Source organism: Scardinius erythrophthalmus (genome assembly GCF_964197995.2).
Source record: "Scardinius erythrophthalmus genome assembly, chromosome: 15".
NCBI classification, from domain to species: Eukaryota; Metazoa; Chordata; class Actinopteri; order Cypriniformes; family Leuciscidae; genus Scardinius; species Scardinius erythrophthalmus.
In genome coordinates, this window is record NC_138235.1 from 34660584 (window position 1) to 34775414 (window position 114831).

Genomic DNA, 114831 nt, shown 5'->3' on the forward strand with positions numbered 1-114831 from the left:
CAAAATGCATACAGTTTTGTTTTTTAACCGGGGCCAAAAGTTACATAGTGTGCCTTTAATTGCCAAAAAAAAAATACATGTAAGTGTTTTCAAAAAGTGCATTTAAACAAATACATAGATTAAATGGATGCTGTAGTGCAACTACAACTGAAATTATCTCTGAGCTGAGTCTGCACATGCACATTAAGCAGTTAGATATTTGGAACAAACGCTATGCTTGAGGAATATCAATACAGTAATTCAAAACAGGTTCATATCTGGTTTGAGGAAAGTAAACTGAGCTGTAAAAAAGAGCACTTCTCTGCAGTTGAGACGCAAAGGTTTTCACGGCGCCCGTGCAGTCCTATGAATGAATGATGAACGCATCTCCTCTCCTCTCCTCTCCTCTCTCACTCTCTCTCTCTTCCCATTGGTCAGATTCGGTCTATAAAGCATTTGATTCAACTACAGCTGTCAGCGCGCGCTGTGAACACGGCTGGAGTCATGCGTTCGTGCGTTCGTGGGATCCTGTGCTTTACATCACTAACAAGTGTGAGTATGCACAACCTAATCTATTCACCATTGCGCTTTATTAGGAAAACTGAAGTTGATAGTAATGCTACACATAATAGCCTTCATGCAACTAATGGGATGCATTTCATTTAAAAACTCACTGTATTGCTTGCATATCTACTTTTTTACATTGCACATTTGTGTTAGACGCATCTTTATGGAAAGACTTTAATTTGTGTAGTTTGAGGTCCAGCCAAGCTAATTCAATTAATCCACGCTCTTGTAGGCCTATTGTGTTTTATCTGGATCTCCTGTATTAACTTAACTAGGCATTGTTTTACTAAATATTGTTTTGGGCTCCGCGAGAATGTGTTTGCAATCAATGTGCGTTCAATTCATGATTGCACGTTAAGGCGTTGCTTTAAAGGTGGAAAAGGCGATTTTTCACATCTGGCTCACTAGACTCCGTGAAAAAGAGTCGGGGCCAATTAAAATACCTGGACAAGAAGAAAAAAAATCTTTTTTACCTGTCAATCATTTTATATATTTTATTTTATTTTAGATATACAGGGCCGATATATATAGCCTATAGTATATTTGAGAATATATTATAGGCTATAATATATTTGAGAATATGATCTTCATAAATAGTAATAATACATTTTTGTGTGAATTAAATAGAGCTCCTGTCATGAGGCTCGCGCTATGTTAAATTATAAAGCGTCTCGTTGGTAGCCTACATACTGCACAGTAGGCTAATAACATTTATATCGCGTACTATTTACTGTAGTCCCAGTTTCCAGTGCAGGACACTCTTTATTATATACTGCACATTTTAGTTAACCTAATTAATTTAATGATTTGATGTAGTAAAACACCCACAGATGTAGCAGAAAAGGTAATGTTTGCATTTTCTTTTGTCACTGACTATAATTCTAACCTTGAAATCAGACATAAGCAATAAATAATGTCATGCGCAAAGCCGCTGAGAATTGAACAGAGAGTTGTACCTGACCTTTGTGGCTGTTATTCTGATAATTAAAGGACAAGACTTCTTACAAATGGTTGTCAAAGGCCAAAATGCTGCAATGCACATGGTGTGAGAAAGTGAAGTGCTGGAGCAAAACAGACACTTTTTGGAATCAGCACCTCAAAAATAAGAAAGAAGTATTGGATTTTATTTAGCAAACATGGAGTAGGGAGATGTAATCAGTTCTTGCAAAGGATCATTGTTAAGTGTGTTTTTGAGGTGCTTATAATGGTCAGAATATGCTTCATTGTTTCCCACCGCTGGCAACTAATGTTCTTCCTCCGTCACCAGCATCTAGCCACTCTAAACTCCAGCACTGATGGAAAACAGAAATTGCAACACTTCTGATGTCAAAGCTGCTATATGAGGTCGAGATGAGTGTGCAATTTGCTGTGTCTGAGAAAGAGAAAAAAACACTTTTGTGGTGTGTTAAATTCTCCTTTGTCAATGTAGATTCGAGAGCAAGTGTAAATGACTCCAGATACAGATATAGGCCTATTTGGACACATGTCTTATTTGACCTAATAACTTTATCTCAAAGAAGGTTGTCAGCTCATCTTTCTGTGTGTTGGAGATTTTGGCTCCTTGTTTCAAAATGACTTTTAGTTTTTAAACCATCCGTTGCATCCGCTGTGGCTGGTAAAAATTCAGGTGCATGAGGATTTTGTCTCAGAATGAAGAGAAATGATCTCGGCATCAAAAATAAGTGCGCGCTCAACTTTCCTCTGGTGTGATTGTTTGTGCACTTGTGTGCCCATTTCCTTGGCAACTGCACCGAAGCCCGTTTACATGAAGTAAATGTGGATGCAAAAGTGCCATCTGCCAGCTGAACTTGGGGGGACCCTTCTTGGAAACAGGGCAGTTAATGGATCTGTGAGCTATCCTGTAGAATGGAGATTAAAGTTCTCCAGGGAGGATGAGCAGAATAATGGTCTCTGTGTAAGCAAGACAGGTGGCTTGATATGGCGCAGGTGTTCGTTTCTAAGTGCCCATACGAGTAAGCATGTTCTTCGCAGAATTACATTAACATTTCAGCCCTTTGGAATTCATCAGTGGAATCAGTGGTTTGGTTGGCGTGTCGTTTTTAGATTAGTTGTTGCATTCATAATGCAAGGTGGAGACTGAAGAAAGAGTCAGGAAGTGTTTTTTACTCTGCGAGGATGGATTGAATTCGGCATGAAACGGAAGTTGCGATTAGTCTTTTCTTCGCTATTGTGATGTATATCCAAGTGATACGGCCTTTTGAACAGGAGAAAATGTGGGCTCCAGTAAACACGTCATCAGAGAAGAGAAGAGATCTTTATGACCGCCGCTAGTGTAGCTAGCGAAAGCGGTCATATAGGGATTGTCAAAGTTTTTTTTTTTGTTTTTTTTTGTCATCTACTGAATTTTTCGTCAACGGGGGCCATCCCCCCCCGCGCTGGACCCCCCCAAACCCAAAAAATGCATTTTTTCCTAAATAACTACCTGAACCGTGGAACCGAGGATGAAGAAATTTTTATGGTATGTTGCTCTTAAGGGCCCACATCAACCTAGCCCATAATCACTCATTTGTGATTTGCGCCCCTCCCATAAAAAAATGAAAATGCAATATTATTCTGCTTTAATCGCCCCTATCTTCAGATGTTCAGAACTGCACCATATTTCATGTACATTTAGTGACTGTACACTCATCGGCCTGTAGATGGTGCTGTTGAGTAAAGGGTTGCTGCTTTAGGATGATACTGTCACACACACACATGCAGGAATACAAACAAACGCAAGCATGCACACACAGACATCCACACGCACAGACACACACCCATACACACACATACAAATCCACATGCACAGACACACACACACAAACACACACGCGCACACACATGTACGCACACATACATACACGCACACACACACACAAACACACAGACACACACATACACAAACACACACACATACACACACACAGACAGACATGCACATACTACTACTTTTTTTAGGTATCAGCCATATACCTGATTTACCAATACCCAATGTGTTATGCTTGGGCAGTATACTAATGAGGTGGGTGGGACATGTTTCATGCCATGTTAGATCACATCCTGAGAGTCTACGCTTTCAGAAAATATATAGTTTATATAGTTGAATCAGTTTTCTCTTCTTGGTACAGACCAAAATGTATTATGTGTACACTTTCTTCACCTAAATCCATAAAATCCCATTAATTTCTTCACCTAAATCCATAAAATCCCATTAATTTCAATGGGACATTTACTTAAGTGTTCTACTAGGTACAGTGGGAATGAGTTTAATTTTGTTAACATTGTTTTTTTTTTTTAACTCTGGGACCAGGGCTACAAGATAAAACCACTTTTTTGGGGAAAAAATGTTTTTTATTTCAGTAAAACACAATAAACCCATGCCAAAGTCAGATAACTGACTTTTACCATCAACAGGCACCTCAACCGTTTGGTAGAGGTTTGTAGAAATTGTCTGTGAATTATTAAACAAACTGCCGATGTAGCATGAAAAAGACTTGCTTGAACACAATAAGTGTGTTTTTGAAACTCATTTTTGTAATACATTATGTAGGGAAAATCACTGTTATGGATGTGACGTTTTCACATTATGGATGTTAAGTGTCTAAACTAATGACTTTTGATATAAAACTTAAATAGTAATGGCAAATAATTACAAAACTCAAAATTATCCATGATCCACAGGAATACTCCAGACAGTCTTTTAAACTTATATACATAAACACGCAATACAGCCAAATTGCTCCACGTCATTTATTTTTGTGGAAAGCCAGTGCAGGCCTGAGCGGCGGTCATATTTTGTACCGCCATGCGGTACATCTAGTTAATCAAAGAATCCTGAAAAAAATGCATCACGATTTCCATATTTCAAAATATGAAGCAGCACCACTATTTTAAACGTTGGTAATAAGAAATGTTATTTGTGCAACAAATCATCATATTAGAATGATTTCTGAAGGATCATGTGACACTGAAGACTGGAGTAATGATGCTGAAAGCTAAGCTTTGTATCACAGGAATAAGTTAAATTTTAAAACAGATTAAAATAGAAAAGAGCTATTTTAAATCATATTAATATTTCACAACATTACTGTTTTTTTCATAATAAATGCAGCTTTGGTTATCTTAAGATACTTATTTTAAAATTCAACCACAAACTGTTGAACAGAAGTGCACATTGAAGAAGGAACCACAGCAACTTTAAGCTATACTATAACTTACTTTTTTTTCAAAAGATATAAAAATCTCTTCAAGTGCATTATTATTATAGGTGAAAACATTTCGCTCTTATGGACGTATGTACTATGAATTGTTGCTGTCTACATTAGAGTACCCACAATTGAGCAGCTCGGCATCAAAAGTACAGAAACATACAGAAAGTAAATGCCACTAATAGTATTTAATTGCTTTATTTGAAACACATGCTTGAATAGCAGGAGAAGTAAAAGCAGGGACAGAAGAACATGTTGGGTTAAACATCCACAGCGTGCCGCTCTGAAATCTACTGAATCCAGTTGTGAGTGATGTCTTAGTAACAGCATGAATGCATTATGGACTCTCTTTTTATTTCATGTCTAGAGAATCAAAAGCTTTAGTGACAAAAGCACTGGCTCTCCTCTTTCATTTTTACTCTAATCAAACCGATTGCTGCTCTGAACATGTCAAAGCGTTCGGGTCAAGCTTAGCGACTGCCAATATTAGATGTAAATGACCGTGGAACATGGTGGTAGTGGTATTTCTTTTGTGTAATGACGTGCGTTTGAGACTTTATGTATGAAGAGAGGCTGAATATTTACAAATCAACACTTTCTCAGAAAGATTTTACAGACCCAGAGTCAGCACTGCTTAAATCACTGTTTACACTGTTATTTATTATAAAGAAAACCATGGATCGAGGTTTGATTCATTTTGTGGTCATGCGTAAATGAAGTGACGTGATGTGAAGCCCCGTATGGTAACCCGTACTCGGAATTTGTCCTCTGCATTTAACCCATCCAAGTTAGTGCACACACATTAGGAGTACTTAGTAGTGAACACACACACACACACACACACACACACACACACACACACACACACACACACACACACACACACACACACACACACTGCAAACCGTGCACTCACACACCCGGAGCAGTGAGCTGCCATATTTTGCAAATCTGATTCTCAAACCATTAATTCCATCAGTTTAAACAGCATGATAATAGATAAATGACTCTTGTAAAGAAATGACACAGTCACATTTCACTCCAAATCAAAAGCAAATAATAAGAACATACAATTTGTAGGGATGCACGATATATAGGTCGATCGGTATGTTCATTTTTAACGTTAACGTTAACGTTATCGGCCCGATAAGAACATTTCATTAGGGCCCAAGCCCTGAAAGGGCGAAGGCCCTATTGTTTTCGTAAGGATTATTTTTTTTTTTTTTCTTCATTATTTTTTTTTTTGCCTTTTTGCCACTTTTGGGGCCCTTAACATGCTCAAAAACTCTTGAAATTTTGCACACACGTCAGAACCTGCGGCCATCAGGGCCGGGCTGAAGCTGGTACCGGGGCGTGGCAGGGGGGCTCGACAGCGCCCCCTGGAATGGGGTCCGAAAACTTGGTCCATAAATCAAACACGCTTGCATGTAATAATATGAAACTCAGTACACATATAGATCTCATCGGGCCGAACAACTTTCGTGCTCTAAGTTTTACAAAAGCCCAACAGGAAGTTGGTTATTATACGTTGTTTGGAAAACGCATACAATGGAATGTGAAATACTCCTCCTAGGGATTTCATCCGATCGCCACCAAACTCGGTGAGAATAAAGTCAAGACATTGAGGATCAATTCTTGCGAACAGATTTTTGATATCTCGAACGGTTTGGCCGTGGCGAGGAAACGAATTTATGGCGAATAATGGGACACAGGAAGTGTGTTATAACTTCTGCATACATTGACTGATCTTGATGAAACTTCAGCAGTGTATTCGTTGTAAGAGGCCGATCACATGGATGTGACTATTGTGAGTCAAAGTTATAGCGCCACCAACTGGCAGCAGGAAGTGTGTCACTTTCAAAATGCTTTGAAGTCACCCTCTTACTTTTACCCGATTTGCTTCAAATTTTATGTGTATAATGTAAACACACGGCAGATGTAGACCTGTGAAAGGATTATTGATATCTTAGATACTGTTGCCGTGGCAACGCATCAAATTTTAATATTCTTTTCGGATGCGTTTGAGACTCTTAGCATGCTTGAAATTGGATGAAACTCGACAGACACATAACACTTATTAGCCAGTAGACATGTGAAAAGATTCAGAAACGGGCGTGGCAGGGGGGCTCAACAGCGCCCTCTTGAACAGGGTCTGAAAACTTGGTCCATATATCAAACACGCTTGCATGAATTAATATGAAACTCGGTACACATATAGATTTCATCGGGCCGAACAACTTTCCCTCTGTCAAGTTTCACACCAGCCCAACAGGAAGTCGGCTATTATGGGTTGTTTGGAAAACGCTTGCTGTGGAATGTGATGTACTCCTCCTAGAGAATTCATTCAATCACCTCCAAACTCAGTCAGCATGAAGTCAAGACATTGAGAATGCTAAATTGCGGACGGATTTTTGATATCTCGAACGGTTTGGCCATGGCGAGGAAACAAATTTATGGCGAGAAAAGAGAGGAGACGAAGTGTTATAACTTCTGCATACATTAACTGATCTTGATGAAACTTTAGCAGTATGTTCGTGGTAAGAGGCCGATCAGATGGATGTAACTATTGTGAGTCAAAGTTATAGCGCCACCAACTGGCAGCAGGAAGTGTGTCACTTTCAACATGCGTTTGACAAAAGTGGGTGGGTTAGTTTTACCAACAGTTACAAAAATCAGTATATATATTGGTCTCACCGAGCCGGACAACTTTCTAATTTACAGTTATTAGCTCCGAGCAAAAGGAAGTCAGATATTTTGGTTTGAATGTGGATTTTTTGGATATTTCAGACTCTGAGTTTTTGAGCTACTCTTCCTAACGGTTTTATTTTATTCACACCAAACTTTTTCAAAATGATAAAGATACATTAAAGATGCTAAATTGTGAACGGATATTAAACATCTCAAACGGTTTTGCTATAGTGAGGGACTAAAGTAAAGTAACACTTAAAGCCTCATCTTCTAAAAATGTAATTAAACACCATTTATTTCTATATAAAAGTATAAAAATGTCACAACTAAACCCATTTTATTCTTTTTTTTTTTCAATTTAATAAATATTTATAAGTTTAAAAATAGTAATTGTACTATTTAGTCCCATAAAAGTCAAGTCATACATAGGGCTATACTGCCCTCTTGTGTTCAAAATCAGGTAGGCCTATTGTATCTACATAAAAATATACTAGGTATGTGACGGTGAGAATATTTTACCACCGGTTAATCGACGTGTGACACCGCTGGAGGCTTTTGAATCGCCAACTTAAAAACGAAAGTAAAATATGTTCGTCCACACTGACATTGATAGTGGTTGAGCGAGCGTTTCAAATGAATTCCTATGGAAGTAGGAATTAACTGAAAAACGTTCACTCTGTTCTGCTCGTTCCTCGCCGTGGATGCGCACCGTTATGAATGCCCGTGCAGCCATGAGCATTTTAGTTTAATTTTAAAATTAGCGCCTTTCGGGGGTTGATTGCTTGAAATTATTTTACAAAAGCACAATGTTGTGTTTTATTGCAACTGTACACAAATATAAGTTAACACTTTGCAGTTTGAATGTCGTCCTGTATAATGACGGAGTATGTTTTTATGTGTCCACTGTTCAATCGCGCCCACACCACACACACACACCCACCCACACACACACGGTTTACTATCTTTGTGGGGACTCTCCATAGATTTAATGATTTTTATACTGTACAAACTGTATATTTTATCTCCTTACACTAACCCTTCCCCTAAACCTACCCATCACTGAAAACTTTCTGCATTTTTACATTTCCAAAAAAAACTCATTCTGTATGATTTATAAGCTTGTTTACCCATGGGGACCTCTATTTAGGTCCCCACTGTGACACGAGTCCCCATGAGTCTGTGTGCATTCAGGTTGAAGTCCCCACCGGGATAGAAAAACATGAACACACATACACACACACACACACACACACACACACACACACACACACACACACACACACACACACACACACACACACACACACACACACACAAACACACATTCCAGCATTGCAATCTTGACATCGCAGCCTGTTCATTATAGCCTTAATAAAATATAATAATAAAATAGTTAACCTAACATATAAAAATTACACTGCTCTAAATAGTCAGTAGTACAATTCGTACATTCACAGTAAGCACCGCTCCACTGTGATGTTTCAAGCACATTTTTGCGCGTGTGAAGAGGATGATTTTTTCTGTCGATATTGGAACACGAGTGAAGAACAAAGCCTATAATAAAGAATAGTTTAGCATCCAAATACATCGCAAATGCTGAAACATTTTGATTCTAATGAGAGGGTTACGTAAGCCCAACAGTGCTTACTTTCGTTTTAATTTTTACATTAAATTTAAAAGATTTGTTGTGGGATATTTTGAGTGTATCATAAAATCAGAATAAGCTAATAAGGTTTCTGTCTTATATATATATATATATATATATATATATATATATATATATATAAAATATATATATAAATATAGCTGCGAGCAGCGATGAAGGGCCAAAGCCGGTGGCACCGCCACCCCGGTGCCTTTATGTAACTAAAGGCACCAGGGTGGCGGTGCCACCGGCTTGGGCCCGTAATCGCTGCTCGCAGCTATATTTTTATTTATTTCCTTCAGGCTCTCAAAAATTATATAAAAATTTTTATTTAGATTTATATATGTATCGGTTATCGGCATTGAAATATAAAGAATGATATGTATATATGTAAATATAAAGAGCATGTCTAACGTGACATGCCAGAACTAACGCTACGCTTGATTATTATTCTGATAATTATAATACAATATTAGAAATCAACCTGGAAAGATTATTTATGAAACATGAGCAGAACGATTTCAACATAAAAACAACATCAACAAAAAAACAAACATAAAATAACAATTAATATTTATTAATAATATATATATATATATATATATAAAAATGATTGATAGATTATTAATTATTTCATAATTGATATAAATATAAACATGCACAAGTGGTCCAAAATTAGGATTAATTTTCTTAACATAAAATTTTCTTTTGATTTTCAGGTGAAATATGACCCAAACAGTTTTCATGAGATTTACCCAGATAGCAAGTAACCTACAGTAATTCTGGGGTTTCCCGATGGATAATGTAACCTTGAAGCAACAACTCGAAGAAACACTCATATAAAAACACCCAGGGGAGGCCTGTCTAACAAACTCAATTCTAGTCCAGGGCATTTTGGGATCTTCCTAGTCTTACTTTCTAAAAATAGAGTAAAGCGTATAATGGTTACAGAGCTCTATCTGGATTACTGCTATCAGAGGAGAGTTTGGGCTCGTTTGGCAGCTTAGTGAAACTAAAGAGGTGATGCTGGGTGGATAGTGAGTTCAGCTTGACCTGCTTTCATAAGCATTAATGATACATCACCTTTCCTTTCTACTAGCAAAAAAATATCTGGTGATGTTACACCCCAGAAGATGACTCAAATGATTTAGTGTTTCTACGAGACTCAACAGAGCCGTTCAGATGCCAGCTCAAAAACATGCAGATGCTGACGGCAGGTTATTCTGAAGACGTGTTGCATATTTTAATGGGTTTTTGGATCATGAAGGCGGCGACAGCGATGTTCTTTAGCCAAAAACTGGCAATGAAAGAAGTTTATGGAATGTTGTTATCCGATGCTGCAGGGATGACATATTTTGTAGACCAAAAACCTGCAAATGAGTTCGCATTTTACACTTCTGGTTCCATCGTCCTGAACTCAATGTTTTTTTTAATAGGTTTTTGGTTAAAAGTCTACAAAAATACTGTCCTCTATAGGTTTTGATTTACATTGATTATATTTTATTTTATTTAATGGCATTGCATCATGAGATTTGGGGGCTGGTAGACATTTCACAACCTTTACAGCGATATTTCATATATGATGAGACAAATCAAACTTGTTTTACAGTTTTGTTAATGCTATTGTTTAGCAGTGGCTAATACGGGTTGGCTGAGCTTCTTTGAAGACAAATATTCAGATCTTGAAGGATTGAGTTTCATTTAATCTTGCTCTGGTTTGAATCGTTTTGAAGGGCTCTCTGTAGTTTTTCATCATAAGAGATGAATAAAAGAATTCGATTTATTAGCCCGCGACGTACTGTAGTTCTTAGGGGCAGCCTTGTAAAGTGTGTTCCTGCAAGGGTTTTTTTATCCTAAGCGCTGGTACTTTGGTTCAAAGCGGGACAGAATGAACTTGTGCTGGAAAGTCACCGTTCAACAGCTCTCTAAAGCTGTCATCTCTGGAAGACCAATTGCTTCATTTCATTTTTATAATCATTTTCGTCAGTTCACAATTTTTCACTGCCTCTCTTGTTCACAATATACAGTATATATAGTCAAGTCAAGTCAACTTTATTTATATAGCGCTTTTCACAATACAGATTGTATCAAAGCAGCTTCACAGTATTAAATAAAATAGTATATCAGTGTTTGTTTCTGGTGTAAAACATCCACGTTTGTTAATGCTGATCAATAGCACTGTTGAATCGATTAATCAAATTAAGTATCCCCAACTGAGCAAGCCAAAGGCAACAGTGGCAAGGTATATATATAATAATATACAGGGCCTAAAATTAACACTCGCCTCGCCAATTATATATATATATATATATATATATATATATATATATATATATATATATATATATAATAATATACAGGGCCTAAAATTAACACTCGCCAAGCCCCAAATGCGAGTAAAAATAGACTTTGGCGAGTGTATGAAACTGTCACTCACCAGTTGACCGGTAACATTTGTATGAATCCTAACAATGCATAAACGAGAACAAACGTGAATGACGCTCGGGACAATTGATGGGCCAGCGCTTCATCGTCACCAAAGTTTAAACCTTAACAAGATGGTTAAGGGAGCTCATTTCGCTGTGTGGAAAGTTTTGTGTGCCCAAATCAGACAGTGCCCGAATACTAAACTGAGCTCTCTTTCACGTCATTTCATTTTTGAAATCAAGGTCCCAGAGTCTGGAGGAAGAGTGGAGAGGCACAGAATCCAACTTGACTGATGTCCAGTGTGAAGTTTCCACAGTCAGTGATGATTTGGGGTGCCATGTCATCTGCTGGTGTTGGTCCACTGTGCTTAATCAAGTCCGAAGTAAACGCAATCGTCTACCAGGAGATTTTAGGAAATTTCGTGCTTCCATCTGCTAATGCCAATTTCCTTTTCCAGCTGGATAGCACCTGTCCACAGTGCCAAAACTTCCACTGACTGGTTTGCTCGCCACGATATTACTGTGGTTGATTGGCCAGCCAACTCACCTGACCTGAACCCCATAGAGAATCAAGAGGAAGATGAGAAACACCCGGCCCAACAATACAGATGAGCTTGATGCACCATGGGCTTCAATAACGCCTCAGCAGGGCCACAGATCGCATTAAATAATATATTTTTTTGCCTTTTATTATGATAGGACGGTATAGTAACAAGAAACTGAGAACTTGAACTCGGGTCGCAATAAGCTTAAAAACAATGATTGTCAGTGCACTGACCACTTGGCTATTGGACCTAGTAATCCATTGCAATGTGATAAATATTAGAACCTCGTTATGTAATCAACATAGGGGGAACAGAATCCGACGGCAAATAGTTTGTTTGTTTAAAATAAATGAACATAATGTCACAATGCACAAAATCTGCTCAAAATTGCTCCAAAATTCATGTTCTTCTTACTAATAACTTTCTAAACCCAACCATGAGCAGTTCTTACACATGAAACTTGTCTTTTAATTCTGTCAAATAAATAATGTAAAATAGCATAACTTATTCTTGAACTGACCAAAGTATTTAAAGGGAGAAGGTTAAAATAAAACCATACATTTTAACATTAGAAGTTAAATGTTGAATCCACTATGTTTTATATGTTATATATTTACAGAAGTAACTGTAAATTAAATAGAGTAATCCCTTACTTTATGTTTTCAAGGGAAAAGTATAAATTATTACAGTAATTAATTACTTAGTAATAAATTACACCCAACACTGTAAAAATATACTCATTGTTAGTTTGTGTTAGCTCAATATTTCTTCTTTTTAGTCCATCTCCTGTTCTGTTGTCCAACTGTGCTTTATAGACACTGAAAATGACAAGTGATAATATCAGCCGGCAAAACTCTTTTGTGCGTCTCTAAGACTTGGATGATTTAAAAGAAATAGATAGAGAGAGATAAACGGAGAGAAGAACTATGTAGTATATGAGATGGTTACTGCGAGATAGAGCTGCTATATGAGACTAGAGCATCACACAGAGCCAGCCTTCTCTCTTAGACTTGCTTATGGCTCAGTGTTTTTGAAGATCTTTTAATGAACAAAACCTTGACTCAGCTCTGACCTGTATTTTTCATTCGGTGAAAGCTCCCCCTAGTAGCAGAGAGACGTGACTGCTTTGGAGATTATATTTACCTTAAAAGACTGACTCGAGCACGTACAAATACACTGTGAAGAAGCATATTGCTGAACTTATTTGAACTCTTCTCTTTTTTAACTTTTCAAAACATTATTGGCGAAAAAACATATCAAAGTTGAAGGATGTGGGAGTAATTCTCGGGAAATGAATGCCATTTGTGTGCTATAGCCTTTCATTAGAGCAGGGTATACTGACACAGATTTTGATTCACTACCTTGTGATTCAATTCAATTCCGATTCGATATTGATCAATTGGGCTATGTATCAGGTACAGTACATGGAAAATATTCTAAAGGAAAACTAATGCTTTAAACTATACAGGGAATCCCAGTTGGTACATTTCTATAATATTAAAGGATACATTTAACTGATTTGCAGTCGACTTACATTTAAAGGGTGGCTGTCATAAAAACATGATGGATTTATTCAAACATTAGTCACATACGAATATTCGAGAATGTCCCTATGCTGGTTCTGTAATATCTGGTCCTGTTAATTTGATCCTGAGCTGGAGAAATACTGTTTTTTCTTTTACTTTTTGAACAATAATAAAAATGTCCCTGAGTATTAGGGAGTGTTTCCAGAGAATAACCATATGGGACTTTGAATGCAATGCATTCAAAAACTGCTACAGCTCATAATAATTTCTTGACTCTTAAACGGCAGAGACGCAGTCAGACTAAAGTGTTTGATTGGAGACAATCACTCTGAAACAGCGCTTTGATTACATGCACATAATTAACATTTTAAATGCTTTTGCGTGCATATATGCATATTTGTGTGCATACATATGTTGAAATGGTTCATGACAGCTGCTACTTCATTAACAGCCAGAAGAAACACAGAGTTGAAATGAAACGCAGTATATTTTTAAAATGGCAATGAATTCTTAATTAGCGTCAGTTTTCAATAGCCACAATATGGCATAATTACTGTCCATTGAAAAAGAAGAAATGTCACCTTTGTGCTAATGCAATCTGAAGTCATGTTTTTCTGTAATGGTATTAGTATGACATTTCTCCTATTTCAGCATGCACACATGTGCACATGTTCTCTCTGTCTGTAAAGTGGGTCAGGACAGCATCCGCAATTGATTGTAATTTTTGTGTCTGAAAAATGTATGAGTTGTGTTATAAATGAGACGTGCATTTCTATGCATCACTGACTCATTAAATGTTCTCTCTCTCTGCAGGTGTTGTGCAGTTTGCATCCTGAGTGTGAATATATTTTTCAGTTGGCAAGAGATGAACAGCGGTGTCTGCGAGAGATCACAGAGCCTGGGAACCTCAGCAGCTCCTCAGGTAGAAATAAACCGAAGCTCCTGATGGGATGTTGAAGGGGTTTGACGTCCACAGGACATGAGAGGCATGCTAAACACTGAGATTACATTGAGATCAAGCTGAGGCATCCTGCATCTCAAATATTACTCTTCAGAAATAGATCCTAGTAGGCTACTCATGTGTGAGTCTCAAACTGCACTCTGAATTACTGAGACACCAAAGTCTGCAATCAGAAGTCCGAGATCTCAATATGAACTCGTCTTAGATGTATTCAAGACTAAATTATATGAGCAATACTACCGTTCAAAATTCAGGGTTGGTAAGAGTATCCCCCGGTTTCACAGAATTTGACTAAAATGCTGTTTTAACTGAAAGTAACTTACACTGATGTATCTTACAATATGTCAGAGTCTCAAGATGCACATTAGCAATGTTTTTTTTTTTCTAAGGCACGTTTATAAAAGCTACTTAAATGTCCTAATTGAACTAAGGTCTAATCCTGGCTTAATCTAAACCCTGTCTGTGAAACCAGGCCTTAGGCCATTAATGATTTTGAAAGAAGTCTCTTCTGCTCACCAGCTCTGCTTTTTTTAAAATCTGCACATTTTATTGTGATTTTAAACCATTCAAGCGAACGAAGATGCGCGCAAAAAGCCACCTCTCATATAGTGCCCGAATACCTGATTGAGTTCTTGTATACGTCTTCTTGCACTTGAACGGACAAACACACAAAAAATAATGTCAAAATATCCTCGTAAACACAGTCGGTTATGTCTTCGGTGAATGTAAACAGTTGAGAAAGAAAATGCATGTGTAATGCATGTGACCTGTGCATTAAGTCTTAAAGTGACAGTAGCCTAATAAACCTTCTGCTGTCTGTGTCATTACTGTTAATAAAAGAAATCACTCACTGATCTTGACTGAATAACTTTTGTTACTTTAAAAAAGATTAATCTATATTTTATTTATAAAAAGAAAACTATGTTATTTTACACTTGATTTCAATTTCTGAGCATTGTTCAGTTGTATTTTTTAGTGCTATTGCTAATTTGCTTGTTTGTTCTTATTTAATTACTGAGTGTATACTTGTCTTTAATAATGTTTGAAATTTATGTTGGTCTAGTTTATTAGTCAGTTGTTCTTAAGGCTGCTGATTTTTGTTCATGGTATTCAGCTGCAACTAAATGTTTTGCAAAAATGTATCAAAATGTTTGATATCAAAATTTTTGACTATTGAAATCGAAACTGGTAATCAATAAGAATCGGAATCGATAAGCAGAATCTGAATTACTAAAATTCAGTCTTCAGCACATGATCCTTCAGAAATCATTCTAATATGCTGATTTGATACTCAAAAAAACAGTTGTGCTGCTTCATATTTTTGTGGAAAATATGATATATATTTTTTTTCTGGATTCTTTGATGAATAGAAAGTTCAAAAGAAAAGCATTTAAAATATAAATCTTTTGTAACATTTTTAACTTTTGATCAATTTAATGCATCATTGCTGAAAAAAAATATCTTCCTGACCTTAAACTTTTGAATGGTAGTGTATACTATTCACATTTTTGAAATAAAATATAAATTTATTCTACATAAAAGAGAGAACATTAGAAAAAATGTTGCTGCTTCTTTAAAAAATATATACTTTGTACTGTAGCCATAACATATCAATAACGTCTCCTGTCAAGCATTTCAACTTTTATAATGACTTTTAATGACTTTAAAATGACATACAAAAACAGGTCACAAACCCATTAGATGACATTTAAAATGAATCACATCTGCACAGCATTTACACTGCCACAAGCGGTCAGTGGTGACATTCAGAGACAGAGGTTAATACGAGATCACACTCATTGTAATGCAGCGCCTTGCGTTTGCATTTCCCAGCATTCTTTGCAGTGGCTTTGCTGGAAATCCACAGATGTTCTTGTGCCGATCCAACACAGAAAACTGGACTGTAGTATAATTCTAGCTGTGATGTGCCACAGAAAGCCTTTCAGAAACTTTGTTTTCTTGATGTTTGGTGCTTGAGTGCATGAGTAGTTATAAGGTCATGCTATTTATATATATATATATGTGTGTGTATATGTGTTTGAAGGTTGCCCACCAGTATGGGACTCTGTAGTGTGTTGGCCCAGAGCTGCAGTGGGTGAGACTGTCCACACTCCCTGTCCGGCTGTTTTCTCTCTCTTCAAGAACAACACAGGTATGACACACAAACACTACGTCCACTTCAGAGTTGTGCACAATTCAAAAATGAATTGAGAATGCAATTCAGTACCTGAATGAGGTAAAGATGGAAAACAAGATGCATAAACTGTAAATCATTACATTTGAATTTACAGTAAACTGATAGAAGTATATAGTTAAATAGGAATGAAATACAAAGAAATTGATGTACCAATAATACTGGATAAATGAAAATGTTAACATTATTATTATTTTAAAGTGCCCCTATTATGTTATTTTAAAGGTTTCTAATGGTCTCCTACAAGAAGTTTATATGCATCCTGGCTCAAAAAGCACATTTTCTCATAATATCCATTGCAGCATCATCTCTTTTCTCACAGTGTTTGAATCGGTTCAGTAACAGATTCAGTCTCTCTAAACCCCTCCTTTCCGAGAGCTACTCTGTTCTGATTGGTCAGATGGCTCAGTCTGTTTTGATTGGTCGACCGCTTTCAGCGTATGTCGGAAACCAAACGCTCATTACCATATCTGAATTTTAGCTGTGGATCTTCCTCAGCACTTGATGCACAGTGATACGAACGGTAACGATGGCGTCGGTTTTACCGTATTAATTTGAGCCCGAGTACTTGTCCTTTGAAAGTGCAGCAAAAGGGATTTGCTTTTGCAGAAAACAGCGTCTTGTCGACACACAAACCAAACTCTTCCAGTCTCAGCTACAACTACAGTTCAGCTACCCTCTATTCAAGGGTCAAGGTAGACTTTGTTCACTGACAATGAAGACCATAGGTTGGTAATATGAAAGTTTGTTATAAACCTATGTAGGTTTGTGCAGGAATTGAGACTGGGACACTGAGACACACTTTGATCTTTGAAACTTTGCAGTCCTTTACTTTCACAAATAGCTGGATTACACACTACATGAAAGGAAATATTTGAAAAAGTATAATAGGGACACTTTAATAACCAGAATAAGTTATAAGAATAAGTTATTATGCAAATTGGTGTATTAGGGCCAGGCATTAATGTAGTACCACAAAATATGTGTATTAGAATACCAAAGAGACTTTGCTCTTTTGACTCGAGAAACAGAAAATGTTTCTGTCTAATGAATTAAAAGAGCTCTGAGTTTGCCCAACCTTGGATCACACATGCATTTCCATATTAACAGCTTCTGCAAACAAACCATGAAGCAAACGCATTGGTTTCACTCTGTGGGCTTTAACAATAGACACATCTACCTTGAGAATATAAGCTGAAAACTCAAATTGTAAAATACACGGCCCCAATTTCAAGGCTTCATAAGCTTGAACAAAAAAAGGCAGGTTTTCATATTTGCCACTGCAATAACGTCTCAAATCTCCACACATCCGCCAATATAACAAACTAAACCCAGTCTAAACCAGCCAACCAACACTACAGTCAAATCTGAAAGACCACTACTAAAATTGTGCTGCTGCAGTTTCATCTGACGACGAGTAAAGTGTCACTCCGGCGCTGACTTGTGTAGAAAAAGATTTAGACCTCATTTCACATTCAGCTTTAGCACAAACTAATTACATGCATTGCTTCTTGTCTCCAGAGAAAAAGATATATAAAAAAAAATGAAATCCTCATGAAATGACATCAAAGTTGCCAGTGAATGTATAAGCAGATTTAAATGTTTTTTTTTAAAGCTTGCAGAGATTGCCTTGCATGATTGTCATTGACCTTTGACCTTGATTTATTTTCTCTAGGTATAGTGAGCCGTAACTGCAGTGCTGGAGGCTGGTCACAGCCGTTCCCTCCATATCATGAGGCCTGCAGTGTTGAGGACGACATCCCAGAGGTCACTGACATGTTCTGCAATTTATACTCACTTGTATTTGATAAACATTTTCCATTTATTCATACTCTCTTCTAGAATCACAGAAGAGATCTCAATAAAGTCTCAGATTTGTCTAAGTATGAACTCAAACATTCTTCATCAAATTCCTCGAAGATCCAAAAGATCTGCTGTTAATATGAACTTTTAATAGCTCTATACTCTTAATGTAGTGTAGGTCAACAACCGTATACAGTATATACACTATACACACACTCACTGGCCACTTTATTAAACCAGTTCAATTGCACGTTAACACAAATATCTTATCAGCCAATCATATGGCTGCAACTCAATGCATTTAGGCATGTAGACATGATCAAGACGATCTGCTGAAGTTCAAGCTGAGCATCAGAACGAGGAAGAAAGTTGATTTTAGTGACTTTGAATGTGTCATGGTTGTTGGTGCCAGACGAGCTGGTCTGAATATTTCAGAAACTGCTGATCTACTGGGATTTTCACGTACAACCATCTCTAGGGTTTACAGAGAATTATCAGAGAGAAAGAGAAAATATCCAGTAAGTGTCAGTTCTGTTGGAGAAAATGCCTTGTTGATGTCAAAGATCAGAGGAGAATGACCAGACTGGTTCAGCTGATAGAAAGACAACAGTAACTCAGATATCCACTTGTTACAACCGAGGTCTCCAGAAGAGCATCTCTGAACACTCAACACATCAAACCTTGAAGCAGAAGAGCATCTCTGAACACTCAACACGTCAAACCTTGAAGCAGAAGAGCATCTCTGAACACTCGACACATCAAACCTTGAAGCAGAAGAGCATCTCTGAACACTCAACACATCAAACCTTGAAGCAGAAGAGCATCTCTGAACACTCAACACATCAAACCTTGAAGGAGAAGAACATCTCTGAACGATCAACACATCAAACCTTGAAGCAGAAGAGCATCTCTGAACACACAACACATCAAACCTTGAAGGAGAAGAGCATCTCTGAACACACAACACTTCAAACCTTGAAGGAGAAGAGCATCTCTGAACACACAACACATCAAACCTTGAAGCAGAAGAGCATCTCTGAACACTCAACACATCAAACCTTGAAGGAGAAGAACATCTCTGAACGATCAACACATCAAACCTTGAAGCAGAAGAGCATCTCTGAACACACAACACATCAAACCTTGAAGGAGAAGAGCATCTCTGAACACACAACACTTCAAACATTGAAGGAGAAGAGCATCTCTGAACACACAACACTTCAAACCTTGAAGGAGAAGAGCATCTCTGAACACACAACACATCAAACCTTGAAGGAGAAGAGCACCTCTGAACACACAACACTTCAAACATTGAAGGAGCAGAGCATCTCTGAACACTCAACACATCAAACCTTGAAGGAGAAGAGCATCTCTGAACACACAACACTTCAAACCTTGAAGGAGAAGAGCATCTCTGAACACACAACACATCAAACCTTGAAGGAGAAGAGCACCTCTGAACACACAACACTTCAAACATTGAAGGAGCAGAGCATCTCTGAACACTCAACACATCAAACCTTGAAGGAGAAGAGCATCTCTGAACACACAACACTTCAAACCTTGAAGGAGAAGAGCATCTCTGAACACTCAACACATCAAACCTTGAAGCAGAAGAGCATCTCTGAACACTCAACACATCAAACCTTGAAGGAGAAGAGCATCTCTGAACGATCAACACATCAAACCTTGAAGCAGAAGAGCATCTCTGAACACACAACACATCAAACCTTGAAGGAGAAGAGCATCTCTGAACACACAACACTTCAAACCTTGAAGGAGAAGAGCATCTCTGAACACACAACACATCAAACCTTGAAGCAGAAGAGCATCTCTGAACACACAACACATCAAACCTTGAAGGAGAAGAGCACCTCTGAACACACAACACTTCAAACATTGAAGGAGAAGAGCATCTCTGAACACTCAACACATCAAACCTTGAAGGAGAAGAGCATCTCTGAACACACAACACTTCAAACCTTGAAGGAGAAGAGCATCTCTGAACGATCAACACATCAAACCTTGAAGCAGAAGAGCATCTCTGAACACACAACACATCAAACCTTGAAGGAGAAGAGCATCTCTGAACACACAACACTTCAAACCTTGAAGGAGAAGAGCATCTCTGAACACACAACACATCAAACCTTGAAGCAGAAGAGCATCTCTGAACACTCAACACATCAAACCTTGAAGGAGAAGAGCATCTCTGAACACACAACACTTCAAACCTTGAAGGAGAAGAGCATCTCTGAACACACAACACATCAAACCTTGAAGCAGAAGAGCATCTCTGAACACACAACACCAAACCTTGAAGGAGAAGAGCATCTCTGAACACACAACACACCAAACCTTGAAGGAGAAGAGCACCTCTGAACACACAACACATCAAACCTTGAAGCAGAAGAGCATCTCTGAACACTCAACACATCAAACCTTGAAGGAGAAGAGCATCTCTGAACACACAACACTTCAAACCTTGAAGGAGAAGAGCATCTCTGAACACACAACACATCAAACCTTGAAGCAGAAGAGCATCTCTGAACACACAACACATCAAACCTTGAAGCAGAAGAGCATCTCTGAACACTCAACACATCAAACCTTGAAGGAGAAGAGCATCTCTGAACACACAACACTTCAAACCTTGAAGGAGAAGAGCATCTCTGAACACACAACACTTCAAACATTGAAGGAGAAGAGCATCTCTGAACACTCAACACATCAAACCTTGAAGGAGAAGAGCATCTCTGAACACACAACACTTCAAACCTTGAAGCAGAAGAGCATCTCTGAACACACAACACATCAAACCTTGAAGCAGAAGAGCATCTCTGAACACTCAACACATCAAACCTTGAAGCAGAAGAGCATCTCTGAACACTCAACACATCAAACCTTGAAGCAGAAGAGCATCTCTGAACACACAACACTTCAAACCTTGAAGGAGAAGAGCATCTCTGAACACACAACACACCAAACCTTGAAGCAGAAGAGCACCTCTGAACACACAACACATCAAACCTTGAAGCAGAAGAGCATCTCTGAACACACAACACATCAAACCTTGAAACAGAAGAGCATCTCTGAACACACAACACTTCAAACCTTGAAGGAGAAGAGCATCTCTGAACACACAACACACCAAACCTTGAAGCAGAAGAGCATCTCTGAACACTCAACACGTCAAACCTTGAAGCAGAAGAGCATCTCTGAACACTCAACACATCAAACCTTGAAGCAGAAGAGCATCTCTGAACACTCAACACATCAAACCTTGAAGCAGAAGAGCATCTCTGAACACACAACACCAAACCTTGAAGGAGAAGAGCATCTCTGAACACACAACACATCAAACCTTGAAGCAGAAGAGCATCTCTGAACACACAACACCAAACCTTGAAGGAGAAGAGCATCTCTGAACACTCAACACATCAAACCTTGAAGGAGAAGAGCATCTCTGAACACACAACACTTCAAACCTTGAAGGAGAAGAGCATCTCTGAACGATCAACACATCAAACCTTGAAGCAGAAGAGCATCTCTGAACACACAACACATCAAACCTTGAAGGAGAAGAGCATCTCTGAACACACAACACTTCAAACCTTGAAGGAGAAGAGCATCTCTGAACACTCAACACATCAAACCTTGAAGGAGAAGAGCATCTATGAACACACAACACTTCAAACCTTGAAGGAGAAGAGCATCTCTGAACACACAACACATCAAACCTTGAAGCAGAAGAGCATCTCTGAACACACAACACCAAACCTTGAAGGAGAAGAGCATCTCTGAACACACAACACACCAAACCTTGAAGGAGAAGAGCATCTCTGAACACACAACACATCAAACCTTGAAGTAGAAGAGCATCTCTGAACACACAACACTTCAAACCTTGAAGGAGAAGAGCATCTCTGAACACACAACACAGCAAACCTTGAAGCAGAAGAGCATCTCTGAACACACAACACTTCAAACCTTGAAGGAGAAGAGCATCTCTGAACACACAACACACCAAACCTTGAAGCAGAAGAGCACCTCTGAACACACAACACATCAAACCTTGAAGCAGAAGAGCATCTCTGAACACACAACACGTCAAACCTTGAAGCAGAAGAGCATCTCTGAACACTCAACACGTCAAACCTTGAAGCAGAAGAGCATCTCTGAACACACAACACATCAAACCTTGAAGCAGAAGAGCATCTCTGAACACACAACACATCAAACCTTGAAGCAGAAGAGCATCTCTGAACACACAACACATCAAACCTTGAAGCAGAAGAGCATCTCTGAACACACAACACTTCAAACCTTGAAGGAGAAGAGCATCTCTGAACACACAACACACCAAACCTTGAAGCAGAAGAGCACCTCTGAACACACAACACATCAAACCTTGAAGCAGAAGAGCATCTCTGAACACACAACACTTCAAACCTTGAAGGAGAAGAGCATCTCTGAACACACAACACACCAAACCTTGAAGCAGAAGAGCACCTCTGAACACACAACACATCAAACCTTGAAGCAGAAGAGCATCTCTGAACACTCAACACATCAAACCTTGAAGCAGAAGAGCATCTCTGAACACACAACACGTCAAACCTTGAAGCAGAAGAGCATCTCTGAACACTCAACACGTCAAACCTTGAAGCAGAAGAGCATCTCTGAACACACAACACACCAAACCTTGAAGCAGAAGAGCATCTCTGAACACACAACACTTCAAACCTTGAAGCAGAAGAGCATCTCTGAACACACAACACTTCAAACCTTGAAGGAGAAGAGCATCTCTGAACACACAACACACCAAACCTTGAAGCAGAAGAGCACCTCTGAACACACAACACATCAAACCTTGAAGCAGAAGAGCATCTCTGAACACACAACACATCAAACCTTGAAACAGAAGAGCATCTCTGAACACACAACACTTCAAACCTTGAAGGAGAAGAGCATCTCTGAACACACAACACACCAAACCTTGAAGCAGAAGAGCATCTCTGAACACTCAACACGTCAAACCTTGAAGCAGAAGAGCATCTCTGAACACTCAACACTTCAAACCTTGAAGGAGAAGAGCATCTCTGAACACACAACACACCAAACCTTGAAGCAGAAGAGCACCTCTGAACACACAACACATCAAACCTTGAAGCAGAAGAGCATCTCTGAACACACAACACATCAAACCTTGAAGCAGAAGAGCATCTCTGAACACACAACACTTCAAACCTTGAAGGAGAAGAGCATCTCTGAACACACAACACTTCAAACCTTGAAGGAGAAGAGCATCTCTGAACACACAACACACCAAACCTTGAAGCAGAAGAGCATCTCTGAACACTCAACACATCAAACCTTGAAGAAGAGTATCTCTGAACACACAACACATCAAACCTTGAAGCAGAAGAGCATCTCTGAATGATCAACACACCAAACCTTGAAGCAGAAGAGCATCTCTGAACACACAACACTTCAAACCTTGAAGCAAAAGAGCATCTCTGAATGATCAACACATCAAACCTTGAAGCAGAAAAGCTCCAGCAGAAGAAGACACACACCGGTGAAACTCCTGTCAGATGAGAACAGAAACTGAGGCTATAATTCACACGGCTCAACAAAACTGGACAATAGAAGATTGGAAGAACGTTGCCTGGTCTGATGAGTCTCCATTTCTGCTTCAGCGTTCAGATGGTCGGGTCAGAATTTGGCGTAAACAACATGAAAGCATGGCTCCATCCTGCCTGGTATCAGCGCTTCAGGCTACTGGTGGTGTAATGATGCTGGGATATTTTCTTGCACGCTTTGGTTCTCTTAGTACCAATTGATCATCGATTAAACTCCACAGCCTGAGTATTGTTGCTGATCATGTCCATCCCTTTATGACCACAGTGTTCTGATGAGTTTCAGCAGGATCCCACAAAATATCATAAAGCTCAAATATCTCAAACTGGTTTCTTGATCATGACAGTGAGTTCACTAAACTCAAACCTCCACAGTCTCCAGATCTCAATCCAATAGAGCAGATTTGGAATGTGTGGAACGGGAGAATCGCACCATAGATGTGCAGCTGATAAATCTGCAGCAACTGATGCTATCATGACAATAGTATGGACCAAAATCTCTGAGGAATGTTTCTAGCACCTTGTTGAATCTGTGCTGTGAAGAATGTGGTGTACCTAATAAAGTGGCCGGTGAGTGTGAGCCCACACAAACACATACACACACAGACACACACACACACACACACATACATACACACTGTATGTATACAATTTATATTACATTTTAGTATATTTAGTTTCATTTTTCAGAATAAACAGGCTTTAGGCTTTCACACTTATGTGTCTGTCCTAACTGATAATTCAGATAATTCATTCATTCATTCATTCATTCATTCATTCATTCATTCATTCATTCATTCATTCATTCATTCATTCAATTTAAACAGACTCTCTAAACTGAAAATGTAATTTAGTTAAAAACACATGTAGATGTAATTAATTTGTGCTCGTTTGTCCCGTAGGAGTTGTATTTTGCCACTGTGAAACTGATCTACACTGTTGGTTACGGAGCGTCGCTGCTCTCTCTCTCTGTTGCTGTGATAATACTGCTGCTCTTCAGGTACTGTGCTTGGTGGACTAAAAAAAACCTCAAACCCGCCACGGATTAGGTAGTCCTGTAAAAATATTGCTTTAATATAGCTAGTCTCTTGTGAGTAACTTTTAGGATATTTCTAGCTACTTTTTCCACATAAAGTTGGCTTTACCACTTTAAATCAGCCTGTAGCTTGGAGACTAGTCTCAAAGTAGTTACTGCAACAATTAGAAGAAGGTTGTATTCTTTACAATGATATATTTAAAACAAGGTTGTTTGTGTTCTAGGCGATTACACTGTGCTCGAAACTACATCCACATGCAGCTGTTTTTCACCTTCATCCTAAAATCTGTGGCTGTTTTTATCAAAGATGCTACGCTGTTCTCCAGTGACGACACGGATCACTGCACACTCTCGACGGTGAGTCTGTCACACCATCAATGCTGTTTCCTGTGAAAAGTACAAACCTGACCGACTTCACACACACCACTTTTTTCCTCAATGACTCAGTGGATATGTTACAATATTTTTTAATATGCCTTACTGATAATATTTCTTAGTGTATTTCTTATATACAGTATATATTCAAGAATTAACACATTAACACTCGCCAAACAGTAACACAGTCACTCATATTAGCCACTTTGGTGGGTTGAATTTTATGTATAATACTGTACATAATTTATTTATTTTTTTAGTCTTTTAAAAAGGCGTCTGAAATAATAAACTAAGTGCAATGTAGTGTTGTCAAAAATATCGCTTTTTCGATGCATATCGATACTGAAATATCTGAAACGCTCCCAATACTGATTTTCTGCAGAATAGTAGATACAAGATATCAGCTGTACTGTCTTACAAACCTTCCAATGCCTCGTTTTAAGAGTACAGAACCTATTTGTACTACCGTAGAAGTTTGGTCCATTCTGGGCAATATTAGTGGGGTAATTTACGAGATACAGCCTTGGATCCATTAGTGCCTGCACTAAGCCATACAGCTGATATGGGGGGGGGGGGGGATTGGCTTGAGGTCATGGTGCAAAGGACCCTAGGTTGATTTTACTCCGAAACATCCCTTTAATACTTTCATACTTTCTCCCTGTGCTTATCTCCTTCCTCTCCAGTTTTTTTGCCGTCATGCCCTTTTTATCATTCTCAGAGTGTCTCTCTCTCGTTGTCCTCTCTCTCTCTCTGCAGGCGGCCTGTAAGGCGTCTGTGGTGTTTTGTCATTTTTGCGTCTTGACTAATTTCTTCTGGCTGCTGGTTGAAGCCGTGTATCTGAACTCTCTGCTGGTCTCTGCTTTCCCGCGCAGCCGCCGCTGTCTGTGGAGTTTCGCTCTGCTGGGCTGGGGTGAGACTCTCATATCTCTGTCCCTGTCCTCTCACACACTTCCTCTGGCCATCGCAGATGAGTTGTATCTTATAGGAAACTGAGAAATTAGGTTAGGTTTGTCTCTAGGTATTGTTTTAACACTTTAATATGAACTGAAGTAATTCATAGTTAACCCAAAAATGAAAATTCTGTCATGATTTACACAGCTTCATGTCATTCCAAACCTGTAAGACTTTCATTCATTTTCAGAACACAAATGAAGATATTTCCAATGAAATTCCAATGTAATTCATTTCCAATTAATTCTGTCGCTCCATTGAAAGTCCATTCACCCAAAGCTCTTGACGCTTCAAAGCATTTTTGAAGAATGTCTGTCTTTCATCGGTGGAAAAGAGTTCAAAAGAATATATTTTGAAAAATGTATCCCCCCTGTATACAATGAAAGTCAATGAGGTCCAAGTTGTCTCAGTCCACAGAAGAAAGAATACAGTTTACACCCCCCCCCCCCAAAAAAAACAAAACATTTATATATTTCACGCCTTTCACATTAATGCATAGGAAGGTACACTACCATTAAAAAGTTTGGATTTTTTTATTTTTTTTATTATACTATTATTGAGTACATTTATAAAAAGGCATTTCTAAAAAAAGATTTATATTTCACATAAATGCTGTTCTTTTGAACTTTCTATTCATTGAATCCTGGAATAAAAAACAACTTTGGTTTCCACAAAAATGTTAAGCACTGCTTTCAACATTAATAATAAGAAGAAATGTTTATTGAGCATCAAATCATCATATCAGAATGATTTCTGAAGGATCATGTGACACTGAAGACTGGAGTAATGATGCTGAAAATTCAGCTTTGATTTGATCACATTCAAACAGAAAACAGTTGTTTAAATTGTAATAATATTTTACAATATTGCTGTATTTTTTATCTAATAAATGCAGCCTTGGTGAGCATAAGAGACTTACTTCGAAAACATAAAAAAAATCTTACCAACCCCAAACTTTTGAATGCTAGTGTATGTAGAGATTAATTCATGTGCTTTGTGATCACTTTATATGGGATTTTTTTTTTTTTTTTGCAGTAATGATCAACTGGCTGTACATTATGATCCTTATTTCTTGGCCGCTTACTCTGATCAATCATCATTTATGGTTCTGAAGTCCATTATTTTTCTCATGTTAGCAGCCATTATATTCTCAGCGGCTCCAATCAGTGAAGTACAGCATGATCCTCCTGTTGTTCTATTTCTCAATTTCCATTTATATTCTGTCTGCCTCGCTCTCCTCTGGTGTGTGGGACCCTGGGAGGGCAGAGAAGTGTCAGAACAACTCTCGTGATTGGCACCTCCGTCGTCTTAGATTTCAGCAGACAGTTGAATGAACAAACAGTTTAAATGACATTGTAGAAGCAGTAGAAATGCATGTACTGTACAAATCCATGTTCTCATTCTTATACACGTTCCTGGTCTTATTGTGAATGATGATATGCGATTACGAATGATATTAAATCAAGTCCAGTCCAACTTTTTATCTCTCTCTCATTTAATATCCTGTATTGCATCACATTAGGAAAGTTAAATGATGATATTTAGGAGATCTGCTAATTTTCTGTTTTAGAAATATGGAGAGCTTTTGTAAATGGCCTTTTTCTTGTGCAAATATGTTTAATACTTCATGAATGCTGTCTAATTTCCATAAACATTTTCATAATTGCTTAAATTATTAATTTTGGGATTACGCCAATTTTGGTAATTTAACTAAAAGGCACTTAATATTTCACACAGAATAGCTGTGCATCTTCCTTTAAAGGCACAATATGGACAAATTTTGCATTCAAATATCCAAAAACCATTAGCACAGTGTATATGTTATATATGTACAGTGTTATATTGAGTTCACTTGTGTATACGATCTCAAATGTTTCCAACAATGTGTAAATCCAGAGAAATTCTCTATTTAAATATGCTTTTTTACATGCCTTTTACAGCGCTGCATTGATCACTCTGTAAGATTCCCTTTTACCAACACCATAATCTTTTTGTCTCTCTTTCGTCTTTTCTCGCAGGTGTTCCTCTGGTTTCCATTGTCCTCTGGATCTGCTCCAGAGTGTATTTTGAGGACACAGAGTAATTGCACGTTTGTTCTCTACCTTTAAGTAGTGGTTCTCGTGAGGGATTTGAACAAGCCCCTTCACTTCAAGACTCAATCTCATCGTGTCGAAGCTTTTCGATCAGCAGCTTGCAGTCACAGATTGCCACCCGAGCAACACTCTTCTATATATATTTATATCTATACTTCTATATATTACAAAGCAATGGCTTTTAGCATTTGCTTCATTGCATCTTACCTGGTTAAAGGAGAAGTTCACTTTTAAAATGAAAATTCTGTCATCATTTACTCACCCTCATGTTGTTTCAAACCTGTATTATTTTCTTTCTTCTGCTGAACAGAAAGGAGGATATTTAGAAGATTATCAGTAACCAGACAGTTTTTGGGTCCCATTGATGTCCATAGTATATTTTTTTCCTACTATGGAAGTCAATGGGACCCATTGTTCTGTTCAGCAGAACAAAGAAATTCATACAGGTTTGAAACAACATGAGGGTGAGTATATGATGACAGAATTTTCATTTTAAAAGTGAACTTCTCCTTTAAGACATTGAAGTTGTCTATCTAGGAACCTGTGTTTATATTTTTTCAGGTGCTGGGACATAAATGAAGATTCTCCTTATTGGTGGATCATCAAGGGTCCCATTGTAGTATCAATAGGGGTAAGATAATGCATGAGGACATAGATGGATGAATGAATGGACCAGTGGGGATTTTTTTAAGACTGCAAGGGAAGCTTGGCTTCCCCTATAATGTCTAAAAATGAATGGTCAAATATGTACTATTGTATTAACATTTTATTGACTAAAAATGCGTTAGAAAACGTTCATCTCAAAGAAGAGTCCGTTCAGAATCAGCTCTACATACAGCAGGTCAGCTGACTCGATTTCCTTTTCATACATTCCTGTAGCGTCACAGTGCATTTCCCTATTGAAGCCCAGCGTCCATTGACTTCAATGGGGCTGCTTTGAACAGTTTTTTTCAGCGCTTCGAAACTAGACGGTCATTGGATAAATGCTGCGATTATGTCCCGCCCACGGACGCTCAGCGTCTCTGGGGGTGAATGAGGAGTGGGCTGGCCTGGACTCCGGGCTTCTGCGTGATGATTGGAGGGTCTGTCAAAAGACTGCATCTCCTTTTGACTGACTATTCGCGCTCAGTCCCATCACGGATTTCTCAAGTACAGTCGAAATACAAACTGCTGAAACCTATTTCTTGATATTTGCTTTGCGAAATTGCTAGCCAATTTTCATCATACATTTCACACAATTATACACCACATTCCTTGTTTCAGTTTTACAGAGTTTAATATATATTTGTTAGATCGTTCATTCATTCATTTGTTAAAGGGTTAGTTCACCCAAAATGAAAATTCTTTCAGTAATTACTCACCCACATGTTGTTCCAACCCCGTAAGACTTTCGTTCATCTTCGGAACACAAATTAAGATATTTTTGATGAAATCTGAGAGCTGAATCACTCCTCCACAGGCTTATGGACACTAGAACTTGCTGGCCCAGAAAATGTATTAAAGACATTGTTAATATAGTCCAAGTGACTCCAGTGGCTCAATCTTAAGTTTATAAAGCGACGAGAATACTTTTTGTGCGCAAAAACAAACAAAAATAACGACTTTATTCCACTTTTCATTTCCTTCTCTCTGGGCCTCGAGTCTTTTCACGTAGTGTTTAAGCGTAGCGCGTCTGTGTTGCACGTCACCACGTATCACACACATGATCAGTGTCGCCCAATAGTGAGCCTACGTGGTGACGTGCAACACAGACGCGCTACGCTTAAACACTACGTGAAAAGACTCGAGGCCCAGAGAGAAGGAAATGAAAAGTGGAATAAAGTCGTTATTTTTGTTTGTTTTTGCGCACAAAAAGTATTCTCGTCGCTTTATAAACTTAAAGGGTTAGTTCACCCAAAAATGAAAATTCTGTCAGTAATTACTCACCCTCATGTTGTTCCAACCACGTAAGACCTTCGTTCATCTTCGGAACATAAATTAAGATATTTTTTATTAAATCTGAGAGTTGTCTCACTCCTCCATAGGCTTTCAGAGGGACCGAAACTTGCTGGCCCAGAAAAGTTATTAAAGAGATCGTTAATATTGTCCAAGTGACTACAGTGGCTCAACCTTAAGTTTATCAAGCGACGAGAATACTTTTTGTGCGCAAAAACAAACAAAAATAACGACTTTATTCCACTATTCATTTCCTTCTCTCTGGGCCTCTAGTTGGTTCACGTAGTGTTTTTGCGCAGCGCGTCTGTGTTACACGTCACCACGTAGGCTCACAATTGGCCGAAGCGGGTCATGTGTGTGATGCGTGATGACGTGCAACACAGACGCGCAGCGCAAAAACACTACGAGGCCCAGAGAGAAGGAAATGAATAGTGGAATAAAGTCGTTATTTTTGTTTGTTTTTGCGCACAAAAAGTATTCTCGTCGCTTGATAAACTTAAGGTTGAACCACTGTAGTCACTTGGACTATATTAACGATCTCTTTAATAACTTTTCTGGGCCAGCAAGTTTCGGTCCCTCTGAAAGCCTATGGAGGAGTGAGACAACTCTCAGATTTAATCAAAAATATCTTAATTTGTGTTCCGAAGATGAACGAAGGTCTTACGCGGTTGGAACAACATGAGGGTGAGTAATTACTGACAGAATTTTCATTTTTGGGTGAACTAACCCTTTAAGATTGAGCCACTGGAGTCACTTGGACTATATTAACAATGTCTTTAATACATTTTCTGGGCCAGCAAGTTATAGTGTCCATAAGCCTGTGGAGGAGTGATCCAGCTCTCAGATTTCATCAAAAATATCTTAATTTGTGTTCCGAAGATGAACGAAAGTCTTACGGGGTTGGAACAACATGAGGGTGAGTAATTACTACCAGAATTTTCATTTTTGGGTGAACTAACCCTTTAATACAGTAGGCTAGGCTAGCGTCGTAGGGGTGAAACTGCACACGATGGCAGACAGTGCTAATATTGTCGACCTGATTTTGGCGAAGCCATTTGAAAGTGTTCCTTACGAGGAAAAACTAGAATTAAACAGCAGGGCAGATCAACACCTAAGATTGATGTAGTGCAAAAGATAGGGAAAAATAACAGGTCTTTTCAGCTCTCCTGGTATGACAAAGTTGGCTGGCTGACTGGAAGTGCTGTGACAAATAAAATGTACTGCTGGCCATGCCTCTTGATGAAACCATCTCACGGATGTGTTGTTTGGTCAAAGGTGGGGTTTGGAGATCTGTCTAACTTTGACAGGGCATATAAAAGACATGAAAAGAGCAATGAACATGTGAGTGCATGTGCAAGATTAAGTTGCATGGGCAGGATCAGGGTTGAGCATGCAATCAGTGAAGGTGCTCGCATTAAAGTGGCTAAACATAATGAAACAGTCAAACAAAACAGGGCCTTCCTAAACCGCCTTATTGATGTGACTTCGTTGCTTGACCGGCAGGAGCTGTCATTTAGGAGACATGATGAGAGTAGTGAATCATCCAACAAGGAGAATTACAGGGATTTCACAATGGACTCACACACAGTTGTTTTCATGTCTGTTTCTTGCCCAACCAGGTGAACTTCCTTCTCTTCATGAACATTATCAGGATTCTGGTGCAGAAACTGAACCCTCGCTTGATCCAGTTCAACAATTCGTCTCAGTACAGGTACATGCCGACTGTAACAGAAAACACACACACACATCTGAAGGCACACTAGCTGCATGTGTGGAGAGATGAGTGGGTGTTTTCAATTCATTCTCTATGGGAGATGAGCGGCAGGTTTGCGTGGGGGATTGTGGGATTGATATAAGTGAGAGCTTTACAATAAGCTTAACAATTTACAAGGTTCTATACAACAACTTTAGTAAATGCATTTGGTATTATGAACTAAAAGCATTTATGATCCTTCAGAAATCATTCTGATTTGCTGCTTAAGAAACATTTCTGGCAATTGTCAATGTTATAAACAGTTGTGCTGCTCAGTATTTTTGTGGAAACAATGCTACCATTCAAACATTTGTGGTAAGATAAAAAGAGAGAGAAATTAATACTTTTATTCATCAAGGATGCATTAAATTGATCAAAAGTGACAGTGAAGACATTTTCATTTTTCTGTTTAATAAATACTTTAATAAATGCTGTTCATTATACTTTCTGTTCAACAAAGAATCCTGAAAAAGTATCACCATTTACACAAAAATATAAACACAGTATAAAAAATATGATATTTATTTTTTTGTTTAAGTTCTCTTAAACTTATTTATTTCAGTTAGTTGCTGTAAGCTCGCTCTCGATCGGCCCAAAGTCCGGCATCCGACCAGCGCGGAAGGTCTTTACGTATTACTGTTCTTTACTCGAGGCAAAGTATTTTTTGATTAAATGCAATACATTTGAATATGTATTTTCTCGTTGTTTCATCTGACTCCATAAATGAAAAGGTTTTAATGATATCAGTGCATCATTAAATGTGAGCGAATGTTTAACTATTCTTTTTAACTCTTTAATGAAAATGATGTCAAAGACGGTTAGAATAATCAAATGTAACAATTTATTATGTCAGATAAATGTATCATGCCAATTTCAGAATCAGTTCAAAGATAATCAATACAAAACATCAAAAGCTCTGGATTAAAGAGAAGAGATGCGAACCCGACATTAGGAAATACATGATGCTGAATTCTTTGAGGTCCTTCAACATCATGGGCTCATCTGAATAACAGAAGGCGCCGAACCCTTTGCTACATTCCATTATATAGAATTATTATACATCTTTTAACAATGGAAATTTGCATTCAGAGGTTACACCTTTTGGGGGTGTGAGACCATTTGCCAGGAGACCACCTTCCTTTGTGTGCCAGTTATCCCTAAACTCTTAAAAACCTTATTACCTTTTGTTTTACTTATATGGAAATGAGACATTTGTACCAGTCGCAATGAGACATTTAAAATGATACTAAACATGTCTAATACTCTGTGATAATCTTTCACATTAAACTATATATTTTCTTGGGTGATTTCAGGTGATCTGAGCATGAGAGAGAGAGGGTGAGGGAGGAGGGAATGAAAGGTAGATTTGGATGATTCGTAGGTGAGACTTTTGTCTCGATAGTGCACAAGGGGGAGTTTAAATGTTAATTTCCAGAGAGGTTCTTTGTCCTCTTGGGGTCTAGTCGTTCTTCAACCAGATTGTCCGGCATTTTCTAATTTCTCAATTCTTACAGTTGCCAAGGCAACATTTCTATTATTCATTTCCAGATTTTTTTTTTAGAAAGTTTTCATGTAATATTGATATTTTATTTCAGCTTTATTTCAATTACTGCTAATGGTTTTTAATAGTTGTATTTTTAGTTAACACACATCACTTATGAAGCAGTATTTTTGGATGTTACCTTTAACCTAGATTAATAAATGCTGCAAAAATATAATTTGTTGTTAGTTCATTTAACCAATGTCAGTATATACAACCTTATTGTGAAGTGTTACCATTTTTTTTTGTCTATTGATCGAAAGCAGCAAATACTTAATAATTACAATGTTTATTTATCATAAGAAAAAGTTGAAACCTACTTCTTTTAACAAATTTATTTTTACATCAACTGCAGACCTGTGCTGTAAAAAAATATATATTTTGTCAGGTATCTTAAAACTGTGCTTCATAACATCTATATTAACTGGTGGCATTCAAGTGATCAATATTATTTGATATGAATATGAAAATCAATGTAAGGGTCAGGTATTTAGAAATTATGTAGCAATAATGCACAGGATTGTGGGATATCATAGGCAGTGGAGGATAATATGATCCAGACGAGTCTGTCTCAGTAGACCGGATGTTTCGTAAAAGTTGCTCTTTTACATCCCATAAACACACGTGAACTCCAGGGATGTGCTAATGAAATGCATGGAGCGAGACTTTGAGATCCTTGGATAAGCACTACAGATGTAAAGCTGAAACAAACCTCACAGGCTGACAGGAAATAGAATCGTGTTCCCAGAACGGCATTATCCTCCCTGCTAGGATCCTTTGAGGGTTTGTAAGTGCTGTGCCTCTGTTCTTTCAGCCTCTACAGCATCTGTACTGTACTTGCCCTGTAGAGACCGGCAGATAGCATGAGAACAGTCAACGCAATACAATAGCTTTTGCAGTTTTAGGTATTATAATAGATAACACACAGGCAGATATATTTGGGGATTATTTGTAAACTATTCATATTTTTTGAGTTAGCTTTTAAGTTTTAGTAATTATGTTATGTGCTTTTGTCATTTTTGTTATTTCTATTTCATTTATTTGATTTTAATTAAATTCTTAAATAATTGTATTATGAATGTTTTAGTTGTATTGTAATTTTAGTACTTCAACATTTCAAAAACATTTAGATGAAGTTTTTTCATCTAATTGTATTTTATTTCCGCTTTGTTTCAATTAATGAAAACAAGTTTTAATAGTTATAGTTTTACTTTTATTTCACAATAACAAAACTGCCCACAATAGAGAAAATACAAAATTACCATCTTAATACCATGGTATTATTTTTGAATACCTTGCGTTGTACCCTGTAAATACCATGGCATGTGTAAAAAGGCTGTATGGTGCATTCACTAAAAAAAACATGGCATTACCATAATGTGTTGTTATATTATCATGGTAATACCATCAGTGGCGTGTAACCGAATAAAGCATTTTTTTCTCCATTCATTTCTCCCATAGGGATTTTTAAAAAGTCTTTGTTAAAGAGTTTAAGCCTTGAACAAAGCCAGGTGATATGTATGCATATTTTGCAATAAGCGTAAAATATATCAAGTATTTTGAAAGCGTTGAGAGATCGCTCTATTACGCTATTCGCAGTGCTTCATGGGAGTGGGCGGAGCTAACGAGATCTTTTGGGGCGTGTTGCTTTTAGCGACTCTCTGATTGGTGTAATTTTCTGAAGTACCTTGGTATATGATAATGGTAAATCAATTGAAACATTAACAATAATCACAAACAATTATTTGGTCAAGTTATATAGTTAATTGGCCAAAATGCAGGCTGTTGCCAAGCAACATAATCAAAATTCTACTCTTTTTATATCCACGTATCAGGGTAATTTCCACGAAATTTCTGCTCATGCATGTTTAAGAGCACTGACCTGATTATCTGGAGAGATGTGTGTGTATGTGTGTCCTGTTAATGCTGTTATCATAAAGAGACACTGTCTGTTTTGCCATAAATGAGCGTGTGCCGCTGTTGAATATGCAGATTTCACACAAGCCTGTGAATGACAGCTCTGCTCTCCAGAATCTGTGGTTTTAAGTGTTTCTGCCAGACTACTTGACAGTTTTGCATTAAAACACATTTCACCGTGTGCAGTGGTGCTATCATAGTAAAACAACACGGATTCATTGATCCGTGAGTGAAATTTTAATATGTTTCACACTGAGGGACCTCATCTACATTTATAGTTAAAGTTGAATAGTTCAATCACTATTCAAAAATGCACAAAGCTATTGTATGGCTTCAGAAAACTTCTAATATATTGCACAAGTCTTATGGACTACTTTTCTTGGACTACTAAACTTCTCTTCTGTACAGTATTTCATGAAAGAGTGTGAGTAGATACATTTTTTATTTTTGGGTGAACTGTCCCTTTAAGCTCAGAATGATGGTTTAATTCTTCTGTAAATAATACATTTTACATTTGTGTTTTATAAATTAGCAGAGCAATTACAATCATTGCACTGTTTGCACATGTTTTCATTCATGTATATTTATTAGGCAAATGCTTTTATCAGATTTACAAATGAAGAACAATACAAACAAGAGCTATAAATACATTTCTAACAGTATTTATAATGCACTTAAGAATATTCACATCAATGTGCATATGCAGAGGAAACCTGTGAATATTAAAGGAATAGTTCACCCTAAAATAAAAATGTTGTCATTATTTCTCACCACTAGTATGCTATTGTTATTGTTTTTTTTTTTTGAAAACAATGAAAATGAAATGCTACAGACATTGATACCAAAACGACATGGTTTCTCTCATATATCATGACCTAAAGTGACATGCTATAGATTTCTTTCACACAAATCTCTCATGTTGGTCTCAATAGCCTTCAAGACATACAGATTGCTTTCATGTTTCTTTTATAATGATGCTCTCTGGAAGCACCCAGCTCTACCCAATAACCTTTTACCCTTCCTCCTCTCCATGCTTTATCTCTCCTTCCCTCAGGCGACTGACCAAGTCCACCCTCCTCCTCATCCCTCTCTTCGGCACTCATTACATGGTCTTCAGCTTTCTCCCAGACTACTTCAGCGTGAGCCTGCGGCTTTGCATCGAGCTGTGTCTGGGCTCCTTCCAGGTTATCCATCCCGCTATCAGCACAACACCCAAACCTCAGCGGGAGTGTAAAACTACTGAACTAAGGCTGGAATAGGCTACTTGATTTTTGCTCTGACTTCCTCCCGACTTTAGTCTGGACGCATCGATGCTAACGTTAGTTGCCAATAGCTGCAGATTTTCAGTAGTCAGAGTTGACAGAGGATCCATTCCTAGTTCATTAGTCAGGGCACTGATCAGGGACTCGGCCATATTAAGGGCTGTCTCAATCGCAAAATCCTTCTAGGGCACTGAAACGTTTGCTGAGAACACCATTGCTGAGTATTTTCTCCTTAAAACTGCAGTGAACCAAAAAGACAGTCTCAAAAACACGGTTTGAAATCGCTGGTGTTTCTGACGTCACAAACTACCTTGTAACCAATCAGATCAACGTGTGATCGTCAATGAGTGGATCTCTGAGCTGAGTGAGTGAGTGGAGGCGGGGCTCATTTGCATATTCATAGAATCGTGTATACTAAATGAGGCAAGTTACATTCAAGCTATTTTAAGGCATGAAGAATTTATTTTTTTTTTTTTGGTCCTGAGACTGCCAGAGAAGATATATGTACATTTATTAATATTTTAGACCACCTCTATTATTGATCAGGATGTGAAGGGAGTTTCAAACAGTATAACAAAAAGTGTTTGTGAAAAACATTGCCCTTTAAGTCTAGTGTCTGATCCTTAAGACATTTAGGCCCGGTTTCACAGACAGGGTTTAGATTAAGCCAGGATTAGACTTTAGTTCAATTAGGACATTTAAGTAGCTTTTATAAACGTGCCTTAGAAGAAAAAAACATTACTGGTGTGCATCTTGAGACAAAATAATGTCTCTGACATTATTTAAGATATGTCACTGCAGTTACTTTCAGTTAAAACAACTCAAGGCATTTTAGTCTGGGACTGGGATTTGATGCCCACTTTTTCTCTATGACCACTTACAAGTCGGCAAGTGTATGTTTTAAAATCTGTTCCCGAAGTCTTGTGTTGTATTCCAGTCTTTAGAAATGCTCCCCTCGGATCGGTCGATGAGCTCTGATCGACACCACCTCAGAGCAGACCTCATACTCACCTTCGATCTGTTGAGACAGAAGATGGACATTGGGGTTTTAGAGATATTACTTAGTTAGCCGGGACACTAATTGAGTTTCTTGAAGGGCCGGTAACTAATTTTGAAGATTAATTCCATGCAGGAGTTTGAGGAAGGCTGTAACCCTCTTGTAAAAGTTTATTTAAGTCATAATATGATGTCCGTGATGTGCGGTTTTTAGTGCTAATTACTTTCTTCGAAGGCTAACATTGAAGTAGGACTGTTCTTTCTTTGTCTTGACTAGTCAGACAGTGACATGTCAGCTCAACCGAAAGTGAAAATGATTGAATCGTGCAGGCGGTTTTCAGATTGCTGTTTACAGAGCCTATGGCTGTATCAGTGACAGCATTGCTATGTCAAGACATCTATTTTAGGGTTCTCTCTATATATCAGGGAAAACAAATACTTTTATGTCCAAATAGAAACTGTTATTTAAAATTGCAATAATATATAACAATACTGTTATTTATACTATATTTTAATCAAATAAATGCTGGCTGGGTGAGCATAAGAGACTTATTTCAAAAAAACATTTTAAAAATCCAACTGATCTACGGGTAATAACGGAGAAATTTGAATGCTTCTCACTAGATCTCGCAGCGATGTTATTATTTCTGTGGCGAATTCTTTCTTTAGCCTATATCTTTGTGCAGTAACAGAGTGTCGCTTGATCAAGATCGGCACGCGCTGCACTTACGTTGGTCCAAACTGATAAACTGTCAGTGAAGCAGAAGCACAAATGATTATCGCATGCATGATTGAGTTTGCCATTTGATGTTGGGCAGCGTTGTTGTTCGCGCCAGCGCGGCTGCTATCTAATTTTTGGTCAGCAGGACCGAGCCGAAAGCCAATAACGGTTCAATACGAATATAATTTATTTCTGTGATCAAAGCTGAATTTTCAGTATCATTAGTCCAGTCTTCGGTGTCACGTGATCCTTCAGAAATCATTCTAATATATGAATAATGGTCAAAAAGCATTCATTGTTATTATCAATGTTGACAACAGTTATTTAGGCTACATTTTTTAGGATTCTTTGATGAATAGAAAGATCTTTTTATTTTTTGTAGAAAGCCATTCTTTAAAGTGAATTTCGTTTTGAATAAATAAATTGTATCTTAATTTGAATGTTCAATGTTTCATCCTTCAGTTGCCTGGATGGATTTAATAAATTAGAAGGCAAATATAGCAGATAATCTAATCATGGAGACGCCGGCGCGATTGCATTGCTTGTGAACTGAAGAACTGAAGCTCATCTCGACGTGCAGATTCTAAATATTTGAAATGATTGAATGGTTTTATTGTGTTTTAATGTTATATGAAATGTTACCAATAGTTAGGCTATTTTCTCATTTTATGTCATTATCATGAAAAAAGAAAAAAAAAGAAAATGAAAGATTACAATTCAGGCTGTTTATAGAACGTGTTCGGCGGGCGACTGAAACTCCATGCGGGCTAGCAGGTGCCTGCGGGCATCCACCATGTTGGAGACCACTGGTGTTGTACAATGTACAGTAGCCTATACATTTCTTGGACTATTTAAATTAAATAAAAATAAAAAATAAAAGATACCCACCCAGATCAGCTATTTTATCTAGCGATCAATGGGGTGGCGCCAGCCTAATCACTTTCAACGACAAATTAGCAGAGCGCGCAGCAGCTATTTATATGGCAGCCTCGACCTGTCTTTCTCTTCGACGGTAACTGGAATTTCAAGCTGCGATTTTTCACGTTTTAATATACTCGCGCAATCAAATATAGATGTGTTAAACACGATAAGAACACATATTCTACGTTTATTCGTTTAAACAGTCGGTATTTCCCACAATGCTTGTGCTTTGCAGCTGCTATTGGCGTACGTCACGATTACTAAGTGCTGCTATTGGCGTACGTAATCACAGTTGCCAACTCTCGCGAGACAAATAAGCAACTGGAGCTTCAAAAACAAGCCCAAAATAAGCCCAATATTATTAGATATACTAATATATATCTAATATAGTATATTATAGTATACATTCTTATACAAGTAAGTAGGCTATAGTATACATTCTTATACATTCTTGTATAAGTAATTCATTGGCTTACAATATCACACACACACACACACACACACACACACACACACACACACACACACACACACACACATATATATATATATATATATATATATATACACACATTCTTAATAGAATATTATTAGATAATTTAGTTTCAGCATTATCATTTATTTATTTCCAATATATCCGTTTTACAGTCACTTTACTCTGATCACCAACCACTTGACCTATTCACTTGTTTATCCTTTTCCCAGTCTTTGTTGTGTTTTTTTGCCATACTTGGACCACTTCGTTGGAGGCATTGTTTGTAGAAATTGAAATATGTGTATTTACATCATAGCTTGGATTACAGCGTCGCGCACGCCTGCACGTTGAAAGGGATTTTTCTACAATTAGGGGGATAAGGGGGCGGATTCGGCGGAATGTTTTGACGAATTAGGCTACACATCAGCACTTATGATTGCACTGATTGGTTATAGCTGTGAGCAGACAGTGTCAATCAATGTATTGGAGATTGAGAAAACGGCAACCGTGATGTAAAGAAAATGAATTATCAGATTTTCCTAACAAGCAACCATATTTTTTTAATAAGCCCAAAAAAACGCAACCCGCAACCCGTGCTGTTTTAACGCGACTTACTAAAAAAAAAGCCCAAAGTCGCGTATTACGATTATTAAGTATGTAAGGCGGACGGAACGGAACAGTTCAATTAACAATAAATGAACAATGTGAGTTACATTTTACAAACAATATTGTCAATATTGTTTGTTTTCCCTCTATCTTGCTGACGAGAATTTCAAAATAAAGCCATACCAGAGTCTCGATACACGGGTTTCTTGTATACAAACAATACCGAATGCGCGGGCATCCAAGAGGCAGAAAACCGCTAGCTGTTATGCCGAGTTCTGTAAAAGAACATTTTACATGAACTGTTGATGCTGCACCGGATTTTTGCGTGTTGAGGATGTGCTCCCTAGTCAAAGGCAAGGCATTAAAGCCAAGCCTTATGATTTTAAGGCATTTTTTTGGCAAAACCATGCTTCCCCATAGGAATGTTGAACATCAGGCACCCAGCACTGGCTACAACCCCTTGGCATTTTGACTAAGCAACAACACATACTAGCTGAACCCTTTACTCCGGTACGAAGAGCGCGGGTCTTTTGCCTCTTGGTTGCGTGCGCAAGCAGTGATGATGTCGCCGAGAAATCCATGTATGCAACAGACAGCGATTGAACCGAACTGTCAATTTTGTGAACCGTCACATAATCCTATATAATTGTAAATTCAATTGTTATAATATTTTACAACATTACTGCTTGTTGTTGTATTTTTCAAAACTTTAAACTTGTGTGTGTGTCAGTTGGATTTTTAAATGTTTTTGAAATAAGTCCCTTATGTGACCCTGGATCACAAAAGCAGTCACAAGTCGCACACAGTATGGGGCAAAATTATCGATTTTTCTTTTATGCCAAAAATCATTAGGATATTAAGTAAAGATCATGTTCCATGAAGATATTTTTTAAATTTCCTACTGTAAATATATAAAACATTTATTTTTGTGAGTGAATGCAGCACATTCGCGAACATAAATGGCCAACTTTAAAGGCGATTTTCTCCATGTTTTCGATTTTTTTTTGCATCACCAGATTCCAGATTTTCAAATATCTCGGCCAAATATTATCCTATCCTAACAAACCATATCAATGGAAAGCTTATTTATTCAGCTTTCAGTTGATGAATCTCAATTTCATTTATAATAATTTATTATATTTTATGTGTTTTATACTTTTATATTAAATATTTATCTCAGGCAATGCTGTAATTGATAAAGGAAACCTTGGTACTTGATACATTACAGATATATTGATAAATTAATAACAGAGGCGAAACTATGCAGTTTGATTTCTATTTATTTAAGGAATCAACACAACCAAAAGCTGATATGTCCAACATCTTTAAATTTAATTTCGGTAACACTTTTTTTAGTGTCATATGTTACATGTAGTTACTAGTAATAGCTATAATTACATGCAACTAACCCTAAACCAAACCAAACACTAATCCTAACCCTATACCAAAGTGCGGTACTGCAGAAGTAACAACTGCATTTCGTTAATTTAACTTAAGTGAGTTTTGTAAATTTGAGAAATTACTTTTTCTAATTCTGTCAACACAACTGTTTTAGTTTTAATGCACAAACATAAGAACATTATTTCATTTGAGCATACTTAGATTTCTTTGGTTCAACAACAGCCATGTTTCATTTTTTAGAGTGTATAGGAAGAACATGTAGTTACTAAAGAATACTAAAATGTATAATTACAGTGTAACAAAGAAACCTTCAAATAAAAGTGTAACCTGGATTTCTTCTGTAAACCACTGATTATATCAATCTGTAAAATTATTCTAAAATGATAAACTATTCAAAACTACCAAAAAAATAGTATAGAAAGTTTGTGAGTCAAAATTCATTAGTTTGTGAATCATATACAACATTGTTTGTGCTGTATGTTTTCAATTTATAATAAAAAAAAACTAACTTAAAAAAGTCATTTTATGAATCAGACTCCATTTGTTGTGTTATATGTCTTTGATTCACTAAAAATAACCAGTTTAATTAAGAGAGTCAATGAAAAGGAGGAATGATAGAGAGATGTAGGTGGCTGGCTTGAAAACCAGTGGAGGTGTCGGTAAGAACAATCCAGTCCAGTCACTTCAATTACACAGCATCTTTCTTTATTAATGTATGTGTGTGAGCGTGTGGTTTCTACAAGAACAGAAATACAATGTTTTAGTTCACAATAAACATAACATGAAATCCACAGGAAATGAAGTCATCTACTCATAATATAATCTCAAATACATATGTAAATAACTAAAGAACATGCCTAAGCAAGAAATACAGCAAAATAAACACATTTAGGATAAACTTAATACAGAATAATAATTAAGTGTCAAAAAAAGCACTTACATGGTCAAATACACACACGCAGGGAAAAACAAAGGAAGAACTCAGTCCTCTGCACAGTGCATGCATGTGCACCAGAATGAAGGTGCTGTGAGCACAGGTGCAATTTATAAGGCCTGATAGTGTCCTAATTGGCTTGAGATTAGGTGGGTGGAGCTAAAACTTAATAGGAAAATTCACAATCTAAGTGGGGTGTGGCACATGCTTGGCACCTTGACGCTTAGGGACACACAACTTCTCAACAGTCAATTGTTTGTGAATCAGACTACACTGGTTGCTCTGTATGTTTTTGATTCACTTAAAAGAACCATTTGAAAAGAGTCATTTGTTCATGAATTTTAGTTAACGCTGCATGTTTTTGATTCTCAAAAAAAAAAAAAAAAAACAGTTTAGAGGAGTCATTCGTTGTTGAATCGTGCTACACAGTTTAACGTGTTTTTGATTCACTGAAAAGAACCATTTGCTCATGTATTGGACTAAACTGTTTGCGCTGCATGTTTTTGATACACTAAAAAGAGCCCGTTTAGAGGAGTCATTCATTGGTGAATCGCGCTACACAGTTGTGTGTTTTTGATTCACTGAAAAGAGCCGGTTTAAGGAATGACTTCCAGTGAGGATTTTGATGAACAGTTATTACATGGTAAAGAGTATGTGCATTCTTCTGAATTTACCCTTTTGGATTCTACGGAACAATTAACAGCATTGAAATTCATGAACGATTTCTATCATCTTTAGATTCAGAGTCACACTTGTAAAACATGTTAGCTGTTCGATGTCATTACGCTATGGAAATATCTGGATTAACTCTCTTATGAACACATTGCCAGTCAATTTCTCCCTGCGGATGAATACTTTAGCGCTGGACCGTCTTGCATTTTAATCTTATGGACACTCCTGATGGATTAAGATTTGATCCGGCTGCCTCACAACACACAGATATTCATCCATGATCATGCATAAATATATGGGCCTGCAGAAATTGTGTTAAAAGCATGTAATTTTTGTCTCAAAGCTCTCAATATAAGATGAAAGGGAGAGGAAGAGAGATGGATTCCTAATATTTGTGGATGTTTGATCTGAGGAACATTTTCTGCAATTTGCACTGACTTTCTCTTTTCATTGACTTTCGTAAGGGCCTTATTGTGGCGGTTCTCTACTGTTTCCTGAACCAGGAGGTGAGTGATTATTGATTGATAGCCCTCACACACCATAAACACACAAATTATGCACCAAAATTCAAAATAATGTGCTGAAAGCCCTTATTTATTTACAAACTGTAAAGTGCATGCAAGTCAGTTTTGTGTTTGAATGGAGATAATCAGCATTAGGACTAACATTTGTACTCAAAATCCTTGACAAACATGTTTGCCAGTCTTTATTAATTTGATTAAGAAACTGATTGGGGAATTACAAGAGGACTGCTCAAAGGCCAATAAGCAATTAAGGATGAATAATAAAAATGCATTGCATTTGAGCCTGTGCTACGGTAAAGCTGAGCTTCTTGCATTTAATGAAACTCATTTCTAACAAAATCACTGTATGAACTATTAATGACTAATGACTAATTATATTTTAGGCTATACAGTGTTGTGGTTGTAGGGTTTAAACTTAATAATATAGAAATCTTTCCTGGGTTTTTGTGATTATATATCATATATGTGTTTGTTTGTCAGGTTCAGAATGAAATACGCTCACGGTGGACTCGATATCGAGAGGGGAGTTACGTTGTCGTCCCTGTTGGAGCCAAAGGAAGTCAAATGGACACTCGGTTCTAGACTAAAACTCATCAGTGCCTCCAGAAAACACTCACATCTGAATGAATCACTGTTTGCAAATTGTATTGCTCTGTTTACATGAGAACAAATGGCTTAAAGTGAGATCATCGCCATTAAGCTGCAACTTACAGTGACACCAAAAGCATTCTGACACTTTTAATAGTGGCTTAAGTGTTCAAATACTGAACATTTGGGCTGAATTACACACACTCAAAACAATTCATTAGAGAGCATACTGGATTTATCATTACAGAACCGCTGTCAAATAGCAGTGGCCAAAAGTGATGTCTGGTCTTGGGTAATTGACATCTTCACCCTTTATTCAAATACTTTTAAAGGTTTTGTATGCAAGGAAAGTTAATTATATTGCACATTTCATACACTATAGCAATTCAAAGTGCTTTACGTAGAAAGGAATTACAAATAATCACACAAAAAAGCAGGGGGAATTAAAACAGATATAAAATGAATTAAAGAGATAATACAAAATGAATTAGAGTAAAGTATAGTAAAAAGAAGATACATAGAGTAAACTTCTCATCTTGCAAAACACCGGTGTATCTTATTTTGCATATAGTTTTACTCTGTGTCTGTGGTGTTTATTCGGGAGTTCAGGAATTTTTAGGAATTCCATTGCACGTCTCCAGTGGACCCGATTTTTCCCTAAAATCGGACAGGAGGAGCTTGTGTGTTGTGTTGTACATTGTATTGTACTGTAAGCAATTGTTTTATTTTGATAACGCAATGAAACGTCAAAATGTTCGGTAAATCATTTTTGGCCAGGCTGTCATAAATTATGAACACATGCAAAAATAAGAGAAAACCAAGGGTATTATTAAAACTGATGATGTTGTTGTCAGTGTATGCTTTTGTGAGATTTTAGTTTTTCTATGCATTTTTTTATATTTACTGTAGCTGTATAGTTTACCTTTTCAGATGCTTAGTGTTTTATCCCTAATCTTTAAAGTATTTTCCGCATATTTTGATGGTTTTATCGAACTTGTAGGGTCATTAAAAACAGGCCACTACTGTGTGTGTGTGTGTGTGGGTGTGGGTGTGGGTGTGGGTGTGGTATTTAACATTTGTATATTGATAGACCTGTGGATTTCTGAGTGAGATGTATGGAAACCTGGGCGGTTTGATATTTTTGTTACCTTTTTAATTTTATTTAATAGGTTGTTTTGTGTTTCATAATTGCATTACTGTTTAAATTTAGCTGAAAATCCCGGTAAATCCATCCCATTGTGACAATTTACCCCTGTAACAACATGCCATGCAATTTGTGCAATATATATTTTTAGGAAACTATCTTTTTTTCTGCAATAGTTCAACTATTCAAAGGCATCTTTGTAGCAAAGACTGATATGTGTCTAGACATTGACTCATATTCATTTGAGCTAAAAGTGTAAGGACTAGCCCTGTTTTCTTTTTCTATTCTGCTGGTTGATTCTTTCTTGGTCATCAAAACTGGAATTGGTGCGTCAGCTGAGAACAGAAATAGTTTTACTCTCTGCAGAATATGCATTTGCAGATGTGGTGTTCTCTTCTTGTCTCTTTCGTCTTTCTGCTTGTCTTACTTCTGTTGTCGTCTTTTCTCTTCTTGTCTCTCTTCTCTGCTTGTTTCTACTCGTCTCTGCTCATTTCTTCTTTTCTCTTCTTGTCTTGTCTCCTCTCTTCTCTGCTTGTTTCTTTTCATCTCTTCTGTCTCTTCTCTGGTCATCTCTTTACATCTGTTCTCGTCTCGTCTGTATTATGTTGTCTTTGCCTGGTCTCCTCTCTGCTTGTCTCTTTACTTCTCGTTTTGTCTTTTCTCTTCTTGTCTCTCTTCTCTGCTTGTTTCTACTCGTCTCTGCTCATTTCTTCTTGTCTCGTCTCTTCACTACTCGTCTCCTCTCGCCTCTGCTCGTTTCTTCTCATCACTTCTCGGTCTTGTCTCTTCTCACCAAATGTGCATTTATACTTTGTTGCCTATAAACAGCTATTAAAATAATAATAATATGTAAACGTATTTTGCGTAAATATTTTGTATGTAGGCTATGTATGTCTATAAATATTATGTATCTATAATGTATGTGTAATGCAGTATTTTGTTTCCACGTTTTTGAGTGGCCTTAAGTGTATTAATGCATCAAATCATCAGAGTGCATTACAGAGATGGAAATATCACCCAATTTTATGATGCTTTACCTGTGTAATGGATTTTATTTATTTATTTATTTTTGTTTGTTGCTTTAATAGTGCAGTTAAGCTGATGTCCTTATACATGTGCTTATGTTTGTGTATATATGCGTAAGCAAGCTGGCATAATGAGTACATGTAGCTATTTTTGAGCTCAAGTGCTATTGATCTTTTGCTTTAATGTCTGACATATACTTACTTTGTATTAAAACATGAAAAACATCCATAAATGACTTCATGTCCTTCAGAGATCATTAAATGACAGCTGGATTTGTCCGTCAGTAATAAACAGTGACCTCTGCTGGTCAATACATCACACTACTATTTACTCACCCTAGTTATTTTTTTAAGAAGTTTGAAGTTTAGTTCTCCTTAGGAGTGTTTTTATATATGATGAAGTCTTCCTTTTTTATATATACATACAAAAAGTTATAACCAAATTGCGGAGCCGACAGAAATAAATCCGTACAAAGCTTTCTGCTCCTTCCAGCACTATAGGAAGTCCAATTCATATTAGTGAATTGATTCTTTCAGATGGTCAGTTCAGTGAACCGATTCACTGCGAGTTTAAAGGGACAGTTCACCCATATTAGTGAATTGATTCTTTCAGATGGTCAGTTCAGTGAACCGATTCACTGCGAGTTTAAAGGGACAGTTCACCCAAAAATGAAAATTCTGTCAAGTTGTTCCAAATCTGTAACAATTTCTTTGTTATACTGAACACAAAAGAAGATATTTTCCCCCACTGGACGTCAATGGGGCCCATCAACGGTTACCTGACATTCTTCAAAATAACTTCTTTGTGTTGAGTTTAACAAAGACATTCAGGTTTGGAACAACTTGAGGGTGGGTAAATGATGACAGAATTTTCATTTTTGGGTGAACTATCTCTTTAACAACATATTAGTCTCCTAATAATATCAATTGGTGATGTTAATTACTACCTGTATTACATTTTCCTCACTATGTTTAACAACAGTCCTTAAAGTTTTAGTCTAAAACAAAGTCCGTACAAACGCTTTGTGAATGGGTTCGACCAAAACATTCAAAAGAATCGGCTCAGCGTTAGCTTGTTAATAATATTAAATAACAATGCCAATTATTAGTAATAAGTTCACAATATTAGGCTCCAGAGATTTTCTATTTGCGATTTGTGAATCGATTGGCGACTCGATTCGCCTGAATCATTCAAAAGAGTCTGTTTAAAAGAACAATTCGTTGCGCGAGGAGGGTTACTTCAGCGCTGAAGCATTTTGATGGCGAGGCGTGGCGTTTACAAACTCCTGTGTAATGATTGGCGTGCCAAAGCAAAAGACGCTTTCCTTTTTTCCGAAAAAAAATTAGGAAAGGAAAGTATCTTGAGAAAACATGGCGGAGTAAGAGAAAGAAACTTTTTCGATGCCTCTTGAAAAAGGGATAAACTTTTCCACCACGGAACATGTAGCGCGATTACACTCTTTAAAGTACAGATCTCAAAGTGTCTGAGGTAGGAGTTTGATTTGTTTTCTCTTTCGGATTTAACGTTAGTTTAGTTTAGTTGTGCTTTAACAGCTTCTCCATTGAGCTTTTTCTTCGTAATGTGTTGCATATTAAGTACTTCCTTGACTTGTCTTTCTTGACCAATGTCTTGAATCTATTTATTGCTACTTCTATGACGGTTTTGTACAAAAACACCGAACTACTAGTCAAAATGATCTTTACAGTTTATCTCCAAGGCACGTCAATATGTTTCTGACCATGACAGCATATGAGTAAATGATGACCAAGACCGGTTCTGTCAAAACATAGTATTCATTCCTCCACTAATACGTTATATTTAAATAAAAATGGGTGAAAAAGTTAAATAAAATGAAAAATAGCATGAAAACAAAAGGGCTGCTTTGTAACATTATTAAGCACATTTTCCTAAATTCTCATAAAAATATTATTGCCATTATTATAATCTCTGAAAAATAGTGATATATTATTTAAATTGTACTGTGTTTATATTGATATTGGTCTATTATTAAATAATTCATATAAAAATGTTTATATGAAAAAGTGTATTAAAGGTTTAGTTCACACAGAAATTTAAATTCTTTCATACTCAACCTCATTTCGTTCCAAACCCGTAAGACTTTCGTTCATCTTTGGAACACAAATGAAGATCTTTGACGCTTCAAAAATAAAAAGAGAACGTAAAACTAATCCATATGAATTGAGTGGTTTTGTCCAAATTGTCATATAAAAAGACAGGATCGCTTTATATGATGAACAGATTGAATTTAGGCTTATTCACATAAACATTCACCAACTCGCACATCAGCTGTGGTAAATGGAAGCTCAAGCATGTTCGCTTGACGTACGAGAACCAATGAGGTTCATTCTCGTGTTACGCAGCACGTTTGAGCTTCGGCAAGAACCAATGAGGTTCATTCTCGTGTTACGCATCACGTTTGGGCTTCGGCAAGAACCACTGAAGTTCATTCTCGTGTTACGCAGCACGTTTGAGCTTTGGCAAGAACCAATGAGGTTCATTCTCGTGTTACGCAGGACGTTTGAGCTTCGGCAAGAACCAATGAGGTTCATTCTCCTGTTACGCAGGACGTTTGAGCTTCAGCAAGAACCAATAAGGTTCATTCTCGTGTTACGCAGCACGTTTGGGCTTCGGCAAGAACCACTGAAGTTCATTCTCGTGTTACGCAGGACGTTTGAGCTTCGGCAAGAACCAATGAGGTTCATTCTCCTGTTACGCAGGACGTTTGAGCTTCGGCAAGAACCAATGAGGTTCATTCTCATGTTACGCAGGACGTTTGAGCTTCGGCAAGAACCAATGAGGTTCATTCTCATGTTACGCAGGACGTTTGAGCTTCGGCAAGAACCAATGAGGTTCATTCTCCTGTTACGCAGGACGTTTGAGCTTCGGCAAGAACCAATGAGGTTCATTCTCATGTTACGCAGCACGTTTGAGCATCAGCAAGAACCAATGAGGTTCGTTCTTGTGTGACTGTCACGCAATGAGGTTCATTCTCGTGATTGTCGTCAGTTAGACTCATCATTAACAATAACGAGAATTACAAGTAAGAAATGCAAAAGTAAAACACGTGTTTGCATTAAAAAGACAAATATGCCGGTTGCTAATTCTCATTAAAATATGTAGATAAAAAAATGTAATTGCACAATAATAGGTGTCATTTTCTTTATGCAAAATATAATATTTTCTTTTAATTTCGGGGTGAAATATGACCGTGAGACTCATTGTAAGCAGTTCCCCAAAGTTCCCTCCCGTTGGATTAAATGAGAAACACCTGGACAGGCTCCGGCTGACAGAACGGACACAGCAGCTCTTGTGTCTGCACAGGCTGCGCTGCGGTTTATGAATCTTTTAATGAATCACAGCTGTTTACAGGCTGTACCTTGTGTTTTGTTCTATTGAAAAGACTGACTAATCTGGCCTATTACTGCTCACAAAGCTGCTGTCGCCATTATAGGGCAGTTGAATGAGTGGCTCAATGTTTTTGGAACTGTTGGCATAAATAAAACTTGAACTGAAATGATGGTGCAGACCAGTGTGTGAGTGGTTGAATATTCCTGGCATGAAAACACACTGGCAAGGATGAAATGTCAAACAAAAAGGAAAATGCATACAGTGTGTCTTAATCGCACGCTTGAGTAAACTTGCAGTTGGACATGGCCTGAGGTTTTGCTGGACCAACTGGCTCATGCCTTTAGGAAAGGAGCCACAAAACCACTATGTTTGGCCGTAATCAAATACACTTTTTTTTTTTGCTCTAGATGAAGGTCACAGCCCTTTCCTGAGTATCCAGATTGTCAGTTTAGCCAGTTCTGAAAATGAACAATGCTTTCAGTTTTCTAATCAATACAAGGAATTCCTGAAGTACAAACAAATATGATTTCTGACGCATTTTCCCACTGCCTGGACGATTTTTGTTCAATTCAAAAATGAAAATGTTGTCTCACCCTATTGTTTTTTCCAAACCCAAGACTTTCTTATGTGCACTGTTATTTTAGTATCATTTGTATTAGGTTTTTATTTTTTTTATTTTTTATCTCTATTTAGGTTTAATTTATCTTTATTTCAGTAACTAACTTATTTAAAGTTAGTTGGCAAGGGAGCATTTCTAATTTAAGTTTATGTTTTTCGTCTAATATTTTTATTTTATGTTATTTTATGTTTTTAATAGTTTTAGTTTTAGTTTTAAACCGTGACAGCTTTTGTGGAATGCAAAAGGAGATATTTTAAAGATGACAATCTCCAAAATGACGTTAAAGGTCATGCACATCAAGCTCAAGTCCTCTGAAGTCATATGATAACTTTGTGCAAGGAATTAAAGTTGCTATTTTCTAACATATCATCCCCTTTCACAATAGCTCTCAAATCTCATTTTCATAAATGTTTATATTCAAACATTGCATAAAGAAGCATCAGGCCATGCAGGTTTGATATAAAATATGCCAAATGACATTGATTCTTGGGCTTTTCTTCATGCACACAACAAAGACTTTTTTTATGGTGCTTTATTGTCAGTTTTGTAGCTTGACCGGTTCTGGCCACTGTAATCTTTTTTTCAAAACATCTTCTTTTGTGTTTCTTGGAAGAAATCTTGTCACATGGGTGGGTTTGGATCAGTGTGAGGGTGAATAAGCGATGTCTGATGTGTCACCATTCCTTCAAATGAAATCATTCAAGATTATTGATGGTGAAGGGATTCTTAAAGGGACAGTTCACCCAAAAATAAAAATTCTGTCATAATTTACTCACTTTCAAGTTGTTCAAAACCTATGAATTTCTTTCTTCTGCTGAACACAAAAGAATATATTCTGAAAAAATTTGGGACATTGCATAAAAAAAAGATGCTCACATTCTAATAAAAAAAATGCATGTGCTCAATTGAGGTGGATGATTTTTTTTTATCCGATAATAAGACATGCGCATAAACTACGATGGAAATTCATTTGCCGAATAAATCCCTTGATGCGCAAAAAACAACAAAAACAAAAACACTTTGCCTCAACAGAAGATATGATTGGATAACTGGACTAACCAGTTGGTTTGATCATTCTGAAATGCCAAAGTCAGTCATTTAAAATGATTTGTTTTTATTGCCTCCCAGAACTGTTTTCACACGACTGCATTCCCAAACACAAGATACTGTAACAGTAATGCGTTTCATCTGTGAGGTGCAAGTCAAGTTGTAATGTACGAAAAAAAAAAAGCCACAGTGGCTTGTGATTACAGCAACTTCCATTTTTACTATAGATATTTTGTGCCAATTTCCAAGGAAGTGGTGATTTTGTTGCTTTATTCGCAAATGCTTTGAGATATTCCAATTTTGCGCAAAAGTTAAATTCGCAACTTTGAATGGACGCATAGCTACTGTAATACAACAACATCAACTTTTCATCCTGGAAAAAGTGTCTTTTGATGATCGGATGGTTGCTCACGAGGAAGTCACTTCCTCATGTTCAGCCTTCCACATGAGATGTTATTGAGTTTGTAGGGTGGAAGCGTGTTGTCATTAATCAGTCAATGACTGTTTTCTTAGTGAAATCATTAGCTGCTTACACCTCAGTGTGTGTATGTGTGTGTGGGAGAGAGAGAGGATCATATGTCTTAGACTCTTTCTTTAGTGTGTCGCTCGCCAGTCAGATGGTCCATGGTTCAGACACGGTGAAAACATGGACATCTTCGCTCCATCTTTATGTTTGCTGTTGTAGTTTTGTTTTAAACTTGGACTTTTACTATGAATCTAAATGGATGGGATCACAAAAGATGAGGATCAAGCGTTTCACGTCCGTTCCAGGTAGGACAAAAGACTTGTCTTGCCTTACGATACACAAAACTACAGCACATTTTTTGATGTGCCTTCATTCTCTATTAACATATCATGTTTTTGCCGATTATGGAGTGTTTTACGCAACATATCTTGCTGTAAATACCAAAAGACCTGTCTATCTTTCCATTGACGTGCACTTGTTTTTCCATCAGATAAATGGGGTTTGAAATGTAATACAGTGCTGCGGGTTGAGGCGAGTAAAAATGGGCTCAGGTTGGTCGAGAGATCTCTTGTGTGTGCATTTTTAATAGCCGTGTTTAATAATTAAAATGGAGGGTCATCACTTGTTGGCACTGTTTTGTCTCGGTTGCTATCGTACATCCTGAAATACTGCAGGACCATCTCACACTGAAGCTGAAAGATGAGTCAAGGGCCTAAGTTTTATTTCAGGGAGTGTTTTTTCCACACAGGGTTGAAACATTTTCAGGAAATAATTGGTGAGAATGGGAATGGGATCGAATTCGGCTCAGCATCTTTTGGAGTACATGTGCAAACCACTAGGTCATGGCTCCAACAAGGTCCTGAAGTAGGGATAAATGTTGGCAAGTCTGCGATTTTCCTGCGGAATTGGGCTACTTTTACACTGTTGCCGTAGTTTTTTTATATTTTTTTTGTTTAACCCCTCCCCACAAAATGCCATTTTGACACCCCAGTAGACTAATTTTACCGGGCAACCCACAATCACAAGTTCTTTGTTCTCGTTTTCTATCACATGTATACATGTTGTGGGGGTGGGGTGGAGGGGCATTTGTAACCAATGTAATCTTTTCATCTCTTCTCAACCACTTCCCCCAATATGATAAAATTCTATGGGATTGGGCTGGTTTTGTTACGCAAACTTGGCAACCCTGTTTGGGTTGGGATGTTTCCCTCAATCATGTAAATGTTGTCATTTCGTCACAAGTTTTGGCGTACCTTCACATCATTCCAAACCTATACAATTTTCTTTCTTTTGTAGAACAAAAAAAGGAGATGTTTAAAAGGATGTTCACGCTACTCCTTTCCATAGAATGAAATGGAAACATATCAGGTGTTGTCGAGCTCCAGAAAGGGCAAAAAGCTCCAGCATGACAGAAGTCCATTGTATTCATGTAGGCTATTCCAATCCATCTTCTAAACCCATATGGTGACTTTTCTAATATTTCGTGGTGAAAATGTTGCTATTCAATGAGTAGCCTATATTTTCCACCATTATATTTCCCTAATAAGCTTTCAGATATTTTTCTCCATTCTGCACATTTGAACTGCCATGTTGAGTTCAGTCATAATCTGTTTTTTTGTTTTGTTGTAACAACTGAATGAAACAAATGAAAAGAGACATGTTGCTAAACTTTCTCCTTTTGAGTTTCACAGAACTCACGTAAAGATATGAGGGTGAATAGCCTAATTAATGACTGTATTTTAATTTTCGAGTGAACTGTCCCTTGAATGTCAGAGTTTTAGAAATGAACAGAAATAATGAGCAACATATGCCTGGTGTTTCAGTAAGAATCAGTGAAATTCATTACATCATGAGAAGTACGAGTTGATATATGGTGCGAATTAGTCATTTGCATCGGTCAGTGGAGAAATCGCGTCAGCCGCTCGGCCTGCGTCCCACCTCGCTGAGGATAAAGAAATTAGAGCATGTGAAGGCCGCAAGCCTTCCGCTGAGGACACTCTGGGCAAAGCGTGGGATTTAATTTGGTCTAATGGATTTTCCCTGCATGGCCTTGGTTACCTGACTGTTCCTCTGGCTGGAGTCGATTCATTCTTCACAACATCTCGCTCTACTTCAGCAGAAGATTAATTGATTCGGGAGGTTTTCTTGGGTTGCTTTGTTCCTTGACTCAGTTCTAAAGCTGTCATGCTTTCTCTTGCTAACTCTTATTAATAATGGCAAGAGTGGCTATACATATTCTAAAGAGAATTGGGCACTTTCCAGTACAAAAGATGCTTTTTACATACTGGTTTGAGCCAAACATGTGACTAGATGCCAAAGACTAGTTATTTCTCAGGTCCCACGGTCAATTTACTTTAAGTTCATGTATTTTTGGCTGGTTTTATGTTCTGAATTGTAATTCTGAACACTGATCACTCTCTGTTGCACAAATGTTGCAGAACTTGCCATGTCAAGCATAGCTATTACAATTGCTCATACTCAAGATTAAGGATTAGAACAAACCTCTAACCATAAGAATTAAGCTTTAACAAAGTAAAAAAAAAAAAAGGTTCCAAAAGTTTTTTTTTTTTTTTTTTTTTTGCAGCAATACCATGGAAGGACTAATTTTTGTTCCTTAAAGAACCACAGAGAATGAACCTTTATGTTTAGGAATGTAGAATAACCATTTTTGGTTCCATAAAGAACCTTCCATTGAACAGTTCTTAAAGGAACATTCCACTTTTTTTGGAAATAGGCTTATTTTCCAACTCCCCTAGAGTTAAACAGTTGAGTTTTACCATTTTCAAATCGATTCAGCCGATATCCGGGTCTGGTGGTAGCACTTTTAGCATAGCTTAGCATAGATCATTGAATCTGATTAGACCGTTAGCATCTCTCTCAAAAAAATTACCAAAGAGTTTCGATTTTTTTTATTTAAAACTTGACTCTTCTGTAGTTACATCGTGTACTAAGACCGACGGAAAATGAAAAGTTGCGATTTTCTAGGCCAATATGGCTAGGAACTAATATCACGTAATATCATTGCGCCTGCTGCACCCATGGTACGGCAGCAAAGTTCCTTGATTATTACGCAGGAATGAAAGTATAGTTCCTAGCCATGTCGGCCTAGAAAATCGCAACTTTTCATTTTCCGCCGGTCTTACGATGTAACTGCAGAAGAGTCAAGTTTTAAATAGGAAAAATTTCGAAACTCTTTGGTCATTTTATTTGAGAGAGATGCTAATGGTCTAATTAGATTCAATGATCTATGCTAAGCTATGCTAAAAGTGCTACCGTCAGACCCAGATATCGGCTGAATGGATTCAAAAATGGTAAAATGGTTCAATTAAAATGAACTCTGTAGCGATTGCTCTGTTAGTGCGGTTCATTAGAATAAGTGTGAACGCTGCCATCCGAACCCTGGTGCGCACCAAACAAGATGCGTCTCGGTCCACTTCCAAACGAACTCTAGTGCGGTTCGACTGAAACAACAATCGAAACAAACCAAAAACAGACATGTCACAAGATGCAACCCTAAAAAGGACAGAATTGCTCAAGCACACCAGTTTTTTCTCATCATAGTCGCGAAGTTGTACAGGCATCAGAACCATGTCTCCTCGCAGTTTTGGATGTTCGACGAATTCCGTCGCAAAAATGACAGTGTGATCGCTAAGCAAATCAGGAATAAATGTGTCATTTTCTTTTTTGGTCCGGACCAAAAACCAAAGCCCCTTTCACGGCAAATTGCCGGGAAATTGCTAGAGCGCCTTCTGTGTGAACGTAAACACGACCCGGGATTGATGCCGGCATCGATGCCTGGTTGGGGACCTAGTAACATTGCCGTGTTCAGTCCCAGAAAGCACGCTGTGTGAACAAAAGCCGTCATCAATGCCGTGTCGTAATCCCATGCCGGGATCATTCGCCAGCTGTGAAACGGTACGTAATGCGCTAGTTTATGATTGAATCAGAGAAAAAAATGCACAAGCGTGGTTTCTCGAGAGAGAAATCGCAGCTCATAAGCAAACTTAAGACGCTGCTGAGACATTACATGTCACATCGATGTCACGTGTCTTTACGGGATTTTTACGGCTTGTGTGTGAACGCACTCTCTGATTCCGGAAAATCACTGGCAGTGTGAATGAACCAAAATCAAACGAACCCGGGTCACTTTATCCGTGTATTTTCCGGAATCTCTGTGTGAAAGGGGCTCGAGAACTGAACTGCAAGTGTGAACACCTGGTCATTTTTTTAAATGGATGTTAAAAGGCTTGTTCGACTTCATGCAGCTCTGCGCTGACCGATCGGTGGCTGACTTGAAGCAGTGCATGCCGGTTCGAAATTTTGTCCGACTTGATACAGCGCCGACGCCACGTGACTGTGACGTATGCCATCAAAGTACCGCGAGAGCGATTCGAGAGTAGCCGGAGTACTCAGCCAGCGCAGCTTCTCAAGAGCGGCTGCACTGGGCTGATGACGACACAGCTGTTCTACAATTGGCCGGATTCACAGCATGACAACGATCACGTGTGTTTCGTGTTTATTCCAACATCTTTAGTTCCTCTAAAGCTCACAAATCAGTTTTTATAACAGTAAACACTCTTTTCATGTAGTTGCGATGTTATATTGTGTCGTTTATCAAATTAAAACTAATTAAAAAACCTTGACTCCACTTCATTGATAATAGCTTATGTTGAACTTTATTCTTATTCAAACAGACGCTGTATGAAACAGTACATAAAGCATTGAATGAAAATGTCTCTGAAACATCTGTGTATTATTTGGCATATATTGCATTTATTTCACTTCAGCTGTGGTAAAGTATGCAAACACCACGTGAGCAGTCACTACGGGAATCAGAAAGTGTCCGACCTCACGTCTCCGTTTGCAGCTCCTCCCCGCCTGCACGCGGCTACTCTCGCAGATCGGTTACATCCAGCCGCAGCCGATGTCGAACACACCTAAAGGTTCTTCATGGAACTGTAAAGAACCTTTAAAAAAAAACAAAAAAAAAATTGATTCTGCATAGTTTTTTCCCCCCGACCCACCCCACTGGAATAACTGGTTTAGGAGCTAAGCACATTAGAGTTACTCTGTTTCGCCCTTTATGCGTGATAATCCCCATGTGTCGTCTCACTGATAATTGGAATTGACGCTTCCCTTCGGGTGTCCGTAGATGACTTGGGCATGTCGTACAGTTGCATCTGTTATCGGAAGGCTTACCGCTGACCCTTCATGTGTGCGAGACCCAGCGTAACCTGTCACTGCATGCCAACAACAAACCATTTTAGATGCTAAAGCCTCGTCTGGTTATGCTCAGGCTTGTTACCAGGGGTAGAGGGTTGGGAAAGGTCTCACAGAGGGGGTTATCCTGGAATTTGGTGTCTTTTGGAAGAGGTAAATCAGTTTGTGATGTGTCTGAGAGGGTTGAAGCTGTGGGGCTCATGCTTCGCCCCATGGAGAATTAAACGTGTCTATAACATTGGAGGAGGAAAAATCATCAAAAAGATGGAGATGTTTGGACGGTGCACTGCATTTTATAAAAAGAGAAAGGATAAAAGGTGGGGTGAGTTTTTCTGTACACAGTTGTCATGTGTGGTTGCCAGGGCATTGCTGTGTGGTTGCTAAGGGGTTGTTAGGTTGTTGCTATGGTGTTCTCGGTGGTTACAAGGTGCTTACTGTCTTGAAAGATTTGCATTTCAAATAAACACTACTCTTTTGAATTTTCTATTAGAATACTGAAAAAAAGCATTTTGGTTTCCACAAAAATATGAAGCAACAACCTTTCAACAGTGATAATAATCAGAAATGTTTCTTGAGCAGCAAATCATCATATTAGAATGATTTTTGAAGGATCATGTGACACTGAAGACAGGAGTAATGATGCTGAAAATTCAGCTTTGATCACAGGAATACATCACATTTTACAATATATATATATATAAAAAACTGAAAACTGTTATTTTAAATTGAAATAATATTTCACGATAATACAATTTTTACTGCAAGTTTGATCAAATAAATGCAGCCTTGGTGAGAATAAGAGACTTACAGACCCCAAACTTGTTAATGGTATCTTATGTATTTAAAGTTAAATAGTTTTCCGTTGTTTTTGATGACATGGTAATGAATTTTTTCCTCAGTATTGACAGTGTTATGTTGTGAAGCATCTAGATAATTTCTTACTTTTGTTAATTCTTCAAATATTGCTGTATTTTAAACATCAGATATGTTGTGATTGACTGATTTCGTCTCTCCACTCAGCGCTTTCACGTTTGGTGAGGACTAAAAGTATATGTTTGTCAGACAAAAACATAACATACTCATGGACGCACACTCTGAAAGAACAAACAGAAGTCCTTGTATGCAAATACAACATGTGTTTATATTTTTCATACATTCTGTGATACTTTAGAAGATTTACAGGCATTCAGATCAGTGTTCTGCTTGATTCTTGGAAGCTGAGGTTATTAGTCATTCTTTGACACCATTTTAACTCCTAATATGGGAGTCATTCATATTTGTATTGCATGTCAGCTGACAAGACGTTCTCAAGAACATGTGTAGGCGCAGACCTAATGATGTTGATATTGTAGTAATTATTTCTAGATTTTTCTACAATTTCTGGGGAATGCTATTGATTGCCACATATGATAAACCTTTAGTGTGTATAAAATAATGAGAAGTGCATTTACACTAAAAGAATTACGTTTTAGTTGCATAACATTGGTTAATGGAAACACCATCATTTCACAATAGTTTACATTTAGAAAATATCTCAAAAGGTTTGCGCAAAGCTGTAATGGAGTCTAGTCTATTGTTCCTCAAATGTAAAGCCTCTGCAGTTAAATATGCTTAAACACAAATACTGGACTGATCGTTAGGTTTAAAAACCTTTAGTTGCTCTTTTCTTTTAATAGTCTTGTCAAAATGCATATCAAACTGAAATATTTTACTCCCTTTACTTTGCCTCTATCTTTATGCGCATCAATAGACATTTAGTTATACACCAATAAAATATGTATCTATGTATTTTATTTAATTTTTTACATCTTTATATATTTATTAGTGCTGTCAAAGCAATGAATTGCTGTCAAATCAATTAAAAAAGTGTGTGTGTGTGTCTATAAATGTATTAATTACGATTTTTTGATTTGACCGCACTGATATTTATTTACCTATTTATTTATTTATATATTTATTACCAAAAGGTATTTTTTGGTCTCTGATCTCATAAATAATGCTCTCTACGGCTGCGTCCAAAATGACATACTCTCGTGAGTAGGTGCTTATTTTGAATGAGTTTGTACGTTGTGAGTGCTAAAAAGTGCGTTCTATATAGTATAAATGTGTGTAGTATGAATGTAATCTGGACTAGGGCTGGGTATTGACACAAATTTCACAATTCGATTAAATTTCGATTCACAAGCTTGCAATTCGATTCGATTCAATATTGATTATTTTGGATATCAGGTACAATACATGGCAAATTTTCAAAGAAAACAAATCTCTTAACTAATGCTGTAAACTATGGGAGTCAGTATAGTTTACAGCATTAGTGCCTACTTGGCTTCATTAGCCTACTATTATTGAAGGTAAAAATTAACTGATTTGTATACAAACACTTAAATTACACTTTTATTTATTTTTATAATAATAAAGTTATATGAAATATAAACATTTAAATGGTGGCTGTCATAAAAACTTGCCAGATTTATTCAAACATGCATTAAATATGAAAGAAATATGAAATTATAATGAATATGTAATATGGTGCATATATTTAGCAAAATGCTCCTCTCTAGAGTTAATTTTTCTAACTGACTAACGAGTTTATGGTCACTGGATATGTTTTTTCTGAGGAAAATGTGACGTTACATGTCATTGTTTACAAGCTGTTTTACTGACGTCTTTCCATGGTTGAAACACTGATTGAGTGATTCCATGTGACATGATACGGATTTTGATAAATTGAAATCGATATTTTTTACCCAGCCCTAATCTGGACGTACTACATCCACCATGTTCTCATTATTATGTTACCCACCAGCGTGAGTTGCGTCATAATCCCATAAATCACATACACTCAGGAATCACTGAACACTTCCGCGTAAACCCATTTTTTCCTACTCATGCTCTTGCTCACCTCTCTGTTGCCCCCTGCAGGATGGAGGCCTCGTGTCTGGAACTGGCTCTGGAAGGTGAGCGTCTGTGTAAAGTGGGAGATTACCGTGCGGGCGTCTCCTTTTTTGAGTCGGCCATCCAGGTGGGCACAGAAGACCTGCATATTTTGAGCGCCATCTACAGTCAGCTGGGCAACGCATACTTCCACCTGCACGACTACATCAAGGCGCTGGAATACCATCGGCATGACCTGACGCTCACTAGGTCTGAATCTGGAATGTTATGTCATTGTTTTAAAGCCGGTAGGATTATATCCTTATCTAAAATAATACGTTTTGTTATTATGGCTCCTCTAGAACGATTGGAGATCAGCTGGGAGAAGCTAAAGCCAGTGGGAACCTTGGAAACACGTTGAAAGTTTTGGGACGCTATGACGAAGCAGCAGTTTGTTGCCAAAGACACCTGGATATTTCCAGGATGCTCCATGATATGGTGAGGTGTTAAATGCAGGGTTTGTACAAGGTTCTTGAAGTACTTGAACTTGACTTTTTGAAATTTAAGTCCTGGAAAACCCTTGAAAACAGCCATATTTGTGAAAAGGTACTGTTTTAATGTTTTCACGCAAAATTAACGCTGCAGCCCGTTTGATATAGACATAGAGCCATTTCGCATGGCTATGAGTGTAATATTGCTTATATAAATATCCAAGTCAGGGAACTACACTAACCTTTTCCACTGGTGGCACTTGCGCTACTAACTTTTTCAGTTACTGGCGCAAAACATGATTTGGTCGCACAAATTATTTATAGTAAGCCGCTCTGCATAATAATGAACAATAATGAAACTGTATTGCATACAGATGTGCTTTTTATTTTACTTGCCTACTTTTAAACCACATGCCTTCTTGTTTTTGTTTTCTTTAACATTGGTTGGGATAAATTTTCTCCTAAATGGATTTCAACATGCTATGGTTGGCACAGGGCAGACTCCTGAACTCTTAAGTAGTGATGCACCGATGTGAAATTTGTGGTCGATAACGATAATAACCAATATTAATATTGCTGTTATGGCATAAAACAGTAAAAAAACAAACAAAAACAAAAAAAACAGGAACATTGTGTACAATTAAGATAGGCTACTTAATTTATTATTCCAATGGCAAAAATATTGTATCATGATTTTTTTTCAGGAAAATCACGCTTTCACGATTTTATCACGATTCTTTATGTTGGTTTTACTATTTTGCGACTGAGCATTACAGCCAAAACGTATGTCCATATTTTAAAAACAAAGCCTTGGGTAACAAAACATATATATAAAAAAATGGCAGACGAAGATAACAAATATTTGTCATTATTTTCTTTGTTATTAAATATTAAGATCAAAGATGCACATTACACATACACAACTTAATACACAAATTAAATAAACAGTGTTTTATGTTTTCAGCTTCAGTATTTAACAGTAGCATTGAAGAAAGTAATTAAATTAACAAATATGAAAATAAAACAAAATAGACTTCACTGTATAAATTATACATTGATACTTATTAAAGCTACTTCAGTCAAGAGCAGTGTGTGATTTTCTCTTTGCATTTTGTTGTTTTATTAACATTAAAGGAATAGTTCTCCTAAAAATTCAAATTGTCATAATTTACTCTCTGAAGTTGTTTTAAACTCGAATGAGTTTCTTTCTTCTGTTGAAAATAAAAGTTATTTGGAAGAATGTGGGTAACCAAACAGTTGATGTACCCCAGTGACTTCCATAGTATATTTTTCTCCTTTGGAAGTCAATGGGGACCAGCTACTGGATAGCCACATTCTTCAAAATATTAATATTAGAAAAATATTAGAAAATATTAGAAGGAAATTAATACAGGTTTGGAACAACATTAGAGTGCGTAAATTATTTTTGGGTGAACTATCCCTTTAAGGACAAGCGGCAGCGTGTTTACTATTGCTACTGTCTCTTTAAGAGTTGCGCGCGACGCGTCTATACACGTATTTGACAAGCAGATTTACTCAATTTTCTCAAGTTTGCTTTCACTTTAGACATAACCGACTTTGTTTATCTAAACCTTGTGTGTATTTAACAGTATAAGCACAATAAGACTCGAAAGATAACTAGTATCCAGGCGCTGGTAGACAGGCTTTTAGTGCATGTGAGCTTCACATGTACGCGCTGAGGAAGGAACGCACACGTTAGAACACGTTAAAATATAAAACGTTAAATATCCGTGTTTGTGTGTGTGAGAGAGAGAGAGAGAGAGAGAGAGAGAGAGAGAGAGAGAGAGAGAGAGAGCCGCTCGCGCAGCACTGATACAATGGTAGGCTACGTTTTAATCTAAGTAACGGTCGCGGGGCTGAAGTTAACTTGATGTTTTGAATGCTCGAGGCAGAGCACGTTATAAAACGTATTCTTAAAATACACATTTCAGTTTTAATAAATGCTCATAGTAAATCATAGCATATTGCCTAAAACATAGGTACAAAAATAATCAGTGATACATTTGCGACCCATTAAAAATTAGGGTCGCAATGGCATTTCAAAAGGTCGCATATGCGACCATTTTGGTCGCAGTGTAGTTCCCTGCAAGTATATGATACAGCTTTCATTCTTCAGGTCAATCATATATTCATGAGGAGAAAATCAGTTTGAATAAGATCATCATTTGTCATAATATCGTTTAAATGGTTCAAGTTACCACAGTCATTGCATGTGCTGCACATTATTTGTTCCATTTTGTTTTATTAGTTTATTTTTTTATTTATTTTTTTATTTTTTTAGAATTTGAAAGATATTAAATATATTGTTTGATAAGTGATTGTAGTCCTTGAAAACCAAAAAAGTAATGCTTGAAAAGTCCTGGAGTTTCATTTTACAGTATCTACAACCCCTGTAAATGAAACTAAAGGCTTTTTAATGAAATAGGTTAAGCCAAAATGAAGTTTCTGTCATCATTTATACTCTCTTTCTATCTTTCAAAACCTATGAGGTTTCATTCTTCTGTCGAAACACATAAAATAAGATAGATAAGAATTTACACGAATCAATGCCGTTCTGTACTGATGTCAAACCTGGCATGTCAAGGCACAATGTACTTCTGTGCGATGTGTATGTGTGAATAAGATGTCACAGCCTCGGTGGAAGCTGTCATATGGCATCATCAGACTGGGAATATCACATATTGAATAGGATTGATTGTTTTTAAGGCACTTCTTGTCCTTTTTTGGAGCTTGAAGCTCCTGGTCGTCATACGCTTGCAGAACCAAAGAAAACGTTCGGCTAAAAACAAGCCTAACTGTTTGGGACACAAATGATGGCGAGAAGATAAAATAAAAAAAGCTATTTAAATGTGATTATTGACTGATAATATTTATTTCTTGATGTAAGCAAGTAAATAAATACATAAGAGTATTTATTTATTTATTGAAAAAATAAAACTGACTATATAAAATAAAGTTTTATTAATTTAATTGCTACAATAAACATAAAACTGTCTGTTTAAATAAATACACGTATAAACAGTAATACTTTTGAAATTGTCTTTCATTCATTTTTTTATTAACTTTCCTATAAACATATTATAATATTGTCATCTTTATTAGATTTTATCATCAACCAATCTTCCAATATCTTCCACGCCAATAAAAAGTTTAAATGGTCTATAAATGAAATAAAAATAAATTGACTGATATTTATCTAGGGTTGCAAAAAATAAATACAAGCACACAAAACATTCATAAATAAAACAGAATTTATTTATTTGTATTGAAGAAATAGAAATAACTAACTGATCAGCTATAATAAGTTGTCATAAGACCATAAGCTTTTTCAGAGTGTCTTGATTATATATTGTTGTCAACCAAACTTTTTAAGATTACTGTGATATGCTTTGCCCATATCTCCCATGTCTAAGTGTGAGTAAATGATGGCAGGATATTTCTATTCCTTTAAATTCCACTTGAATGGCCAAGTTTGCCTCAGATGTTTTTTGAAGTCACATTTGTCCTGTTATCCAAAGACACGGCTTGATCTATTTTAGCAGACCATAAACATAATTTAAGTGCAAGCTGTCGATCTGTTTTAGGTGTGTAATCAGTGCTGGTTGTGTGTGTTATCTGGACGTGGTTTTGTTAGGTGGGGCAGGCTCGAGCGCTGTATAATTATGGGAATGTGTACCACGCCAAGGGGAAGAACATATGTTGGAGCGGTATGGACCCTGGAGAATTTCCCGAGGAGGCACGCATCGCTCTAAAGAAAGCAACCGAGTACTATGAGTGAGCGAGCCAACATTTGTTTTTTTCATTCTTTTGAACTGGCAAAAACTAGAGTGTAGACGTCACACACGTGCTAAAAGACAAAATATTTCTGAAAGAGATTTGTTTGGCCTCGAGGGCAGTAATGTTTTCCAAAAGCATGCTAAACTTTCATTGTTTTATCTCCCCTACTGTATCTTCTACCGTTTGCCTCGGTTTGAAGAGCGAATCTGGCCATCGTGAAGGAGTTGGGGGACAGAGCGGCACAGGGCAGGACTTACGGCAACCTTGGCAACTCGCACTATTTGCTCGGAAACTTCCAGGATGCTGTTCTTGCCCACGAGCAGGTATTTCACACTGAGAGTTTCTTAAATAAGCTGGTAGTTTTAAATCTAAATGTACTTGTGGTTTCTATTCAAATGCACAAACTGAATGTGTAATAAAAGTAATGGAAACAATGGATTAGTGTACAGAAAGTTATTATAATAATATTTATATAACACTGTACTTGTTGTAATGATAATTAACTACATCACTACATATACAACAATAATAATAAAGAACTTGTAGTCTGTACATCTACAGTGCAGACAATACGTATGTGCATGTTTCATGATGTAAATATGAATAATGCTGTCTTCTTTTTACAGCGTCTGCTCATTGCGAAGGAGTTTGGAGACAGAGCCGCAGAGCGGAGAGCATATTGCAACCTTGGAAATGCGTACATATTCCTTGGGCAGTTTGAAGTTGCAGCTGAGCATTACAAGTCAGTTTCCCAGTATATGAAATTCATTTGATTCAGCTCTACAGGAGACAATAGTGTCGTTATTCAGCTCAATTCGTTGCACGCTTTGTTCTTGTGAAGTCAAATCAGTAATGATGATGATGATGTCTATCCCGCAGGCGGACACTGCAGTTGGCGCGGCAGCTGAAGGACAGGGCTGTGGAAGCTCAGGCCTGTTACAGTCTGGGAAACACCTACACGCTTCTGCAGGACTACGAGAGAGCCATAGACTATCACCTCAAACATCTCATCATAGCTCAGGACCTCAAGGACAGGTAGGCTGTTGGTGACGCTTCTCGTCTGTGCTGCTGTTTGTGAGGTCTGATCCTCCTGTCACTGTGTGTAGGATTGGAGAAGGGAGGGCGTGCTGGAGTTTAGGGAACGCACACACCGCACTGGGAAACCACGAGCAGGCCATGAGCTTTGCTGACAAACATCTGGAGATCTCAAAAGAGGTGTGTGTTGTGTGTGTTGTGTGTGTGTGTGTGTGTGTGTGTGTGTGTGTGTGTGTGTGTGTGTGTGTGCACTTGGCTCAGTGAGATAACACTAACAGACTTCCTGCCTGCACAGGAAAAACCATGGGTGAATCTCAATGAAAAGAAAGATTTTATTTATTTTTTGTACAAAAATTAAAAGCTTACCATACTACACTAGTCAACATTTGAAGTGGATCAAAACCTTTCATCAAAGTTATACATGAATTTTGAACAATGAACTTATTTGATCCACTTCAAATGTTGACTACTGTATTATATATGATGGCCGAGAGAGCTCAACGTGCTGCAAATGAAGAACACGCATGCAAATAGAAGAAACACTAGCAAATTAAACAAAGCATCTTGTGCTGCAAATATTTGAAACACAACCAAATACAGAAGCCCGCTGCAAATATGAGTAGACATTTAATAATAAGCATGTCCCAACCAGGTTCGTCACTTGTTTGGCTCCCCTTGAAACGTTTCCATGCCATTTGCAGAGAGTTTCTGTATTTGGTTGCTTTGTGAGTATTATTTCAGTTAATGTTTATTTTATTTCAAGTAATGACTTTTTTTTTTTAATGGTTTTAGTTTTAGTAAATGAAAATAACTCTGATCATGACGTTATTTTTATGCCAATTACAACATAGCACCACCACCCATTTATGTACGGTAATTAGAATTGGTGAAAATTCAGAAAAGAAGAAGACAGATTCTTCTGCTTAATTGTCATAAAAACAACGTGAGTGCAAAGCAAAATAAAATGTCTTCTTTCTTTCTTTTGATTTTGGGGTGTAATGTGACTTCATGAGATTCTGCTCCAGTGTGCTTGTTGATGATTGAACTGAGCGTGTGTTTTCTGGACTTGCACTTCCAGTAATGTTTTTTCCTTCCTGTATGTGTGCGCTCCTCAGATTGGAGACCGCAGTGGGGAGCTGACGGCTAGGATGAACGTATCCGATCTGCAGTTAGTTTTGGGTCTGAAGCAAAACAATACAAACACTAACAGCTCTGCCTTCATCGAGAGTCCGTCCGGTGACAGCAGTCCGCCTGGTAACAGCACACACTACTTTCCTCAAACATGAAAACCAAGCATCCTATAAAATACACAGTTGTTTTTTTAAATCCATTTTTATGATACATACATGTGAGATTAAAACAAAAAAAATTAAATAGTTGGATAAGCACATCAAAGTAAAGCACAAAAATGTACAAACCACAAAACAATTAAAAAAATGTATGTTTGTTCTGAGAATTAAAAATCACTTTGAATATTGAATATTATCAAATAACAAAAAAAAATCTGATTAAAAGAATTGCATTAAAATGTTAAAATGTTTTTAATTTCATTCCCTAAACATGTAAACACACTTTTTTTTTTTTTTGGTGTTAGGAGTTTGGTGATAGTGCCATCTACTGGTTAAAAGTTGTACATTTTGGTTAAATATGTACTTGTAAAAAATAAATCGCTTGAATATTATCCTTAAATTTTTTGAAGCATGCTTAATTTTTTTTGGTAAAATCATTTTTATTAACCATTAAAACATTTTAAGAATTTAAAATTACTTTGTCCAACTCTATTATGCTTGGTAGCAACAATATTAGAAAATATTAGTAATATTGTGAAGCTGTCGTCAGGGTGTGTGTACTTGTAGCACAGCTGATCTACAGAATGAGATCTACTCTCATATCCTTCTTTCTGCTTGTGTAGATGGAAGATCCAAAGGGAGCCGGAGACACAGCATGGAGAACATGGAGCTCATGAAACTGACCTCTGACAAAAATATGGTGAGACATTAAACACATTCAAATGATCACATACGAAATAATCGACGACTAGACATTTAGTGAGATTAACAAAACATTTTTTTAAATTTAAGAAATACCTTAAGTATATTTAGCTTTACAGAAAAGGAAAAATATAAAGAAGAAATCAAGCCAAAAATCCAAATAATTTCTCATTAATTGCTCATTACAAAATAATTCATATTACTTAACGTTTTTTTTTTTTTTTGGTGATAATACTAATTACTGTTATACAATTATTTAATTTAAATCACCATCAATTATAGATTGTACAACATGCACTTTTATGAAGTAAAAACACTTTAAATTCAACATTTATTTTCTTATTGAACAATTCTGAATTTATTGTGAACGATTCATCAGTGTTTGTTATTCCACTGAAATCGCTAATCAAAAGTTAATTAATAACTTGCTGTTCCTCTGAAATTACTCCATTTTTGCTGATGTGACATTAGGCCATGCATGCAATTTTTTCCCCATTTAAATTATAATTTGGGAAAATCCATATTGTCAGATGGGTTTTGTCTTGCATTAAATCAACTGAATGACCAAAGTGCTTTTGATTCACTAATTTGATCCATTCTTTGTGTGAATTTGCCTTGTAAGTGAATCCTTACAAGAGACTAGGACTTGCATGCATCGCATATACATTTTCTTACTTACATTTCAAGGTGTTCATGTTTTGCATATCAAATAATTTGCATAACAAAAAGTGTGCTTATAAAGTCTTTATGCCTCATCTACCCAGGGGCAGGCCTGTGAGGAGACTACAACCCCTCAGCAAACCAAATCACCAACCAAAACATCCATAGCCAAGACATCTTCTAAACTTTTCTTCATTAATCGCTTCAGGAGCAAAAAGCACAGGTTGAATGGTTCAAACTCCAGTCCACCAGCTGAGAACCACAGCAGCAGCAGCAGCAGCCCAACTTCAGCCCCTCTGGACACACAGGTGCTTAAAACACCCCTTTTAAAGGAACACGCCGACTTTTTGTGACTTTAGCTTATTCACCGTATCCCCCAGAGTTAGATAAGTCCATACATACCCTTTTCATCTCCGTGCGTGCCGTAACTCTGTCTGACGCACCCACCACTAGCCTAGCTTAGCACAAAGACTGGAGGTAAATGGCTCCAGCTAGCATACTGCTCCCAATAAGTGACAAAATAACGCCAACATTTTCCTATTTACATGTTGTGATTTGAATAGTCACAGCGTGTACAAATAACAAGGTCACATGAGACACAGCCATCTTCTAACCGTACACATACTGGGAACTATATTCTCAGAAGGCGAAGCACTGCTACTTGGGCGGAGTGATTTACTCCAACTCTGAGCGAACTCTCTGCTCCTCACCACAGGGCTTCTCAGGTGCTGCGAGCAAATCACTCCGCAGAAGTAGCAGTGCTTCGCCTTCTGAGAATATAGTTCCCACATGAATACAATTTTTTTTTTTTTTTAAATGATGCTGTGCATGGGTATATCATTTATAATAAATATGGCAATATTCCATTTAAAATACACATTGCCATTTATGATTTCATGGTGACTTTAATTAGCAGTGTTGGGTCTCAAAAAACACAATCAATTTTATAATTTAGATTTTAAAGAGTGCATGCAAAGTAATAAACTGGCTTTTTGAGTTTTTAAGTTGCCGTTTGAAATGATAAATTCTACAAATAAATTGAAATATTTATTGTTTTTATTGTAACTGGGCTTCTCCACAGTACGCTCCAGACACTCTGGGTGACGACGGCTTTTTTGACCTTCTGACCCGCTTCCAGGGCAGCCGTATGGATGATCAAAGGTGCTCATTAGAGGACGGCATTAGCCGTGTTCCCGCCCCTTCCTTTCCCCACGAAACCCCGTCCGTAGCCTTGAGGAAACGTGAGTCCACCCTTCCTCCCTCGCTGTGCTGACCTGTGCTAACTATACTTCAACTATATGAATGTGCAGTAAAATCACTTATGGTGCATTCACACTGAAAGCAATTTAATTTACATTTAGTCATTTAGCAGACGCTTTTGTCCAAAGCGACTTACAAATTAGGACTAAATTAAGCAAGTCATCAAGCTCAAAATACAAAGTTAAGGCATTGCTCAGAGTAGCATTAGCCAGATAAGGGAGGATCAATTGGCAGGTTTTGCTGCAATTTAATGCAGCAAAACCTAAAGAAAGTAATTCATTTTTAAGTGGGAGTGATTTGGAATGGCATGATGTACAGAAACAATGTGAGCACAAAACTTGATGTAAAACTTTATGCTAACTAATTGCAGCCAATCGGAAGATACTTGATGTTTAATGAAGATGTTGCTTGTCACTTTTGCTCATCATTCCTGATTAGGACATGGTGTTAACCTTTAGAAATATATCAAGATATCATAATTAAAAAGTGTAAAATAATTTTTTTTAAGTATTCATAAAAATATATACACCATTCAAAAGTTTGTGGTAAGTTTAATGTTTTTGAAAGAAGTTTCTTCTGCTCACCAAGGCTGCATTTATTTGATAAAAAATACAGTAAAAACAGTAATATTGTGAAATATTATTACAATTTTAAAAAACTGTTTTCTATTTACATATATTTTAAAATGTAATTTATTCCTGTGATCAAAGCTGAATCTTCAGCATCATTACTCCAGTCTTCAGTGTCACATGATCCTTCAGAAATCACTCTAATATGATGATTTGCTGCTCAAGGAATCTTGTTGTAGAAACTGTGATGCATTGATGATGAATGTAAAGTTCAAAAGAACATCATTTATTTGAAATAGAAATTTGTTGTAACATAAGTGTTTTAAATGTCACTTTTGATCAATTTAATGTGTCCTTGCTGAATAAAATAATTAATTTCTTTTAACTTTTGTAGTGCACTATAAGAAAAGTATTTATACAGCAGTATTTAACTGAACTACACTGAACTGTTTATAACCTTCAGCTATTTCCGTGTCCGAAGCGGAGGCCTCTGGACAGCCTGGCCATTTCCTAGATCTGCTGGCCAGCTCACAGAGCCGTCGCCTGGACGAGCAGCGGGTCAGTGTCAGCAATCTCCCGGGTCTCCGGCTGGAACAGCGCCACAGCCAGGACGTTCTCAGCAAACTCATGGCCACGGCCGATAACAAAGAACCAGATGAAGACTTCTTTGACATGCTGATTAAGAGCCAGGTAAATGATGTTTATTATTAGGCTGCTTTCCTGTAGCTCAAACAGTAGACCCAAGGTCATGGGTTCAATTCCCAGGGAAGGCAAGAACTGATAAGAATGTAAATGTGTACCTTGAAATGCAATGTAAGTCGCTGTGGATAAAAGCGTCTGCCAAATGCATAAATGTAAATTAAAGAGGCCGTATTATGTCTTTTTACAAGTCTTGATTGTGTTTTTGGGCTCTACTAGAATAGATTTTCATGCTTGAATGTTAAAAAAACCCTCATATTCTCCATTGTTGCAGCTCTTCTCTTCCAGTCCGTCAGTAACGCTCTGTTTAGTTCCTGGCTGTTCCGCCCCTTATTCCCTCATTCACTCTTCCCTACATTACTCCACTAATATAGTTCAGTTGAGGGAGTGAATGAGAACAAGTGAGTGAATTCAGACACTGAGTGCGCCGGAAGTTCTGCAGCTTTTGCATAGTTTGTGCTGTTTAATAATTATTAAAAACTTGGCTAACTGGCAGCTCCAGTAGTAATAAAAAGATTTATCTTGAACACTGTCATGGAAACTATGTGTAATCCTTAATTAAACAATTTAATAATCAATTAAAAAGGAATTAATACCTGTATGATATTACGCTGTAGCCACATTGGACCAGTGGTTTGGGTCACAGTGCATTATGGGTATTCTGCAACCGTTAAGTTTACATTGGTTGTACACTTGTTATTGTGGTGCATTGTGGGATTGAATGAGTGCACTATGGTTTTGGACACCTCTACAAATGGCCATCCCCTCAAATAGTGCCCTATCTAAGTATACAGCCCCAGTCTGTCAGTAACACTCTGTTTAGTCTCTATGAAGCCCCTCCTTCTGGAAAGCGCACTGTGCTCTGATTGGTCGGCTGGATCACTGTGTTCTGATTGGTCAAGCGCTTCAAGCGTGTACAGGAAATGTCCCGCCCCTTACCATAACATACTACTAACTAACTCAACCAGGCCCCGCCCCTTTATTTTGAAATTATTTAAATGAGGAATAGTGTGACGTGTTCATTCCTGGAAGTAAACTCAAGATTACAATGGAGGCGTTTCAGGGAGTTCAGAAACAGTGACGCTGATATAGAGAATTACTCCCGCTGAAGTGACATTGTGCCTTTTTCATGCTCAAACAGCAACATTACACACTAAAGAAAGCTGAAAATGTAAAAAAGCATAATAGATCCTCTTTAAATATTACATTTCACTGTTTTTGACTTGCACAGGGATCCAGACTGGATGATCAGAGGTGTGCTGCTCCTCCTCCCCCCACCAGAGGCCCTACGGTCCCAGACGACGACTTCTTCAGCCTCATCCTTCGCTCACAGGCCAAACGAATAGATGAGCAGCGCGTCATATTACCATCAGACCAATCCTGACTGACCTGCGCCCTCCCCGAAGTCTTACTCATGAATCAATGCCTTGTTGAAAATCAGACCATGATGTTTTCCCTCCTTGCTTAACATGAAGATTTTTGCTTGAGGAGATAAACAAAGTTTTGTTAATCTTTCTACAAACGCGACCTGAACTGGATTCAGACGTGTTTGTGCAGAATAGATGCTTATTCAGAATCAGACCAAGACCGCAGTCTCGTTCTCAGGGATTCAGTACAATGCACTGAATGCATTTCATTCACCTGGATAACTGGATGGACTTAATCAGCTGTTACTGGACCGTAGATTCAGATTTCAGACAATTTTATATATACAGTATGTATATTTTAACACTAAACTTAGCATCAGTTCTGTTCTGTTTTTGATTATTTGACTTGAATTGTGTTTTATATTATCTTTTAATACCAGCGAACTATCAATGTTTTTGAGGTTTTAGAAACCAGTGATGACAAGCAGTCTGCAAAAGTCTGGATTTATGTGAATATAAAATTATTTGTTCTGGAAAGGATATAAGTCAAGAATGTATCACTCTTTTGACAAATGACAAGAGGAATAAAGCCTCATCACAAACGGACACAGTTTAGTTTGCTGGGAATATTTTATTTGATGCTGAAGCTACACAGGACAGAGTAACCATCACCATGAAACAATTATTTGAGTTTTCAAAAGAACGAGGAAAAACCAAACAATCAAAAAATTAAAAGGAAAAATAAACTCGATTATGATCAATGATTATTCAGTATAACATTTGTAAACCAGGTAAAGCCCATAAATTCCATCTCCGAAAATACTTCTAAATAAGAGAGTAAAATATGATTAAGATAAGGGGTCAACAGTGTCTGGCATTAAGCCTCTGAGATCATGATTAAATGCATCATGAGAGGTTTAAGGTTTACAGATTGTAGGTCAAGTGAAACTAATAGATGCTATTTTATTCTGCAAATGTTGAGTGGAGCCTTGCCGTTTAATCTCTGTTGGTTATTCGATTGGTTTAACAGTGCTGTTTGACCACAAGGTTGGCGAATCCATGCACCTGAGTGAGCTGAGGACAGTCGAATGAAGCCAGAAGTTTCTGATGGCCGTGACACTTGGGAACAAACTTCTCCGTCAGGCACACAGTGGCATGTCCTGCGATGTCACTGAGGAAGAAAATAAGAATATTTAGTATTTTTTTTAATATTTTTTGTTAGATTAAATATTCACAAACTGTATTTCAACACATAATATAATATAATATTCCTATCATTTATATATTTATATTTTAATAGTTTTTTTTAACTTAAATAGTAAACTGTGTTGAAAAATATACTATTTAATATTACTATAATTTATTTTTTAATTATTTTTTTAATCATTTTATTTTATAGATTACATTATTAAAACTATATTGCAACACATTATTATTTAATATATCTATTTTATATTTTAATTATCTCTTTTAATACTTATTTTTGTTAGATTAAATATTCACAAACTTTAGCGACACATTTATATTACTATAATTGTATATGTTTATATTTTTAATAGTTTTTTAAAAATATTACTTTTTAGATTTAATAATAACAAACTGTACAAAACAATATTATATAATATTACAATATAGAATTATAATATAATTAAATTAAATTTTTAGATTAAATAAGATATTTAACAACTATACTTTTTATCTTTAATGTGTTTTATTAGATTAAATCATCTAAAACTGAATAGCAACACAGAAAGAGTGGTGAGCATTGTGTTCATCAATCAATTTGATATAATTCAGTGAAAATGAATTTAATAATTTAAATATTATAGTGTCTTACCCATAGTTAACAATTCTGGGGTGCTTCAGTCCAAGTCCGACAAAGCGGAATACAGTGTTCTTGAGGACACAAGGCAGTGGATTCTGGAAGGTGATTTTGACCGGCACTTCTTGACCCAGGACAGCATCACATACAGGCTGAGAAGAACCACATACAAGACACAATTTAGCACTAAATTATTTCAGCTGATCAACAGAATAAGTTGAATACTTTAAACTCACAGCGAGAACTAGATCTGGAGTGCGCAGTCTGAAGCTGTACTGGGTGGCCAGAATCTGCTTAGTCTGAGCGACGTGTCCAAAGAGGTTGAGCATCAGTGGGGCGTGATCCACCAGGTGTTCCTTATACTCGTCATAACTCAGGGTCCATTCCATAGGTTTGCCTATAGTGGGAAAAGTGATATGCTTTCATTACAAGTCTCTACTTTAAATAACTAACAGATTGTGTGCTAATTTGCATTATTAACTTTACACATAAGCTGCACCAGTAACTATGTGGCCTCATGTATTTTAACTCAAACTTGATCATTTCTCACATTCAGAGGCCTTGAGCTCGATGCATGTCTGATCTCTCTTCAGGAAGGTCTTCCTGACTCCAGTGTAGTACATGGCTGCTGCATGGCTGTGGAGGGTGACGCTACGAGGTGAGCTGCATTTGTTTTTTAGATTGATGCAGATCACGGCATCTTTTCCCACACACAGTTTATCGTCCTTCAGGCTGACTTCACAGACAACATCCTCACCGCAGGGCAGTGGGTATGTGCATCTCCTGGAGCCATGACGAAGGGCTGTCTCCAAAGCAGTACACTTCTCCGAAGAACCTGATCAATGGAAGCAGGAGGAGATGTCACAGGTGAGACCATGAATCTTAACCAGATGTTTTAAGAGACATGCATGTGGTTTTTACCGATTGGGTGTTTGTAGAGGTTTGTGATATCTACACGTTGATCTGAGCCGACGGCCTTGGTGCTGATGCAGTGACCTACTACATCCTTCTCAACGTGGACAACGGCAAATGTCCCATCGCATTTACGCTGCCAGTAAATTTTATCACTGTTCACCTAGAGCACAAGGAGACAATCAGGAATTATAAGTCATTGTATGTCAATCTCTGTATGACAGAATGCTATATTAAAGGAATTAACGCACTTCTGCGAAAAGGAAGGGCACGTCATGCTTCAGGAAGGTCTGTCCACTGCGGATCGCAGCAACAGATGTTGGGCCGCAGCGGAAGAAGCCCTGGCTGGTCATTTGAGGAGTGGAATCAACCACCTGCCACCCTCCAAAACCAGATGGCAGGTCGGGACGAGCCATCCAGGCCTCATTCCACACGTGGTAGTTCCTACACGAAGAGAAGAAGAAAGACATTCACTTCATGCACATTCAGAGGAACTATGTCTTGTTAACATCACAAATGTTCATGATACTTACCAGATTGAATCACGGTTCATGTGATCAATCAGCTGAAATTTCTCATCAAAATAGACGTCCCTTGTCAAACAAACGTCAGTGTCATGAGCAGAACAGAAGTTTGTGACCGGACGAACAGGAATGCCCAAACATCTCAACACTACGAGAAAGAGAAGAAGAATAAGTGCATTACATCTACAATCCCTTTCTCAACCCTTATTTTCTCCTTGTCCATTCTGCCTGAACTCTTACGTGTGTTGGTGACTCCAGCGAAGGTCAAGCTCTGTCCATATTTGACAGGTACTCCTCCACATTTGTGGTATTGTTTCAGGATGGCACTGCTTCCGCACCAGGATGTAGGAGAAGTTCCGTCTCCATAGCAGCTTGACCAGTTACCCACCAACACACCACAGTCTTTGTTGGCAATAACCTGTTCAAGAGAGATGATTGAAAATGTTGTGTTTTTTTGCAAAACAGAGCAAATCAGACAGTTTGTTAGGCTTTCCAGCTTCAAATAGGAAAGAAAATGAATACTCACCATGTCCGACACCACTCTGGAGATGTTGATGGGGCTTCTCCATCCTGAGCAAGGGGTAGAACTCTTCTCCAGCACATACATACATGCAGCCAGGACTCCCTCCTCAAACTAAGATTCAGACAACAGAGTGAGGAAATTAGATGTCATCAACTTCCAGTTCGTAAATTATTATGAGAGCGATCTGGTTTTGTTATAGAAAAACCATGAGGAATATATTATGCTAAAGTTTAATAATCATTTTAGAGAACTACTTTGTAACATTATAGGCTAAACCAAAATGTTGAAAGTGATTTTTACTGTTTTCAGTTTTAAACAGTTGGGGTTTCTCAACATCCCCATTGAAATCAATTGGATTAACATCAGTCTCTGATATGTGGTAAACTCTAGTAATGAATGTTTAACACTTACTTGACCAAAGTTCCATGTCCTGCAGCCAATCTGCTGTTTAGTTCCATAGTAGATTCTGCCCATGTCGTTCAGCACATACTCGACTCTCTCCGCCTCTTCATGCAGGTACACATAGTCATCTGAGAACAGAGAAAATTGGACTTGAAGCTTCATAAAGTTTAAATCGTGCTTTCTTTCTTTCCGGATTCAATTTAATCTTCATATAATCAGGTTTCAGTGTAATGAAACGCGTACCTTTACACCAGGGGTTGAACAGCATGTAAATGTCATTTTCAGGAACACATGGTGTAGTGAATCTTCCTCCTGTAGAGTGAGTCACGACACTGAATTGGTATCGTCCAACGCAAGCAGTCGGAAGAGAGTGCACACACAGTTTGAGTCGGTTTTGGCCCTTTTCGACAATCTTTGCTCCCCAGCAGTCTTTCTTGAATTCTTCCACTATTGGAATGACCACATGAGTGCCGTCCCGGATGGATGCGATATGACCTGTAAAGCAAACAGAAGAACAAATGATTCCAGTGAGGGTAGAAATGACATACATATACTGTATATTGTCACCCACGCACAGGTCATACAGTAACTAACCTAGTTTCAGCTCCAGGTGGAGTTTGTCACAACTGGGATTGTAAGGACGGCAAAGATCAACCCACATATTGAAGCACTGTCCTCTGCGGACGATGAGGTGATCGTCAGCGAAACAATGTGTGTGATGCTCCTGACGATTCTGTCCGGTCCTGCACTTGAGAAGATCGACTTTACTCACCCGGAGGAGAGTTTCTGAGAAAACGAAAAAGCAGAAGATATCAAACAGATCATTCATTGCGTTATTACAATAACACATTTCCCATCATGCATTGCAGGACAACAATCTACGACTCTCACCATCATTTCCACAGGCTCGCTTGACTGTGCAATCTTCCTTGATGACAACTTCCTTAGTCTCATAATCACGGCATGGAGTGACATAGTTGCAAGGATTGGGGTGTGGAGTAGCACATGGGTTAACGTAAGGTTTGGTGCATGGGTAAGGGTAAGGATGAGGATAAGGATAAGGATAAGGATAAGGGACAGAGCAAGGGGTTGCACAAGGGTTAACATAAGTTTTAGCGCAAGGGTCCACATAAGGGTTAAAGCAAGGATAATGATGAGCCGGTGGGTGGCATGTTGATTTCCTCCAGTCGTCCGCTTGCAGCTTAATGGCTGGGAAACGGCCGACGGTGCAGAGGTTTTTGTATGGGTTGCATAAAAAAGGCATGCTGGGCAAAAAAAGAAGTGTGATAAGTAATTGGTCATTACATGGTTAACAATTCATAAATAAGGTCTCTTGGTTGCTTTTGTTCTCATAAATTAGATCTGTTCATTAGGCTGTTTTCAAAATGATCAGACCAATATTTTTAACTAACATGTACTTTCACAATACCAGAAAATTCTTTAGAAATAATAACCTGTTAAAGATGTTGCTGCTGCTAAAGAAATCTTGATCAAAACAGCCTATGATAATTCTAGTTTTCTAATAGCAGCATATGTGCACAATAAAAACAGATAATAAGTTTCAAATAAAGTTGATTACTTACATGTTTTTAGTCCTTGCACTTGTTTAAGAGTAACTGAACCGAGAACTTGATGTATTGCAGTGAACAGTAAGTCCTACTTTAACCAGCTCATAGTTTGTCTCCACAGTAGACGGGCTTTTTATACTGCATCCCCATCTCCACCCCATCCACAGCTCATAGCACAAGAATGTGGAGAACTGTTCTCTTAAGAAAGGGATCAAAGGATTTTGAGTTTTGAGACATGTTCATTTTAATGAATTAATAGGACAAATTAACATCTTAGTTTAATTGTTCTGAACTTTTAAACTATAGGCAGAGTCGTTTTACAGTCATTTTCCTGACAGAGCAGGTCTGTTCAATTAATACGCTGACGTTGGTCATAAAAATTATGAATATATCCTTTATTTATTCCTATGTATTAAAGGTATAAGAAACATTCTGTAAGCAAAGTCTGCAAAGTTTCTTACTTACCCTATTTGTTAATCTTTTTACATTGTTTAAGAGAGTAGTGAGTAGTAGAATGATTTATGCATTTTATGCAATTTCGTGATTGGTCAGAATCAAAGAGCCGTGTAATAGAATAAAATAATTTATTTTATGTACATTTGAAGAAATTAAGCTCCCTTCAACAAAGAGATTGGATCAGGGATTTGAAGACAAAATTGTCTCAGACACTAATATTGCATGGTTATATTAAGTTAAATTGCAGTACAGTTAATTGTCAACTACTCTAACATTTATCTCTGATGATCGTCGGAACAAGGACGACTCTTTGATTATTGACGTTTAGTGAGTTATTAAATAGAACGACTCACAAAATTGGAAGGAGAAAATATGAGAATGAAAATTCACATGCAAGAGAATTTATAAATGAAATGCTGTTTTATTTCCACGTTTTATTCTTAATTATTTTTTTCCCCTTTTTACTGACAGAGGGTGAAGTGTTGCTCCAGACCCCATGAATTCAAACACCGGCCCCTGCAGTGATAAAGGAAGAAACGTTTCTTACTTGACAAGTGGAAGTAAGGATCTGATGTCATAACTTCAAATCAGTATGTGCCCTTAGATTTATGAACTATGTTACAGAAGACAGTGTCAAGCAAGGATTAATTTAGTCCTTTTCTGAGACTATAGACTATAGAAACATTATCTGATCACCATCCCCAACCTGAAGCTCATGCTCCACCCAGAAGGCGTCTGGGAAAATAGCCTTTAATAAGACCAATTACAGTTGTCAAGTCAAAATGACCTAAAAAAATCAATACCTCAGCAATTCAGCTAATTATTACTAGAACAATGACACTACAAGGGCACATAACTATAGTTTATCTATAAATTCTGGTCAGACTTGACAGAAAACAATAAAAAGGACAGTATTCTTTCTTTTTTTCTTTTTATCCATCCATCCATCCATCCATCCATCCATCCATCCATCCATCGGCAATAAAAGCACATGAGTAAATTGAGGAAAGTCAAGTGATGCGAGTTCAAGTGGCATTTTGGAAATAAATGTCAGGCTCACTGTGGTCAGGCTTGAAATGTCACTGAAAAACAGTGAGAAAGAATGAGAGATAATTATTGTATGATCACTAAAATTACACAGCAACACATAAAGCGTCTCCCATTTCATTGTGTTCATCACACGACAATAATTTAGTTAATCAGTGAAATCAATGTAATATGGGGAGGTGTGGCACAGTAGATGAAGAAAAGTTGCATGTGCAAAACTCTCAAGGAGTGCTTAATGAGATTTCAACAATGAACTTCTAAAAAACAGTGTTGCCCTGAAAGGATTGTCAACTGTAAAGAATTGTATAATCTCTTAAATGACTCGATTATGCATTATAATAGCATTCAATTATTATAATGCTTTAGTCAGTCATACCCATAATTAAACATTCTGGTATTCTGCAGTCCCAGTCAATCAGGAACATCATGACAGCTGGAAACACACAGGACAGTGTTGATGCTCACTGGACAGCGAGAACATGCATTTGGAAAGGTTAGGATATTTTCCCCTCTCCTTTCTACTTTGCTACATCACAGAAACCTGGAGAATTGTCATGCTATGATCTGGTGTCATTCTCAATCACTTCTCAGAGATTCAAATCTCTTAATTATTGTGAGGAATTAAGTGCTTAAGTACATTTTCAAATTTCACTTTCACTTTAAGTCTTCATTAGTGCAGTGACACCATATTAAAGCATCACTACATCAGTCTCAAGGTCATCTACTGTTTGGTGCAGTTTTTTTTTTTTTTTTTTTTTACTTTGTACAGTAGTATTTGGATCTTTGCACATATTTGTGTGTGTGTGAGAGTGTTTAATATATTGCTACAATTGAAAGTAATACAGTATTAATTGACCAGCATTGGATTTTTTACTGTGAACTTTTGTTTCTTTGCTTCATCTCTTCTAATCTATCACTAATTTAAAAGGCATAGCAATTTATTATGGAAAAATGTTAACCCTTCAAGAACACTATCTCTTGATGAGCTTTCCCTTTAGACAGCTGCATGTATGTACAAGCTGTGTGCATGAAGTTCATTATTTTGTGCAACCTTTGTTTTGAAAGCATTATGAACTAATTTCAGACCTATATTATGCTTGTTCGTTTATCCATTTACTATTTGCACTTGTTTTTATACTGCGTCCTACATCATACCTTAAAGTTCAGATGCGCACAGTGTTGGGATTTTTTTTCTAAAAGGATGTTTATCTCAGGGCTATTCATTATAGCTTTAGTATGTGCATCAACTTTGATGATATCACCAGGTCTGCACAAAAACCCCTGTTCAATAGACCTTGGTCAGTATAGTGCCATATTTAATTTTTGACAGGAATTACAAAAACAAGCCTGTGAGGGATAAAATACAGTGTGTTTAATGGATTGTACTGTTGTCAATCCAGTTGTTCAGCTGACGAAATGTCTTTTATGAAAAAAAAAGAAAAAACTTTCAGTAGACAAAACCCCACATAAAACTCTAGTTTCAAAAGTTGTGAAAATGATGTGATCTAGGATCTCTATATGGTGTATGCCATTGTAAAGACTGTAAATCTATCCCTCACAGCCTCATTTTCACCTGTTTTGTCCTTCAAAGTTGATGTATTTGGTAGGAAATAACACAATACAAAACAGTGTTGTAACATAATATATTATGCCCGGCTTCTCTACATGATGATTGGCTGAGCCCTCAAGTGGGCAGGACTTTGCAACAAATGGTCAATAATTATTATTTTTTTATAAAAAAAAAAAAAAATTGACATGGTTTTTATAATTGACATCAATTAAAATTTTAAAAACACAGTTCAGAGATTGACACAAATGTTAAGTCTTTCACAAAAAAAGGCAACTCCTTTAGTTTGGTGTCCATATTCATAATCTTGCGTAGCTGGCATTAAAATATTGTAAAAAATCATAATTTTCTTTAAGTAATTTTATATTTTAGTGGTAGTTTGAGAAGCAGCATTTAGTAGCAACATTGCAGTTTGTGGTTTTACTGTGCAACAGAATGAACCAGACTGCAATCTCTGAAAGAATAAATTAATATTTGCACGTGATATAAATGTAGTATCAGTCATTAAGTTTTAATCTTAAGGCTTTTCACCTGACCAATATAAATTATGGGTGGAAAAAGTAGGTATTAGGTGCCTCCTATGGTACAGTAGGGCGAATACAAGAAGGTCACTTGATCTCAATCATTACATTATGTGTAGATTCTTTCATTACTAAAAAGCAGCATTAAGTTTATCCTAAACTATTATGACGTGACATTTAACATAGCCATTTGGATGCTATTTTTTAAAAACAATGCCACTGACAAAATAGTGTCCCACATTACCTGTATTCACTTAGTATGTGAAAACTGCGTAATTATCTGCTTAGTCTGAAAAAAAAAAAGATAGATTTAGAAAAGACTCTTGTAAAAGATGGATTTAAAGAAAAAAAAAAGTGTGACTCACCATGAAGATAATTTTTTTCACACACTATAGGCAGTTCGGGTGGAGCGAAGGTCATTATATACTGGTGTATAGCAGAGAAAAACATTGAAGCAACAGTTGTTCATCCCAGAAAGACTTACTTTCACATACTGAGCTCTCTGAGAACAATTATTCTGATTACTCTGTGAATAAAGAGATACAAGTCACATTCATGGATAAGGACTTCTAACATGTAAGTATCAACACATTATTTTAAGATTGGGACCTGGTTTTATTTAGTATATAATCATTGCATTTAGAAAACTAGCATTTTATATTAGATCAGGTAAGAAAAGGAATAAAGTCAAAAGTTATACTTTATTTTTCAGATTTTTATTCTAAATTCTCATAGAATTAGACTGCCATCTTCTAAAAACATAAATCAATTGTAGAAGTCATTTATTTTGAATGATTAACCATCTAAGATGACAGCTTTGTTTTATAATTTGTCCATTCGCTCTCTCACCTTTGAAGCTTAAAGTATGTCTTGTGAAAATATTTGCACTGGAACCAAACTGGAATTGGAAAAGCGGGAAGGGGAACGCAGCCAGTCAGTTTGCAATATCAGCCAGTGCAGTGATTCCAAAGGCACACAAGCATGTGGAAGTCATGGTAAGCACTTCAAACTCTTCTGACTGCACTGCATAGTGGGAATGAAATTTCAAATTTTATTTGTCTTTATCTGATTGTTTTTTGCTCTTGCTTGTTCTCAGATGCAGTGCTGCAGGTGTGCTCTATTGACCTCCTTAAAGGCAGAAAAGGACAAAATCGACTGGAGCATCACACAAATTATTATGAGAGTGATCACCTCATCATCCGTAGAGGACAATGTTTCCAGATATGGGTTGAGCTGACACGAGCTTTTATTCCGAATAGAGACAAACTTCATCTGGAACTTATACTTGGTCAGTTATAGCCTTCTTCAACAACCACATGACAAAAAGTTTATTATTTCTACGCTCACTGGAATCACTTGTTCTTCTGCGTGCTTTACAGGTCATATCGCATCCATCCGGGACGGCACTTATGTGGTTGTTCCAATAGTGGAAGAATTCAAGAAAGACTGCTGGGGAGCGAAGATTGTTGAAAAAGGCCAAAACCGACTCAAACTGTGTGTGCACTCTGTTCCGACTGCTTGCGTTGGACGATACCAACTCAGTGTCGTGACTCACTGTACAGGAGGAAGATTCACCACACCATGTGTTCCTGAAAATAACATTTACATGCTGTTCAACCCCTGGTGTAAAGGTACGCGTTTTATTACACATCTGAAACTCAAACACACATATGTTGACAAGCTTTTAAGCAGAGAAGTACAAATAGAAAGCATCGTGTCGCAACAGCTAAAAACTGTCTACACTGGACGTGACAAAGCGACTATTGCAAATTTTTTTCCTTCTATGAGAAGTATCGTGAGTGCTTGGAGTACGTCATATATAGAACAAGGCATCAGTTTACTGTCAGGATTTGTTGTCGCGTCGCATCCAGTGTAGACAACACCACTGATTAAAATGGGTTATATTGTCTTTTGTTGCGTCACATCGCACCGCTCGCTTCCAGTGTAGACATGGTGTAACTCTTCAGTTAAAATTAAACTTTCTCTTCTCACTTTATCAGATGACTATGTGTACTTGGATAACGACTCGGAGAGAGTCGAGTATGTGCTGAACGACATGGGCAGAATCTACTATGGGACTAAACAGCAGATTGGCTGCAGGACATGGAACTTTGGTCAAGTAAGAGTTAAACTTTCATTCATATACAGTATTACAAAACTAAAGCCTGAGATTTGCGTAGAAAGCCTGAGATTTTGTAAACTATTACCAGAATAACTGGTTAACTGGCTGAAATGTTTCTCAATCTCAATTTTTTTTCTCTCTGATCTGTGATATGTAGTTTGAGGAGGGAGTCTTAGCTGCATGTATGTATGTGCTGGAGAAGAGTTGTACCCCTTGCTCAGGATGGAGAAGCCCCATCAACATCTCCAGAGTGGTGTCAGACATGGTGAGTATTCATTTTCTTTCCCATTTGAAGTTGGAAAGCTTAACAAACTGTCTGATTTGCTCTGTTTGGCAAAAAAACACCAAATCAATCATCTCTCTTTAACAGGTTATTGCCAACAAAGACTGTGGTGTGTTGGTGGGTAACTGGTCAAGCTGCTATGGAGACGGAACTTCTCCTTCATCCTGGTGCGGAAGCAGTGCCATCCTGAAACAATACCACAAATGTGGAGGAGTACCTGTCAAATATGGACAGAGCTTGACCTTCGCTGGAGTCACCAACACACGTAAGAGTTCAGGCAGAATGGACAAGGAGAAAATAAGGGTTGAGAAAGGGATTGAAGATGTAATGCACTTATTCTTCTTCTCTTTCTCGTAGTGTTGAGATGTTTGGGCATTCCCACTCGTCCGGTCTCAAACTTCTGTTCTGCTCATGACACTGATGTTCGTTTGACAAGTGACATTTATTTTGATGAGAAATTTCAGCTGATTGATCACATGAACCGTGATTCAATCTGGTAAGTATCATGAACATTTGTGATGTCAACAAGACATAGTTCCTCTGAATGTGCATGAAGTGAATGTCTTTCTTCTTCTCTTCGTGTAGGAACTACCACGTGTGGAATGAGGCCTGGATGGCTCGTCCCGACCTGCCATCTGGTTTTGGAGGGTGGCAGGTGGTTGATTCCACTCCTCAAATGACCAGCCAGGGCTTCTTCCGCTGCGGCCCAACATCTGTTGCTGCGATCCGCAGTGGACAGACCTTCCTGAAGCATGACGTGCCCTTCCTTTTCGCAGAAGTGCGTTAATTCCCTTAATATTCTAGCATAAATGCTTTAAATGGTTCTCTCTAACATAAATGCAATATATGCTACATTAGTAATGTTTCTCATGTTCTAGGTGAACAATGATAGAGTCTACTGGCAGCGGAGATGTGATGGGACCTTTAGTGTTGTCCACGTTGAGAAAAGTGCTGTGGGTCACTGCATCAGCACCAAGGCCGTCGGCTCAGACAAACGCTTTGATATCACTCACCTCTACAAACATCCACGAGGTGAAAACACATCTCAGTATGGTAACAGTCACACTTGGGAAATGTCTTGAAGTTAAATGTCGACTTTATTAACATTTATCAGGTTCGGATGAAGAGCATACTGCTATAGAAACAGCTATTCGTCACGGATCCAAGCAATGTACATACCCATTGCCCTGCGCGGAAGATGTGACCGTCAAAGTTAGCATGCATGGGGAAGGACCATGTGTAGGCAAGGACGCTGTGCTTTCCATCATTTTGCAGAATAAATGCAACTCGCCTCGTACCATCACCCTCTACAGTCAAGAGGCAGCCACATACTACACCGGAGTCCATAATGCTTTAGTGAGGAAGAGCCAAGTGAACATTGAGCTGAAGGCCAGTGAAGGTAAGTGATAAAAGATTGAAATCAACCTGTATTATATGAGAGAGATTGCAGATACGTCTACATTAATACAGATTAGTGTTGTGAAAAGTACCGACTTCGTTACAAAGTCGGTACTGAAATTTTAAAAATGTGACTCTCTGAGCGCTGTTGAGTGGAATCGTAAACACCTCTGATTGGCCATTGTACTCACGCGCTCATTGGATATGTCTGTGATTGGCTACAATGATAAGCTGTACAATTCCAGTTACGTTTCCGCTCAACAGCGCTCAAAGCGTCACATTGTATAAATTTCAGCACCGACTAGGTACCGAAGTCTGTACTTTTGACAACAGTAATACAGATTCATTTGAAAACGCATCTTATTCTCTGTTTTGGTGTTTCGTCCACACTGAGACAGCGTTTCTGTCCTGAGCTTCATGAAGATGCTCTCCAAAATAGATAAGGGGATGGCAACATGCACAGTGTTGCTAAAGATAAATGTTCTTTATATTACATTCCTGCAAAGATGACAGATTTACTCACAATTGCTATAAACCACACATGGAATGGCGACCTGGATGCACCTCTTAGTGTTGGGATAGTACTAAAATGATGGTGCCAGAAGTCTAGTGTGAGAACTCAATTATGTCTGGTCTCTCGGTATAATCTCAGTGAGTTTTTATTACATTTTACGCATACACAGTAAGATGATTTAAAAGAATAGTTCACTTCAAAATGAAAATTCTGTCATCATTTACTCACCCTCAAGTTGTTCCAAACCTGTTTGAATTTCTTTCTTCTGCTGAACACAAAAGAAGATATTTTGAAGAATGTCGGTAACCAAACAGTTGATGTACCCTATTGACTTCCATCAAATTTTCTGGATGGGTACAATGGGGTACATCAACTGTTTGGTTACCAACATTCTTCAAAATATCTTCTTTTGTGTTCAGCAGAAGAAAGAAACTTTAGGGGGAGTAAATGATAACAGAATTTTCATTTTGAAGATTATAAAGTAAACTATTCCTTTAATTTTCTAAAATTTCAGTGAGGACAAAAAACTTTTGCAACACTTAAAACGCTAGTGTGGATGGAAACGTTTAGTGTGGTGTCTTGAAACGAATACGCCGTTTTCAAATGTTTCTAGATTTCTGTAGCATGCAACTGTTTTAAAAGGAGACTTGTTTATCTCTTTTCATTCTATAGCCCAGACTCTACCATGGACCCTGCGATATGACGAGTATAAGGAACACCTGGTGGATCAGGCGGCCTTGATGCTCCATCTCTTTGGTCAGGTCGCTCAGACCAAGCAGATTCTGGCCACTCAGTTTCACTTCAGACTGCGCACTCCAGATCTAGTTATAACTGTGAGTCCAGCAGATTCTCTCTTTTAATTTCTTTATGGGTTTGTGATGGCCTAGAAGATAAGGGTTACATGATTATTGGTGGGAACTCGCCATGGATTTTACATGAATGTCTTAATGTAAATTTTATGGTTCATAAACTTAAAATACATTCAATAAATTGTTTACCTTTCAGCCTGTATGTGATGCTGTCCTGGGTCAAGAAGTGCCAGTCAAAATCACATTCCAGAATCCACTGCCTTGTGACCTAAAGAATGTGATATTCCGTATTGAGGGTCTGGGACTGAGGCATTCCAGAATTGTTAGCTATGGGTAAGATAAATTTAACCCGATCTCACAGGAAAACAACTACTTTACAAGGTGATGATTTAATATGAATTTGTGCGGTGTTAGAAAAAAGTACACATTAAAAAATCTCTTAAACATAACCATCACTGGTGCGCAAGTAGATCTTGATATACAAGACAGAACGAATTAGCCATCAATTTGCCAAAATATAAAATAGTTGTGAATTGCCAGGAGCTTGTGTTGGATTAATTATATTACATTTTTTTATTGTTATGATACAATTGTATTAGGAGATGTGATATGTGTTGCTATTCAGTTTTAGTATGTAATAATTCTCTTTTTCTCAGTGATATTGCAAGCCTGGCCACAGTGAACCTGACAGAGACATTTATTCCAGTGCGACATGGCGCACAGAAACTACTGGCGTCCCTCGACTGTCCTCAACTCAATCAAGTGCATGGTGTTGCCAACATTACTGTTAAACAGTGTCATGAAAAATAAAAAAATAAATTCTGAATAAAAACCTTTGAAAACTTGTATATTTTTGGTTGTTGTTATGGTGAATATTTCCTTCATTTAGCCATTTTGTTAATTATGTCCTGCCTCAGCATTAAGAACAATTTTGATAATTTATTCACTTTGATGTGTGATTATGATAAGTCTGTAGTACGTCTTCTGGGTAATAATAATAATCTGCACCAACATACAAAACGGAGTTGTTGAATTGTCAAACATCCATTATGAAAGCTATGCCTACTGTGTGTAGCAATAACATTCAAATTATAATAAATGTATATGTATATATAAACACACCCATCTCCACGTGTCATTTGCAGCGGGTGTGTATAATCAGTGGGTTGGACTATAGGTGTGTGCAAGTTTACTTGAGTGTAGGCATCCAAATTTGAGAGTTTCAGATGATATATATTCTAGCTGAGCCCCCAGTGTGAGTTTTTATTTTTATTTTCGAACATTATATTGGAACATCGCTTTTATTTAGTTTTTTTTCACACATTTGTTAATTATATATATATATATATATTCCAATTATGAAATATGTGGAAGTGAATGTGTTTTGTCATTTAAACACTTGATCTATGACATGCATTGGGTGCCGCCATGTTAATTTGCACTACAACTCGGAGAACTGCATTTGTCGGATTTACATCACATAAATTCATCCATTTCTCCCGAAATACATTAGTTGCCGGTGATGTGAAATGAAAGAAAAATAGAGTAAACTTTTTAGTTTCATACACAATGCATATCTGATATGAATAAAACACTGTCAAATTATAATTGAAAGGATTATTATTGCAGCTTCCATCAGTTTATGGAATTTGTAACAAACTATAAATGTCTATTTAAATGTCTGAAACCTAATATAAATATTATGTGGTTAAAAACACTGAATAGTTGTGATATACGAAAAGCACTGAGCATGTCTGTCTCTGGCTCAGCACCAGCACGTCTGCATTATCAGTGACTCACTGAACGTTGTAATCACACCGTCAAAGAGTGATTACAATAATCGTATGCGTCGTATCGTATGCATATATAATATATATAAATATGAGAGAGAAACAAAATACCTAGACATTCTGTGAAAACATTTTTTTTTTATTCTAATTTTATTCAACTTTTACTGATCATATCATTTGCAATGAAAAGATCTATATGTTAAATGAGAACAATCCTAAATTGAAGCATTTTCACTAGTGACCCAACTTAAAGTAATAACTAATTAAATATAAGTCAAACTTTAGCAAATACTCATCTACAAAAATACACGGTCTACTCTCTACTGATCAAAAGCCTAACCTTTGGCTTTTTAAGACATAAAAAAATGAATGCTTATAAAGGTAGAGATAGCTGTCTGATGGGAAAATATTACTCTTTTGGGTAAAGACATGGTTATGTTAATGAATTAATCACAAGCTGATCTGCAAATCTATTGTGTGCTGGGAAAATATACTTCCTGCTCTCCATCACGAACACTGGTTTTGTAAAACTCACACCCCTAATTGTAGTGTGCTTACTTGACAGATCTGCATGATGAGAGAATTTTAATCTCTGTATCTGTTCACAGAATTGAATCCATCACCTACATCATTAGGAACCAGTTATTCTTTTTCACTGAATATCTTACTTATGTGTATTATCTTGTTATTGTCATATACTCAAACAACTAAGCACCAGTATTATCACAAAATCTCCTTGTTATGTAGCTGTTGACATCAGAACCTGTTATACTTGTTCACAAGAATAAAGTAAATGACCATTAACTATTTTACATGAAGTGATTTAAAAACGAAGATGCACAATGTAAAACTATACATTAATTATACCATTACACTAAGTAGTACATCCAGTGCATTAACACTTTATGCAAACCTGAAATACATATGGTGATGATGACTTATATGTTCAGTTAGCATTGACACGGTTTTACTGCCCTAATTAACACCAAATGTGTCATATTTAATTAGTATCGTTGCTATTCAGTTTTGTTTATGTTAGAAACACATAAACTCTATGACAATTGCAAAGCAATGTATAATGTGCCCTAGTAAAACTAGGTGTGAAATGGCTATGACTGTTTTTTTAACTTCAGGTAGCAGCTGTTTATGTAGTTAGAATCAAAGAGAATATTTTCCAAAAGTGACATGTCTATTTTTACCTAAATTTTATATAATTTAAAAGTAACAACAATATTTAACTTAGCTTTGGTTCTGTAATCAGTGTCGGCCTTGAAAGAAAACTATACAACTGACAATTCAATTTCAATTAATTTCATTTCCACAAAACATATCTGAGAGAATGTTAATTAAGAAAGAAATATACAGAAATAATAAACTACTTAAATTCTGGTTAATTCAATTTTTTAACATTTTATCATTTAAAATATAAGTAAAACTAATGCATGTTCTGGTAATCACACCTGTAACCTTGCCATGACTAGTTTGGCATTGGCATTCAGTATTTTCTCCTTACTTTAGGATTTCTCGATCTCTATCACTACAGAACAATTAAACTAAGACATTAATTGGACTTAAGTCCTTACAAAAAAAAACATTCAAATTATCATGTCACTCACCCAAAATCCTATCTTCTTTATCACAAGAGATGTGGAATGGGTGGAGATGGACATGAAGTATATATATCCAGAGCTGCAGTGGAAAGACGAGCTGGTTAAAGCAGGACTCACTGTTCACTCGCTTCAGTAAACGTTCCCGGTTCAGTTTCTCTTAAACAAGGACAAGGACTAAAACATGTAAGTAATCAACTTTGACTTCACTTCAGGCTTATTATCTGGTTTTATTTTGCACTTATTAATTGTTTTCTGGACCCTTAATAACCCACCAAACGAAAAAGGTTAAGATGATTTACCTTGCTGTCTAGTAAACGCAGCTTGAGTTCTAGAAACATGACTTGATGATTTGAATGCTCATAGATTTAATATTTAGGTGAATACATCAGAAAGGATTCAACAGACGTTAGTTATGAATGATCCACCTGGGCTTGTGCAAGCAAGTGATGATCTTAATCTTAATCTATCTTTTAATTCATCCTTCACAATCTTTTTTTTTTTTTTTTTTTTCTGACAGGATGCCTTTTGCAAACAACCCATGCCAAAACCTCTGCACCCTCGGCCGTTTCCCAGAGTTCAAACTGCAGGAAGATGACAGCTGGAAAGGTGCATGCTGCGCACCGGTCTACACCAACCCTAGTGTTAACCCATGTGCAAACCCTTATGCTAACAGTTGCACAAATCCGTGTGTAAACTCATGTGCAAATGTTCATGTGAATCCATGTGTAAATGCATACGTGAACCCAAGCGCAAATACATACGTGAACCAATGCACAAATCCTTGTGTAAAGCCATGGGTGAACCCATGCATCAACCCTTGCATTAACCCTTGTGCTACTCCATACACTAAACCTCGCAACTGTCACTCCATGCCGTGATTATGAGACAAAGGAAGTTGTCATCAAGGAGTGCGTGGAAGATTGCACAGTCAAGCGAGAAGGTGGAGGTGATCGGAAGAGTCGTAGATCGTTGTCCTGCAATGCATGATTGGGAAATGTGTTGTTGTAATAATGCAATGAATGATCCGTTTGATATTTAATGAGCTGTCTTCTGCTTTTTCGTTTTCTCAGAAACTCTCCTCCGGGTGAGTAAAGTCGATCTTCTCAAGTGCAGGACCGGACAGAATCGTCAGGAGCATCACACGCATTGTTTCCTTGACGATCACCTCATCGTCCGCAGAGGACAGTGCTTCAATATGTGGGTTGATCTTTGCCGTCCTTTCAATCCCAGTTGTGACAAACTCCACCTGGAGCTGAAACTAGGTTAGTTACTGTATGACCTGTGCGTGGGTGACAATATAGGACATGCAGATACCTTATATGTTGAGGAGGAACATGCATTTCTACCCTCACTGGAGTCACTTGTTCTTCTGTGTGCTTTACAGGTCATATCGCATCCATCCGGGACGGCACTTATGTGGTTGTTCCAATAGTGGAAGAATTCAAGAAAGACTGCTGGGGAGCGAAGATTGTCGAAAAGGACCAAAACCGACTCAAACTGTGTGTGCACTCTCTTCCGACTGCTTGCGTTGGACGATACCAATTCAGTGTCGTGACTCACTCTACAGGAGGAAGATTCACTACACCATGTGTTCCTGAAAATGACATTTACATGCTGTTCAACCCCTGGTGTAAAGGTACGCGTTTCATTACACTGAAACCTGATTATATGAAGATTAAATTGAATCCGGAAAGAAAGAAAGAACGATTTAAACTTTATGAAGCTTCAAGTCCAATTTTCTCTGTTCTCAGATGACTGCGTGTACCTGCATGAAGAGGCGGAGAGAGTCGAGTATGTGCTGAACGACATGGGCAGAATCTACTATGGAACTAAACAGCAGATTGGCTGCAGGACATGGAACTTTGGTCAAGTAAGTGTTAAACTTGAGAGTTAAAAGTGCCTACACACAAGTTTACGGTATGTCAGGGAGACCGTAAGGGAAAAACGTTACAAAAGATAGCATTCCAGATGTTTCACAATTTACAAACTGCCATCTGAATCTTAGTTTGAGGAGGGAGTCTTGGCTGCATGCTTATATGTGCTGGAGAAGAGTTGTACCCCTTGCACAGGATGGGGAAGTCCCATCAACATTTCCAGAGGGGTGTCTGACATGGTGAGTAATCATTTTCTTTCTATCTATGTTGGAAAGCCTAACAAACTGTCTGATTTGCTCTGTTCTAAATATGGCACATATGCATGAATTTTGCTACATTAAAAACACAACATTATCAATCGTCTCTCCTTAACAGGTTATTGCCAACGATGACTGTGGTGTGTTGATGGGTAACTGGTCAAACTGCTATGGAGACGGAACTTCTCCTTCATCCTGGTGCGGAAGCAGTGCCATCCTGAAACAATACCACAAATGTGGAGGAGTACCTGTCAAATATGGACAGAGCTTGGCCTTCGCTGGAGTCACCAACACACGTAAGAGTTCAGGCAGAATGGACAAGGAGAAAATGGGATTGTAGATGTAATGCACTTCTTCTTCTTCTCTTTCTCGTAGTGTTGAGATGTTTGGGCATTCCTGTTCGCCCGGTCTCAAACTTCTGTTCTGCTCATGACACTGATGTTCGTTTGACAAGTGACGTTTATTTGGATGAAAAATTTCAGCTGATTGATCACATGAACCGTGATTCAATCTGGTAAGTATCGTGAACATCATCGCCAAAAGTTCCTCTGAATGTGCATGAAGTGAATGTCTTTCTTCTTCTCTTCGTGTAGGAACTACCACGTGTGGAATGAGGCCTGGATGGCTCGTCCCGACCTGCCATCTGGTTTTGGAGGGTGGCAGGTGGTTGATTCCACTCCTCAAATGACCAGCCAGGGCTTCTTCCGCTGCGGCCCAACATCTGTTGCTGCGATCCGCAGTGGACAGACCTTCCTGAAGCATGACGTGCCCTTCCTATTCGCAGAAGTGCGTTAATTCCTTTAATATAGCATTCTGTCATACAGAGATTGACATACAATGACTTATAATTCCTGATTGTCTCCTTGTGTTCTAGGTGAACAGTGATAAAGTTTACTGGCAGAGGAAAAGTAGTGGAACATTTGGTATTGTCCACGTTGAGAAGGATGTAGTAGGTCACTGCATCAGCACCAAGGCCGTCGGCTCAGATCAACGTGTAGATATCACAAACCTCTACAAACACCCACTGGGTAAGAATCCATACATATGCCACAAAATACTTACATTTGAATTGGTAAGGGATGTGGTGCAACCCATGCTCCAGACACATTAAGCCATTGTGCTTATGAGGTTTGAGTCAATAACACTCCCTTATCATGTCTTTCTCATAAAAAAAAAAACACCTGGATAGTAAAAGTGGAGCAAGAATCAATCATTTTAATTGTACATTCACCTCCTCCTGCTTCCGTTGATCAGGTTCTTCGGAGAAGTGTACTGCTTTGGAGACAGCCCTTCGTCACGGCTCCAGGAGATGCACATACCCACAGCCCTGCGCTGAGGATGTTGTCTGTGAAGTCAGCCTGAAGGACGATAAACTGTGTGTGGGAAAAGATGCCGTGCTTTGCATCAATCTAAAAAACAATTGTGGCTCACCTCGTAGCGTCACCCTCCACAGCCATGCAGCAGCCATGTACTACACTGGAGTCAGGAAGACCTTCCTGAAGAGAGATCAGACATGCATCGAGCTCAAACCCTCTGAATGTGAGAAATTATCAAGTTTGAGTTAAAATACATGAGACTACACAGTTACTGGTGCAGCTTATGTGTAAAGTTAATAATGCAAATTAGCACACAATCTGTTAGTTATTTAAAGTAGAGACTTGTAATGAAAGCATATCACTTTTCCCACTATAGGCAAACCTATGGAATGGACCCTGAGTTATGACGAGTATAAGGAACACCTGGTGGATCACGCCCCACTGATGCTCAACCTCTTTGGACACGTCGCTCAGACTAAGCAGATTCTGGCCACCCAGTACAGCTTCAGACTGCGCACTCCAGATCTAGTTCTCGCTGTGAGTTTAAAGTATTCAACTTATTCTGTTGATCAGCTGAAATAATTTAGTGCTAAATTGTGTCTTGTATGTGGTTCTTCTCAGCCTGTATGTGATGCTGTCCTGGGTCAAGAAGTGCCTGTCAAAATCACCTTCCAGAATCCACTGCCTTGTGTCTTAAAGAACACTGTATTCCGCTTTGTCGGACTTGGACTGAAGCACCCCAGAGTTGTTAACTATGGGTATAATTAATTTTAATGAATTGGTCGATTAAATAATAAATATTTTTTTGCATTATTCTGTTCTTACATTCTCCAATTAATTATATACAATTATTTTAAAATATATAAATTATAGTAATATTAAATAATAATTTTTCTTTCTCAGTGACATCGCAGGACATGCCACTGTGTGCCTGACGGAGAAATTTGTTCCCAAGTGTCACGGCCATCAGAAACTTCTGGCTTCATTCGACTGTCCTCAGCTCACTCAGGTGCATGGATTCGCCAACCTTGTGGTCAAACAGCACTGTTAAACCAATCGAATAACCGAAAGAGAGGAAATTTTGGTTGAAAAAGAAAGTGTTGATGACTAAATGCTTCAGTAAAATATTCCATTGTGTGTTTCACATGATTTGCAAACACTGTTTTACTTAATCTACTAAAGACAAATGTTACAGATTGATTGTGGTCTTGGAACTTGTTTTCTAAATATTGTAATTTACATCCTGTTGATGAATAATTACCCTTCTTTAAGTAATGTATTGGGATATGGGATTAGTAATTCCTTCTAATGCAGATTATGATTATGTCTGATTGAAATGAATGAATTATGAAAAAAGCTTTTTTTTCTCATGCTAATAATATCAATGAAAACTTTTGAAACTTGTGGCTTATTTTCTCTTAATCACTTTATTGTTAATCATGTCTCTGTGCAGTCGCAGCATTAATAAAACATAATTGAAATGAATCATGTCTGTTTATGATGTGAAATTCTGATTTATTATAAATATATCGCATCATCATAAAATGTAATGTTCTTACACAGCTCTTAAAGGTAGCATCACTTTTCTTTTAGATTATTGGATTTGGAACAGATAGATATGAGACAAACACATTTAAATGATCAATATAAGTATAACTATTATTACAATTATTATTATTATTATTATTATTATTATGAGATAAACATATTCACAGTGTATATGAAATTGCTTTTCATAACTTTTACACATCACGCTAGCTGACAATCGTACAATTTGTGATAAATTGTTATTCGATGAAAGTTGTCCTCAGTGGTGGAGAAAATGTTATTTCGTTATTATTATATTCTCATAAATTAAAAAAAATCACTATAATTTTACATTAAGTAAAATTGTCCCACCTTCGAAAATCCCGCCTCTCTTGTCAGCCAAGTCGCTGTGCGCGCGCAGCTCGTGTCAGTTTTGTAACGTACTATTCTGCTCACAAATGATAACGTTTGGAGATTAAACCCTCGTGTAATAGGTTCGAAACGTTTTCAGCTGATTGGAAGCTCGTATCCTACCTTAAATTCAACTGTAGCAGAAGTTGTCTGGCAGTGTTCCTTGCTTGCTGCAACTGACAGGATTTCAAAGGTGAAGTATATAATTTCAGCGCCACTAGCGGAATTGGGAAAAAAAATCGCAATAACCATTGTGCATTTTACTTTTGATTTGAAGCCTCAGTTGCATAGTTGTTCTGTAAAAAAATATAAAGAACTTAAACCATAAATACCATTTGGCGCTCTTTAATGTGTTGTGATAAATCGCTGTCTTAGCCGCCTAGCTAGCTAATTCAACCAGCAGCACGTGCAGACTGTGCACTGATCATCTCTTTTTCTATTACTAGTTAAAGTATGAGATAAATATGAATGAACATGAAGGTATGTTGAAAGATACAGTACAACTTACCGAAATGCGTCATGTCTTACTTGAACCGGCGCTGCACAGACCGATCAGTAAATGACATCAAAGTACCGCGAGAGCAATTCAAAAGCATAAGTAGCCATCTACTTTCTATTCGCTCTCGCGGTACTTTGATGTCAGTTAGCCTACTGATCGGTCTGTGCAGCGCGCCGGTTCAAGTCGAACAAGCCTAATGTCACGTCAATGTCATGTGACATACATTTACCTTTAAAAAAGCCATTCAATGACAATAAATTAATTAGTTAGAAAAACATTAACTCTACAGGAGCATTTTGGTAAATGCACTATATTACATTGTCATTTTTTTTTTTTTTTTTTTTACTTGGTCTGTTCTTCACTATTTAAAAGCAGGGTAGGTGATTTGTTCCAAATTTTTAAAAATTTTTGTTATGCTGGTTGAAAGTCTCTTCACATCCTGATAGCAATCACTAAGTTAAATGGTGTAAAACTAATTAAAAAAAATTAAATAATAATATGTATATATATATATATACTGTATATATTCCATCATCTGTGCAGGCTTAGGTACAATGTGCAATGTTACGGTTTCCTGCCTGTCAACATTTGAATTTCCATACCTCCGTGCATCATTACGTTTCATGCTATGAGTTAGTATGAGTTAGTCAGTCACCAAGCACCGCAACCGAAACAGCAGCCATCTTTAAAGTTCCTCCTGAACCAAAACAACGAGCTTATGCTGCATTCATGCCATAACTACAGTAATTTGGAAGAGATGGAAACCGGTGACGTTATAGGCTACTCGGAGTATAAAGCGACGAGAATACTTTTTGTGCGCAAAAACAAACAAAAATAACGACTTTATTCCACTTTTATTCGTTATTTTTGTTTGTTTTTGTGCACAAAAAGTATTCTCGTTGTTTTATAAACTTAAAGGGCACCTATTATGCAAAATTCACTTTTACATTGTGTTTGAACATAAATGTGTGTTGGCAGTGTGTGAGCAAAACCACCCTAGAATGATAAAAATCCACCCAGTAGTTTTTTTACTATCTCAATAAATCATAAGCACTGTCTCAGAACACCCTGTTCTAGATTTCCCTCATTGTGACGTAGAATTGAGCTAAGCCCCACCGACGTGATTTGATTGACATCTGGTTTTGGCATAGACCCCGCCCTCGGTGATCTGCATCCTCCATTGTTTCAACGACAGCCGGTAATGTCTCCTAAGAAGTGTAGGTGTTCTGTTGTGGGATGTAAGAATGGACATACTAGTCTTCACTGACATTTTATTTATGAAGAAAAGGCACCACTTAAACTTCCTAAATACGAGATTCATTTTCTGACTGACTATTTAGTGAACGAGGGTCAAAGTTAATCCTCAAGTGTGGATCGTTGCCTACTGTTCGCGATCCAACGTCACCTCCAGAAGTAAGTGTATTTTATGATTTTTGAGCAAATAGTCATTTCAATCGATGTCAGCCAGTTCAACAACAAATGCGTCTAAAGCTATTTATTGTCGTCGTCATAGGATGTCTCAACAAACAACGTCAGACAGTTTTATGTCACGTAGGCATTTTTTTTTGCAGCATTTACAAATGTAAATAAATTAAGGTCTGCTCTATCTCCATAGACAGTATATATACGTCTATCTCCCTCCCCTTAAGAAATAAATAAATAAATCATTTGTACTTAGCAAACGTTCTCATTCGTGTTTATTCTGTGCCAGAGTCTCTGTCTTCATCATCTGGGTCCAGCAGCAGGGCGGGGATATGCAGCTCATTTACATTTAAAGTGGTAGACGCCAAAACAGCTCTTTTTAAAACAGGCCCCAAAAATGACATTTTCAAATGGTTATAATAAATTAACTGTGGGGTATTTTGTGCTGAAACTTCACAAATGCATTCTGGGGACACCCAAGACCAATATTACATCTTCTAAAAAGGGGCATAATAGGTGCCCTTTAAGATTGAGCCTCTGGAGTCACTTGGACTATATTAACAATGTCTTTAATACATTTTCTGGGCCAGCAAGTTAAGGTGTCCATAAGCCTGCAGGAGGAGTGATCCAGCTCTCAGATTTCATCAAAAATATCTTAATTTGTGTTCCGAAGATGAACGAAAGTCTTATGGGGTTGGAACAACATGAGGGTGTTTAATTACTGACAGAATTTTCATTTTTGGGTGAACTAACCCTTTAAAAGCACTATGTAAATGAAGGTGACTTGACTTGGAGCATCTCCATGCAACTCGTGTTTCATTGTGATTCATCAATCCGCACACAATTTACCATATTCTGTCTTTGAAAGGTTTTCTCAGACCGCAATGGCTTTTTAAGTGGTGCATTTTCTTACCTTTTTCTAATTTCGTGACCAATAATTTGTTTAAGACAATTAAAAGCTTAATGTTGTTGAGCCATTTTGGGTTTAGCCCATTTTTTTTTTTTTTTTTTTTTGCCCAGGAGTGTACACTGTAATGTTCTAGAGCTCATACACTAGCTGCTTGTTTCAATAACCCACAAGTGCCATTGCTTGTTGTATAACATCATGATCATTTGATCTACAGATTCATTATCACTCATCACAAACACACGTTTACTGCAAGCTAATGACTTTTATTGATGCAACATTAAGGACAGATTATCAGTGCAGCTACAAGAAGAAAATAAATCATAGAACACAACCACCAATTGTCAGTTGTTTAGGTTAGAAAGCAAATGACTAGAATGATTGAATATTTGCAGTCTTTCTTATGATATGTGAAACTACATCACATATTCCAAAATATAACACCCACAAAAAAACAATGTCAGCCATAAATCATCCCTTTAAAAGCAAGATCCCGAGATTAAATGCACCCTTTGGTTTACCATTTTCACTAGAGATTACATAGCTAAAATATCATTTTTTTTAACTCTGCAAATCAATCCACGTGAAAGGCATTTTTAAAGCTTTCTGGTCCTCCGGTTATTTGAGTGCTTGTTTACTTTTCTTTGACGACGATGTTAGAGCATCCATGAACCTGAGTGAGTTGAGGACAATCCAGGGAGGCCAGAAGTTTGTGAGGGCCATGACACTTGGGGATAAATTTCTCCGTCAGGTTCACTGTGGCATGGCTTGCAATGTCACTGATAAACAGACAAAAAGGTAAGAATTTATTTACATACCAATAAAAATGAATAGTAGCATGTTACATGTCCCATTCTTTTGTATAGTTTAACACGATTCATTTCCTACCCATAGTTAATGGATCTGCAGTGCTTCAGTCCCAGTCCCTCGATACGGAATATGGCGTTCTTCAGCACACAGGGCAGTGGGTTCTGGAAAGTGATTTGGATCGGCACTTCTTTGCCCACCACACAATCACATCCAGGCTGAAAACCACAATCCAAATTAACACCACATTACAGATTACAGGACAGTCATGCAAAAGACTCCATTTTCCACCCAGCTAATAATCATCAGTAGTTCTTGATTTTACTTCTAGCCATAAGACAGGCTTATAAAATGTATAGTTTCATCAACAAACACACATTATGTCCAGCAAGTGAAATATAGGTTTCAAGATATTCAAACTCACAGTAATAACAAGATCTGGTGTGCACATCCTGAAGTTGAAGCGTTTGGCCACAACCTGCTTAGTTTCAGTGACCCGTCCAGCGACAGTGAGCATCATGGTTGAATGATCCACAAGGTGAGTCTTGTAATCCTCATATTTCAGGGCCCACTCCAGAACCTTGGCTAAAGAGGAACAAGAGATAAACAATGATGAATACTAATGCTTCTGTTGAAAGTAACATTAAAATCCTCATCATATCAGAACATTTCATATTAGACTTGATTTGATTTTAGACTTTAAGTTTCACAATTGATGAATCTTCGACTGAATCAACTGAATAAAGACACTATTGCCTTCTGTAGAGCTGCTTATAGTTTTAAGGTCTTTGCATCAATGCTTCAGATAAATGAATAAATGTAAACATTCATCTGTTGACTGAAATATTTATTATTTTTGAGATTTTTGCAAACTCAATTAGTTTGTGGGATTTATATTTTTCTAGTCACTGTATTCGGGTGTGCGAGGCACTATATATATTTGTTTGTGTTATACAATAATGTTAAAAATCCATTCTGCAGTGAAGAACATGAACGGTTTTTTACATTCTCAACTTTAGCTAAGCTCTTTCATTTCTTACATTCACTGGCCTTGAGCTCAAAGCAGGTCTGGTCCTTCTTCACCAAGGATTTTTGGACTCCGGTGTAGTATGTGGCCGACAGATGGCTGTGGAGGGTGACGCTACGAGGTGAGCTGCATTTGTTCTTCAGAGCGATGCAGATCACGGCATCCTTGCCCACACACGGTCCATCACCCTTCATGCTGACGTCACAGACAACATCCTCAGCGCAGGACAGTGGGTATGTGCATCTCTTGGAGCCGTGACGAAGGGCTGTCTCCACAGCACGACGCTCCTCCTCTGAACCTGAAAGATGTGGGGAGGGAAGCTATTACAACTATTCCGAGTGAAAGAGTCTTTAAGTGATGTGTGTGACTTGTCACCTTCTGGGTGTTTGTAGTGGTTTGTGATATCCACACGTTTGTCTGAGCCGACAGCCTTGGTGCTGATGCAGTGACCCACTGCGCTCTTGTCAACGTGGACCACAGCGAAGGTTCCACATGCTGTTCTCTGCCAGAAGACTACGTCACTGTTCACCTACAGCAAGAAAATATAATAAAACAGGAAAATAACAGAATCAATGATGCAAGCTTCATCAAATATTAGGCCAATTTAAATTTAGCTGTAAAGCAGTCATTATCCAGCTCAATTCAGTTCAAGTTTTGTTCTCATCTGATAGTGTCAGTGCAGTCAAATCAATAATATTACTGAATATTACTGCAAAACACTAACACTATAATATATTACCATAAGATAGTGTGCATGTTCCAAAGAGATTCACATGTTCTCGAATAATTGCATCAAAACCATGTGCTTAATGCTCCAATTACAAGGCATGTTCGTACCTCAGCAAAAACGAAGGGAGTGTCATATTTAAGGAAGACCTGTCCACTGCGGATCGCAGCAACAGATGTTGGGCCGCAGCGGAAGATGCCCTGGCTGGTCTCCTGAGGAGTGGAATCAACCACCTGCCACCCTCCAAAACCACATGGGAGGTCGGGACGAGCCATCCAGGCCTCATTCCACACGTGGTAGTTCCTACACGAAGAGAAGGAGAAGGATTCACATCACAGCAGAGGAGACAGAAATATAATGCAATGAAGAGGACACAAGAAAAGATTGCAATGCAAATTCATCACTTTGTGCTTTGTCTAGAACCTTGCATAGTTTAGGTGATCACAATTAGATATATAAATAATTTATATTCAGTGCATTTACATTTTCTCACCAATAGGTGGTGCTCATCAAAGCTGCTATTGCCAAACTGCATATTCAGCTTTGCAGTATACAAAGCCATTTTAAAGATATAGTCTCAATTCCTACTTGGTATCTTTATAATCAACTACTTTTGAAAATATGAAGTGAAAATGTCAAATCAATGGAATCAAAAATCATTTTAGATAATACTGCTTAATGATACTATAGTTGACTCTGTTGCTGATGTTGCATAATGAAAGAGGTTCGTACAGAATCTTACCAGATTGAATCACGGTTCAGGTTATCGATCAGACAGAAGTTCTCATCAAGATAAATATCTACTGTCATAGACACATCAGTGTCATGAGCAGAACAGAAGTTTGTGACCGGACGAGTGGGAATGCCCAAACATCTCAACACTACGAGAAAGAGAAGAAGAATAAGTGCATTACATCTTCAATCCATTTCTCAACCCTTATTTTCTCCTTGTCCATTCTGCCTGAACTCTTACGTGTGTTGGTGACTCCAGCGAAGGCCAAGCTCTGTCCATATTTGACAGGTACTCCTCCACATTTGTGGTATTGTTTCAGGATGGCACTGCTTCCGCACCAGGATGAAGGAGAAGTTCCGTCTCCATAGCAGTTTGACCAGTTACCCACTAACACACCACAGTCATCGTTGGCATTAATCTGTGAAAGAGTGAAGAGTGCTACATTATTATCTGCTCTCTTGCTAAACATCATCAAGTCATGATTGCATCATTCAGATGAAGCATAGAGCCCATCAGGAAGTTCGTTAGGCTTCATGAGGAAAATGAAGACTTACCATAGCAGACACCACTCTGGCCACGTTAACAGGGTCGCCCCATCCTGAGCAAGGTCCACCACTCTTCTCCAACACAAACAAACACGCTGCCAAGATTCCTTCATCAAACTAAGAATCAGAGAAATTAAAAGTTAAGATGCTTTCCATGCAGTGTGCAATTGCTGTGGTTTATGCTATGCTTGTATTCCAGCACTTCAGATCAGACATATTCGTATATGTATATACAAACATATTTTGACATATATTAATGAAAAGTTTGGCTCTTACTTGGCCAAAGTTCCAGGTTCTGGATGCGATCTGACATTTAGTTCCATAGAAGATTCTGCCCGTGTCATTCAGCACATACTCAACTCTCTGAGCCTCCTCATCCAGGTACACAGAGTCATCTAGTAAAGAAAGAGAGTGCTGACATTTAAACTGAGAAGCTTCATATACTGTAGTTTCGATAATGGTTTCATTTGTTTTCTCTTGATTCAGTTTTACAACCATTTACCGATTATAATAATCAATGTTCCTTCTATTGGGTAGATGCTCGATTAACATCCAGTGCCATTCTTTACAAAGACATTTGTAGAAATATACAAATACAGCCTGTATTGAAAACATTATATAATATATTTATATATCTTTCAAATTAATAAGTGTGGCATGTTTTTGTTTGCAAGATTTCTCACAGCTACAGTCCTGTATTAAAAATTAATTAACATTAAGACTTCTGCATGGAATTTCTGAAGTGCACAGGTTAAACTGCGTTCAAAAGTCTGAAATGCAGTTCTCTTCCTCTTCATACTGTACATACCTTTACACCAGGGGTTGAACAGCATGTAAATGTCATTGCAAGGGTTGCATGATGACGTGGCTCTGCCTCTTGGGCCGCAAGTCACAACGGTGAGGCTGTATCGTCCAATACAAGCAGTCGGAAGGGAGTACACAGCCAGTTTGACTCGGTTTTGCACCCTTTCGACAATCTTGGCCTCCCAGCGAGATTTTTTGAATTCTTCCACTAATGGAACAATCACCAGAGTGCCATTGCATATTGATGGAGCATTACCTGTAAAATACAAACAGCAAGAAATAACCAGGGTTATTATCATTAACTAAAAGTAAAAAAAAAAAAAAAAAAAAAAAAAAAAAACTCATTCAAAAGACTAACCAAGTCTCAGCTCCAGGTGAAGTTTGTCACATTTCAGATTGAACGGCCGGGACAGCTCAACCCACATCTGGAAACACTGTCCTCTACGGACAATGAGGTTATCACTACGATAACAATTGGTGTGATGCTCCAGACGATTCTGACACTTCCAGGATTTTATCAGGTCAACACAACGCACCTGCAGAACCAAATCTGAGGAAAACCAAGCAGAAGAAATCAATCAGGAGCTGGACTGGTACTGTTTGCGTGTTGGTCAAAAACGAATGAATTTTTTTTAATGAACTTTTTGTATTCTTTTATTTAGTATTTTTATGAGATTTTATGATACTAAATTGTATTTATGCAGTATTTATAATCCATTTATTCACTTTTTGAGCATGTACCTGACAATTAAATTTCCAATTTAAACGCTCATAAATCTTTAATGCTTTAGAGCACAGACTTCAGTTTGGTCTCTTTTTTAAAGACGAAACTTATTGCTGAAGTAAAAAAAGAAAAGAAAAAAGAAAGTGAACTTGAAAAAAATTATTTGTCATGAAAAATGCACAAAAATACCATTTTCAGTTTCTATATGAAATATATATTTTCCAAAACACGTTTTACTCTAAAACTGTGGGAAAATCAAAGCCATAAATCTAAACAAGCTGTGTTCCAAATTTGAGGTTGATTTTGTTTGGGTGCAGTACCAAACGTTTCCACTAGATGAAATTCGTCTCCCATTCCATTTTTGACTGCGAACAATACAAAGTCTGACTATTTTTTTTTTCAGGATCATTTAATCTTTTCGAACAATGACCATGATTTTTTCTTCTTCTTTTTTGTTTGTTCACACAGCAATTGCCAAAACCTTTGCAAAGTTTCGCAACGTAAAAGTTTTCGCTAAAAAATGACCGAACAGCACCAAAGGGTGAATAAACACGTTTAAAAAAAACAGAACAGATCTACAAGTCTTACCTTCACAGGTACGCACACATTCATCAGCGCACTCATTGTGGAAGACTTGCTTGCAGTCATAGTCACAGCGAGGTCTCACGTAGTTGCAAGGGATCGCACAAGGGTTGGCGCACGGGTTGACACAAGGATTCACATAAGGAACCACGCAAGGTTTGATCACAGGTTTCACACAAGGAGGGACCAAAGGCTTCACGCAAGGGTCCACACAAGGAGGGACCAAAGGCTTCACGCAAGGGTCCACACAAGGAGTGACCAAAGGCTTCACCCAAGGGTCCACACAAGGGTTCTGGTACACCGGAACACCACAGTATTGTCCGAGTGTTGCGGCTGGGAAACGGCCGATGTTGCAGAAGTTGTTGGTCTGGCCCCACCTAAAGAAAGACATGCTGTAAAGAAGTGCAGAAAAAGAAGAAAGAGAGTGATATTGTCACCTAAATGGTTAAACATTCATGTCCTGTAGGCCTATAACATCTTTCAAGGACTCCATCTCTAAATTTCAACAGAAAACCCTATAGTGAAAAAAGTATACTTTATTGAATTTGAAATATATTCCCTTTTTCAATAGTACATTGCAAATATATAGCCTACTGACAATTTTTAACTAAGTATGCTTGAAGTTGTTCCAATTTGGCAAACAAAAGTACACTAAATATTCCTAAAGTTATGCTTTACTACAATTTAATTACAACTAAAATATACTTGAGTTGGTTTCAAAATAGCACACTTCAAGTTAACTAATCAATTACACACTTGAAGTGCTAAATTAGTCTGGCTGCAAGTATACCAATGCAAACATATTTATTTTTCACCATAGCTGTATAAAGATGCACTGAATTGGATATTTGCTCATTTTTAGTTGATTACTTACATGTTTCCGGTTCGTTCTCTGGAGTGATGTTGAATCTGAAGAGAGTAACAGTTCTTACTGAACTCAAATTGCTGAAGTAAAGTAAGTCTGTCTGGAACCACGGCTTCTTGCGCTGTGACACTCTCTCCACTGTAGTCTGGTTTATATATTCACATCTCCATTCCCAGCCCATTCACATGAGTAACTGAAGTGCCTACAGTGTTTCCTTGTCTCATGGGAGGGAGGGAAGGATTGGAGATGAATCACACAGGTTAATTCGAAAAACGAATGTGCAAATTTACGGTTTAGTATAATTGCTCTGATAGTAGGCTATAATTGGTATAAGCATAATTAAATTTTAATGGAGCAATTCCAGCATACAGGAGCACATAAGCACATTTATGCCTGGATTAGCCTATACAGTTTTGACACACCTCATTCTCTGTTTTACACTGTAATAAAATACTGTATAAAGTATTAGAATTATAAACAAATTGAACACTCATTAAATTCGCGGCCCTCTAGATTTCAACAAGCTGGCTTCTCTCAACCAACTAAAAATAATCAAAAAAGTATATTTGTCTTGTCTTCCAGTAAAAATACCTAAATGTCCTTAAACAAGAAAATTGGAAAATTGCTTTTCTTTTAAGCATAAATCTAACAAAAGTAAGTGAGGTTAATGTGCAAAGAATTATCACATTAAGGATGCTTAGACATTTTTCCTGAAATATTAGATGAAAAATGTAATTAAGAAAATTACCTTTTTCCCTAATCCTCCAGAATAATTTCTTTAGATAATTCTATGCATTTACTTATAAAGAGACCTTTTTGAATGTTAATATTAATTGACAATTTGAGAGAGATTGTGTGCTAATTTTATATTTCACAGGGAGTAAATAAGAACTTTTCAAGACTGTTATGAGACCGCTATTAAATACTTTAGTAAATGTTTAGTACTTTACGGTGTGACTTGCTTAACTTCATCTAAAACTATATAATTTAACAATAATAATTTTGATGTTGGGAAAAATTCAGTTCAACCAAAAGTGTCTCAGTAAAGCAATTTACACACCCAGATCCTTTCTGCAAGTCTTCTTTAGGCACAAACAGACGCACCACAGGTTTAAACGGTTTCCTTCTGCGTTTCATAACTGTCATCAAAAAATAAATCACAAAAAATAAAAGGATTAGGATAAGGACTTAACTGTAATTTGCATAATGACCGTTAAAGAAAATAATCTGAGCACAACAGGGCAAAACACCCAGTGTTAATGTTGGGTTTGGCGATCATGCCATCAGTCAAACGATTCGCCCAATCTCTATTTCCTTATTGCATAAATTGCCAACTTTATGATCAGGGGTTGAACACATGAATTTGAGTAAATTAGCAATTAATTGAGGAGCAAGTGTTGTGTATGAATTATAAATCTAGCCTCAATTAATTCAGAGTTATTAAGCACAATCATCCTGCATGTTTAAATCTCCATTTGCTTCTGATTTTCCCAGTGAATGACTAATTATCAGACCAGATCACTTTCCCATGTAACTTGACCCTGCATGGTCTTTGTGGAAAAGCCCTAATTTTGCATATCTTATTCAGTGGGCAAAACTATACAACACTTGTTCTCCCAGAAGAAACTAAGTGATATTTGGAATGACATGATGACAGTATTTTCATATTTGGGGGAAATATCAAGCAATACTGTAAAGCAGACTTACTGGACATGCAAGATCATTTGTGTCTCCTCCTTCGGGTAGTTCTTGTGCTTTGAAGTTTAGTCATGAAAAGTCAATTATATTGTTACAGTTTGGACAGCAAGGAGGATTACAGATTTAATGCCACTGAATCTCTTAAATTATTCAGTCTGGATACTAATGGCACTAATTAGGTCAGAACAGGAACACATACATAATTCTGACTGAACTCAACGTCTCAGCTATCTGTCTCTCTCTCTCTCTGTGTGTGTGTGTGTGTGTGTGTGTGTGTGTGTGTGTGTGTGTGTGTGTGTGTGTATATATATATATATATATATATACATATATATATATATATATATACACTCTCAGAAAAAAAGGTACGAAAGCTGTCCACTGGGGCTGTACGTACCTTTTCAAAAGGTACACTTTTGTTCCTTTTAGGTACTAATTTGTTCCTTTTAGGTACTAATATGTAATATCCAATATGCACCCTTTAGGTACAAAAATGTACCTTTTAAAAAGGTACAGCCCTAGTGACAGCTTTCGTACCTTTTTTTCTGAGAGTGTATATATATATATATATATATATATATACAGTGTATATTGTAATATTGTATGTATGTGTGTGTATATATATATATATGTGTGTATGTGTGTGTGTAATTATGTAAACAAATGAATACTTACTATGAATACTTGAATAATTCGCGGCTCTCTGTCTAGATTTCAACAAGCTGGCTTCTCTCAACCAACTAACAATAATAAAAAAGTATGTTTGTCTTCTTCAAGTAAAAATACCTAAGCATCCTTAAACAGGAAAAGTGGAAAATTGCTTTTTCTTCTTTTAAACATAAATCTAACAAAATAAATGAGGTTAATGTGCAAAGAATTGCCACACACACACACACACACACACACACACACACACACACACACACACACACACACACACACACACACAGTATTACTTTTCTTTCAATTACTGACATCAATAGATTGATGGAAGCCAATAATATGTATAAATTATGCCACTATATTTTTCTGGTTTTCAAGAAAATAATTATGTTTAGTCATAATCATACACTGTTCACTCGTTGGCCAGAGGAGAACTGAGCCACTGAGCCTGGTTTCTCCCAAGGTTTTTTTTCTCCATTCTGTCTCCTGATGGAGTTTTGGTTCCTTGCCACTGTTGCCTTGGCTTTTGGCTTGCTTAGTTGGGGACATTTAATATTCAACAATATTACTGATCTGCCTTACTTAGAGTGGACGATGACGCAATTTTCTTCTAGAAACAAACTTTGTTGTATTATTTCCATGTTATCACTGTGAAGCTGCTTTGATACAATCTGTATTGTAAAAAGAGCTAAAGGTGACTCATGATGGTTTATAGGCTACATCTGTTCCTACAATGCATATGTTTGCACAATGTATTAACTAAGCAAATATTTATACTACAATTTATAAGTTGTGTTTCTCAGAGAACATAAAGGTGCTGTATGGTTAAATGCAATATCAGCAGTGGCCAAAAGAGGGCTTTAATGAGCATCTGAACCATCAGTCGTTCCTGCTTGAGATCACGCCTGACTCTGAAACCTGCTGTCCCGTTGTTGACTACTAATTTAAGGACCACAGTGTTTATTTATTATAAAAACTGTTATTATTATAAAAACAACCGCTCCCTCCGATGACATTTTTATCCTTTCAACCAACCGCCCAAATGCATGCATCGACCAGATAAAGACATCTAGCATAGAATGTTATGCAATCATTCAATTTGGACATGCCTTATAGAAGGCAGCTTTGTTCAGATTTGCATCTTTGCAGTCAACAAAAATCTTTCCAATAGGAGGCAGGTATTATATATATATATATGTGTGTGTGTAGTGCACATGTCCAAAATAATAAACATATGAACAAACAGGCTACAAATATACTGTTCTATAAAGAAACCACATCTGGAATAAGTTCCCAGTGTGTTTTGTGTGAGAGAGAAAGCATGAGTATACAAAGCACAAATATACAAAGCATGTACATGTGTGAGTGTGTGCTGTGAAACCACACACCACCAGGAAACCGGTGAGAACATGCTATTTCAGCAGATCTGCCAAAGCCATTTCACTTCCTCTCAAGAGAATTAGAACAGCACTATTATATATATTCCAAAAGAATAGTGTCGTCTAACACATGTTCTAATACTGACTGTATGGTTATGATCTTATATATAAACCTATGTCTACATAGCCTACATCAGTACACACACACACACACACACACACACACACACACACACACACACACACACACACACACGCACACACACACACACACACACATGCATCTGGCAGTAGATCCTTCAAGTCCTGTTGGTTGTGAGGTGGAGTGGAGTCACCTTGGATCGAACTTGTTGGTCCAGTACATCTCACAGATGCTCAGTTGGATTGAGATCTGGAGAATTTGGAGGCCAGAGCAACACCTTGAACTCTTCATCATGTTCCTCAAAACCATTCCTGAACAATATTTGCAGTGCGATTACATTATCCCGCTGAAAGAGTTCACTTCCACCAGGGAACACCGTTGTCATGAAGGGATGTGTCTGGTCTGCAACAATGTTTAGATCGGTGGGATCCGGACCCAGTGTTTCCCAGCAGAACATTGTCCAGAGCGTCACACTCCTTTCACCGGCTCGCCGTCCCACAGTGATCCTGGTGCATCACTTTAATGCAGCGCACACACACACATACACACACGCAGGGCCGGATCTAGACATTTGGAGGCCCTAGGCAAAATTCATGTTGGAGGCCCCCCACCCCCAATAAAACACACTTGAAACAAATATGATTCCTAACCTTTTTATTTATACAACATTTAATTTTAAATTTAGTATATTTTTACTTACACAGTACATAAGTTTGGACAAATTACTATTTGTAATGTTTTTGAAAGAAGTCTCTTATGCTCATCAAGCCTGGATTTATTTGATCAAAAATACAGAAAAATAATATAGTGAAATATTATTACAATTTAAAATAATGGTTTTCTATTTTACTAGGCTATACTTTAAAATATATTTCTGTGATGCAAAGCTGAATTTAGTGTCACGTGATCCTTCAGAAAACTTTATAATATTCTGATTTATTATCAAATGTTAGAAATGGTGCTTAATATTTATTTTATAACATGTGATACTTTTTTTCATGATTCTTTGATTATTAAAAAGTTGTTTTAAAAAAGTCTTCAATATCACTTTTATAAATTTAACACATCCTTGCTGAATATTCCTGTTTTTTTTCTGTATTTTTGATCAAATAAATGCAGGCTTGTAGCATAATAATAAACTTCTTTCAAAAACATTAAAAATAGTAATGGGTCCAGACTTTTTACTGGTAGCCTATCAAACTTTATCTAAGCTAATCTCTTTTTTTGTTTAATGAAGATGTTATTGTTATTGTTGTTATTTTGCTGTTTTATTCAGTTTATTCACAGTTCCAGAATACCACTTCAGTAGATGAACATGAACGTGCTTTTATCATTTTTCTGCGTTATGGGCAGGATTTTTCCCTCCCATTTAATCAATATTGACTGCAGATATTGTCATATTATTAATATCAGTAATATGTTATTATGTATTGCATTGCTACCTTAAATATGCTATACACAAATCAAGTGGAAGAGAAAGACACGATCGCTACTGAGCAGGAAAAAAAATCTAAACTAATATTCCTATAGGCTTTGATGTCAGGGTATTATCTAATCATCAGCATCAGAATATAGAAGATAGACCCATATGAGATCTTTTATTTGAAACATTTAAAAATGTTGCAGTGTGTTGGTTTTTTAACTTTGAATACAAACGTCTTGTCTTTTACTTTTGTAGCTTTTTTACTAGTCAGCTCTGGACGCGATGTTATTCATTGATTGTACGCGCAAATTCAAAGCGTCGCGTCTGGGCACGTTAATGACGCTCGCGCTCTTTTAAACTCATAAAGCGGTGAATGGTTTTTCCAGAAATGACGCTGATCTACAGTATCCCACAAGTTTATATTTAAAATACATTGCAATCACACCAAAATCGATGACCTGCATTACGAGCTGTGCTTCTTTGCGTGCCTATTTCTGCTTTTGCTTCGCACTCAGCACCTGATGGATGCGTTCGTTGACCGCCTCTGATCGCCTCTGACGTCCCCTCGGACTAAACTGGCTGGCGCCTCTACAGTCATGGGCTGGCGTTAATGTGACGTAATGTAACAGTCTATGGTTAAGATAAACATCGTCACTATTTTTAGTTGATTAATAGGCTACATTTTGAAATAAATTGTAGATAGGACATTTAATTTTTTTTTTTTTTTTTTTTTTTTTTGTCCCTCTGTCTGGGCCCCATCCCGCCAATCGGGCCCTAGGCACGTGCCTAGTTTGCCTTTGCGTTAATCCGGCTCTGCACACACGGCTGTCCACGTGATGTAAAAGAAAATGGGACTCATTAGACCAGGCAAACGTCTTTCACTGCTTCACGGTCCAGTTCTGATGCCCGTGTGCCGATTGAAGTGCTTTCGACGGTGGACAGGGGTCATATAGGCGCTCGGATTGGTCTGACCCAGTTGCCTTGACATACTGTAACAATTTGGGCCTTGTCAAAGTCGCTCTTTATTCAGGCCCATTTCTCCTGCATCCAACATGTTGATTACAAGAACTGTTTGTTTGCTTATCTAATGTTTTACTATCTAAATGTATTCACTTCACCTGTGACTGCTCGTAATCCAAAAGAATAGTATTCTTATTTGCAACCAAATTCTAGAATATCAACATTAAAATCACCTGATCGTGATGAGGCAAACTCATAATGACTTTATATTTATATTAAGAAGAATGATTCCTGACTGGTTAACTGGGTCATATCTAAACACATGTTCCAGGTGTGTTCTGATGTTACCGACAGCAGGGGGGAAACAAAAATGCTAAATGCAACTAATACATTGCAACTAACCATTTAGTCATGCATTGGTATGATAAAGAAAATAGGCTTAGCAACTTTTAAAAACCACAGTAGCCTAATTCGGGTTGCTAGAAGCTCGCTAATTTAAAGAGACACTGACATGGCAGGATGTGTGGCATCCACTCATCCTCAAAATGCATGAACAACATTAGGCCTACACAAGGTAAAACATTAATTAACTACATTAAATATTCTGCAAATCACACTCATTGCATGTATAAAATTTTAAGAGTCAGATCAAGAAATAGCTTTACTGTATTTTACTGTATGTTGAACAAAGTACATCCTAAAATGTGAAGCAATTAAAAACCTCAGGTTTATATATATGTTTTTCTTGGCTGGTTGCTTAAGACTTGTTTTGAAACAATTCCTCGGAAGAAAAACAAAAAAAATCAAACTTAGTAAGAGGAAGACACACTTCCTCATGCAGGATGGGGGTCAAATGGGTCAAAGGAGCTGCTGGTCCAATGCCTATAAAAAACAACAACAGCTAATGGCAGGTCTCGTTATGAATTATATTGAATAACTGTCATTAAAAAAACAAACAAAAAAAAACCTTGGTTAAACTATTTTGTTTATGTCTGATTTATATATATATATAAAAAAACGATGTTAGAAATTAAACATCCATTTTGTGCTATATTGCAACACCTCTTTTTATTTTACCACATTTGACACATACTTCACACAGAGACAGAACAAGTACACTCCAAGCTACAACTAACCACAAACCTATTGAGGTTAGTTTCAAGAAACAAACAAACTATCGAGATCTCTGAAAGATGTCAAACAGATTGAGACAGATAAAATGAAAACAAGTGTAAAATAATATTGCACTTACTTGCTGTAGCATCAATAAAAAAAAAATGCATGTTGTAAATTTTGTATGTTATTAATAGTGAAAAAGCAAATACAACTCTCTTAGGATTTTATATGCTTTTTTTCCCCAAGGCAGGTTTTGGTTTATTTGTGCATAAGCGGCCACTTTGCAAACACCCTTGCAGCCACACAGCAACACATTAAAAAACGTTCAAAACATCTTAGCAACATGTGAGGTTCCCTTTCGAAAGGGAACTCTACACTACGTCAGAATGACGCTATGGGGAACGCCTCAGGCGTGACAGGTGTCTGAAATCAATATCAAATCACGGCAATCACATTGACCGGCGACAGCCCGTGAATCATTAACGTGAATGATTAACATGCGACCTGCAAGTATAAAAGGGCGCCTTGCAAACATGACAACATCTTTTCGTCTTCAGGGACTGTTTTGTCTGGTCTTAATGTCAAGCATTAACGGCAATTAGAAAATGAAGCGCACACTTAAGGCAAGTCCTAAGGTAAGAATTTCATTATATGTGTTGACCCGTGCCCAAGGTTTTTGTTGCCGGGTGACACACATGAAATGTGCATTTTCTGTCTGAGTGAAGAGCACGCACGGGACGCTCTCGAGGGAGCGTCCTGTGCAAATTAAAAAAAAAAAAAAAAAACCCTCTCAGATGCGTCATCGACTGACGAGAGCGTGTTGCAGGTGGATGACGGAGACGTTTCTCCTACTGGTACTGCAGAGAGTGCTCTTCAGGACGGGCAAGAAATGGCTGATGAGGATGCATTAGATCCAGAGCCTCGTCAGCCATCCTGCCCCGTGTATGCTGAGCTGGTGGTTGATATGGGGCGCGCCGCCGACAAACTTCAGTTGCCATGGCGGCGCGCTCAGGGAGAGATCGCTCGCGGCAGGCTTGACGATCGATTTCTCCCTGAACATATGGCACCAGCTCAGGTGAGCCTTCCTTTCCTTCCTGATCTCCATACTGAGATCGAGAGGGCTTGGAAGAACCCATGCTCTGCTCATATTCACTGACATCAGCGGGGTGATTTCGCTGATGTTGAGTGGATCGGGAAGCATGGGTATGTGTCGATACCGCCGATTGACGAGACGTTCACAAAATATCTCGTGTCTGGGCGGGTGTCGACACTTAAAGCTCCAACCCTGCCATCCAAACCGCTTAAAGTATCAGCTCGTTTGAATGGCAGAGCATACACGGCAGCAGGTCAGGCCGGCGCTGCTCCCCATACCATGGCGGTGCTGCAAGCTTACCAGGCTGACCTGCTGTGGGATCTCGACCAGGGGGCGGGGCTGTCCCCTGAGGCGGTTGCTGAGCTGCGTCGAACCACAGTTTTGTCTCTCCGGGCCTGCTGCCGCGATCGGCTGATCGATGGCAGCGATGGTGGCCACGGAGAGGCATCTGTGACTTAACATGGCTGATATCGGGGAGAAAGAGAAATCCTTTTCTCCTCAATTCACCAGTTTCGCCTTCTAAGCTTTTTGGCACCTCCGTGGATGACGGTGGTTGGGAAGTTTAGAGAGGCGAAGGCACGCTCAGCTGCTTTTGAAACATGTATACCGCTGAGATCCGGGTCCAAGCCCAGGCAGACGGGAGGCCCTGGTCCCTCTCGGTCCGAGGACCGTAGACAGGACCAGAGGTCCAGTGTCGCCTCTCGTGCGCCCCCTCCATGGAGGAGTAGGACACAGAGAAGGCGAGCCTCCCGCAAGAAGAGGGATCTAAGGGAGGTCATCCAGCGCAAGCGCACACAGCGTGAGTAAGGGTTGATCTCCCTGGAGGGCCTTTTTCTACCAGCCCTCTCTCTCTTCCTGACTCCCCAGGCGTTCTTGCTACATCAGGCCTGGGGCTGGGCCCATGATAGAACTATGTTCTGTTGGCCCGCCTTGGCTTGATTAG

General features: G+C 37.6%; 6 protein-coding genes across 8 annotated transcripts; 4 read left to right on the forward strand and 2 right to left on the reverse strand.

The window, feature by feature from the left end:
• Positions 1–13464: 13464 nt before the first annotated feature.
• ghrhrl (growth hormone releasing hormone receptor, like) lies at positions 13465–44878 on the forward strand (the record flags this gene model as incomplete). The annotated part of the gene is made up of 13 exons (XM_081385819.1): positions 13465–13473; positions 14398–14506; positions 16590–16697; positions 18415–18506; positions 25087–25184; positions 25445–25577; positions 26352–26505; positions 28565–28625; positions 29201–29270; positions 32194–32285; positions 36839–36968; positions 44237–44278; positions 44777–44878. The coding sequence occupies 13 exons, from the start codon at positions 13465–13467 to the stop codon at positions 44876–44878; spliced, it is 1200 nt and encodes a 399-aa protein (XP_081241945.1).
• Positions 44879–48272: 3394 nt separating this feature from the next.
• gpsm2l (G protein signaling modulator 2, like) lies at positions 48273–73278 on the forward strand. 2 transcript variants are annotated; one of them, XM_081387254.1, is made up of 14 exons: positions 48273–48542; positions 60698–60919; positions 61012–61147; positions 64796–64935; positions 65138–65261; positions 65565–65680; positions 65818–65973; positions 66045–66153; positions 67089–67227; positions 67886–67962; positions 68729–68932; positions 69706–69865; positions 70935–71143; positions 72384–73227. In XM_081387254.1, exons 2-14 carry the CDS (start codon positions 60699–60701, stop codon positions 72534–72536), a joined length of 1944 nt encoding a protein of 647 aa, XP_081243380.1. In that variant the 5' UTR covers positions 48273–48542; position 60698; the 3' UTR covers positions 72537–73227. The 2 variants fall into 2 exon arrangements, with proteins under 2 accessions (XP_081243380.1, XP_081243379.1); XM_081387253.1 differs by having other exon boundaries at positions 48277–48542; positions 70917–71143; positions 72384–73278.
• Positions 73279–73542: 264 nt separating this feature from the next.
• LOC308702746 (protein-glutamine gamma-glutamyltransferase K-like) lies at positions 73543–77966 on the reverse strand (the record flags this gene model as incomplete). The annotated part of the gene is made up of 13 exons (XM_081385820.1): positions 73543–73690; positions 74357–74493; positions 74578–74738; positions 74892–75176; positions 75263–75416; positions 75505–75697; positions 75787–75925; positions 76018–76195; positions 76304–76411; positions 76712–76830; positions 76946–77197; positions 77297–77488; positions 77594–77966. 13 exons carry the CDS (start codon positions 77964–77966, stop codon positions 73543–73545), a joined length of 2439 nt encoding a protein of 812 aa, XP_081241946.1.
• Positions 77967–82348: 4382 nt separating this feature from the next.
• Positions 82349–87797, forward strand: LOC308702747 (protein-glutamine gamma-glutamyltransferase K-like; the record flags this gene model as incomplete). The annotated part of the gene is made up of 14 exons (XM_081385821.1): positions 82349–82437; positions 82719–82856; positions 82958–83149; positions 83241–83492; positions 83862–83980; positions 84141–84248; positions 84354–84531; positions 84624–84762; positions 84852–85044; positions 85145–85298; positions 85381–85665; positions 86851–87011; positions 87184–87320; positions 87644–87797. The coding sequence occupies exons 2-14, from the start codon at positions 82727–82729 to the stop codon at positions 87795–87797; spliced, it is 2202 nt and encodes a 733-aa protein (XP_081241947.1). The 5' UTR covers positions 82349–82437; positions 82719–82726.
• A 3108-nt stretch (positions 87798–90905) lies between these two features.
• Positions 90906–94885, forward strand: LOC308702749 (protein-glutamine gamma-glutamyltransferase K-like; the record flags this gene model as incomplete). The annotated part of the gene is made up of 13 exons (XM_081385823.1): positions 90906–90993; positions 91458–91649; positions 91772–92023; positions 92139–92257; positions 92393–92500; positions 92637–92814; positions 92894–93032; positions 93112–93304; positions 93393–93546; positions 93773–94057; positions 94211–94371; positions 94456–94592; positions 94738–94885. The coding sequence occupies 13 exons, from the start codon at positions 90906–90908 to the stop codon at positions 94883–94885; spliced, it is 2154 nt and encodes a 717-aa protein (XP_081241949.1).
• A 3963-nt stretch (positions 94886–98848) lies between these two features.
• Positions 98849–106577, reverse strand: tgm1l3 (transglutaminase 1 like 3). 2 transcript variants are annotated; one of them, XM_081387249.1, is made up of 15 exons: positions 106475–106577; positions 105424–105628; positions 104556–104941; positions 103602–103793; positions 103248–103499; positions 102716–102834; positions 102449–102556; positions 102135–102312; positions 101904–102042; positions 101272–101464; positions 100810–100963; positions 100448–100732; positions 99832–99992; positions 99489–99625; positions 98849–99379 (listed from the first exon to the last, which is right to left on the reverse strand). In XM_081387249.1, exons 3-15 carry the CDS (start codon positions 104938–104940, stop codon positions 99235–99237), a joined length of 2448 nt encoding a protein of 815 aa, XP_081243375.1. In that variant the 5' UTR covers position 104941; positions 105424–105628; positions 106475–106577; the 3' UTR covers positions 98849–99234. The 2 variants fall into 2 exon arrangements, with proteins under 2 accessions (XP_081243375.1, XP_081243374.1); XM_081387248.1 differs by lacking the exon at positions 106475–106577 and having other exon boundaries at positions 105424–105911.
• Between the last annotated feature and the right edge of the window lie 8254 nt (positions 106578–114831).

Coding starts and splice junctions, on each gene's coding strand:
- gpsm2l (XM_081387253.1), top strand. CDS start 60,699: ATGGAGGCCTCGTGTCTGGAACTGGCTCTGGAAGGTGAGCGTCTGTGT. Junction 61,148..64,795: donor CCAGGATGCTCCATGATATG/GTGAGGTGTTAA, acceptor TGGTTTTGTTAG/GTGGGGCAGGCTCGAGCGCT. Junction 66,154..67,088: donor ATCTGGAGATCTCAAAAGAG/GTGTGTGTTGTG, acceptor TGCGCTCCTCAG/ATTGGAGACCGCAGTGGGGA.
- tgm1l3 (XM_081387249.1), bottom strand. CDS start 104,940: ATGTCTTTCTTTAGGTGGGGCCAGACCAACAACTTCTGCAACATCGGC. Junction 103,500..103,601: donor TCACCTGGAGCTGAGACTTG/GTTAGTCTTTTG, acceptor TGTATTTTACAG/GTAATGCTCCATCAATATGC. Junction 99,380..99,488: donor TGCAGATCCATTAACTATGG/GTAGGAAATGAA, acceptor TCTGTTTATCAG/TGACATTGCAAGCCATGCCA.